The sequence below is a fragment of the Rhinatrema bivittatum genome, chromosome 3, assembly GCF_901001135.1.
Source record: "Rhinatrema bivittatum chromosome 3, aRhiBiv1.1, whole genome shotgun sequence".
Taxonomy (NCBI): domain Eukaryota; kingdom Metazoa; phylum Chordata; class Amphibia; order Gymnophiona; family Rhinatrematidae; genus Rhinatrema; species Rhinatrema bivittatum.
The window spans coordinates 354,805,640-354,949,818 of NC_042617.1; positions in this window are offsets into that span (position 1 = coordinate 354,805,640).

The following is a 144,179-nucleotide window of genomic DNA, read 5'->3' on the forward strand; positions in this document are numbered from 1 at the left end:
ATCGTTAAAAATCGTTAAAAATCGAAAAATCGAAAAATCGAAAAACCGGCACATTAAAACCCCCTAAAACCCACCCCCGACCCTTTAAATTAAATCCCCCACCCTCCCGAACCCCCCCCCAAATAACTTAAATAACCTGCGGGTCGTTAAAAATCGAAAAATCGAAAAACCGGCACATTAAAACCCCCTAAAACCCACCCCCGACCCTTTAAATTAAATCCCCCACCCTCCCGAACCCCCCCCAAATAACTTAAATAACCTGCGGGTCCAGCGGCGGTCCGGAACGGCAGCGGTCCGGAACGGGCTCCTGCTCCTGAATCTTGTCGTCTTCAGCCGGCGCCATTTTCCAAAATGGCGCAGAAAAATGGCGGCGGCCATAGACGAAAAAGATTGGACGGCAGGAGGTCCTTCCGGACCCCCGCTGGACTTTTGGCAAGTCTCATGGGGGTCAGGAGGCCCCCCACAAGCTGGCCAAAAGTTCCTGGAGGTCCAGCGGGGGTCAGGGAGCGATTTCCCGCCGCGAATCGTTTTCGTACGGAAAATGGCGCCGGCAGGAGATCGACTGCAGGAGGTCATTCAGCGAGGCGCCGGAACCCTCGCTGAACGACCTCCTGCAGTCGATCTCCTGCCGGCGCCATTTTCCGTACGAAAACGATTCGCGGTGGGAAATCGCTCCCTGACCCCCGCTGGACCTCCAGGAACTTTTGGCCAGCTTGTGGGGGGCCTCCTGACCCCCACGAGACTTGCCAAAAGTCCAGCGGGGGTCCGGAAGGACCTCCTGCCGTCCAATCTTTTTCGTCTATGGCCGCCGCCATTTTTTGGCGCCATTTTGGAAAATGGCGCCGGCTGAAGACGACAAGATTCAGGAGCAGGAGCCCGTTCCGGACCGCTGCCGTTCCGGACCGCCGCTGGACCCGCAGGTTATTTAAGTTATTGGGGGGGGGGGTTCGGGAGGGTGGGGGATTTAATTTAAAGGGTCGGGGTGGGTTTTAGGGGTTTTAGTGTGCCGGCTCACGATTCTAACGATTTATAACGATAAATCGTTAGAATCTGTATTGTATTGTGTTCCATAACGGTTTAAGACGATATTAAAATTATCGGACGATAATTTTAATCGTCCTAAAACGATTCACATCCCTAATATGTTTTAGAGGATAAATAAAACACCCAGGAGACTGGAATAAAGACAATTTATATGCCTGGTGGTAGTTTAAAACAAAAATGGGAGACATGGACTCATTTAAAACAGTGAGTGCCAAAGATAACTTGTCTACCACCAGAAGGATGAAAATCTTCAAAACCTTACTTGGCTGGATAATGTTTGTGTTATTAATTTTCCACATATGGAATCTATCTCTGGCAAGGAGTTATTGAAAAGATATATGGTGGTGTGCTTACACCTAAGGCAATTTATCTTTCAGCAAATATTCACAGAAACTGGGGTTGTCATCTGCTGAAGATGTTCAAATCAAGGAGACCCTGTTAGCAACCTTTACACTTGAACCAGATAAAAACATTGTCATACAGTTTTTCTATTAAAAAGTAGGCAGGATGTTGCTGTTTCTGCTTCTGTTCTATTTCTTTTTGCTTTGTGAGAGGAAAGTTTGGTCCTTATGGATTTAGAGCTGGGTATGGAAAAGCAGAATGGGTGTCTCTTTTCCCAATTTTAAGGAATATTTTTCCTTCTGGTTTTGGTGTGTCATTTTAGTGGAGGCAGTTTTTGTCTGCTGGTCCTTCCTTTTCTTTGTATTATGAAGGCTGGTTTTTATTTTTACCAGCCAACTCAATTTCTCTTGGTCAAGAGAATTAAGTTGCAGTCATCTAGTGAGGAGTTTTTCAGAGGAGTCTCTTATCCACAAAGAACCAGCAACTTCAGAGGTCATGCATGGAATGGATCTTCATTAATTCCTAGGATCAGGAGAAGATTTGGAAGGAGAAATGTGGAATCAACCCACTTTTAACTATTAAAGTATCATCAGGATAGTCTGGGAGAAGTTTGGATAACAAATAAGAAGCTTGTTCTTGACATCTGAATCAAAGTATGAGAAATGGGACTTTAAATTATGCCACCCAGAATAATCCATGCCCACCAACTTGTGAGGAAGCTGTAAAACTGCTCCTGAAATTGAGATGGGATAAGGAAACTAAAGATCAGATTAAACTATCAGTAAAGAGTCAAGGATTTATTGGAAAATGAAAACATAATGGAATGCATTGAACAAGGACTTGGAAATTGTTATTCATTTCAACTCACAATCACTGATCTACAGCCAAAATGCTTCTGAAATGAATGCAAACTTTACTAAATCTTGGTCACTGAGAATGAAAATGTTGCTTAAAACTGTTGATTGGCTTTAGTTTTTAAGATATGCTACTGGGTCAGCATATATGACCTTTGTATTGGGAACTGCAGAGGATAAATGAGTAAGAAGGGAAATGATCTCAGATTAAACCAGAAATAACTAATAAAAGTCTTTGACTTATTCTTGAATAAATCTATGATTGGGTTTGGATAGCTAAAGCTTGCATTGCATCATACATGGTAGGGATGTGAATCGTTTTTGAACGATTAAAATTATCGTCAGATAATTTTAAAATCGTCCAAAATCGTTAGATATGCGATACAATACAAATGCCCCCGATTTATCATCAGGGGCATTTGTATTGTATCGTTAAATAGGGCGCGGGAGAACCGGCACACCAAAAAAACCCTAAAACCCACCCGAACCTTTAAAACAAATCCCCCACCCTCCCGAACCCCCCCCCCAAATGTTTTAAATTACCTGGGGTCCAGTGGGGGGTCCCGACGCGATCTCCTCCCACTCTCTGGCCACCACTGCGTTGAGAAATGGCGCCGGTGGCCCTTTGCCCTTATCATGTGACAGGGCAAAGGTAGCACCGGCGCCATTTTGTTTCCTGGATCCCGACGTCACGCGTGCGGGAGATCGCCCCCGGACCCCCGCTGGACCCCCAGGGACTTTTGGCCAGCTTGGGGGGGCCTCCTGACCCCCCACAAGACTTGCCAAAAGTCCAGCGGGGGTCCGGGAGCGACCTCATGCACGCGGGCCGTATTGCCAATCTTCAAAATGGCGCCGGCGCTACCTTTGTCCACACTATGTCATACGGGCGACGGTCACCCGTATGACATGGTGAGGGCAAAGGTAGCACCGACGCCATTTTGAAGATTGGCAATATGCCGGCGCTACCTTTGCCCTCACTATGTCATACAGGCGACGGTCGCCCGTATGATATGGTGAGGGCAAAGGTAGCGCCAGTGCCATTTTGAAGATTGGCAATACGGCCCGCGTGCAGGAGGTCGCTCCCGGACCCCCGCTGGACTTTTGGCAAGTCTTGTGGGGGTCAGGAGGCCCCCCCAAGCTGGCCAAAAGTCCCTGGGGGTCCAGCGGGGGTCCGGGGGCGATCTCCCGCACGCATGACTTCGGGAGCCAGGAAACAAAATGGTGCCGGCGCTACCTTTGCCCTGTCACATGATAAGGGCAAAGGGCCAACGGCGCCATTTCTCAATGCAGCGGTGGCCAGAGAGCAGGAGGAGATCGCATCTGGACCCCCCCACTGGTCCCCAGGTAATTTAAAATATTTTGGGGGGGGGTTTCGGGAGGGTGGGGGATTTGTTTTAAAGGTTTGGGTGGGTTTTAGGGTTTTTTTGGTGTGCCGGTTTTCCCGCACTCCCCCGATTTACGATTTTTAACGATTTTTAGAAAAAAAAAACTCGACGATCAGATTTTCCTCCCCCCAGCCAAAATCGATCATTAAGACGATCGATTACATGATTCACACCTCTAATACATGGTATGAATTGCAATTTGTTATTCTTAGAAGTCATGGATGATGCAGTCATAACTTAGTTTTCATCACTCTGCTTATCAGATCAGTTCTAGAAAACAAATAGTGTCATTTGTCAGTTTTTGATTTTGATTTCTGTCTGAACAGGATCAGAGATGTCACGTACTTGTGTTAACAATACAGATAACGTCTGATAAGTTTGTGGTGAAGTGACTTTTGCATCACAAAAGCGCAGTATAACTTCTTTGGTTAAAAAACCTATTGTCTGTATTTTAGCTGCAAAATTGGAGATTAGGGCAAGATCTGGGCACCACAGATGTGCTGCAACATTTATAAAACAACACTTCATCAGTGGTTGAACAGGAAAAGGTAATCTATGCCTTTTGCAATGTCAATGATTTGGAGAGGGCCAACAAATCATATCAACAATTGTTACTTCTGAAAGGTGCCTCCTTTAGGGAAGGGTTTGTCAAAGGAGACAAAGTGGATTGTACAGTATCCAAACATTCCATATGTTAAATGCTCAATTGAAATTGTTCGTGGGGTTCTCTTATCATTTTGGAGGAGGGCGGGAAAAATGGCACAGAAAAACAAACCCTAAACCCACCCTGACCCTTTAAAACACATCCTTTAGCTTCCCCCACCCTACTGACCCCCCCCCCCCCCCCACAACTTTTTAAAAGTACCTGGTGGTCCAGTGGGGTCCCGGGAGCGATCTCCTGCTCTTGGGCTGTTGGCTGCCACTAATCAAAATGCCGCTGATGGCCCTTTGCCCTTACCATGTGACAGGGTATCCGTGCCATTTGCCGGCCCCTGTCACATGGTAGGAGCACTGGATGGCCTGTGCCATTTTTAGATGGCACGGGAGAGTGGGGGAAGCTAAAGGATGTGTTTTAAAGGGTCAGGGTGGGTTTTTTGTTTATCGGCTCGGGCGCAGCCGATAAAAAAAACAAACAATCGGATTGCAAGAAAAAAAATTCCCCGATAGTCCCCGAACCCGGAATCGGAACCGATTCCAGTTCCGATTCACATCTCTAATGTTCAGTACCCACGGAGAAGTACCACTGGTTCCTGATGCACCAGAATCATTCTCATTTGACTTGGCTGAGGAAGAGGATGAAACTTGTGGTCCCAAAATATCAATGTCACATGGCCTCCATCCGCCTCCTCTGAACCACACCTCATATACAAAGTGAACTGAATGACCTTGTCAGGGATTTGAAATGACCCAAGAGTGAGGAAATGCTGTTGGGCTTCAGACTACAGCATTGGAATCTTCTGGCAGGTGATGGATGTTAGGGTTTCCATGCTCCATGGCCATCAAAAACATCTTGTCCCATTCTTCTTTATCTTGTAGTCTGCAACAACATTAGTGGTCTTATGGCAGTCCTCAACATTGTTTATGGTCCAGGTGTGTGGAGTCTGTTCATTGATTCATCAAAGAAGAGTCTTATAGCTGTTTTGCTGCATAATTTCAAAGTTGTGTCATCAATTCCAGTTGGTCATGCAGTCCATATGAAGGAAACGAAGGACAACATGAAAAACTTTTGAGGTATAAAAACCATGATCAACATCAGTGGCAGCTTTATGGTGATTTGAAGGTTGTTGCTCTCTTGCTTGGTCTGTAGGCTGGATACACAAACTACTACTGTTTCCTCTGCAAAAGGGATAGTTCTATGAGAGATTTTCACTATATCAAGAGAGAATGGCCACTCCGACAATTGTTGGAGCCTGAGAGGTAAAGTATTCAGCATCCAGCACTTGTTGAATCAAGGAAGATTTTGGTACCACTCTCACACATCAAGTTTGGGTCTGATGAAGAACCATGGATGCAACTAAAGCAGCTTTTTAAGTACCTCAGTGATAAATTTCCAAAAAGTGAAGCTAAGATAAAGGAAGGTGTCTTTGTTGGCCCTCAGATTTGTGAACTTCTTTGAGATGCATTTAACCATGCATTGTGTAGCAAGGAAAAGACAGCATGGAAAGCCTTACAGTTAGTGGTAACACATTTTCTCAGAAACAACAAGGCAAACAACTACAAGGAGTTGGTGGAAAAGCTCCTCAAAGCCTACAAAAGCCTTGACTGCAACATGTCACTACAGGTACATTTTTTTCCACTCTCATCTAGACTTTTTTACACCAATCTGTGGAGCAGTGAGCAATGAGCAGGGCGAGCAATTTCACCAGGATATTGCAGCAATGGAAAAATGGTATCAGGACAAATGGAGCCCATCAAAGCTTCCAGACTATTACTGGACAGTAACAAGAGATGCTCCATTTAATGAATAAAAGAGACAAGTCAAGAAGAGTTGAGTAGCCATTGAATAAGGACTAAACTATACACATATATATATACATAATAGTTTTTGGCCTTTTTCTTCATAGTAAATATTATTTCTATAATCCTTTTGTAATTTACTTTTTAAAGTGTTACAAAGTGTTATGAACAGAGCAGATGAAATATTATATAACCATAAATGCATGAAAAGACCTAAGTTTATTTATGATAAGAGCATAAGAAATTGCCATACTGGGTCAGATCAAGGGTCCATCAAACCCAGCATCCTGTTTCTAACAGAAGCCAAACCAGGCCACAAGAACCTGACAAGTACCCAAACAGCAAGAAGATCCCATGTTACTGATGCAATTAATAGCAGTGGCTATTCCCTAAGAAATCTTGATTAATAGTAGTTAATGGACTTCTCCTCCAAATACTTATCCAAACCTTTTTTGAACCCAGCTACACTTACTGCACTAACCACATCCTCTAGCAACAAATTCCAGAGCTTAATTGTGCATTGAGTGAAAAAGAATTTTCTCTGATTAGTCTTAAATTTACTACTTGCTAACTTCATGGAATGCCCCCCAGTCCTTCTATTATCCGAAAGTGTAATTAACCATTTCATATCTATTCGTTCAAGACCTCTCATGATCTTAAAGACCTCTATCATATCCCCACTCAGCCATCTCTTCTCCAAGCTGAACAGCCCTAACCTCTTCAGCCTTTCCTCATAGGGGAGCTGTTCCATCCCCTTTATCATTTTGGTTGCCCTTCTCTGTACCTTCTCCATTGCAACTATATCTTTTTTGAGATGCGGTGACCAGAATTGTACACAGTATACAAGGTGCAGCCTCACCATGGAGCGATATAGAAGCATTATGACATTTTCCGTTTTATTAACCATTCCCTTTCTAATATTTCCCAACATTCTGTTTGCTTTTTTGACTGCTGCAGCACACTGAGCTGATGATTTTAAAGTATTATCCACTGTGATGCCTAGATCATTTTCCTGGGTGGTAGCTCCTAATAAGGAACCTAACATCGTGGAATTACTGCAAGGGTTATTTTTCCCTAGATGCAACACCTTGCACTTGTCCACATTGAAATGTCATCTGCCATTTGGATGCCCAGTCTTCCTGTCTTGCAATGTTCTCCTGTAATGTATCACAGTCCGATTGTGATTTAACTACTCTGAATAATTTTGTATCATCTGCAAATTTGATAACCTCACTTGTCGTATTCCTTCCCAGATCATTTATTTATATATTGAAAAGCACCGGTCCAAGTACAGATCCCTGAGGCACTCCACTGAGAAAATTGACCATTTAATCCTATTCTCTGTTTCCTGTTTTTTAACCAGTTTGTAATCCACGAAAGAACATCGCCTCCTATCCCATGACATTTTAGTTTTCGTAGAAGTCTCTCATGAGGGAATTTGTCAAATGCCTTCTGAAAATCCAAATATACTACATCTACTGGTTCACCTTTATCCACATGTTTATTAACCCCTTCAAAAAAATGAAGCAGATTTGTTAGGCAAGACTTCCCTTGGGTAAATCCATGTTGACTGTGTCCCATTAAATCATGTCTTTCTATATGCTCTACAATTTTGATCTTGAGAATAATTTCCACTATTTTTCCCGGCACTGAAGTCAGGCTCACTGGTCTATAGTTACCCGGATCGCCCCTGGAGCCTTTTTGTTTAGTGCAGATATGTTGTGAATTGGTTTGTCAGTTTTGAAGAGCCATTATATGTAGACACCATTTGAATTGCTTAATAAATTACATTTTAGGGAGACTTGCGCTGTTTTCAGCAGACGTTTCAATACAAATCTTTCAGATTGTAACACTTTGGTGTGACAACTGTAATATATGTGTTTATGTGGACTTTAGTTAGTGAATGATTGAGCACACCAGTATGTATGCGGAGGGAGTCTTGTGTTCTGTTTGCCAGTACCATGTGTGTCTTTTTCACTACAGCTCCACTGTATATTTATATTGTGTATATTTGAGTTGTTTTCTTTTTTGATATGGATACATTATTGTCTGTTAGAATTGCTTGGGCCATTTTTATAACAGCAATATTGTAACCTTTTGCTGTGTCTATCTGAGCTATTTCTGACATCAACACATTATATCTATATAACAGTTAGAGCTATTGCTGACACACACATAGGGTTTGTATTAGTGATTGATAATCTACATTTTTAATTTCAGAATGTTTTCTATGTTTCTCAAACTTGCCTGTATAAGTTGTGACTAGTATACTTTTGTACCTAACAGATTTTTGTACAATGTATAATTTTGTACAATGTATAATTCAATTCTGCCCCTTTTTTTTAATCAATTAGTAATCAATAAAAACTTTTTAAATAATTTTTATAATCATTATTAGTGCTTTTTTCCCCAAGTGAGGTTTTCTGGATGTGTTTTTTTGAGCACTTTTTATTGCACACATATAGCCCAGGTTTGTGTTTTATATTTACCATTTATATTTACTGTTACTGGACAGTAACAAGAGATGCTCCATTTAATGAATAAAAGAGACAAGCCAAGAAGAGTTGCTGGTATCACCTTGAGTGCGCTGACAAAGAAATGTAAGAAAGTAAAAAATAAATTTGCAGATGACAAATGTATTCATAGCAGTAAAAACGCGAGCTGATGGTGAGAAATTACAGGAGGATATTGAAAGACTGGATGAGTGGACTGTAAATTGCAGATTAAATTTAATATGGTCACATGCAAAGCGATGCACATAAGTAAAAATAATTCTAACCTTGTATACACAGTTCTGTATTCCATATTAGGAGTTATCAGAAGAGGTAGTGATGACAAGAATGGTAATGAAAATCAAAAGGGCATGGGCTAAACACAACAGATCCCTAGTGGCTAAAGGATGTAAATGAAGGATTGGAATAACCTGGGTTAACTGGGATATCCTGCATGTAAAAAAAAAAAAAAAAGCTTGTTGGGAAGACTGGATGGAAGACTTGAGTCTTTTTCTGCTATCATTTACTACGGTAGTATGTTACTATGTTCTCACCCCAGAAAAGGACCTTGGGATCATTGTGGATAACATAGTTAAACCTTCATTTCAGTGTGTGGCGGCAGCCATAAAAGCATTCAGAATGTACGCAGCAGAAAACAAAACCGAGAGGGATAAGAATGCCCCTGCATCAAGCCATGGTGCAGTCACACCTCGAACACTGTGTGCAATTCCAGAGATTGCACCTCAAAAAAAGGTATAGCAGAACTAGAAAAATACAGAAAAGAGTAACAAGAATTACTGTGAGAATGAATCGGCTCCCTTATGAAGGAAGACTGAACAGGTTAGGGCTCTTCAGCTTGGAGAAGAGATGGGGGATATGATAAAAGTTTGCACAATCATGAGTGGTATGGAACAGGTTACTAAAGAATGGTTTTTAACACTATCAAATAATAACTAGGACTAGGAGACACTCCCTGAAACTAACAGGCATTACTCCTTAACCTTTTTTTTTTTTTTTTGTATTCTGCCCTCTTGAAATGGAGAAGTGGGGGTGGGGAGATCCCTGCCCCTGCAAAGCTATATAGAGGGGGAGCTGGAGGAGCCTGAGGAGGTCCTGGCTGGGATTTTCAGGCACCAATTCTCTCTTGGAGGCCAGGAGGAGGGTTAGAAAATCTCAGGAAGACCCATTTCATTTATTTGTTTTGTTTTTGAGGGTTTGTTTTTTAAAAATGTTATTTTGGTTTGGGAAATGAACCAAATTGAAATAAACATTAAACGAACCAAGAAAGAGAAAATAAAAATCTCCCAAAATGAAAAAATGAACTGAAACAAAATTATTTGGCCTGCACATCCCTATTTTGTACCAGTTGAATGGTAGGGGAAAACCAGTCCATTATTTCCTTTAAAATTCCTGGCTTCAGAATGAATTGATCTCCAGGTTCCAATTTGCCTCCAAGCAAACTCTTAGACTTGCAGAGTGATAACCAAGGAAATATGACATGAAATCAAAACCTACTCTTTTAGGTGGCTTACTGTAAAAAGTACAACCAACAGAAATCTAAAAAAAACCAAAACAGTTGCTCCCTGAATCTTACATAGGCAACTTTTTAAATACTTTTGATTTTTTTTCATTATACACATATAGTCAAAAAATACATTACACATTTCCTTGCATCATATTCTTATGACATCATCACTCCATAGACCCAATCAAGCAGGTGATTTATTTCTTCATATAAAGATATACTGAAAAGTAATTTGAATGATGTAAGCTATACTATGCTCCTTTCTTCCATCTTAGATTTTATCCTCCATTTTAGATCCAAGGGCAGGTTGTCCTTTTGTACTCCATCTTAGATGGAGCATCATGTGATATTTTTCACTCATTCAATAGAAAAACATATTTATCTCCTACGAAAAGGGGAACAATTGCAGTTTCATTATGATCTAATACCCCAGGTGTAGGCTTAAAATAATTCTTGTTTTCAGACAGTTATGACTTAATATTTCATTTTTTAATTAGATGATAAGACCTTAGAAAGATACAAAAACAAATTGCTTAGCTCAGCTATTTGTTCCACAGCAATACTCTTTGCAAAATTGGCCAAATAATGGAGACCCTAAGACATGAAGAGGGTCTTTTCCAATCTAATTCTGCAGAATCTTCTGAATGAATTCAGCAGGTACCCCTGTTAACAGTTTTTACAATAGTACAGTTGAGAAATAATCAGGTCTATGATAAGTAAACTCACACGTTTTTAATTAGGCCTGGATTTATCAAAATGCACTAAATATCACCTGTGATAGAAAAAGGGGCATGTTTTATGGTAATAGGCAGTTTATCGCAATTTGTGCTAATACCCCAGGTGTAGGCTTAAATGATCTGGAAAGAAATACGACGAGTGAGGTAATCAAATTTGCAGATGATACAAAATTGTTCAGAGTAGTTAAATCACAAGCAGATTGTGATAAATTGCAGGAAGACCTTGTGAGACTGGAAAATTGGTCATCGAAATAGCAGATGAAATTTAATGTTGATAAGTGCAAGGTGATGCATATAGGGAAAAATAACCCATGCTATAGTTACACAATATTAGGTTCTAGGGATGTGAATCGTTTTAGGACGATTAAAATTATCGTCCGATAATTTTAATATCGTCTTAAACCGTTATGGAACACAATACAATACAGATTCTAACGATTTATCGTTATAAATCGTTAGAATCGTGAGCCGGCACACTAAAACCCCCTAAAACCCACCCCCGACCCTTTAAATTAAATCCCCCACCCTCCCGAACCCCCCCCCCCAATAACTTAAATAACCTGCGGGTCCAGCGGCGGTCCGGAACGGCAGTGGTCCGGAACGGGCTCCTGCTCCTGAATCTTGTCGTCTTCAGCCGGCACCATTTTCCAAAATGGCGCCGAAAAATGGCGGCGGCCATAGACGAAAAAGATTGGATGGCAGGAGGTCCTTCCGGACCCCCGCTGGACTTTTGGCAAGTCTCGTGGGGGTCAGGAGGCCCCCCACAAGCTGGCCAAAAGTTCCTGGAGGTCCAGCGGGGGTCAGGGAGCGATTTCCCGCCGCGAATCGTTTTCGTACGGAAAATGGCGCCGGCCATACGCGTATGGCCGGCGCCATTTTCCGTACGGAAAATGGCGCCGGCAGGAGATCGACTGCAGGAGGTCGTTCAGCGAGGGTTCCGGCGCCTCGCTGAACGACCTCCTGCAGTCGATCTCCTGCCGGCGCCATTTTCCGTACGAAAACGATTCGCGGCGGGAAATCGCTCCCTGACCCCCGCTGGACCTCCAGGAACTTTTGGCCAGCTTGTGGGGGGCCTCCTGACCCCCACGAGACTTGCCAAAAGTCCAGCGGGGGTCCGGAAGGACCTCCTGCCGTCCAATCATTTTCGTCTATGGCCGCCGCCATTTTTCGGCGCCATTTTGGAAAATGGCGCCGGCTGAAGACGACAAGATTCAGGAGCAGGAGCCCGTTCCGGACCGCTGCCGTTCCGGACCGCCGCTGGACCCGCAGGTTATTTAAGTTATTTGGGGGGGGGGTTCGGGAGGGTGGGGGATTTAATTTAAAGGGTCGGGGGTGGGTTTTAGGGGGTTTTAATGTGCCGGTTTTTCGATTTTTCGATTTTTTGTTTTTTAACGATTTTTAACGATTTTTCACGATATTTTACCCCCCCAAACGGCAACAATACGATTCCCTCCCCCTCCCAGCCGAAATCGATCGTTAAGACGATCGAGGACACGATTCACATCCCTATTAGGTTCCATATTAGGTTCTACCACCCAAGAAAGAGATCTAGGCATCATAGTGGATAACACATTGAAATTGTCAGTTCAGTGTGCTGCGGCAGTCAAAAAAGCAAACAGAATGTTGGGAATTATTAGGAAGGGAATGGTGAATAAAACGGAAAATGTCATAATGCCTCTGTGTCGCTCCATGGTGAGACCGCACCTTGAATACTGTGTACAATTCTGGTCGCCGCATCTCAAAAAAGATATAATTGCATGGAGAAGGTACAGAGAAGGGCTACCAAAATGATAAAGGGAATGGAACAGCTCCCCTATAAGTAAAGACTAAAGAGGTTAGGACATTTCAGCTCTGAGAAGCGACGACGGAGGGGGGATATGATAGAGGTATTTAAAATCATGAGAGGTCTAGAATGGGTTAATGTGAATCACTTATTTACTCTTTCAGATAATAGAAGGACTAGGGGGGCACTCCATGAAATTAGCATGTGGCACATTTAAAACTAATTGGAGAAAGTTCTTTTTCACTCAATGTACAATTAAACTCTGGAATTTGTTGCCAGAAGATTTGGTTAGTGCAGTTAGTGTAGCTGTGTTTAAAAAAGGATTGGATAAGTTCTTGGAGAAGATGTCCATTACCTGCTATTAATTAAGTTGACTTAGAAAATAGCCACTGCTATTACTAGCAATGGTAACATGGAATAGACTTAGGGCCTCATTTTCCAAGGAGTTACTGTGTGTGATTAATTCCGCAAACCATGCTAACAGCAGTTAACGCGATTTGCGAATGCAAAATTTTGTATTCAGGAGGCGGGGCAGAGCAAATGTAAAGTAGAGAGGATTTATCATGTGCCATGAAACAGCTGCACTGTTAGTGTACCACCTCCCTAGACAGGTATCTGTATCCCTATGGGAGGCCCACCTAGTAACTCGAGGTGAGGTTTAAGTATTAGTGTTAGGGTTAGGGGCCACTTTCACATTCAACGTGAGACGTACGAACAGAACAGTGGTCTCTTGTGAAGATTTGATGACCTACGGAGTGAGGAAACTCACTTCCTCATTCCGTAGGTCATCAAATCTTCACAAGAGACCACTGCTCTGTTCGTACGTCGAATGTGAAAGTGGCCCCTAACCCCCTACACTAATACTTAAACCTCACCTCGAGTTACTAGATGGGCCTCCCATAGGGATACAAATACCTGTCTAGGGAGGAGGAGGAGGCACTATGGCAAGGCTCTCTCTCTCTTACTAAACTGTGCTTTTTGCATGCAAAAACACCTTATCACATTTTGATAAATGACCCTATTAATCTGCTTTGAAGTGCCTGAAAAGTGAAATATAAACAAAAAAATGAGTTTAGTGGTAGAGATGCAAAAATATTTTGACCATGAATTCTTATTTTTACAAATTTATTTTAGTTCATTTGATGTTCCACCTGTTTTAATATATATTACTTTAAATGGATAACAAGCTGGATCTGATCCATCCAGATATGATAATCTAGTCTTAATTAACCAGGACACAGGTGTTTCCACAGACATAATTCATCAGGGATTTGATTTTGTTTAAAATGAAATTGCAAAGCGCAATGAACAGTACTAATTCATTTCATTTGGCGGGCCCCAAACAGAATTGAGGGGGTTCCCCCAAATGAAACAAATCTTATTTGATCATTATGTTTTAAACTAATGAATCATGCCTTGGCCTAGGCTTGAAACCAAGGTCTCGCCTAGGCCATAGGCCAAGGCAGGGGCCACAGACTAGGCCCAAGCATGATGTGGGGTCTCAACAGAGGCATGGACTGATACCAAAGCTTCTCCAGAGACCCCCAAAAATTCAACAATAAAAAAAATGTACCTTATCCTTCAGATATCCAATGAAGGCCGGATACCAATGCCAGGGCCAAGACCAGGTCCTGATGCCAGGCCTAGCCAGAGCCTGGAGCCAGGCCTGATGCCACGACCCAACCCAGAGGCTGGGTCCTGATGCCAGGACCTCAGCCCGGACTAAGACCCGACCCAGAGACCGAGTCCCGATGCCAGGGCCTTGGCCTGGACACAAGCCTGATGCCGTGACCTGATTCAGAGGCCAGGTTCTGAAGCTGGGGACTTAGGCTGGATTTAAGCCCAACCACAGGGCCTCAGCCAAGAGACTAGGTCCCTACACAAGGGTCTCGGCCCAGGGTCAGGCCCAAACCTCGGAGCCCAGGCCTCAAAACCTCTTTTTCATCCTTTTCTTTCTTTGCATTTGCAAGCCAAATGATGCCATCCACTGGGTGAAGGCGCTGGAGTTAAATAACTCTGGCACAACTCCAGCAGATAGCATATTTGGCTTGCAAGTGCCAAAGAAGAGGCTCTGAGGCCTGGGCCTGACTTCCAGGTTAGGGTGTGGCATCGGGCCTTTGTCTAGGCCATGGCTTCTATGTTGAGTGACAGCATTGGGCCTGGGTCCAGTCTGAGGCCTTCATATTGGGACCCAGCCTCTGGGCCATTTCTCAGCATTAAGCCTGGGTCTGAGCCCTGGCCTAGGTCGAGGCTCCAGGATTGGGACCTGGCCTTTGGGTTATGTTGTGGTGTTGGGCCTGGGTCCAGGCCAAGGCCCTGGCATCAGGATGCAGCCTCCACCTTGTTCACGGTGTTGGGCTTGGGTCTGGGCTGAAGCACTGGTATCGGGATTTATCTTCCAGATCAGGCCACATTCTCAGCCTTGAGTAGTCCATGGTCATGGCAACCTACTGTGCCCTCAGCCTACACAAGGCTGAGGCTTCATCTTGGGCCTAGGCTGAAACCAGGTAAGTGGGGGCCCAGGTGTCATCCCAGCCCTGGCATTTTTTTGGGTAGGCAGGAGGCTGTAGGAGGCCTTGTTTTTGATTTTTGATCATTTTTGGGGGGGGGTTAATTGTTTGATACATTTTTTTCTCACGAATGAAAATGAATCAATGAATCCATGAACCAAAATTTGTGGAAAAAACTTCTGAAAATGAATGCAAAATGAAAACACATTTTTTTCACCTGCACATCCCTAAGAAAACACAATCTAAATTAATAGCTAAAATTTGTTTATCTTGAAAAGTTTTCATCTGTACTTCCTAAAAATTGAATATGCACATTAGAATGTTCACTGAAAGGGCTATGCCCTAAATTTTAGCAAATACATATAAAAAAAATTGACTTAATAGCATGTACACCCCAGCAGCAAACTCATTAACTTAAAAAAAAGCATAACATGCAACCTAACTGCCTCCCTGTATCCTCCATGCTAACCAATGTGAAGTGAAATGGCCAGTGGCAGTTAGCATAGGGCATTCTATCCTGCCCAGTTCCACCTTCAAAATTGGAGCCCACCTCAACAAAGGTGCTCTATCATTGAGGCAGCCCCAAATTTCCTGATGCTGACCAGCTTTCCCAAGACAGCTCCACCCTACCTCAAGACAGCCTCATTCCTCCTGAAGTTCTTGAATCCCTCCCCCCAAGTTCTCAGACCTCCCCTAAGGCAACCCCAATGTTAACATTTTGCAATGCCCCACAGAGGCAACCTCCACACACCTGAGACAGCTCCATCCTTCCCAATTCTTAATCATCCTCATGACATATCTGAACCCTCAAGACAGTCATAATGCTCTCAGTGCTTACCCAGTGTCTCTCAAAACATCCCCTCCCCCCAAATCCCCTGTAATGAATGCTTAACATTCCAGGAGATTCAAGTCTTCAACAGCAAAAGGGATATGAGAGTTCTCCTGCAGGCAAAGCTGTTGATTGCTGAATGATGCTGATTAGCAATGTTACTATTACATAACGGTGGTGAAGTGCCACCTAGTGGCATCATTCAGCAGACTCCAGCATTTCAAGCAGGAAGATTTTCACACCCCTCCTGCTGGTGAAGACGGGAACAATTTGCAACTGCAAGCACTCGTTACAGAGGGGTGGGGGGGGGGGGGGGGACGGGGTATCAAAGGGGCAGCCTACAGGGAAGATTGCCTTGTGAGTATCTAGGTCTGATAGGGGCAGCCAAATCAACATTGGGAGTGTAAAGGCTGTCTTGTGTCTTGTTGGGGCACGGATCCAGCCTTGATGAGGTGTTGGTGGGGGATGGGGAGATATAAAATCCAGAGTATGAACCAGTGTGCATGCTAGAAATTTAATACCTGCTGCAAGACAGATATTAGATTTTAGGCCTTAGACAGCATACACAAAATAGTATGCGGAGGATAGCATACCACGCTATATCCTCTGTGTCCACTTAAGCCTAACTTGCATAAGAAATTGTCTTATTTAAATGTGGGAATGCCATAATTAAGGTGCATAACTGCCACTGCATGATGGCACAGGTTAAGCTTCCATGCTATCCTGTTAGTGCACTGCATGTTAGTTTTTGTGCATGCTAAATGGAGTTAGCATGCAAGTTAACCTTTAGTGCATTCATCCTAGGAATTAAGCTTATAAATAGATGGAAACCAAAAGGCAGAACGGGCACCCTAAAATCTATTTCTTTTCTATTTTCTCCACTTCATTTTCTCGAAGGAAGCTTATTTACAGTGAATAATTTTTGCTGTGTTTAATTAGAGCTGACACTAATGATCTGAAATTAATTCAATTTTCTATCACTGCAGGTGCATAAGATACAGTTGAAAATTTTATTAAGCAAAGTTTTGGGGTTTTTTTTTTTTTATTCTTCCATGGTGCATTAATTGACATAACATTCTAGGAAAAAAGCTTAAATCAGTCAGGGCTCTATTTCCAAAAATATTTCTCTGGCACTGCTTAATGGATTTTTTTTTCATTCCATTAGAAAAAAAATTCATAACAGCATGAGGCTGAACCTAGAAACCGGTTTTTCCATTTTTTTTTCCAGAGAAATAAGAAATGACATAATATGCTGCGGATTGATATCACTTCAAAAATTATAATGGAACAAGTCAGTTTTCTCTTAAGGTCCAATGCAATAAACATTTTTTTTCCCATTGACACAAAGGAAGAAATTTTTAATAGCACCCCTAGGCTCAAAGTCCAGTGTATTTTTATATCTGCTGTCCCAGTAGGTAATTTTAAAAAAAAACTATGCATGTAGATTTACTTTCAAACGTTTACCTGTGCAAGTATCCAGTAATAAAAGTACTCAGGAATACTGCATCTCCTTCTTGGAGTAAAAAGAGCAGAAAAGCACACATAGGTTTAAAATTTACATAGTAACATAGGAAATGATGGAAGACCAAAAGACCATTTGTCGCATCCAGTTTGCCCAGTTTTTCCTGTCCACACTGCTAAGGATACATCCCAGCTGCCAGCCACAGAGTGTTGACTACCTGCAAGATTTCACCTCATTCAGGACAGCCCCTTTTTTTTTTTTTTAATATCAAGGAGGAGAACATTAAAAGTGCACACTCACCCATATACTAGGGATGTGCACCAAAAGAACCCTTAGCTTTTGTTTTGGGGGCAACTTGTAGAAAATATTAATATGTTGCATTGCATGTAAATACAAAACAAAGAAGCCATAGAGGAATGTAGATAGGTGGATCCTTGGGCCGATGGCAGATGACTGCGCCCCCAGGAGGATATCCTGAGAGTGACCACCGGATAGGCCTTGGGTATGGAGACAGACACAGATAGCTCTTTTATTAGACAGGTTAGTAGAACCACCAGAGGTGGCAGTAGTGAGGTGATATGCCCGGCAGGGCTGAAGTCCCTCAGGTATGGAACAGCGATCCCAGGGTTGCTGAGCTGTAGAGAAACTATAGATAGTGAGTAGACAGTGTTTGCTGTGTTCATAGCCAGAACTAGATGACAAAACTCACATAAGGTCTTTAAGAAGCTCAGTAGCTGGAAAGGGTTAGGCCATCGAGGAGCGAGTACCTGGTTCCAGGGAAACTCTGAGAGAGCGGTGGTAACTCACAAATGTCTGTATCTGCGATAGCTACCAGGCAGTAGAGAATCTTCAGAGTGTTCAGGAACATGGGCCCTCGAGGAGCGAAGTACCGGTTCCTATCGGCAATCTGAAATAAAGAAAAGAGGAGCGAGGCCCCGAGCAGCGGGTACCCCTGGTAAGTCCGAGGAGGCAGAGTTGCTTAGGTAGCGAACCCTTGCTAACTTGATTTCGTTAGCAAATACTGAGACCTTTTATATTGGAAGTGGATGACGTCATCTCAGGGGGACGTCCCTGAGGTTTGCACCCTTGCTGGTACATCAATCGGAGCGCGCGCCCTACATCATCAGGAACATGGCGAATCCACAGCATCGTGCCAGTCCGGGGACGCTGGAGGGAGACGGCAAGAAGAGGCCGCGGCAGCTAACCGTCCATCAGACCCGGAGAGAGTCGCCACAGAGGTAAAGAGGGCGGAGTGAGGGCGTCGAGCAGTGACGGACGCAACACCCTACCACTCCTGCCTTCCTCCTCCCACTCCTATCCTCTCTTCCCAAACCTATCACACTCCATGTTCTCTGCACTCAAACAACACACACACACACATACACACACACAACACACACACACCTCAGCATTAATACACTTCTCACCACTAACACACTCACGCATTCCTCCTCCACTTCTCCTCACATACATACACTCTTCCTCCTCCTCTCCTGCTCACACTCATCCACTCCTCCTCACACTCCTCTGCTCATCCTCTACTACACACGAAAAGACAAACTGGACTTACTCACTTTCACTCCAACAAATATCACAAAAGACAAAGAAAAAGAGAAACAGATGACAACACAAAACAGCACAACTCAATCAGAAATCACAAAAAAACGATGTGACAACTCCTCTAACCACACTAAACTCCTCTCCTCTTACTCCAATGCCTGAGATACCCTCAAAGAAGGAGGCACAGGAAGTCAGTATTTATACCGGGTAAAAAAAAATAACACGCTGCAGTTGTTTTCATACTGTTTTATGTACAACGCAATTGCGTATCTTTTCGTTCTCTGTACACCGACGTGATATCTCTGATGAGCGGCGGTATATAAAAACCAATAAATAAATAAAAATAAATAAATAAAATGACACAACACGCACCGCATTGATGTAATGCGCATTGTGATGATGCAACCCTGCATGCGATATTTATCTGTGTGATGCAGCAGGCCACTCATTTTAATAACATGCCCCTTTGTTTATCGCGCGTGCGTTATTCGCACAATAAACTTAGCATTTTGATGAATCTAGCTGTAAGATCTTACTGAAACCCCATATTTGTGATAAACACATGTTCCCATGGCTGGAAATGTGCATACATTTCCAGCGACGAGAATGTACCGACACTTCCAGGCAGCACCTAGCCTGTAGTGGAGGAAGTGGCAGCTAGCCCCCAAGTGTTCTTCTCTGGAGATCCGCTACCCCCAAGAAGCCCCCCCCCCATCCATAAAAAATTCCAAAATGGGTGCCCCAGCACACCTTTCCCCTGGGTGCCCCAAATCATCCTCTTTCATAAGGGCATCCTCAGGTTTCCTAGGCAGGAGCAATACCAAATCTCTCCTGCCATGCTGGTACCAAAGCCCAAGCTGGTGCCTGTTGAACCTATGACCCACACATGAGAGTCAAATGTTCCATTCTGAATTTTGGTACCAGGTGGGTAGGAGTAATTTGGCATTACTCCTGCTTGACAAGACTCGAGTCTGCTCTCAGATAAGGAGAATGCTTGGGCAGGGATGTCTGGGGGACCTGGGAGGGTTCGCACTAGTCGGGGGTTTTTGGAAGTTGGGTGTGGATGGGGCTCATGGATAGGGGGCATGGTTGATAACCAAGTGGTGGGAATTCTGCTTTGGGGTGGTAGGGGAATATTTTTTTTTTGGGAGAATGAGGATAAATGCCTCATTCTCCATCATGGACTGAGATCCTGCTGACATGTATTACCCACAACTGGTAATGCATTCATGTTTTTCCCATCAGTAATTGCATTTTCAGCAAAAAACGGAAAGCTCATTACCTTAATTACAGCATTCAATAAAGGCTTTGTGCCCCTTGGTCAATCCCCATGGTCATGTGTTGTAGTACTAAAATTCTTGTTAACGTGTTTTTTTAAGGCTTGTAGTAAATTGATCCCAAGTTTCCTTTTCTGTTTGGCTGGCTGTTTTGATTAAATAAAGGATCATTTAGGTAACATTTTTTTTGCCTGCTTCTCCTTGATATTGTATGCTATGCACGAGAAGTTTTATGTTTGCCACCAGAAATTCCACTGCATGGAGTTTGATAAATCTCTTACAAGGTGGTGCTTGCCTAGAAGTTTCTTTGTAAACAATGAGATACAGAGTTCTATGACATCAGACCATAGTATACAGTAGATAAATGCAAAAGTGAATCAGAGTAAAGGAAAGAGCAAATATGGTATTTAATTTTTATTCGATTTATATTCCAAATTTCAGATACTTCAAAACAGATTACATTCAAGGACTGTAGGTGCCAGCTTTCCATCTGTAAGAGAGCCCTCTGTATCATATAAATCTTTCTTGTGACAGCTCACATTGGCAGGGGGGGGGGGGGGGGGGGAGGGAAGTTCTGAGGCAAAGGGACTCTTTGATGACCTTGAAAGAGACATATCATCTCTCTTTAAGTCATTACATTTTAAAAACATTGGAACCACTTGGATTTAGTTCACTGCACAAACCAATCACTTAGGATGTTAAGGAGCATGACTCTAGTCTCCTGGAGACAACTCCTCTGTTATTGAGTTCCACTTAGTTTGCATGACATGCCTACCTTCCCTATTAAGTATCTTTTTTTTTTTTTTCATGGATTTTCCCTTGTCAGCCTACATCATGAGTACAGCTAATCTAAAAGACAATAGAGCTTCACACATTGGAAATGCTCTGAATAACTCCTTTGATGAACTATGGTAAGTCTCTCATGCTTTGCACACAGATAGACTACATTTCGCTTTCAATGAATTAGTGTAGTTGATATGCGAGATACTAGCTCACATTGCTGTTTGATATTAAAGCCATTCATTAATAAGTAGAACATGTTTTAACATTGGGAAATACAGATCTCATTTTCAGTATTACTCTTTAATATTTCACTCAAAGCTGTAATTAAATGCCATTAACGTTTCAGAAGAATTCCTTGAATCTTGCTCTAATTTTTTTTCTTTGTTTTGTTTAATATGTCAGTTCAGGTGGCTCCATGTAGGGTAATTGCATATGAAGCTGTTTCATGGTTTATGTGAAATGGTTAGTTCGATTTCAATCCAGTTCTTCATGTATGGATGTCTGCCATCAAGATTGTTCTTCAGGGTTTCCAATCATTCCTTCATCAAATTTCTACTAATTATCTTGTGCCTTTGGAATACATGGATTGGTACCATGGTTTGGGCTGAATAAATGAAAGGGGACAATTCTGAATAGCCTGCATTATTTGTGATGTATGTGGGAACTTTTAGCATTTTTGTTCCCTTGGAAGACAAGCAGCTGCAAATGGGTTCTTAAGAGAGAAAGCTCCCTTTCCAGTTAGATCAGGGATATTGATGCACCCATGTGCGATGGATTCTTCAGGGGTCCAGGAAGCCATTACTGAAACCACAAGCATCGTCACAGCCTCAGCATGCAGGGGTGCTGTGACCATCTCTTGATGGTGATTGAAGGCTTGGCCAAGTTTCTTGGGTTGCCATGATTTATTTATATTAAGGAAGAGACTCATTATCCATACATGCGTGATTGGGATTCTCAAGATGTAGTTCTGTTAAGTAGGTGTGAATTCCTGTTTGTAGTGATGTGAGGACCAATTTTATGGAATACAATGCCCCTGGAAATTAGACTACAGAGAGATTTAAAACTCTTCAAAAAAAGTTTAAAAACCTGGTTTTCAAAAAGCTTTTTATAGTGGAAATGGAGAAATAAGAAATATGACAGGCAACAGAACATCAACCACACAGCACAAAGTCACACAATGCGTACTTGCATATGTTATTATTTTCTTTCATACGTTAATTCTAATGATAGACAGAGACAGTATAAAGTACTATACTTATAGGGTAGATTTTCCAAAGGGTTACATGCGTAACCCCCAAAAACCTACCCCAAACCCCCCCTGTGCACGCCAAGCCTATCTTGCATAGGCTTGCCGGCGCATGCAAAGCCCCGGGACACTCGTAAGTCCCGGGGCTTCTTGGGGGGGGCGTGTCGGGGGCATGCCGCGGTCAGCGTGTCATCAGGGGCGTGCCGGGGCGTTGTCACGGCGGTGTCATGGCTGGTGCATTCATCGGGGGCATTCCGGGGGCATGGCCGCGGCCTCTGGACCAGCCCCGGACCGGACCATGGCGCGCCGGCAGCCGGCCTGGCACGTGTAAGTTACGCCTGCCTTGGGCAGGCATAACTTGTGCAACAAAGGAAGGGGGGGTTAGATAGGGCTGGGGGGGTGGGTTAGGTAGGGGAAGGGAGGGGAAGGTGCGAGGGGGTGGAGGGAAAGGAGGCAGGCAGTGCAACTCGATGCGCGCAGGCTGCCGATTTTGGGCAGCCTTGCACGCCCCAACCCAGGATTTTAACAGATACGCGTGGCTATGAGCATATTAATTGAAATCTGGCATACTTTTGTTTGCGCCTGGTGTGCGAACAAAAGTACGCGCACAGGTAGTTTTGTAAAATCTGCCCCATATGGTTACCCTATTAATCATACATAGGGATAAGATCCATGTCAACTTTCATATAGATTGTATTATTGAAACATGTAACCAAAACGATTTTGGCACCTTGTAAGATAGCGTCCCCAAAGCTGAACATTAAATTATATGTGCCTCTTTGTAAACCGTTGTGATGGTGCACGACCAAATGACGGTATAGAAAGATTTTAAATAAATACACAATAATAAATAAAGTATTCTTTTAAATACTAATGTGTCTTTTCTTTGTGTTTCTAGGGTGATATGATAGAGATGATAGAGATGTTTAACATCATGAGAGGTCTAGAACGGGTAGATGTGAATCAGTTATTAAACTCTTTCGGATAGTAGAAAGACTAGGGGGCACTCCATGAAGTTAGCATGATGCACATTTAAAACTAATCGGAGAAAGTTCTTTTTTTACTCAGCGCACAGTTGAACTCTGGAATTTGTTGCCAGAGGATGTGGTTAATGCAGTAGTATAGCTGTGTTTAAAAAAGGATTGGATAAGTTCTTGGAGGAGAAGTCCATTACCTGCTATAAGTTCCCTTAGAGAATAGCCACTGCCATTAGCAATGGTTACATGCAGTAGACTTAGGGGCGGATTTTAAAAGGAGTGCGAATAGCCTACTTTTGTTTGCGCTCCAGGCGCAAACAAAAGTACGCTGGATTTTAGTAGATATGCGCGGAGCGCGCGGTATCTGCTAAAAACCTGGATCGGCGCGCGCCAAGGCTATGGATTTTGTATAGCCGGCGCGCGCCGAGCGCGCAGCCTACCCCAGTTCCCTCCAAGGCCACTCCGAAATCGGAGCGGCCTTGGAGGAATCCTCTAACGCCTCCCCTCACCTTCCCCTCCCTTCCTCTACCTAACCCACCCGCCCGGCCCTGTCTACACCTCCCCCTTACCTTTCTCCGGGGATTTACGCCTCCCAGAGGGAGGCGTAAATCCCCTCGCGCAAGCGGGGCCTCCTGCGTGCGAGCAGCGACCTGGGGGCGGGTACGGAGGGTGCGGCCACGCCCCTGGACCGCCCCGGGCCGTAGCCACGCCCCCGTACCCGCCCCCCAAAACGCTGCCGACACGCCCCCGAAATGCCGCGAGGGACCGGGCCCACCCCCGACATGCCCCCGACACGCCCCCCTCGGAGAACCCCGGGACTTACGCGAGTCCCGGGGCTCTGCGCGCGCCGGTAGGCCTATGTAAAATAGGCTTCCCGGCGCGCAGGGCCCTGCTCGCCTAAATCCGCCGGTTTTGGGCGGATTTAGGCGAGCAGGGCTCTTAAAATCCGCCCCCTTAGTTTTGGGTACTTGCCAGCTTCTTATGGCTTGGATTGGCACTGTTGGAAACAGGATGCTGGCTTGATGGACCCTTGGTCTGACCCAGTATGGCATTTTCTTATGTTCTTATACACATATGCCAAATTTGACTGTTACTGAGATTGGCAAATATAAAGGGGCGGATTTTCAGAGCCCTGCTCGCCTAAATCCGCCCAAACCGGGAGGATTAGGCGAGCAGGGCCCCCTCGCGCCGGGGAAGCCTATTTTACATAGGCCTACCAGCGCGCGCAGAGCCCCGGGACTCGCGTAAGTCCCGGGGGTTCTCCGAGGGGGGTGTGTCGGGGGCGTGTCGGGGGGTGGGCCCGGTCGTCGCGGCGTTTCGGGGGTGTGTCGGCAGCGTTTTGGGGGCGGGTACGGGGGCGTGGCTACGGCCCGGGCGGTCCGGGGGTGTGGCCGCGCCCTCCGTACCCGCCCCCAGGTCGCGGCCCGGCGCGCAAGAGGCCCGCTGGCACGCGGGGATTTACCGCCTCCCTCCGGGAGGCGTAAATCCCCCGACAAAGGTAAGGGGGGGGTTTAGACAGGGCCGGGCGGGTGGGTTAGGTAGGGGAAGGGAGGAGAGGTGAGGGGAGGGCGTTAGAGGATTCCCTCCAAGGCCGCTCCGATTTCGGAGCGGCCTTGGAGGGAACGGGGGGTAGGCTGCGTGGCTCGGCGCGCGCCGGCTATAAAAATCCATAGCCTTTGCGCGCGCCGATCCAGGTTTTTAGCAGATACGCGCGGCTCCGCGCGTATCTACTAAAATCCAGCATACTTTTGTTTGCGCCTGGAGCACAAGCAAAAGTAGGCTATTCACGGCTCCTTTTAAAATCCGCCCCACAGTGAACAACACAAGTGCACCAGAAAACAAAGAACAAACAATAGGTTGGAAAACTGTACAGAAAACAGAAAGAAAGGGCATAGCACCCAAAACCACTCATCAATCACTTTTTCCCCTCAAATGAACCTCCAAGCCCAGGTTCAGGTTGTCTAACATCTATGCACACAGCACTGACAGTAGGACCAGGAGCTACCTGCCATTTAATTCATTTCAGAGGGAGAGGAGGAGGCACTAGAGATGTGCATTGTTTTTGCCGAATTGGAAAATTTCAACAAAATTGTCCCAATTCAGCATGTTTCAGGGAGCCCGAAAAAGATTGGGATCTCTGGGTTTTTTTGGAAAATTTCATTTTTCCGATTAGTGCGCGCTAATTCCCCGTTAGTGTGTGCTAACAGGAGTTAGCACACACTAATCGGAAAAAAAAACAACTTTGGAAAAAACGGAAAATCCCGATCTTTTTCGGGCTCCCTGAAACATGCTGAATTGGACAATTTCATTGAAAAAACTAACAAAAAGTAACAAAAAGTTGCAAAGTAACAAAGTAACAAAAAGTAATAAAATCTAACGGTTTTTGTTAGTGCGCACTAATGGGGAGTTAGCGTGCACTAACTAAAATCGATTTTTCGTGAAAAAAAAGACCCCAAACCAAAAAAAAAAACAACATTTTCCATGGTGGCCAAAAAATGAAGAATGATACGAACACAAAAAAAGATGCACATCTCTAGGAGGCACTGCAAGTAAAAGTAATGCTGCTCACGTGCAAAATAATGTACAGGTAATAAAGTCAACAGCAAGCAGGCAGTATTCACACTCATCTCTACCAGTGTGCATGCAACTTTTTAGGTGCATACATATCATTATCTTTGTGACTCGGATGTTTAATGTAATTTTTGTCTGCATGCTAAAAATGTTATTACCTCCATGCTAAAAAAATGTTTAGCCTGCAGTTTTGTGGATAGTCTCCTTTGTCGGGGAAATCGTTTATACTATTTACTAGAGATGTGAATCGGAACTGGAATCGGCTCGGTGCCGGTTCCGATTCAAATCTTATAATTTTTATCATCCGGACTGATTGGTTTTTTGTTTATCTGCTGCACCCGATCCGATAAACAAAAAATTCACCCTGACCCTTTAAAACTGACCCCTTAGCCTCACCCACCCTCCTGACCCCACCCCAAAAAATGTTTTAAAATTACCTGGTGGTCCAGTGGGGGCGCGGGAGCAATCTCCCGTTCTTGGGCCGTCGGCTGCACTAATAAAATGGTGCCGATGGCCCTTTGCCCTTACCATGTGACAGGGTATCCATACCATTGGCCGGCCCCTGTCACATGGTAGGAGCACTGGATGGCCGGCGCCATCTTTAAAAATGGTGCGGGCATGGCCGGCGCCATCTTTAAAATGGCGCAGGCCATCCAGTGCTCCTACCATGTGACAGGGGCCGGCCAATGGCATGGATACCCTGTCACATGGTAAGGGCAAAGGGCCATCGGCGCCATTTTTGTTAGTGGTAGCCGACGGCCCGAGAGCGGGAGATCGCTCCCGGCGCCCCCACTGGACCACCAGGTAATTTGAAAATGTTTAGGGGGGGGGAGGCTAAAGGGTCAGTTTTAAAGGGTCGGGGTAGGTTTTTTTTTATTGGGCCATCGGCGCCATTTTTATTAGTGGCAGCCGATGGCTCGAGAGCGGGCGATCGGTCCCGGAGCTTCCACTGGACCACCAGGTGATTTTAAAACATTTTGGGGGGGTTTGGGAGGGTGAGGGAAGGTAAGGGATTTGTTTTAAAGGGTCGGGGTGGGTTTAGGGATTGTTTTGGTGTGCTGGTTTTCCCACCCTCCCCCCAAATAACTCCCGTTAGTGGACACAAACCCGATTAACGATTTTTCACGATAAATCGGGGGAATTTCTATTGTATCGCACACTTTAACGATTTTTGACGATTTAAAAAATATCGGACAATATTCTAAATCATCAAAAAATGATTCACATCCCTACTATTTACGAATGAGTGCACTGACTGACGTGCTTGAGGAATGCAAGTTTTAAAGGCATTTACATAGGTGATAACCTCTTTACTTGAGCAGAATGCCAGTTTTGAAATTTGCCTTTGCTAAAAGCAAGCATGCAGTGTCACAACATGAGATCAGAAAAAGACACATGTAGATTGTATTTTTAAATTTACGTGCAATTTCCCAGAAAAGTTTAATCTGCCCAAACTGCAGATGCCAACATCTAGATGTTCTTTGTAACATGGCAATATTGACAAAGAATGCATGCAGAAACTTTACCTTTGAAAATTAGGTAAGTGACTAAGAAGTAACCGCTAATTTTGCACCAAGGTATGGTATTTAAACATTTTCCCCACAACGATTTTGCTCGGGATATGACAATTACAAATGCTTTGGAAACTCTCTCTTCCTGTTATCCTTTATCAGCTTTGTCAGACACAATCCTGCTGGAGCTTTTTGTGATAGGTACCATGGTTTGTGTCTATTTCCCAACTTCGTTGTTGACCTGCATGAGCTCTTGAAACAAAATTGGTAGTTTAGAAATTTTGGAGCCGCCCACTTCAGTCAAAAGAAACCAGTGGTTTATTGCTAACATCGTCAGTCAGAAGCTAGTATAGTTTGCAAGCAGAATTTCACCTTCTCAAAGCAATTTGTACCGTTCAAATGATGGACAGCTTTCCAGGCTTCATATATGAAGTCAATGGTAATTTTTATTTCAATGTCTGCTGATGTTTTATGCTCCATTGCGTGAAGACCATGGTAAACAATCCTCTTGTAATAATGTTGCTTGAAAGAATAGATAATGACTTTGTCACAAGTTTGAAGGACTTTTGTGTTTGGTAGAAGAAAAACTGCCATAGTTGCTGTGACATTTATCACATTTCTATGAACTGGGCATGAACCAATTAGCAGGGGAAATTTACTTTTCTTCTTTTTTTCATGTACCTGTCAGTTCCCACAAACCGCTCTTCCTCTGTTTTGCTTGTCATCCATGCACATCTGTTTGCCTTGTAAGTAAAAAGAAAGGCCTTTAACATTCTTGAAAGAGCACAGATTTTTCGTTTCCCTTATAAAAGGTGATGGCCATCTTTCACTAGCAGCCACATTCGAACACACAACCCCTGTCAGATAATCCTTTACACATAGCCCTCCGTGGCAGGTCTCATCTTTACAGCAGAGCATTCTGTCAGATGAGAAGCCTGTAGAGAATTCCCATCTCTCTGTTAAAAATATAATTGAGCGTGCAGCCATCCATAATCGTCAGCAGTCGTAACAACCCATATTCCATTGTGCACTTGTCTACACTGGTGGTTCCTCCTGCACTACGTTTGAATATAATATGGTCTGCTCTTGAGCCCATCCATACAATTTCAGACTCCTAAAGCAGTTTCTGCATCCTGTCGATCTGACGCTTTTGAAAGAAGTGGCCTGCTGTCAGTTGCGATGTTCAGTTTTGCTTGAGCCATTTCAATAACACTTCCTCCAACTTTTACTTAGGTTGCCTCAATGACGTAGAGAAATGAGAAGCTTTCATTATTTGGTCCTGTTTGCTTAGGATTTTTTTTCTAACTGGTCAAAATGTCAATGCCAACCTTTTCTGCAACATCTTTCTGCTTAGTGTTGTTGTTTGTCATTTTAGGAGCTTCCTCTTTTTGCAGCAAAGACTAATTCATTTCTCTTACACGTGATTGCCATTTTCTCTAGTCCATTGGTGATTGCTGGTAAACACAATATTTTTTGCTGATGAAATCTGTTTGCTCAGGTGTATTTATCAGAGAAGCTGGCTTTAGCAATTGTGTGCATTCTACTTCTTAAGCCGACGAAAGGTCAGAACAACTTTGTTAGAATCATGCCAATCCAAAATATATGATCCAGGAAAACTGAGCTGCAAACACCAAACTCGGTGCTTTGTGATTTCTTTTTTTTTTTTTATAATTTAGTTGTTTTCAAAATGTATAGGTCACCATACAATTAAAAGTACCTAAAGCAGGTTATAACCAGGGATGGATTTAGAATTTTGATCCCCCCTCCCCCTCCCCTTCCCGGTGTGGTCAGACCACAGGGAGCAAAAGGTCTAAGGCCCAGATTCTCTGGCAAAACTTAGGAATTTCAGAAGCACACTGGTTAACATTTCCATCTTTTAGTTTACATTATAAACATGGTTTTCTAATCTTCCTTGAGTCTGTATCTCTTTTTTCTTTTTATTGGGAATGAAAAAGGGATCTCAAGTATAGGGAGAATATCTCCAGGATGGGGATAGGAGAAGGTGAGATGACCAGGGATGGAAGGAGGAAGAGAAGGTGAGGGATTCGGAATGGGGAGAAGTGTCAGAAGAAAAATGGACTGGGGAGCGGGAAGGAGGGAGAGAAGACTGGGGATGAGGAGGATGGGAAATTTGAAAACTTAAGAAAGGAGGGAAGATTGGGAATCTGGTATGGGGGAAGAGTGAGAGAGCGGGAGGTTCTGAGATTGAGCAAGGAGAGAAGGAAGTAGAGGTGGGTTCTAGGATCTGGGAGCAAGGAGGAGGTAGGATGGAAGGAATGTCCCAGGATATGGGGGATGGAATAAAAAATCAAGGGAGAGCAGATGAGAACAGAAGTGGTGGGTGGGTGGGGAAGGGGGGAGGGCAAGAAGACAGGTGTTCCTACCATGCTTTGCTCATGTTCCTCCTTGCATTCCTTCTCTAAACTTCCACAAAATATTGCACACAGTCATACACACACGCACACGCACGGCACCAATCCCTTCTCTCTCAAACACGCAAACATTACCCACATCTCCATTCCTCTGTCTCTCACATATAGACTCATGTTCACCACCTCAAACTGATCCCCTTTCCATCCTGCAGCTTCTCTCCTCATCCCCTAATAATCCCCAGTCAGCCCCTCCTAACCTCCCCAAAATAATCCCCCTTTGCTATCCACTCCAAGCTCCCCGCCACTCCTGTTCCTTATATACTGCTTGGGAGGGGAGGGGGTTGTATCAGAAAACAAAAGGCTCTTCTCTGCTGAATGAGATTCAATACAACTGGAAGGCAGCAAATCTTCCATCAGCCTGCTGCACCCAGATTACTGCCACCCTCAGCACAGGCCTAGTGTGCATATTGACAAATCTAGACTTGGCTGAAACTATCAAAAACATCCAATTAAAACTCAATAAAAGTAACATAAGTTCATTAAAGAAACATTTACCAACACATTAAATCAAAACTACAGCTGGTAGCAGAGAAAGCAGCAAACAGCAGATCAATCACCCTACAAATGCCTGTTCACAAAGTAGGAGGCTGACATATAAAATAAAGTTGTACTCTTAAATTTAGGCCCCAGATAAGTGCTTAAGTTAGGGACCTATTTTCATCTGAACTTATCATCCTAAGTTTCCAGGTGAAAATTAGCATAAAATAAGGAGCCAAAAATGTAGGGTCCTAAATTTAGATCTGCTATTCATTTGCCTAGATTTAAGCTTCTAAAATAGGCACCTAATTCTGAAAATCAGCGCTAAGATGCTAACTTTGTTTTCCCTAACTTCAACCCTGCAGCCACCCATTTTTTAGGTTTCTTAATTTAGGCATCTAATGAAACTAGGAGTCTAAATTTAGGCACTCAGCCCTAGTAAATTTAAAAAGGGCTAATTTAGGGCCTCATTTATCAAGCATTTTTTCCCATAGACACAGAATGGGAGAAAAGCCTTAATAAATCAGGCGCTTAGAAGCCTAACTCCAAAAAGGTTAGGAGCCTAAACCCTTTGAAAACTGATGCCTAAAAACCCACATCATCTTTAGCTAAAGGGGCTTCTCTCAGAAGGGAGCTCCATAAACAGGGAGCAACACTGAAGAAGGCCCTTCCATATGCCCCGCTCAATCCAATTTCTGTTAAGGGCCGGACACACAGAAAGCCCTCATGTGCTGGTCTTAAAGCCCAGGCAGGCACACACAGGATGAGGCAACCCTTAAATAACCAGGGCCCAAGCCACTAGGGGTAATTTTCAAACAGCCCACTCAACAAAGTTGGCAAAAATGTCTGTAGGTTACACCAGTTTTCAAAGTGGACTTTCTGCACATAAGTCCGCTTCGAAAATGATCCCACCAAATCTATCCAAACCCATCCCCTACACTGCCCACAGGAAGGCCTCCACTCAGTTCGGGTAAGCATGCAAACACGACATACCTGTGAATCCGGTAAGCAATTTAGTAAAAGGTAATTTCTGCACATAATGCACTGTTTTGTTTTGTTTTTTCCCTTTGAAACTTACCCTCCTAAAGCTGGGAAAGCTAAAACCCATACCTTGAACAGGTGCTTGAACACGTAGCAGCAACCAGTGCCAATCTAGTGAAATGAGGCTGTTTGGTCCCTATGGCTGCTTCCAGCTAACACAGTCATATACAATTTTCGATGTTCTCTGTGCTATTAACAGCTAACATAATATACGGCTATCCCCCAAAATTGTGTGTGTGTGTATTGGGGAAGGGGGGGGGGGGGCAGTTCAGGGAAGCTAAATTAACTGATAGTTTACATATGACACTATGAATTGTATTCAGAAGGACTTTCTCCCCATTCTGTGCTTGGGGAAAAAGTCTTTATTGAATAAGGTCCCATGCACACTTTATACTGATGCCTTTTCGATTTGATGATTCTTTAATTCGGTTGTTAGACTCTGCTGGTATAGAAGTAAGATTCTGCAGTGTAAGCTTTATGCAGTGTATTTTTACCCCTGCATAAAGCTGTACGTTTCATCCCCCACCCCCCCCCCCCCATTTCCTTGTTTGGCGTGCTGTAAGACATTGCTGGCTTCTGAAGACCTGCCATATCCTGGACAATTACGGTGTACCTTAAAAATCTACGCAATTGTTTGTTTTTGTTTTTTTTTCCTGTTGGGAACTGCAGGTCGTTCCCTTTAGATTTGCTTTCTTGTTGCTTACATGCTGTGAATCGTTGGCTGAAGCAAATTAGTTTTGTATTAAACATTTCAGGCTTTGTGAATGTCCTGTACCCCTTATTCCTGATGAGTGCTCAAATCTAATGATTGATGGGGTTATATCATTTTTTTTTTCCCTGAGGGTGTGTGAGAGCTAGGTGTGCAGTTGGACTCATGCTGGTCATTAAAGCCACATTAAAGAGAGGCTTCTTTAAGTTTTTTCCCCAGAGACGTAGTAGAATGTCTGTTCCTGAGGTTCTGGAGAGTAAAACTGACTTTCCCAAGGTGACAAGGAGAGAGTGGCAGCAAGGTTTGAACCCTGGCTTCTTTGCTTTATAACTCAACTGTTCTAAAACCTAGGCTACTCCTCCATGTCACTTCTATCCAGGGAAGATTGACGGACCATACTTCAGATCTGCCTGTTAACTGTAGTCATTTATTACAGTGCCCTTTTTGTCGGTCTACCCAAATCTCAATTTGGGGCTCTGTAATTACTACAAAATGTCACCCAGTTCAGGGTGTCCAGTTAGAGATCATGTTTCTCCCATTTTAGCTACACTGACTACTGGTTGCTGAATGAGTTAAATTTAAGATAGTTTTCAAAGCAATTTATTTATTTTTATTTTTTTTATTTATTTAGACATTTTATATACCATCTTTCCATTTATAGATCACAACGATTTACAAAGTGACAGTCATAGTTAAAACGTAACAGACAAACAATGATTGGTACAGATATAGTATTCCTGTACAGGCATTAATATCTAAACAATTAATGGGGAAGGACCTATTTAGTTAATTTGTTATCAAAATATTTATTTATTTAAGCATTTATGTTCCACAAATCCATAGTTCTATGTAAAGTACAGCTAAAACCAATCATAAAATACAAAATAAAACAAACAAAACAAGAACCACTACAATAGATGTAAAAAATAAAAACACCTTGCATCAGGCACATGAAGTTGATCAAGCAAATAATACACCATTGCAGGAAACTAAGATACAACTCTCAGGCCTCAGTCCTGCTACTCAAATGCCTGAGTAAACAGGAACGTTTTAGTTGCTTTTTAAAAATCTGTCAAAGATGCTTCTGATCTTAGATTCTCAAGGATCGTATTCCAAAGTGTTCGGCCAGCTATAGAGAATTATCTCAGTTTCTGTCAGATTTGTCAATCTTATAGATTATGGGTCTGTATATTTTTAATGAAATGCAGGAAAATATGAAGCCATACAGGCATTATGGTCATTAGATAAAGGTTTACTAATGGTACCTCCTGTGAAGCTGGTACATCTTCAGGAAACTGAGAGCTTTTTCTGTAGTGGGTCCTATACTCAGAAATTTTCTACCAATCGAACTTTGACAATTAGCAGACTCTCAGTAGTGTCAAAAAAGACTGAAGGCCCTACTGTTTCAGGAGGCCTTCCCTTAGGTCAGTCACAGTCCATATCCTTGAGAAGGATTGCATAGTGAAGGAGATGCACGTTAGGACAGTTGTGTATGTATTGTTTTCAATAGCTAATTTGTCCATGTGTTAACCTATACACGATTGTATCGTAATCCACTTAGCATGGCAGGGCCGATATAGGCAGAATATAAGAATGTTTAAATAAATAAAAATATAAGATGTGAAGGCTAAGATATAGGAAGAACAATTGTCAAAACCATTTACCTGGGTCAATTCTAAATTGGTCTGTATGAAAATTGTCCTCCACAATCCTGTTAAAAGTATACATGGGACCTCTGGTATTTCTACAGTTGAGTCAGGCCAGAGGAGTGTGGCGAATGGCTAGATTCTCCCCAAATAACCCCTGTAGAGGAGACCACTGTAGGGGTGGATTTAGATCAGGATCCACCCCTCATGGTTGAGGAGATCTCTTTAAGTCCGGGGGTGCCAGTTACACCTCCACCACCTGGCAAGGAAGGGGCTTCGCCCCAAGAAACACCAGGAATCTCACAGGATGACTTAAGGAGTCTGGGGAAGGATGGAGAAAAACAGAAGGGAACCAAAGAAATAATATCTAGTGAGCTTGGTTTACAAGCATCACCACTAATATCTGATTTGAGAGACGTTAGTAGTTTCCCGATGATCCCTAATGAAGAAAGTACACCAAAGATTGATAGGAAAAGTGGAGTACATGTACAACAAGATTCTGAGATGCTTATTAAATCTAAAACTACTAAAACTGTGATATTGAAACCGGTTAACATCACAATGGAAACTTTATGGAATTATATTGCCAAGCTAGATTCATCTATTATGAATTTGACAGATGCAGTGACTGAAACTAATCAGTCATTGAAAAGAAGCTCTGAAATGATAGAAATTCAGTATAAGAAAATTAATGATTTGGAAGAACGTATGATACAAGTTGAAAAAATTCAGAATCAGCAAATAAAAACAGAGGGAGAATTTCATAAAAAATTTGAAAACATTGAAAATGCTATTCGAGCCCTTAATTTAAGGGTCATTAATTTCCCAGTTATTAAGCAAATGAGCTCTGTGGAATTATTTAGAAGTTACATTATACAGGTATTGAAAATACCAGAACAATGCCTACCTGTTAGGGATGTGCAGAGGGACCGCATATATTACATTTGGTATTCGTATTCGAGGGGGGGCAGATACGTTGCATTCGGCAAGGGGGGGGGCACAATCCATTCATGCGTTCCATTATTATTCATTTCCCGGCTAAAATTTAATTATCTACAACCCCCCACCCTCCTGACCCCCCCAAGACTTACCAAAACTCCCTGGTGGTCCAGCGGGGGTCTGGGAGCCATCTACTGCACTCATGCCGTCAGCTGCAGGTATTCAAAATGGCGCCGATAGCCTTTGACCTTACTATGTCACAGAGGCTACTGGTGCCATTGGTCAGACCCTGTCACATGGTAGGAGCAATGGACGTCCGGTGCCATCTTGTGCTCCTACCATGTGACAGGGGCCGACCAATGGCACCGGTAGCCTCTGTGACATAGTAAGGGCAAAGGCTATCGGCGCCATTTTGAATACCGGCAGCTGACGGTGTGAGTGCAGTAGATGGCTCCTGGAACCCCGCTGGACCAGCAGGGAGTTTTGGCAAGTCTTGGGGGGTCAGAAGGGTGGGGGTTTTGTTTACATTTGCTCCTTTAGATGGCCGAATAATTTGGTGAAGATTCATTGTATTCGTGGGAATCGGGATACGTTTCACTTCCCCATGAATACAACGAATATGGCCCTATAAGTTGAGGATTGCCAATACATTGTAAATGAATGCAAACCCCTACTACCTGTCAGGTCTATCCAGTAAAGTGCGGCCGCGTTAACCCCGCTCCTAACTCGCGTTCTACTCACTTTCCGACCGCGTTAGCCCTTCCTGCGATCCACAACCCCCTTTAACCTACCCTTACCGCATCCTAAAATCCCCGGGCAACCCCTTCCACACGCGGCATGTATATTGCATGTAAACGAGCGAATTAGCTATTCCCTAGCATCCAGTAACCTGCGCCCCGACTATCGCTATTTTACCCTGCTGTTTTGCCGCGCGTTTAACCTGCTAACTTACCGCCTACCCTTACCCCTGCGTTAGAGGTAGGGGTAAGGGTAGGCGGCAAGCTTTCCCCCAGCCCCCGCTCACCTGCCCTGGCCGCGTCCATGGATGCTGGTCTCTGGGGCAGCCCCAGTCTTCTCCCCTCCTCCCGAAGCAAAAAAAAAGCGAAAAAAAAAGTTGCAAGAGAGAGAGGGGAGAGGACGGGCAATCCTACGCTCGGCGACTTACTTTTGCAGCCCCTCTCTGGACATCTTGGCTTCCCCCGTGCCAGTCCCCTCTCCCCTCCTCCCAAAGCAGGGTGCGAAAAGCAGCCTTGCTCCGGGAGGAGGGAAGCGACGAAGCGACTTTTTGCAGCCCCCTCCGGACATCGGACGACCTCTCCTGCCTCCAGCTGCTCATGAAGATGGACGCCTGCACGGCCGCTGAAGACGTGACGTCACGACGTTTGGCGTCACGGCATATGACGTCACGTCTTCAGCGGCCATGCAGGTGTCCATCTTCGTGAGCAGCTGGAGGCAGGAGAGGTCGTCCGATGTCCGGAGGGGGCTGCAAAAAGTAAGTCGCTTCGCCGCTTCGCCGCTTCGTCGCTTTACACTGCCAGTCCCTTCTTCCCTCCTCCCGGAGCAAGGCTGCTTTTTGCGCCCTGCTTCGGGAGGAGGGAAGAAGGGACTGGCAGTGTAAAGCGACGAAGCGACTTACCTTTTGCAGCCCCCTCCGGACATCGGATGACCTCTCCTGCCTCCAGCTGCTCGCGAAGATGGACACCTGCACGGCCGCTGAAGACGTGACGTCATATGCCGTGACGCCAAACGTCGTGACGTCACGTCTTCAGCGGCCGTGCATGCGTCCATCTTCGCGAGCAGCTAGAGGCAGGAGAGGTCGTCCAATGTCCGGAGGGGGCTGCAAAAAGTAAGTCGCTTCGCCGCTTCGTACTGCCAGTCCCTTCTTCCCTCCTCCCGGAGCAAGGCTGCTTTTCGCGCCCTGCTTCGGGAGGAGGGGAGAGGGGACTGGCAATCCCGACTTCCTGGTATCTGTCATTTCAAATGACATTTGAAATGACAGATACCAGCGTGGCCGTGAAGCGTTAGGCCCGCACACCCAGGATACTGTATAGGCGCTCTATACAGTAAAATGGGTTGCGCGGGCCTAACGCTTCACGGACGCTTCTTAGACGCAGCTTGCATTTGCAAGCTATTTACATACAGGATCGAGCGGTAGGTGAGCTGCACTGTGCGTGCGGCAACCGCGGGTGCGCCGGGCACTAACGCAGCTCTTCCTACCGCTCGTTACTGGATAGACCTGTGTGATTGTAAGAGCTACTTATATAAATATAACAATGAAGGTAAAAGAACAAGATGAAATATTATTGGAAGATAAAGGGAAAAATGTACAAAAGCTTATTGCTGAAACATCTATGAACATTTCAGATTTTCTTCAGAAGTCCCAAGAGGACATTCATGTTGAAAACAGAAGAATTATGTTGGTAAATGTTGCCTTTATCTCAGATAAAAAAAATGTCTTGAAATTCTTCTTTCGAAATAGATTAAAAACATTCTATGGACAGAGAGTCTGGATATTTCCAGAACCGTTAGGGCTACTCAACTTCGTAGAAAGAAATTCCTAGCCCTAAGGAAAGAGGTAATTGATAAGGGGGGACAGTTTATACTTAAATACCCGTGCAGGTGTGCTGTTAAGTTTAAAGGGCAAAAGTATTTATTTACTGACCCTGAACATCTTAAGTCTTTATTTGGGACTGAAAATCCGGTTAATTAAAGTTAATGGGGAACATTTACATTTTTTCTTATCACTGATATTGCTTCATATTGCTCATAAATAGGATGCTTCTCTTATTTTTTTCTTATAGATGATGCAGAATATGCATGCATATGTAAGTGAAAATTATTTTTAATGATGTATTATCTTTTTGGTTATTTTGACTATCATATTCATATTCTGAAATTTCAAACAGCAAGATTTGCTTGTAATAGATACCGTAATTGAAAATTCAATAAATAAAAAAATAAAAAGTGTGTTTAGGTTGGGGCATTAAAAGCATGCATACATGGGAATGTCAGAAATATGTACACAGTTTTACCCCTCCCCCCACCCATGCTCCTCAGCTGCCCACACAAATAACCGGGATGTGTACTTTACATCAACACAGTTTCAAAGAGAATCTACCTGAACTGTTTCTCTTTAAAAATTAGCTACAAAGTATGTGTGCTAAAAGTACTCAAGGACTCTACATCTACATGGGATATTTGAAATTTCCTTTATCATCCAGAAATGCAGCCTCAATAAGTGAGAGCTAATTCAGTGCCATTATGAACCAAGAAACAACATGTGTTAACTCAGTACTTCGGTTTGGCAAGTGAAATATGCAGTTCCCATGCCAAAATATGTTGTATAGTTTAAAAGCACACTCTTCTTGGAGAAGGTATGGGGATGGGCTAAGGTAACCCATGATCTCTGTAACCAGAGAAGGATCCTATGCAAGGCCGGTGCTTCCATTAGGCAAACAAAGTGATAGTCTAGAGTGCCAAAATTTGGGGGAAGCAAAATGCCACCAGAACGAGGCCCAGAGGAGGAAAGCCAATTCTGCCAAAGAAGGGAGAACTATATTGGAGTTGCCACCAGTAGGTAATTTGGGGGTTGGAGGTGCATGACTGAAATTTTGCCTAGGATGCGAAATACTCTTGCACCAGCCCTGATCCTATGTCCTATCACAACGTTAGGTTTTTTTCCCTTTAATCTTACAGTTCTTGAAGTGGACCTTGGGTGCTCCCCTTACTTTTGTGCAACTCTCATCTTTATCCCATAGTCATACAGTCATGGAAATGCAGTAGAATAAACAATATTCTTCATGCTAGGTGAGTGCTTTATTCAAGTCACATGGAACAACACATTTCAGTTTATAGGAAAAGCAAAGAAGATAGATTGTGTCTCTCTACAACTCAGAGTTCATAGTAACATAGGGTCAATATTCATAGCCTGCTGAGTGAGTAAAGATAATTGGGTAAATTTAATAGGGGTATTCATTCGTTCCATACGAATTGGTAATACACAATGTATAGGGCCATATTTGTTGTATTCGTGGGGAAGCGAAACGTATTGCGATTCCCCATGAATACAACGAATCTTCGCCGAATTATTCAGCCGCCTAAAGGAGTCAATTTAAACAAACCCCCCACCCTCCTGATCCCCACAAGACTTGCCAAAAGTCCCTGGTGGTCCAGCGGGGGTTCGGGAGTGATCTCCTGCACTCGGGCCGTCGGCTGCCAGTAATCAAAATGGTGCCGATAGCCTTTGCCCGTACTATGTCAAAGGGGCTACCGATGCCATTGGTAGGCCCCTGTCACATGGTAGGAGCAATGGATGGCCAGCGCCATCTTGTGCTCCTACCTTGTGGGGGTCAGAAGGGTCCCCCAAGACTTGCCAAAAGTCCCTGGTGATCCAGCAGGGGTCCGGGAGTGATCTCCTGCACTCAGGCCATCGGCTGCCAGTAATCAAAATGGCGCCGATAGCCTTTGCCCTTACTATGTCACAGGGGCTACCGGAGCCATTGGTCAGCCCCTGTCACATGATAGGAGCACAAGATGGCGCCAGCCATCCATTGCTCCTACCATGTGACAGGGGTTGACCAATGTCACTGGTAGCCTCTGTGACATAGTAGGCCAAAGGCTATCGGCGCCATTTTGAACACCGGCAGCCGAGGGGGTGAGTGTAGGAGATGGCTCCCGGACCCCCCCACTGAACCACCAGGGAGATTTGGTAAGTCTTGGGGGGGGAGGGTCAGGAGAGTGGGGGATTGTAGTTAATTTAATTTTAGCCGGGAAATGAATAAGAATTAACATTATAAACATATCGGGGGGGGGGGGGGGGGGGGCCCACTTGTCAAATGCAACGTATCTGCCCCCTGATGAATATGAATCCCGAATGCAACGTATGGCGTCCCTCTGCACATCCCTAAAATTTAAACAGTTTATCTTTATTCAAATGTTCAGCCAAAAATGAACCAGTTAGTTTTCCAGCAGCTAAATCTACCCACTTAAAATAGTAAAAGCTATTCTCAAGAACCATATTACTGCTCATTTGGATAAACATGAGTTAATGGGGAAGACACACCTTGAATTCAGCAAAGGGAAATTTTGCCTTACCAAGCTATTACAATGATTTGAAGGAGTAAATTAACATGTAGATAAAGGCGAGCTGGTCAATACATTTGGGTTTTCAGAAGGCATTTGACAAAGTCCCCCATGAGAGACACTAGGGAAATTAAATAGCCATGGGATGAGATGCAACTGGTGGTTGATAACCTGTTAAAACATAGGAAACAGAGAGTTGGACTAAATGGTCAGTTTTTCTAAAGAAGACAAGTGAATAGTTACCCATAACTGTAGTGGGACCAGAGTTATGGGTAAGATAATGCAATTCATAAATAACAAAATGTTATTCAAAGTTGTTAAAATATGAACAAACAGTGAGGAACAGCACGTGGGCCTTGTGAGCTCAGGAAGTTCAGCATTTAAGTGGCACATGAAATTTAAAGTGGATATGTTGCACATCAGAAAAAATAATAAGGAATATGCATTCATTTTTAATGAATTGCACATCAGAACCAAAAAAGGCCTTTTTTTAATTATTTCTAAGTGGAATGAATTGAAAACGGTTTTACACAAAAATACCTGAAATCTTTAAGGTAGTTATATTTTTGTAAAAAAAAGGGAGGGGCCTGTAAGAGGTCCTCCAATCTTCCTCCTGCCCCACAAAAATAATCCTGGGACACAGGTCTATGCAGCTGCCCTGAGCTGGGCCTATCCAGGGCCTCCCCGGGTCCCTCCAGCCCTGAATCCTGCCCTGTCTCCCACTTTCCTCAACCATGGGGATCCACAAGGTCCAAAGGGCAGAAGCTATCTGGTCCCAGTTGCCTAATGGATAAGGCATTGTCCCACGGATCCAAGGATTGTGGGGTCAAGTCTCACCTGGGATGGCATTTTGAGGCCTTGTTTAAGTCACTCTGGGGCCTCATAACTACTAGGGATCAGGCATCTAACTGGGTAGATCTCAGTTCAAAGGCTACCAAACACCCCAGTGGGGAGTTTAGGGGATTTGCAAGAGCATAACACTTTTCCTCAGGAGCAACCAAACTGTGCTCTGAGTCCTAGGGCAGCCATGTGTTCAAGTCTTGCTGGTGTTCTATAATCTGTCTGATCCTGTGCACCTTGTTTCCACATCCCCCACACTTTTTGGAATCAGCAGTGCTACAGATAATTACCTCCTATACCTACTCAATCCAAATAGCTCAGAAAAGACCACGTGTTTTATCCACAGAATGAGACTTTTATTTGTAAGACACTTCAGGATTAGCATTTAGAAGAAAATAAAAGGTACGTGTCTCTGAAGTCCTTGCTTCTTAGCATCAGTTTATACTAAATAAAGCTCTGCATCATTAGTGGATTGAAACATGCCAGTAACTTTAGCCTGCTTAGAATATTAATAAAAGTAACTAGCTGGCTGGCCCCACCCAACTTTGGGAGTTTCCAGTCTGTTTACCTCGAAAGCAGTCTCTGGCTTGAGATCTCGGAGACCATCTCGAGGGAAAGAGTTTGCTTCCTTGGTCTTGGTACTGGCTGGGCTGAGGAGGCATCTCTCAGCTTTGGGGCTGTGTCAGGCTTCGTGACATGGGACCAGACATCAGGAAGGGCTATCCTCTCTACAGTCTCACCAGACACTCCTGATCATCTACCTCTTAACACAGGGAGAGGCAGGGTTGATGTCTCTGCCTCATGAGATGTTGACTGTCTTTTCTTGTTTGCCCTCCTCTTGTTTCTATTCTCCGCTAGAGATGTGAATCGTGTGCCTGATTGTTTTAACGATCAGGTTCGGATGGAGGGAGGAAAAAATCGGATCGTTAGAGATGTGAATTGGAATTGGTTCCGATTCCAATTCACATCGTTAATTTTTTAGTGAGGCCTGAGCAGATAAAAAAAACCCCACCCTGACCCTTTACAAATGACATCTTTGTTCTCCACCCTCCCGAACCCTCCAAAATGTTAAATTACCTGGTGGTCCAGTGGGGGGGGGGGTCCCGGCACGATCTCCCGCTCTCGGGCCATCGGCGCCATTTTGGCTACCACTGATAAAAATGGCGCCGATGGCCCGATAAAAAAACCCCCTCCAGACCCTTTACAAATTACCCTTTGCTTCTCCCTCCCTCCTGACCCCCCAAAAACCTTTTACATGTACCTGGTGGTCTAGCGGGGGGTCCGGGAGCCATCCCTTCAATCATACCCTCGGTGCCGGTGCTGGACTGGTTTCAAAATGGCGCCGATCGCCTTTGCCCTCACTATGTCACAGGGAGCAACCGCGCTCCCTGTGACATAGTGAGGGCAAAGGCGATCGGCAAAGTCGATCGGCGAAAGGCGAAGGGCAAAGGCGATCGGCGCCATTTTGAAACCAGTCCAGCACTGGCACCGAGGGTATGATTGAAGGGATGGCTCCCGGACCCCCCGCTAGACCACCAGGTACATGTAAAAGGTTTTTGGGGGGGTCAGGAGGGTGGGAGAAGCAAAGGGGTAATTTGTAAAGGGTTGGGGTGGGTTTTTTTTTATCTGGCCATCGGCGCCATTTTTATTTTTTTTTATTTTATTTTTATTCATCATTATAAACAATACAAACAGCAATATCCGCTTGTTTAAACAATAGGTACATATAATTACATTTAAGAAAAATAAGAATAAAGGAAAATCACCTGTTATAAAGAAAAAAGAGACTAACTGATTACCACCCAACGAGCAAAAAATGTTGTAATAATAAAGAAATTATGGTGCATAACCTTTACTTATACCTTAGACTAGGTTATAGTGACAGGTAATTTTGCATTAATAAAACTTCTCAACTCCCTTGGTTCTAAGAACACATACCTTTCCTGCTGGTACTTCACTACACATTTACAGGGATAATAGATAGTACACTGTACCCCTAGAGACTTTGCTTCCTGAACCATTTGTAGGAAATTTTTTCTACGCACTTGAGTTACCCTCGTAATGTCAGGAAAGGTCCAGATCTTTTGACCAAGGTATAATTTTTCTCTATTCCTTAAACACAACTTAAATATCTTTTCTCTATCTACACTCTTTGAGAATTTAACACATAAGGTACCTCTAAACTCAACTTGCTCTGACATAGTCTGTTCCAAGAAGGCTGTTAAATTACCTGATTCTCCTTGTTGTATATTTTGTGGATTTTCTTCTCTTTTTTTTTATCTGGCCATCAGCGCCATTTTTATCAGTGGTAGCCAAAATGGCGCCAATGTCCCGAGAGCGGGAGATCGCACCGCGACCTCCCCCCCCCCCACTGGACCACCAGGTAATTTAACATTTTGCGGGGGGTTTGGGAGGGTGGGGGAGGGTAAAGGATTGGTTTTAAAGGGTTGGGGTGGGTTTAGGGGTTGTTTTGGTGTGCCGGTTTTCCCGCCCTCCCCCCAAATAATTCCCATACTCGATTTAACGATTTTTCACGATAAATCGAGTGAATTCCTATTGTAACGAGTCCCTTACCGATTAATGATGATTTTAAAATTATCGGACGATAATTTAAATCGTTAAAAAACGATTCACATCCCTATTCTCCGCTGCTTATAACAGTCAGCTGATGAAAATACCAAAAAGTGAGGTGATCAAATTTGCGGATGACACTAACCTATACAGAGTAGTTAAATCTCAAGCGGATTGTGTTGAATTGCAGGAGGACCTTGTGAGACTGGATGATTGTTTTATGGTTCTACCCACGGTGAGCCGCGGGCAGCCCCTCCACTTATCTGCTTTTCTTTGTGGCAGTCTGCCACTGCCGCCATTTGCCGCAGCCTGGATCCCTCGCGGCATGGAGCCACCCCGGATCCTTTTCGTGCGGCAGGGAAGCCACCTCCTCCCGCCGGGGCCTGCGCAGAGGCCTGCTTCTTTGTTTTCTTCCTGTGCAGCAGGTTGCCGCTGTCCACGGTGCTGCTTCTTCTCCAGGCCCTCCCTTAGGCGCCGGCGCGCGTCTCTTCTATTTAAAGGGCCAGTAGCAGGAAGTGCTCCTGGCCCCACCAGAATCCAGCTGATCTTCATTTCCTGGTTCAGCCCTATATAAGGGCCTCTCTTCAGTCACTTCTGGCCTTCAGATTGGGTTCCACAGTTGTCTGTGCTTCATGACCGGTCCAGGTCCTCCGTGGTCTTCTCCTGCTTTGACGGCTTCATCTTCACGTCCTTGATGCCCTTCGTCCATGCCTCTAGATGTCTTCATGTTCCTGATGTTCTTCGTTCATACCTCCTGATGTCCGATGTCCTTCCTGATGCCTTTGCCTCTGCCTCCATGCCTTGGTTCCTTGATGTCCACTTTCCCAGTGTGCCACTGTCATGGTCCGCGACCAGCCCATTAGCGGGCTGTGTAGGGCACCTCAAGGTACAAGGCCATCTTCTCCTGTGCAATGCAAGCCTCCGAAAGACTTCTGCTTGAATCCTAAGTCTTGAATCCTGAGTTGTCTTTTGAATCCTTGAGAATCTTGAATCCTGTGCTTGAATCTTGTCCCAGTCTTTGAAGCTCCTTGCATTTGCGTCTGTCCATGTCAAAGACTCTTATCAAACCTGCTCCACATCAGCGTGGTCCATGACCAGTCCCATGGGTGGACTGTGTAGGGCGCACCCCAGTGCACGCCTCTTCAGTATTTTCGCCATGTTCCAGTATCAGCCATCATTATCTATAGAAAAAAAAAAAAATCTATAAAATTATCTCTCCTAGAGTCTGCTTCGAGACCAGCGTGGTCTGCGACCAGTCCCACAGGTAGACTGTGTTGGGTGTGCTGCGACTCAGTCTCAACCCAGCACTTTGATCCTATGCCTTGATTCTTTTCCTACAGCACCTTGATCCTTTGTCTACAGTGCCTTGATCCTTTGCCTTCATGTACAGTGTCTTTGAGGAGGGGGTCTTTGAGGAGGGTCTTTGTCTACAGTGTCCTTGCCTGAGTCTTTCTCCAAAGTCTTCCATGTTCCAAGGACTCCATCTGCCCTCGTCCTCTGTCTGGCGTGCCGCCTTTTTCTGTTACCCAGCGGCAGGTCCGAAAGGGCTTGGAACGGTCGGAGGACTGTTGATTGATTCCTATTTTGTTGTTGGTCAACCAGGGGCGTGCAGGTCCAGTAGAGGGTGAGAACTTCCATCTCCTTGTCTTCACTCTAGCCTTGTTTTGCTCCTTGTTACCCATGCTTGCACCAGCTCACCTCCCGCGGTATGTCTTGGGGCTCCTCCCTGAGTCGTGCTGTGGTCCAAGGGCTCACATCACCTGTTCCAGAAACGACCGTGCCTCCGCACTTGTAACAGATTGGGCAAGTGCAAAGCGATGCATATAGGGAAAAATAACCCTTGCTGTAGTTATACAATGTTAGGTTCTATCTTAGGAGTTACTACCCAGGAAAGAGATCTAGGCATCATAATGGATAATACATTGAAATCGTTGGCTCAGATTGCCATGGCAATCAAAAAAGCAAACAGAATGTTAGGAATTATTATGAAGGGAATGGCAAATAAAATGATGGATGTCATAATGCCTCTGTATCGCTCCATAGTGAGACAGTACCTTGAAAACTGTGGCAATTCTGGTCACCACAACTCAAAAAAGATATAGTTGCACTGGAGAAAGTGCAGAGAAGGGTGACCAAAATGATAAGGGGCATGGAACAGCTGCCCTATGAGGAAAGGCTAAAGAAGTTAAGGCTCTTCAGTCTACAGAAGAGATGACTGAAGGGGGAATATGATAAAAGTCTAAAAAATCATAAAAAGACTTGAACAAGTCAATGTAAATTGGTTATTTACTCTCTCAGATTATAGAAGCACCAGGAGGTACTCCATGAAGTAAGCAAGTAGCTCATTTAAAACAAATTGAAGAAAATTATTTTTCACTTAGTGCATAGTTAAGCTCTGGAATTCATTGCCAGAGGATGTGGTTACAGCAGTTAGTGTAACTGGGTTTAAAAAAAAAGTTTGGCTAAGTTCCTAGAGGAAAAATCCATAAACTGCTGTTATGGTAATTAATTTGCAATAGTAGCTTGTGATTTATCTAATGTTTAGGTACTTGACATGTACTTGTGACTTGGATTGGCCACTGTTGGAAACAGGATACTGGGCTTGATTGAACCTTGGTCTGACCCTGTATGGCATATCTTATATTCTAGTGGGTTGATGGTGTCATCTTTGCATTTCAGATAACTCACAGGAACCTGTCATGTAAGTATTACAATTTCAGAAATTTAATATGAAGCCCTCCTTTAAGATGAATGAATACTATTTTTCTTACTTTCCTTTTTTACATCTTTCCCTTCTCCCCCTCTTTAACCCCACTATCCTCCTCTACCTATCATTTCCCTATTTATATTGTTTTCTTCTTTTACAACTATTTTATTTTATTTATTTAAAAGTATTTATATACTGTTTTTCAAAACGAGTTTTTTTTGTCAAAATGGTTTACATAGTACAATAAAAATAAAATAAAATAAAATAGAATTAAGAATAAAGATAAAATAAAGATTAAAATACAAAAACTGATATATACCCAAAGGTAACAAAAAAATCTAATTAATAAACGAAGCTGGAGCTGGGCCGTAATACATTTTTATGGTTATGGGAGAGGGTGGGAAAAATGAATGGGGGGGGGGGGGTGGAAATTGAAATGGAAAAACGGATAAAGTTAACCTGTGGGAGTAGAGGAAGGGATACTAGGTTACTGAGTGTTGATTGTTTGAAGCAGAGTGTTGTGGGGAGGTGTTGAATGCTATTTGAAATAGATATGTTTTTAGTGATTTCTTAAATTGTTTGGTATTGGATAATGAACGAAGTAGATTGGGTATAGAATTCCAGAGGGTGGGTCCTGCTACCGAAAAGGCCCTTCTTCTGGTGATATCAAGTCTAGCCTGTCGTGGAGAGGGAATGTCTAATAAGTTTTGAGTTAGTGATCTTAAATATCGGGCAGGTTTGTAAATGCGAAGTAATGAACAAAGCCATGTAGAAGATGAGTTATGTAATAGGCCATGAATAATGGTAAGAACTTTGTATTTTATTCTGTATTTTATTGGTAACCAATGAAAGGATTGAAGAATAGGTGTGATATGTTTTCGAATGGAAGTACCTGATAAAATACGAGCAGCACTGTTTTGAACGATTTGCAAAGGGTGAATTGTAGAATCGGGAAGTCCTAAGTAAAGAGCGTTACAGTAGTCTAGGTCAGAAAATATTAGAGATTGGAGAATAGTTTGAAAATCCTGGTAAAAGAGGAAAGGACGAAGACGTTTTAAGAGCTGTAGTTTATAGAAAGACTTTTTTGTTAAGGAAGAGATATGTTGTTTCATGGATACATCTGAGTTTATGATGACTCCTAAGTTTGTAGCATATTGTGTAATAGGGATAGATGTTCCGTTTATAGACCAATGTGAAGATGGACAAATGGAAGTATCTGAAATAGAAGTTATGTGAACTATTTCGGTCTTGGATGGATTCAATTTTAGACGGTTATGAGAAAGCCAGGAATTAATAGTAGATAAGTAAAGAGAAACCATAGTTAGAGTATTGGACCAAGATGTTTTGTAGGGGACTAGGAATTGTATGTCATCTGCATAAATTTTGAATTGTAGATTGAGTGAGGAGAGAATATGACAAAGAGGTAGAAGATAAATATTGAAAGTATGGGGGATAGTGATGAGCCTTGAGGAACACCAGATGAAATTGTGTAAGGATTAGAGGAATGAAGGTTAATGTTAACTTGCTGAGGGCGATCTGTGAGAAAGGATATGAACCAATTTAGAACTGTACCTGTAATACCAATAGATTTAAGACCTGAAATGAGTATGTGATGATCTACGGTATCGAAAGCCGCTGAGATATCTAAGAAAACAACAATATAGTCGGTGTAAGAATCAAAAGCACGGAATAGTGTATCGAAAGAGGCTAAAAGGAGAGTTTTGGTTGAGTGACCTTTTCTGAATCCATGTTGATTAATGTGAAGAAAGTTATTATCTGATAGAAATTCGGTGAGCTGACGTAAAACTGCAGATTCTATTAATTTGGCTAGAGAGGTGAGTGTTGTAATAGGTCTGTAATTATTGAGGTCAGTTGCATCTTTTGTTTTGGATTTCATGATTGGTTAGATAGAGGTCTTTTTTAAGGTATTTGGAAATTGTCCTGTCTCTAAAGATTGATTAACTAGTGAACATAGAAAGGTACATGCATGTGAACTGAGGGCTTTAAAGAAGGTACCTGAACAAGGATTTTCGGGGGAGTTAGAGGGTTTTTGTTTATTAATTATAGTTAATATGGTGTCTTCGGTTATAGAAGTAAATTCAGACCATTGGTCATTGATGTCCTTATTGACAATAGAAGGATAGGGTAATTGAGAGAATTCTTTAGAGATATTTGTTACTTTTGTTTTAAAGTGAGTGGCAATTTTATTGCAGAAAGTATCGTCATATTCAGTAAAGTTGTCACTTTGAGGGGTAATTAGCTGTTTTACAATGTTAAATAGCATATTTGGATTTCCATTAGCTTTGGAGATTTTATTAGCATAATAAAGTTTCTTAGCTTTGTCTATTTCTCTATTGTAACAGCGTAAGGTGCAATGATAGGCATTTTTTGTTTTGATATTTCGTTTATGTCGCCATTTACATTCAAGTTTTCTGAGAAGTGTTTTGAATGAGTGCAAAGATTTTGTATACCATGGGGAATTTGCTTTCTTTTTATTATTGTTATGGTAAATTTGTTTGAATGGGGCAATAGTTTCCAAAGTAGATGAAATAGTGTGGTTCCATTTTTCTATGTATAATTTATCTGATTGTTGTTTTGATTCTGTAAACTGTTGTGATGGCTAAACCGAATGAAGGTAAATAAAAATGAATAAATAAATAAAATAAATAAATAAATGTAAGGGATTTCTAGCTAATTAAATAAAAGAATAAACAACTGTCCTTAACTACAGTTGTCATTTCTCTTTTTGTGGGAACAGAATTTTTTTTTTTCAGTCTCTCCTTTAGAATTCTGACTCTCTGCTAGTCTTGTTCAAAATATCAATTTAATTATCCAGGTTAATATCTTTGGCTGTTCAGCAGTCAGTAACACACTGGCTCAAAACAATGTCTTTCTGGTTTTCTTTAATGGACTTACATCAAAGTTTACAGAAAAAAAACTGGTGTATAGTCACTTCTCCACTGATTCAGTTAAGCTTCCCCTTTTCTCCTTCCTGGCAAGGAGATTCACACTGTGCTGTAACAGGCTTCAGAGCAATGCCTCACTTATGAGACTTAATTCTTCACTTCTGTTTCAAATCTTATCATTAGTTTTCCTGTCACACTTTAAATTATAAATCAGACCTGATTAGTACAGGTAAATTCAACACCCCTGTTCAGTTAATGAACTTTAACTTTGTCTATACGTCCTCCTGATCGTGGTTCTGGATTTTCTTATTTTCAAAGTTTCATCCACACTTTTACTTGCTCAGATCTTTACAGAGATGTATTCTAGTGATTGGCATTCCGGAGAAACAAAATAGAAAATAAGACAAAATTTCCTATTTCATTTCATTTTGTTCTGAAAATGAAACAATTAAAAATCCAAAAACATTTGTTGGTTTTCACTTTTTGTTTTAAAAACAAAAACCATAACAAAAAAGTAATCCATCAGTCCTAGGCCCAAGACCAGAGACTTGCCTAGGGAATAGACTGAGCCCAAAGCAGGGGCCTCAGCCTATGCCTGAGCGCAACACTAAAGGCTTGGCCAGGGCCTGCGCCTAGGCCTGAGACCAAGACTGTCAGACACATGAACCCTGTCCTAGGCATGAGCATGATGCTGGGGTCTCAGCCAAGGCCTTTGACTGATGCCAGGTTGGAATCTAGCTTCTGGGCTGGGTCTAGACATCAGTCCTGGGCCTAGGCCAAGGTTTAGGCATTAGGACCTATATTCTAGACCCACCCCTGGTGTCGGGCCTTGGCATCGAGCCTGAGACAGAGCCTTTATCTAGGACTAGACCCTGGCATCAGGACCAGGCCTTTAAGCCTGGGCTTTGTGTAGGGCCTAAGCTGATGTTGTAGAAACTTACAGTGTCCTAGGGCTATGCAAGGCTGAGGCTTCAACCTTGTTGGATCCTCCCCAGGCTGGGTAAGTGGTGGCCGGGAAAGATTCTGGCCCCAGCATTTTTTTGGGAGAGAGGGATAAGCGATGTAGACAGGAGGCCTCGGGAGGCCTGTTTCATATTTTTTCTTTTTTTTGTGTATGTCTTTTAAGTTTATTTTGTTTCTTTAAACAAAATAAACATTAAACAAAATGTAATTCATGGGGAAAAACACCCCCAAAAATGAAAAGAAAAACAAAATAAAATTTTTGTTTCTTCCCACTCCTAAATTGTACTCTTCTCTTTGTTTCCACTTTTCTTGTGTGAAGCAACCTGTTTTCTCCTTTCACCCTGATGCCAAGGGCAGAGCTCCAGCTGTAAGGTCCTGCCTATTATCACAGGACCAGTCTTTCTTCATGTGTTTTTTTTCCCACATAGAGGATCACAAAACAAAAAATAGTTCCCCACATGGTTGTAATATACCATTAAACACCTCTTACTTGACTCCTTTATAAACTCCTTAAGATGGCAGGTGTCTGATAATTAATATCAATTAATTAGAAATTTTCTTAAACATAGTTTTAAACTTTCAGGAATCATGGTCACCTTATAGCCCTTAGAGTTCTTCCACCAGCCTACCAACTGATAAAAAAAAAAACTAAGCATGAGGCATAGTTGTCTATGCAAATTAGCCTGGCACAGGGGACCCATTGACACGTGGAACCCTGTCGCTGGGTGCTTGTTTCAGCTCCTCAGCTCCTTTACACCCATAGACTTGTATTGGCTCAAATCACTTCCCGTGTATCATCATCCAACTTTAGCTTCTAAAACTTTAATAAACTTTGTTTCAAATAAAAATTATATGAGGGTATTCTCTCATCTAGCCTGGTACTGTTTTAAATACTTTTGTTCTGGATTTCCCAGAATGATTTACATTGATAGGGGTTTGTTCTGATGTCACTTCCTTTCTCCTTTCCCTGCCAGACCTGGCTGATTCAAAAGAAATACTAACAGCTCAGGTACAGCATATTTCAAAATGGAAACCCCTTGGTATGTGTTTTTTTTGTGCGGTAGCTATTGATAGACCAACCACTCTGTGGCTGGCCTGTTTCAATAGTTCCCGTATTTTATTGTTTTATTTCTCATAAATTTCAGTAACTTCCATATTTTATTGTTATATTACCCATTTAGTGATGCCTGCCTAAATCATTATACTTATATTTCCCGATATGCGCGGTCTGAACCACCATTCACTTGTGCAAATCCTTAATTAGGTACTTATCTCATCTCTTAAATGCAAATTGCTGCCGCTGTTGATGGGTTCAGAACCGCCCACCCTGAACCGCCCTGTGCCACTAAAAGAAAGACATTTAGATCTCTAAGTCTTATCTGATAAGCCTTCTGATCCAGAGCCTACCCTATTTAAATATCTCTTCTCTGGACTGTCTCCACTTTATATCTTTCAGGACATAAGACCTCCAGAATTGAACATAGTACTCCAAATGAGGTCTCCACCACCTTAACTGATACTAGGGTAGTTCATAGTACTTACACTTTCATATTTTTTTCACAGGGGCCTCCTCCAGACTAGAATCCACCATAAGGATCCATATTTGTACCCCCAGGAGGATCTCAGGACCCAACAACTCAAATTCATGCTTGCCAACTGTGAACAAATACAGGCTACTTCCCTTCAAAACAGCTACTGTCTTCAACACATGTCCTCCAAGAACCAAGGTTTTTCTCTGAACATGCCCAGATCACAGACAAACAATAGACTCACAGTCCAAACACAGGGTTCATTGGAACATCCCACATTTCAGTTGGCTTTCTTTTAACTGACAGACCTCACTATGCTGCTTAATTTTAAAATGTTTTGTTTTGTGTTTTGTACTTTGATGATTTTCTTATGTTTTGATGTTATTTTATTTATGGATTGGATGTTATTTGTTTTTAATGCATTTTTATTTCTTTTATATTACTGTTATTTTACCTATGGATTATGTATGTAACCCCTTATAAGTTGCCTAGAATCTGGCACCAGATGACTAAAAATAAAATAAATAAATAGATAATAATAATGATAGCCCTCAGGGGCAACCTTTTTTCTTGTCTTTTTTTATCTTGAAGGATTTGGCAGCACTAGGGAAAAAGGTCAAAGGCTTTCCTATGTAACGGCTTTTCCTCTCCCTGCTTGTTTGACTAAAGAATATGGGCCATGCTACCAGGAGATACAAGGAAGAGAAGAAACTATTCTTTTGCTGGTGTGGTAAAGATCATGCACAAATTCTGCCTTAGATGATGTGTTCCATGTTGCATGCTTTGGTGGAGAAGTGGAAGTGTCACTCTTGTATCTTAGCGTATTTGTCTATATATAGATGTGTGTTTAGCCTCAAAGCGAAGCTCAGAGGGAAGCTTATAGGTCTGCTGAATGGGAACATCTGCTATAGTTATTGTCAGTAATGGCAGGATGGTGAGTTATGTGAGTTCTTTTGAGAGAATCCACAGGGATTTTGAGGTGAGCGTTAAGAGACAAGAGAAAAACTATGAAGTGACCTTGACAGATTTGTAAGTGATGATCTTTGCAAGAGCTCAGGTTTGCTAAATTACGTAGCTAGAATACAGCTGTTACTGAAGCAACCTTTAAGGCATCTCTAATAAAAAAAAAAAAAGTGCAATAAAAATATATCAGAGACGAGTGTGATTTTGACACAATAAAGTTTTCCTTCTGACCCCAAGTATATCTTCTAGGTATTTGTGAGTCCTAAGAACCCCACTTCTCCCCCTAGAAAAGGCAGAAATCATGCTCCATTAGTGCCTGGAAAAAGCACTGTGCAATAGGCATTGGTCCCTTTACTAACTTTAGCTCTGTCTTTGCAAACAGTGCACAAGACCCCATTGCAATGTAAACTCATGGTAGAGGGACTTCAGTTTTTATTCTTTCTGCACGCTCCTCACATAATGCCCCTTATTTATAACTTTATCTTGAAGCATCATGAACTGCCACAAAAGCATAACATCTACCTCTGTGCTCTGATTCCTCCTCCTCTGACCTTCAACCTCCTGCAGCTAGCTGGGGGACTGAAAAGTTAAAGACACTGTGTTTGCAATATCATAGATATAACAGAGATACGTCACACTAACCCTTTATTACAAGGCATAAAAATAGTCATATATAAAGTTCAACATGTGATCTTTAATCATAAAAAGTTTACAAAGCATTAACACTTATTTTATGTTAAAGTGGTTGGAATGTCTTTCCAAAGAAAGAAGGCCATGTGAACGTTAACAAGGTGGACTGGATATATGTATTAGTCTATCTATTTAATGAGGCGATCTTTCAATGTGACGTCCATAGCTAGAGAGGAGCATATCAGGAGAACCAAACTGGCAGGTAGTATATGTTGTCCTGAAATAAATTCTCTACATTTCTGCAATTAGGAATGTCCTGACCAGGTGTCAAGAGTGACCTGTTGTGATCATATTAAGAGGTCTGAGAGGAATACCAGTCCTGCTTGTAATTATAGTGGTGGTATAGCCCTTCATTTAGAAAAGATAAGATGTGTGATCCTTTATGATGACAAAAACCAAAGTTAGCTGTGAATCTGGAAAAATTCATGTCTCTGGTGTAGCCCCATCTGGGCATGAGGGCACAAGAGGAGGGGGTCATGGATCATGCAAGGCCCCGTGACCTCCAGGGCTCCTGCACAGTGGGGAAAAATAGAGTCTTTTCAAGGTCATTAGGCCTTTCCTGCTCACCAGCCAAGGCACTCTCAAGACACAATCCATACTAGTGCTGTTGTTCAAATATAAACATTCTTTACTGAACTGATAGGGTAAATATTCCAAAACAGTATACAATCCACAATGCACAACAGAAACCAAAGTCCAAAGTTACAAAAATCAAATCCAGTCTCCCTTAACCTCTTCACCAAAACAGATCAGCTCTTCTGCATGGGGACCCCTTCCATTCTCCTCTTCCACCCTTCCATCCTGTTTGGCAGCTATAGATTTTTCTTAGGCTCCTTGTCTCTTTCTCTCCTTAGAAGTTTCAGGCTGATTTTAGCTGAACCAGCCTCTACTGGCACCTCCTAATACACTGGTGCACACACTCCAGGGAAATAAATACATTTCTCCTTAAGGATCCCAACTTCACTCTGGTAGACTTTCCCAGGCAGGCTGTCCTTCCTCTGACACCTCCTAGTAGACTTATCTTCAGCTCTCAGAGCCCTCTTCTTCAAACTTCTGTACTTCAGTAAACTCCTAACCTGGAATCCTTCTCAAACTCCTCTGAGCCTTCACTGTGAAGGGAAAGGATCTTGGTGCTGCTCTGTGAGGAGATAGCTCCGCACTCCACTCAATACCTCAGATCATGGAATCCTTTCCTGACTTCCCTCATGTTTCCCAGAAGAGCAGGGATTTTATACCCTCATATCACTCCTCCCAGTGGGAGTGATACTCCTCCTTAGCACACTGACATCTACACTGACTTACTACACTGACATCACAAGCAAGCAAGGTCTGATGAGACCTCTGTCACACTGAGGGCACTAGGACCAGCTGGAGACATGGATGCCATGAAGGTGAAGGGCAAACTACTTACAGGGGGCATAATTTGACACCCTGTTACACTGGAATGGGGGACTATTGTCTGGCTTAACACAGGAAGGCACATCAAAGTCAATGAAAATGTGATCTAAAATTGGTATTATGGCATAAGCTGAAGCTGAATGAACAAAATCCACAAGTGGATATCTTGCGTATTGATCAACAGTGACAAGTAGATAGTGGGCACTATTCAGATGCCTATAAAAGAGATTTGCTGCAATCTTCCAGACATTGTGAGAGAGAGGTAGTTCTAGCCTAGATGTTGAAAACACTGCTGAGCATAAAGAATAGTTTGGAATCATAGACTCAACTTACATTTATATATTTAGGATCCATACTTTCTCACAAACAAGTTGTTTTGTTTTTACCATATCAAGGTGGTTGGCATGAGTTAGTTTGATTGCTTGTCCTCTAAGAACAGCAGGTATCACCATTTTGTTTTCTTTTTATATAATGGAATTGTCATGCTCAATCAGAAGTACTCTGTGTTTTCTGAGCAGGACAAAATCCTAAAGTAGGCAGTGAAGTCTACACATTTCCTGTCTCTGTACAGTGTATTACAAATGTGAGCAACCATTACCATTCTGCAATGTTTCTCTTCTTTTCCTATACTATTATTTTAATCATTATGTATATTAGTCAACACATAAAATTGTCATGCCAATACATTTATCTAAATCTGAATCTAAATGTGTCTGCTTCTGAAGCCATCTGGATTGGGGAAATACCATTCAAACCTGTTATTATGAGACTCTAACAGGCCGATGTAATACCATGCGCTCAAAATAGCACACAGGTTAACCCGCATTTGGAAGTGCATTTTGAATGTGTGTCCATAACCCCTGATACAATAAGGGGATCAATGCATCCAAATCGTGTGTCCAAACAAGGGACTAGCTAATAGTATTTATCACATGTAAATGCCATGCTGATTAGGCAACTAACTAGTACACCACCCCCTCCCATGTGAAAAATAACTGTGCACCCTACGCGCACATTTTAACCCTCAAAAATTAATGTCAGCCCGGAACTGGAATTAAGTCTTGAGGAGCCCCAAAAGTTTATTTATTTTATTTATTTATTTATTTATTTAAGGTCTCTTATATACCGATATCCGTTCGCACATCGTATCGGTTCACAAAGAACAAAAACTTTTGGGCGGCACCCACAGTATTCTCTGCTTTTCTGTGGGCGGCGCCCACAGAAAAGCAGAGAATACTGCTTTTCTGTGGTTCCTCTGACTTAATATCATGGCGATATTAAGTCGGAGGAATCACAGAAAGCAGTAACGTGAAAAAAAAAGTCTTGACGGGGTCGAGGTTAGGAAAATTGGATGCTAAATTTACGAGTGTCCATTTTCTAACCCGTGGCTATGTATGAGTTACAAAAATGGAGGCTCATAAAATTGAACATCTGTTTTCCTAACCCACGCACAGGCACTTCCCCTGGGTGCTCGATGCTGAGGAGGCACTAGGGACTCACAGTTTCCCCTAGCACCTCCTTTTTAATGCACCGGCTCATTAGCTTAAGGCATTGCATGCCCGGGAGACGTGGATGAGCCTGCGTTAGGAAAGCGGGTGCTCAATCATGAGCACCCCTTTTTCCCACGTGGATTTTGCATCAGTCTGTAGTTGTTACTTGACGTCTCTCCTAATGCAGTTATCCCAAAACATGGCCCGTTTTTTGGTTCAGGCATTTGTTTGAAAACGATGCTGTCTTGGACACATCAAACGAAACAATATATATCCTCACTGAAGCTATTACAAGACACTTGGACATTATCACTCATTTGACCATTCCTTGAATGATTTGGCCCCATAAAAACATGCTCAATTATTCTTGGGAGGAAAAACTCATGGTATCATAAAGGGCTTTGGATAGAGAGATCACGTGGGGTGATGAGCTGAAGCAGACGTATTCTCTTTAGCTCCGGGTCTCTGCCTCCCAATACACTGGAAACTGGACCGGCGAACCCCAAAATTTTGACTGAAAATACAATACCCGGCTTATGTCGATAGTTAACTTTATGCAGAAGTCGCCGCAGCTAATGGCCGCTAGAAGTTGCAGGAAAGAGAAAGAAAAAGGGAAAATTACTGAATCCAAGATGGCGCCGACGGAGCTCTCTAGTGCACCCTCGCCTTCCGGCCCTGTCACAGTGGCGATTCTACGAGATACCATAGCCGCTACTTTAGACGAGAAGTTAGCAGGCATCGCAACTCAGCTAACGGAGGTGAGAGATGCGTTGGCGGAATTTGGCCCACGCATCGACCATGTTGAAGGGAGGGTGTCCCTGTTAGAAGACGATATTACAGCGATGACGGGCAAGGTAGAGGCGCACACTAACTCGTTGCGGGAGTGCCAAGAGAAAATCGATGACCTCGAAAATCGGTCGCGGCGAGTGAATCTGCGTTTCCTAGGCTTACCAGAATCATTAGATGAAGGAAGTTTGGGCGATTTCCTTGAGCAATGGCTACCGGAGGCAGTGGGGCTCGAGGCCTTAAAAGGTCACTTAACAATTGAATGGGCTCATCGAGTGGGAATGCGACGCCCTACAGATTCTAGGCCCCAAATCATCTTGGCAAGATTCCTTAATTACGCCCAGAAACACAAAATATGGCTGGCGTATAGAAATAAGTCAGAGGTCGCCTATAAGGGTACAAAGATACGTATTACTCAGGATTATTCAGCCCGAGTCTCCCAGCAACGCAAGCGATTTTCCAACTTATGCTCAGAATTATTCAACAAGCATATTAAATTCGCACTTCAATATCCTGCTACCCTAAAAATCTGGATGAATGGAGGGCAAAAATCATTTACTTCACCGGAGGAAGCGCAGAAATATATACAGGACTGTGAGCGTTAACTTCTTAATACTGCACCACATGTCTGCAGCTACTACGATTCCGGGCTCAGCATGATACCTAACAAGTATTATACAGAGATGTTTTGAATTCCTTCTGGTCCAGGTTATTTGGACTCATGGTTTGTTTGTTTTTTTTGCCTCTCAAATTTTGGCTTGTTCTCATTACTAAGGAGTCCCGATACCATAAGGTATGACTGGCTAAACAGTAATTATTTTGAATACTGTAAGGAGGAACTATGAACCCTTTATTATATACGGAGTGCGTCACAAGGGGCCGAGTGAGCTGCTTGAATATGGCGAGGACTCTAGGACAGGCTCGTGGATACCGGATCGGTTGAATTTCGCCGGGTGAAGCGATATGCACAACTATGAGAGGCGCACACTGAATATTGGGATCGCTGTATTTAACTTTTTGCCGGTTTTTTTTTTTTTTTTTTTTGCAGCTCACCCTTGAATACAGATGAGACGGTTTTTTGTGCATATATGCTGTTTATTCCATACTCACTTGTACAGTTGAATAGGCTTTAATTTTTTCTTTTAGCTTACAGGTTATCGCAAAAGGAATTGCCTGACGAAGGGATATTTGGGGGTGTAAAGTATGGGGGGCAGTTTACCCGACCATCTTGAGTAGTGATCTTCCTCTCTTCTTAGAAGGGGGTGATTTTTGTGTACTAGGGTTTGGGGAAGTAGATATAGGGAAACAGGGGGATAAGGGGGGTGGGGGACGGGGGGGAAGGGTTATGGGATTACTATGGGAGGATGGGGGATGGAACTACAAAGCGCAGGATGAGGAGGTCTTGGGGGATGGCGAAAGCATGAGCGATAGTGAGTTGTGGATGTATGGCGACTCGGGAGAGTTGCGACCCAAATGGTGGAGAGGGGTGAGGCTGGGCACCCGGCTCCAAAAAATAAGATTAATAGAGTTAGGATTTGTAGCTGGAATAAGTATCTATCATGGGGGGTAAATACAGGATAATCTCCTGGAATACAGACGGTTTAGGTTCTCCCATAAAAAGAAAGAAAGTTTTTCAACACTTAAAGAGACTCAAAGTTAATATAGCATGTCTTCAAGAGACTCATTTGTCTGCTGTTGAGAGTGCAAAATTTCGTAGGGAATGGGCTTCTGACTGTTTTTACTCTGCGGCACAGGGTAAAAAGGGTGGTGTAGCAATCTTAATTAAACAGAAACACCCCTTTTACCCTGCTGAAGGAATCCATGACCCCGAGGGGCAAATTTCATATCATTGTGGGACAATTAGCGGGAAAAAACTGTTACAGTGTGCAATATGTATGCTCCTAATGTTCCTAATCCTGCTTATTTTGCTAATGTTATTAACATATTATTAGAACATTCCCAAGGTGATCCTGGTAGTGGCAGGGTGACATGAATAGTGTCTTGGATGCCTACTTAGACAAATCCCAGACCCCAAAAGGATACTCATTACCAACTAATTCAGGAGTCACCCAATTGGTTTCTAGGTTAGGCCTTCTTGATCCTTGGAGAACACTAAATCCTGAAACTAAAGACTTCACGCATGTGTCTAGAGCACATCATACGATGTCCAGAATAGATTATATTCTTATCCCTGCCAATTTATTTTCTAAAGTGGCGACGGCGGAGATTGGCCCCATGGCTATAGCGGATCATACACCTATTTGGGTGGATATCTGGTTTACTACAGACAGTTCAACGAAAAAACAGTGGCGTTTACCGGGACATTTAATCACAGATAAGGAATTCCATGCCTTTTTGACTACACGTTGGGAGGAGTATACCCAAAATAATGAGCGGCATGCAGATAATCCACTTCTCTTTTGGGAAGCTAGTAAGGCAGTACTCAGAGGAGAAATAATTGCTTTCGCTATAAAAAAGAATAAACAGCTAAATAATACCATACTTTGCCTAGAATCACAACTACAAACTGCGAAACGGCAACTGGCGGAACAAGTTACAGCCCAAACTAAAGCTTCATATAGGACGTGCTTGTCGGCGTTGAATGAGCACCTGCAACTTCGAGCTCAAAGGGCGCTACGGGCTTCTGACCACCTATTTTACAGGTTCGGCAATAAGTCCAGTAAATTACTAGCGCGATTAGTGGCGATAAAAAGAAAGAAATCGTACATTTCTGGATTGAAAAATTCCTCTGGGCAATATATCACCGCAGCGCCGGAAGTCTTGGAGATCTTTCGCCGGTTTTATGAAGACCTATACCGTGAGGATAGGCAAGGGAACTTTGCAGAGGAGGAATCTTTTTTTCATGATTTGCAGTTGCCTAACTTATCAACTGAAGACCAAAACAGGCTGATCGAACCAATCTCTGAACAGGAAGTAAAACATGTTATTTGTACCAGGAAAGGTCATAAATCTCCGGGACCCGACGGATTTTCCGCCGAATATTATAAGCTCTTAATTCATCAGGTAGTTAGACCCATGACGGCTTTCTTCAATCAAGCCTGGAAGGCGGGAGGTTTTCCGACTGACTTTAATAAAGCTTTCATCACTATTCTACCCAAACCGGGTAAAGACCCATTACTGGCGGCTTCATACCGGCCTATTTCACTCCTAAATGTTGACCTGAAACTGTATGCAAGGATTTTGGCGATTCGCTTAGGGAAAGTGATTCCATCAATTATATCACCATTCCAAGCAGGGTTTGTGAGTGGACGGAATGCCGGAACACATGTCACTCGACTTTTAACCGCTATTGAGATGTCACATCGCCATAAGATACCAGCTATAGCCGTGGGATTCGATTCCGAAAAAGCTTTCGATAGAGTGTCATGGGATTATATGTTTTCAGCGTTACAGCGGTTTGGGATCCCGAGAACCCTTATCACAGCCATTAAGATTTTATATGCTAATCCAATGTCACACATTTCGGCAAACGATACCATATCAGAGGGCTTCCGGATAACAAGAGGGGTTCGACAGGGTTGTCCCCTCTCACCCCTATTATACATTCTAGCCTTGGATCCATTGTTACGAAAGCTGGATTTATCTTCTGACATACAGGGCTTGAAACTATCAGGAGTTCACTTTAAAGTAGCAGCTTTCGCTGATGACATGTTAATTTATTTATGTAATCCTATTCAGGCCCTCCCGCATGTACTGTCCATCCAAATGGCCTTTGGAAGATTTGCGGGTTTAAAAATTAATATTGACAAATCTGAAGCACTGGATATCCTGGGAAGTCTGCAGTCCACTTGGCCGGGACAATTTCCTTTGAAGTGGGTTACAAAATCGCTCAAATATTTGGGGATTCACATACCAGAGGATATGAGTCAACTTTACCCCCTTAACATTAGTCCATTAAAAGTTAAACTTATTGCCAAACTGCAAGCTTGGAGAAATCTACCGTTATCTTTATCAGGGAAGATCCTATTATTGAAAATGATGGAGATCTCCAAATGGCTTTATCTTTTTGCAATGCTACCTATTTGGTTGAAACGGCAGGACATTCTTAAGATAAATATGGAGTTGAACCGTTATTTATGGGGAGGTAAACGAGCAAGAATACCCTACGAGTTTTAATGAGATCAAGACAGGAAGGGGGCCTGAACTGCCCAGATCTAAGAGCCTACAATTTGGCCAGCCTCTCGAGACATATTAAGGATTGGGTTTATGATACGGAGAGTTTTTCACCACTATCCCATTATAAGCAATGGTTGGCGCCCATTAGCCCAAGTGCAGCATTACAGGTCGCAAATTCTGTGTTGCCTCTACATATTCCAACGAGTGTACTTATTTACCCCTTTAGGAGAGCCTGGGAAAAGACTTTGTACTTCTAACGGAAGTTGTCTCAGACTCACACTACTAGTCTACCGATACAGGGCTGTCCTCTATTCCAACCAGGGATGGCTAAAGGCCCATTTGTTCAGTGGGCAGCCAGGGGGATGACTACGGTTGGTCACTTGCTTAAATTGGATTCCAAACCTTATCGACTCCTTAGTTACCAAGAGTTACAAGCTATATATTCCTTGCCACATAAGGATTTCTATTGCTATTTACAACTCAGACACTTCCTATTGGAAACGTTGATCTCAAATCCTCTTTTCTCTTATCCAACTAAGCTCCACCAACTGCTTCTAGGTCAGGATGGCAAGCACAGAAAATGCTCACAGTTCTATGCAGCGATTATCGCTCTTCTGTATCCCACAGATTTCTCGGAATTAGTAGCTAGATGGAACAGGTGGCTTCCTAGTGCTATTACCCAAAGGGAGTTCGGAGCCTGCCTCAGGGCAATTCCAAAAACCATTGAAAATGTAGCACTAAGGGACAAACTTTACAAATTTTATAATGTGGCCTACCTATCTCAGAAAGTGGCGTTCTATATGGGAGTGACGGTTACTAATACTTGTATACGATGTGGTAATACAAATCCAGATTACTATCATGATGTGTGGTCCTGCACCTCCATACAAGCTTTCTGGGCTGCCATACAACATTCAATAAAACTCATGTGGGATGTCCTCCTTCCTTCTAGCCCAAAGATCTGGTTATTTGGACTATTGGAGGAGGCCGCAGTAAACCTTACTAGATACCGAGTACTGCTATTCCATAAAATGATATTAATAGCTAAAGACACTATATTAGCACAATGGACAGTCGCACAACCACAATATTGGGATATCTTCCACAGTAAAATGCAAAAGTTGCTTTTACATGAATATCTGACTGCTAAACAGTTGTCAGGGAAAAATAGCAAACATACAGTTAAAATTTGGGAGGATTACGAAAACTTATTATTAGCAGAGGAACGTGCCTACATAGAATCACCTGAGTAGATAAGATCGATTAGGGGTCTTATGGGTCCAGACACTATCATAGTATGCCACTGATCTCTCCAAATGTCTTATTGTTTTGTATGCACGGGGCTTTGATGTCCTTGGACCCTACTACTACTATTTTTTATACTTTATAGACTTAATGGTTTTATAGCCCTATAGGTTTTATTACCAACCACAATCATTTAATGTTGTAAAAATCTTGTAAAGAATATACTTATAGTTTGCTTTATTATCTCATATATCCATGTGGGTCATGACTCTCACAAACTGTTCGGTTGGTGCTTTCGAGGGTGTATCTCATCGTACCTTATCTCATTGTACCTCATCTCCCTAGACTAAAGTAAAATGTAGAAGTACGGGGGGTGGGTAACAAGATTCAAGGGGGGAGGGGGAAATGGGGGGGGGGAGAAGGGAAGGGTTGGGTTTACAGGGGACAAAAGTGGATTACGATGTCAGCTTTGGATCACCGGTTTTATAATTTATAATTTATAATTTAGAAAGAAAAGGAGGGACTGAGAGGTCTCATACTTATATTCAAATACCAAGGGGTATCCATAGCTTGCTCCTTTCGCCCCTCTGTGAGCTATTGAGTAGGCTTAACTCAGATGTTTTGTTCTTGTTGTTGTTCTTGATGTTTCCATATCCTACACTGTTTTGTTGTACACAATTTGCTGCCTTGCATTTTGACAGGTTGGGATAACCTTATGTGCAGAAATTTAGACATACATGCCTTACTATGCTTTATTATTATTATAATTTTTGTAACAATGCTGATGTTGTTGATTCATAATAAACAAATTTACACAAAAAAAAAAAAGGGCTTTGGATAGCCAAGCAGCAATTGCAGCAACTAGAATATTGGTGGAGAAGGAACAAATCAGAAGAAAGTCTTAGGCTATGCAAGATTAGTCAAAGAAAATGATTAGGGAGGCAAAGAAGTGCAGTATCAAATTATCAATAAGGAATTGAGTGCAGTGGAGAATAATAATCCAGGCATTTGATCCAGATAGTGAAGCATTTAAGAGGAGCAATTAGAAAATGATCAATCAGTTTTGTTATCCATTGATTTATTTGTCGAGTTTTATTTACCGTCTTTCAGTTTCACCTTCACAATGGTTTACATGATTCGACTGGTAGAGAAATATAGATTTCATTTGCTATATAAGAGTTAGTGAGTAAGTAATGGCATTATAGTGCGTATACAAGATTTGTGAGCAAGTATAAGTATTATAAGTGCATATAAGAATCAAAAGTACATATCAGTGACCTGGCTTTTTATTTTTCAGCCAAGATTAAGAAAATTCAAAACGTATTTGTTTAGATCAGTACAAGTGATTAGTGTATAGAGATTGTGGAATTGAGAATGGATGAGGATGATGGAGTGAATTCAGTTTGCAGAGATCCTCCAAGTTTAGTAAGTTTGGAGGCATTAGGAAAGGAAGAAACTATAGGAACTTGACTTCATAAGAACATAGGAAATTGCCATGCTGGGTCAAACCAAGGGTCCATCAAGCCCAGCATCCTATTTCCAACAGAGGTCAAACCAGGCCACAAGAACCTGGCAGGTACCCAAACACCAAGAAGATCCCATGCTACTGATGCAATTAATAGCATAATGGCTATTCCCTAAGTAAACTTGATTAATAGCAGTTAATGGATGTCTTTTCCAAGAACTTAGCCAAACCTTTTTTGAACCCAGCTACACTAACTGCATTAACCACATCCTATGGCAATAAATTCCAGAGCTTAATTGTGCGTTGAGTGAAAAAGAATTTTCTCTGATTAGTCTTAAATGTGCTACTTGCTAACTTCATGGAATGCCCCCTAGTCCTTCTATTATCCAAAAGTGTAAATAACCGAGTGCCATCAACTTGTTCAAGACCTCTCATGATCTTAAAGACCTCTATCATATCCCACCTGAGCCATCTCTTCTCCATGCTGAACAACCATAATGTCTTCAGCCTTTCCTCATAGGGGAGCTGTTCCATCCCCTTTATGGGGGGAAATGTGGAAAAGAGGACTTGCATTCAGACAACAACCAACAAGGACTGAACTTCACAATTGGGGTAAACAAATAAGCGTGGGTTAGCTTGCTTATTATGGCGGTTACTACCCTAAACCAATTAAGCCTGATACATCACTTTGAATGCATATATAGCATTAATCTCTGCTTCAATGGCAGGGGGAAATGTGAAAAACAGGATTTACATTCAGACAACATCCAACAAGGCAATGATCTGTGCAGTATGGGTAAACAAGCATTGGGGTAACTTGCTTGATGCGGCAGTGACTACCCTTAACCATTAAGCCTTATGCTCACCTTTGATGCAACTCCAACATTACTCTCTGCATCAGTGGCAGGGGATGGCAGGAAACTTGAATCAAATAGTTACCACAAGGGCCCTGAAATTGGTGGTTGGTGAAACAGATGCGTATGGGAAAATAAGTGTGGGAGCTTACTGGGCAGACTGAATGGGCCAATTGGTCTTTTTCTGCAGTCATTTCTATGTTTCTATGTTTATAATTTGATTGCCCTTCTCTGTACCTTCTCCATTGCAACTATATATTTTTTGAGATGCGGCGACCAGAATTGTACACAGTATTTAAGGTGCGGTCTCACAATGGAGTGATATTAAGGCATTATGACATTTTCCGTTTTATTAACCATTCCCTTCCTAATAATTCCTAACATTCTGTTTGCTTTTTTGACTGCTGCAGCACACTGAGCCGACGATTTCAAAGTGATACCTAGATCTTTTTCCTGGTGGTAGCTCCTAATATGGAACCTGACATCGTGTAACTAACTACAGCATGGGTTATTTTTCCCTATGTGCATCACCTTGCACTTGTCCACATTAAATTTCATCTGCCATTTGGATGCCCAATCTTCCAGTCTTGTAAGGTCCTCCTGTAATGTATCTCAATCCACTTGTGATATAACTACTCTGAATAATTTTGTATCATCTGCAAATTTGATAACCTCACTCGTCGTATTCCTTTCCAGATCATTTATAAATATATTGAAAAGTACCGGTCCAAGTACAGATCCCTGAGGCTCTCCACTGTTTATCCTTTTCCATTGAGAAAATTGACCATTTAATCCTACTCTCTGTTTCCTGTCTTTTAACCAGTTTGTAATCCATGAAATGGCATTGCCGTGTTATGAATCCTCCTGTAGCTGTGCTATGGGAGGCTTCTTACCTCTTTCCTGGAGGCCGCTCTGAAGCTATCTGAACTATCCAGGATTTGCTCCAGGGCCTGGGAGGCCTTCGATGTCCTTGGGGCCTGCCTGAGGCTTGCTTGAGTCTGCATGGAGTTCCTGGTTTGGGCCACGCCCTTCTCCCTAGGGGCCGGCCCGCAGCACTTCTCCTCAGTTATAGGGCCAGCTAGGTGTGGCCCATCCATACTCCTCCCAGGGAGTTGCCTGTCTTCAGCCCTATAAAAGGACTCAACTTCCAGTCAGCTTTGTGTTCGCAATGAGCCAGTCATCTGAGGAGCTTTTCCTTCCTCTTGGACTCCACATTCCTGCTCTTGCTCAGTGTCCCAGTATTCCAAGGGATCCCTCTTTGTTTCGTCTCTGCTGTTCCTAATCCCGGTCTCTGATGTCCTGATGTTCCTGACATCCTCCGTCTCTGCCCTCCTGATGTTCCAGAAGGCCTGACGTCCTCGATGGCTAGAGGTCCTTATGTACCTGACCTTCCTGATGTCTGTTCCTGCAATGTTCCAGCTCTCCTAGTCCTCCAGGTGGCCACCCGAGGGTAAATCCATTCTGTCGGTTCCTGTTTCCGGTCACTGGAGCCCCTGCCAGCTGGATTCCTTTCCTGAGCCTGCCCCACCCCCGCGTGGTCCGCTTCTTCCTAATGTCTGTTCCTGCAATGTTCCAGCTCTCTGAGTCCTCCAGGTGGCCATCCCGAGGGTAAATCTGTTCCGTCGGTCTTTGTTTCCGGTCACTGGAGCCCCTGCCAGCTGGATTCCTTTCCTGAGCCTGCCCCGCTCCCGAGTGGTCCGTGACCAGCCTACTTAGGCTGTGTAGGGCGTGTAGAGGACAGGGTGGTCCGTGACCAGCCCATTGAGTCCGCCCTGAGTAGTGGGCTGTGTAGGGCGCCCTGAGGAACAGTGCCCACTTGTCTTTGTCTAAGTCTTCCAAGTCCTTTTCATCTCGACTGGATTTCCCAAGGTCCGTAAGAGTCATCCTTGCCTCGGACATTTCTGTTGCTTTGAGACTCCACCTACTCTAGGCTCAGATGCCTTCTATGACCGGAGCTTCCATCTGCTCACCTTTCTGGATGTTGATGCCTTGTGTTCTTCTCCTGAGTCCTGAAGCCTTCGTCTCAGCCTTCAAGCTTCAGCTCTTGTCCGCCCTTGTCCCTTGTCCGGCCTGCTGCCTGTGCTTCTCCCTGCAGCAGGTCTGAAAGGGCTGGGAGTAGTCAGAGGACCACTCAGAGACCAACCTTGTGTGGTTGGCCTCATCCAAGTATGAAGGTCGGCAGGGGCCTGGTTAGCTCTAACCCTAGACGAGGTCCGTCTTACCGCAAGGCGCACACATCTCAGCCCCAGCGCTCCCAGCCACTGGAGTGCAACAGATTGCGAAGGCCTCTGAGCTTTTCCACGCTCAAGGCCACACTTTCTTTAACATGCCTCCTATCCCATGATATTTTAGTTTTCTTAGAAGCCTCTCATGAGGGACTTTGTCAAACGCCTTCTGAAAATCTAAATACACTACATCTACCGGTTCACCTTTATCCACATGTTTATTAACCCCTTCAAAAAAATGAAGTAGATTTGATAGGCAAGATTTCCCTTGATAAATCCATGTTGACTGTGTTCCATTAAACCATGTCTTTCTATATGCTCTATGATTTTGATCTTTAGAATAGCTTCCACTACTTTTCCCAGCACTGAAGTCAGGCACACTGGTCTATAATTTCCCGGATTGCCACTGGAGTCCTTTTTAAATATTGGGGTTACACTGGCTACCCTCCAGTCTTCAGGTACAATGGTTGTACATTTGGTTGCTGGTTGTGTAGTGATGGTTGAGTTTAGGGATATTAGATAAGTTATTTCAATAGTAGTAGAGAAAATATTGAACCTCATGAATTGTATTATTTGTGAGTTAGACCTAACTCTCTCAAAAATTATTGAATGGTTAGGAAGGGAAGGCTTTAATTCTTCATTCCAACAAGGAAGGATGCTTTTTGTTAGGGATGTGCAGAAGAAAAAAAATATTTCAGTTCGTTTATTCATTTCGTTGGGACCCCATTTAGTTTCATTAGTTTCAAAGCAAAAAAAATTATTCGTTTATTAGTTTGATTCGTTTTTCGTTTGCCATTAAAATCAATGGGGGATGTATTGCACCATATTTTTGGCTGCAGAATTGTGGTTTTCTTATCAATTTTGATGAAACTTCTGGGGAGCAATCATCAGAAGGGCAAAAGAGCTCCAAGGTACTTAGACTGTGGCAAAGTGGCACCAAAGTGGCATGAATAGCCTAAGGCACCATAAAGAGGCAAAGGGGTACTAGGAGTGGCAAGAGTGCTTTAACAGAGGGGCAAAGCAGCAGAGAGAGTGTCAAAAACGCCCCACAGCTTCAAAAGAGGGCACTGATAACAGTTGCATGAACCCTCGAAGGCAGCACGAGTGGCAAAGTGGCACAACAAGTGGAACCAACATTCTACAGCACAATGAAGGGGGAACATAGCAAGCAGAAAAGGTGTCAGAAAAAACCCCAAGGCACCAATAAAGGGACAAAGCAGCAGAAAGACTAGCATCAACACACTGAGGAACCATGATAGTGGCAAGAACACCACAAGGAGTAGAGTCATCTGACGTCTGGTGTATAGTAGCAAGGCAGAGTGGTAGAAAATTGATAGAGGCAAAATAGGCTGGCACAGTGGAGGTAGTCAGGTTCCTGTGGTGTTGATAGGGGCATGACAGTCAGGCACAGTGGATGTAGACAGGCCCCTCTGGTGTTGATAGGGGCAAGAGATGTCATCTTCAGCATAATTATTAGCCATTTCGGACTACATACTGTGTATAAAGCAGCTTCTCTTGTCTAAACTTTACCGCATTAGAGAAAAGAGGACCTGGTTGAGAACTTTGGAAGGACTTTAGTGCTATTTTGAAGTGACCATCATGTGGACCTGGTTGAAGACTTTATGGGTCTACAGAGAATTTCTTCATTCGCCGTCAGATGAGAGAAGAGACGACCATATTGGAAACTTCAGAGTTTGACGTCACCTCTGGAGGAGGTTCATAATCCCTGTTGGTTCGCCATGTTTCTTGAATTCGTGAGTCTGAATTCAGACCGCTAAGGAAACATCGTAAGAAGCCACTATTGATGCCACAAAGGAAGTTTTTGAAGAAGACATGCAGTTGATGATTTCCCCTGAAGCAGGACCGTGAGCTTTGAAACGCGATCGCGTCGGGACTTTGTTATAAGCTAAGTACTGAGACTTTGTCCTTTATAATGGATTGAAATTATTGCGATTTGACGTCTGGAATACTTGTCTACAATGTTTGAATAGGCTGAACAGACTTTTCATATTGAATTTCTCGTGGCATTATGGAGTAATTTTAAGTAAAAAAGAAAACATACTAAAAATAGTTGATATATATAATAAAGTAGTGCGACCTTAACATGGTGGGTCTGATTGATATACAGACTCTTTGCGTACTGGTCCTACAAAACTAATTGCATCTATCACTTTAGAATTGGTGGTGAATTGTAATAATAAAATTTGACCAGTGAAACCGCTTTGATATACTATACTAGTACTTAGGTTTCTGGAGTACACATTGTGTTTTGGGGACAATTTGTGGATATGGGCAAGACAGCCAGGTACAGTGGAGGTATAGTCATGTCCCTCTGATGTTGATAGGGACAAAACAGGCAGGCACAGTGCAGGTAGACAGGCCACAGGCAGGCAAAGTAGAGGTAGTCAGGTCCCACTGGTATTGATAGGAGCAAGACAGGAAGGCACAGTGGAGGTAGACAGGCCCCTCTGGTGATGATAGGAGTATGACAGGCAGACACAGTAGAGGTAGACAGGCCCATTTGGTGTTGATAGGGGCAAGACAGGCAGGCAAAGAGAGATGACTGCGGCCACACCCTCCTCCAGAATCCCCTCCCCACTCGCAAGGGGGGTGGGGCAGGGAGAAGAGGGACGAGACCCCCCCACTCCTAGCGTGACTTTCAACCAGGGCATACTGTCCACCCGACCCATCTTGAAATATGGACCTGAAAGATGATGAACTATGCCTGGGTGGAGCCGCCGCGGGTGCAGATCTTGGCGGTAGTAGCAAATATTCAAATGAGAGCCCCGGGGAGATTTCTCTTTTCTTTGTGAAGGACAGGGTGCCCTGGAATGGGTTCGCCTCAAGAAAGGGCCCCGAGCCTTGGAAAGCGTCGCGATTCCGGCGGCGTCCAGTAAGCTCTCCCCCGGGGGGGGGGTGGGGGGAGAAGTGGCCTGACTGCTCTCCACAAACCACCCTCCCCATCGGGAAGGTGGAACATGAGCGCATGATAGGACCCGAAAGATGGTGAACTATGCCTGGGCAGGGAGAAGCAGAGGAAACTGATGTGCAAGTCAGTCGTCCGACCTGGGTATAGGGGAAAAAGACTAATCGAACCATCTAGCAGCTGGTTCCCTCTGAAGTTTCCCTCAGGATAGCTGGCGCTCAGGCCATCCCCCAGTTTTATCTGGTAAAACGAATGATTAGAGGTCTTGGGACCCAAACGATCTCAACCTATTCTCAAACTTTAAATTAGGCCGCAGCCACATACAGCCAAGGAGAGGCGTTATTGTAGAAGATTAGGTCTCTGCATGTTCTCTGGGCAACCTGGCAATGCAGTTACCTCCTGTCCTATCTGTCCAGGAAACTCGCAGACCTAGGATCCACCGGAGGACTCCTCCTAGGTCTAACTTCCCCATCTCCTCATCTGAGTCTCCCAGTCTCCATCATTTCAAATACTCTTGAATTCCACACTTTAGCCTTGGTGGACTCCGGTGCTGGGGGAAACTTCATACTCAGACAACTCATAGAGCACCTACGAATCCCTACTGTTCGGACACCTACGCCACTGCTGCTATCATCCATACATGGCGAGCCACTTCCCAGTGAGGTCTCTTATTCTACTCAACCTATTTGTCTCTGCACGGGGTCACTCCACTCAGAGACCATCTCCTTCCTGGTCTTGGATAAAGCTATACACCTGGTAGTACTTGGAATACCATGGTTACAGACGTAAGCGCCCCAGTTTGATTGGAGTACTTTGGAACTATCCCAATGGGGAAGAGATTGCCATGGAAGATGCCTTCAAGTGGTCACTCCCATGCCCTGCCTGACCACTACTTCCTCCCTTCCGGGCCTTCCTCAGCAATATTCATCCTATCAAGATGTGTTTTATAAGAAGGCAGCAGATACTCTGCCCCCCTCGCCGATCTTTTGACTGCCCCATCAACATAGTACCTAACTCCGAACCTCCCAGAAGAAGGGTGTACCCACTTTCTCTGTCAGAGACCTAGGCTATGTCAGCCTATATTCAAGAGAACTTGTCGAAGGGTTTCATTCGGCCTTCTAAATCTCCAGCCGCAGCCAGATTCTTTTTTGTGGGTAAGAAGGGTGGATCCCTTCACCCATGTATAGACTACCGTGGCTTAAATGAGATCACCATGAAGGACCACTATCCATTGCCATTGATCTCTGAACTCTTTGATCGGCTCCAAGGGGCCAAAATATTCACAAAGCTAGACCTCAGAGGGGCATATAACTTGGTCCGAATACGCCAGGGTGATGAATGGAAGACAGCATTTAATACCCATGATGGCCATTTTGAGTATTTAGTCATGTCCTTCGGCCTTTGCAACGCCCCAGCTGTATTTCAAAACATGATGAATGAAATGTTCAGGGACATGCTGTACAGCTGTGTGGTAGTATATCTCGATGACATGCTGGTTTTCTCTCAAAACCTACAGAGTCATCAAGTAGACGTCACCAACGTTCTCCAAAGACTTCAGGATAACCACCTATACGCCAAATTAGAGAAATGTTCCTTCCATTAGGAATCCTTTCCATTTCTAGGCTATGTGGTATCCAGGCAGGGATTTCAAATGGACCTGCAAAAAAACAAAAGCATCCAGGACTGGCCCCAACCTACTGGTCTTAAGGCTTTGAGAAGATTTCTCGGATTCATGAACTACTACAGGTCTTTCATTCATCATTATTCCATATTGACCACGCCCCTTACAGCCATGACGCGGAAGGGAGCCAATCCCTCTCAATGGTCTACAGAAGCCGTTGACGCCTTTCAGAAATTGAAAGAGGCGTTTGTTCAAGAACCAAGCCTACTCCATCCAGATCCCCGACGACCATTCATTGTCGAGGTGGATGCTTCTGACATCGGAGTTGGTGCTGTCCTTAGTCAACACAGTGACACCCATACTTTACATCCCTGCTCCTTCTTCTTTCGGCTTTTCTCTCCTGCCAAGTGGAAATATGGGATAGGAGACAAGGAGTTACTTGCCATCAAATTGGCATTCAAAGAATCGCACCCATGGTTTGAGGGTGCACAACACCAGATAATGGTTTACACCAACCACAAAAATCTTGAATACTACTTCATGTGCAACGTTTGAACCATAGACAAGCTCGCTGGCCCCTATTTTTTAATCAATTTGATTTCATTTTGAAGTATCATCCAGCGGACAAGAATATACGGGCAGATGCTCTCTTCCGTTCCTTCATTCCAGAGGATGTCCTGGACACACCACGACATATCATTGATCCTACCTGGGTACTTCTCTCGGCCACACACACGGTTCCAGCCAGAAAGACAGTGGTGCCTCACTCTCTCAGGAAGAAGATCCTCAGATGGGCCCATGATTCTCTGCTTGCAGGCCACCTTGGACAATCCAGAACACTCACCACCTTGCAAAGATACTGTTGGTGGCCCTCTATGAAAGAAAATGTACGGCCCTTTGTGGAATCATGTCCTACCTGTGCAAGACAGAAACCTCCAGTCAGCCGTCCCTGGGGACTCCTCCAGCCACTGTCCGCTCCTAGTGAACTGTGCACACACATTGCCATGGACTTTATCGTCGATTTGCCTTTGTCCAATGGCAATAATACCATCTGGGTCACCACTGACCGCTTTTCTAAAATGGCTCATTTTGTGGCACTACCCGGATTACCATCTTCCCCGGAATTAGCAAAGTTGTTCATCCATCACATCTTCCGTCTACATAGCATGCCAAAGCACATCCTCTCGGATAGAGGGGTTCAATTTATGGCTAAGTTTTGGAGATCCCTGTACAAGAAATTTGACATCTCATTGGATCTAACATCAGCGTACCACCCACAAGCAAACGGACAGACGGAGAGAATGAACCGCACGCTAAAACAGTTTCTCCGGGCTTATGTTAATTCTAGACAAAACGACTGGTCCGACTTGCTCCCCTGGGCTGAATTTGCACTGAATTCTCATCAGTCTGTTTTAACGGGGTCATCACCTTTTCAACTAGTTTACGGACGTCAGCCGCAACCTCTGCTACCAATGCCACTATCAGTAGCTTCCCCTGCAGCCCAGGCATCGGCACAAGAATTACATCAGTTGTGGAAACACACAAAAGGACTTCTCAAGAAGGCTGGAAAACAGGCCATGAAGTTCTATGATGCCCATCACACAGCCGCTCCACAGTTTCAACCTAGAAACAAGGTATGGCTTAGTACCCGCTTCATCCACCTTAAACTGCCATCGTTTCTATTTGCACCAAGATATATAGAACCTTTTTCAGTTCTCCGCCGCCTGGGTCCAGTCACGTACAGTTTGAAGCTACCACCGGCACTCAGAATACATAACGCCTTTCATATCTCTCTTCTGAAGCCACTCGTCTTGTTGGAATTCTACAGGAAGACACCTGAACCCCAGCCTCTCACTGCCGAAGAAGACATCACTTATCAAGTGGAAGACATCCTTGATGTAAGAAAACACAGCAGACAGTGGGAGTATCTTATTTCCTGGGAAGGATTTGGTCCTGAGGAGAATAGTTGGGAGCCTGCATGTAACATCCTCGACAAAGAGTTGATCCAACAATTCCACAGGTCACATCCTAGGAAGCCTAAACACCCAGGGAGGGGCCCTAAGAAGGGGGGTACTGTTACACCTACTGATCGCAGATGGCTGTGACCTCTCAAACTCACCTCTTTTCTTCCTGCACCATTAAGTCTGGGAAGAATGGCAGTCTCTGCGAGTCCCCCCCAACTTCTCCGGCGTTCCCGGGACAACATGGAAGCTGCCGACCACCATCTTGGATCCGGAATTATTTAGGCACATGCGCGCGCGCAAGGCCCTCCTTTGTACAGATCATGGCGGGAACCTAGGGGTCGTCACCTCCCAATGACATCAACCCGCTATTGTATTTAACCTGACCAGCCCTTGCCTTCTACGAGTTAGCAAGGAGTTATGTTTTGCTGAATCCGCCTCATTCGAGGACTTCCTGTTCCTGACTTGGTCTTGGCATCTAGCTCTGAGTACCCGCTCCCCTGTGTTCCTGGCTATCCGCTCCTCAGAGGGCCTACCTGCCTGACTGCGACCAGACCTGCTTCCCAGGTCTCTCTCTCTCTCCTGGAACCATCTCTACTGAGTGCTAGAGATGTGAATCGTGTGATCGATCGTCTTAACAATTGATTTCAGCTGGGGGGGGAGGGAATCGGATCGTCGCAGTTTTGTTTTTTTAAATATCGTGTAAATCGTAAATCGGGGGAGGGCGGGAAAACCGGCACACTAAAACATCTCTAAAACCCACCCCGACCCTTTAAAATAAATCCCCCACCTTCCCGAACCCCCCCAAAATGTCTTAAATTACCTGGGGTCCAGTGGGGGGGTCCCGTTGTGATCTTCCACTCTCGGGCCACGGGTGCATTGATAGAAATGGCGCCGGCGATACCTTTGCCCTGTCATATGACTGTGACCTTGGATATCCGGCCGGGCGCTCAAGGCAGCAGTGCCTCCGATCATGGACGCCCGGATACAGGCGGAATGGTCCATGAACGGATGCCGTGACCTTGGACGTCCGAGGTCATGGCTTCCGTTCATGGACCTTTCCCGCCTGTAGGCACTGCTGCTTTGAGCGCCCGGCCGGACGTCCAAGCTGTGACCTTGGATGTCCGGCCGGGCGCTCAAGGCAGCGGTGCCTCCGATCATGGATGCCCGGATACAGGCGTGAAGGTCCATGAACAGACGCCGTGACCTTGGACGTCCGAGGTCGCAGCTTCTATTCATGGACCTTCCCGCCTTTAGGCACCGCTGCCTTGAGCGCCCGGCCGGACATCCAAGCCGTGACCTTGGACATCCGGCTGGGCGCTCAAGGCAGCGGTGCCTCCGATCATGGACGCCGCGACCTTGGACGTCCAAGGTTGCGGCTTAGACGTCCGGCCGGGCACTGAAGGCAGCGGATGTCCAAGCCGCTGTAGGCACTGCTGTAGGCAGCTGTAGGCACCGCTGCCTTGAGCACCCGACCTCAGACGTTCAAGCCGAGGGCTGGCGAGCAAATCCGCTAGTCTCTCTATATTATAAAAGTATTAGGGATGGTGGGCTATCACGTCAGCATGCTCACGCACCACTACACACACAGGCGGGCCTCGCATTTCGAGCATTTCTCAACTGCTGTCCGGTACGAAGCTGACTGAACACCACACTAACGCCAGGGACAGGGTAGGTGGTAAATATTCAGGTTAAAGACGCGGTAAATGAGCTGGTTAACAGGGCGATAATTTGGGCGCACGTTACTGTATTGGAGGGAACAGCTAATCCGATCATTAACATGTCATATACATGCAGCGGGTGGAAAGGGATACGCGTCCTTTTTGGCAAGGACGCATAAAAGCCGATACTGAATCACGGGTACGCCTTACGCGTCCAAAACGTGCGTCCAAAATGGGTTAAAAACCGGTAACCACGGCCGCGCTTTACTGTATCGGCCCGTATGTGAGTGTGGGAAAACTACACACACACACAGACACACAGTGCAGTGTCTTGCTGTACACTACAACTGAGATTGCTCTATGTGCACAAAAACAGTACTGAAACTCCAGCTAAAACACTGGAAGCCTCAGCCTGATTACTCCTGCTGTGAGTCTGAAAGCCAGATTCCTACAGTACTCACTGTGATGCTGCTTGTAGTTGAATAATAGGGATGTGAATTGTTTTTCTGATGATTGAAAATATCGTACGATATTTTCAAACTCGTCAGAAATCGAGGGCTCCCCGAAACCGATAGGAAAACCCCATGAAATTGTTCGTGGGGTTCTCTTATTGTTTTGGGGGAGGGTGGGAAAAATGGCACACAAAAACAACCCCTAAACCCACCCCGACCCTTTAAAACACATCCTTTAGCTTCCCCCACCCTCCCGACCCCCCCCCCAAAAAAAAACTTTTTAAAAGTACCTGGTGGTCCAGTGGGGGTCCCGGGAGTGATCTCCCACTCTCGGGCCGTCGGCTGCCACTAATCAAAATGGTGCTGATAGCCCTTTGCCCTTACCATGTGACAGGGTATCCGTGCCATTGGCCGGTCCCTGTCACATGGTAGGAGTAATGGACGGCCGGCGCCATCTTGGGTGCTTGATAGATTGCAGTCTGGTGGCAGAGGTATTCTTTTCATTTTGGTTGCAGGCCCCATGGCTTTCTCTTGACTTTGGATCCTGGTGCCTCCCAGGCTGCCGCCCTCTTCAGGCCACTGCCCTGTGCAAGTACGTGGCTTGCACAATGGGTTGCATCAGCCCTGTGGAGGTCCCTTGTTTAAGGAACTATAGTTTGATTCTTACACACTGCACAGCCTTTAGTTTCTTTGGATCAGTGTTGTGTTTAAATTGCCTAAGGATATTAGGAAGGAAGGAAACTATCTTAATTTTAGGAAACAGATAAAAACATGAGACTGAGGATACTTGCCAGATACTTGTAACCTGGATTGGCCACTGTTGGAAACAGGAAACTGGGCTTGATGGTCCCTCTGTCTGACCCAGTATGGCAACTTCTTATGTTTTTATGAGAGAAGCAGAAGTTATGAAAAGTGGCAGACTGTTGTTTGGAGGGATTCTTAGGTTAAGAAATATATTATATGATGTTTATGATATATTGAAAATAAATATGACTTCATTTTGTACTGTTGTATATTGTGTCATTGGCATGATTTTGTTTGTTCCTCACCTTGATGTTTTCTTTTGTAAGTCCAGCAATCAAGTTTAAATCTAAAAAATGAAAATTAGGAATAAAGTATAACATGGCGGTGGTTTATGCAATAGCTGCCTTAATGACTTGGCATGGGCTGATATCCACTGAAATGGAACATTGTTGTGTGTAAGTTGTCTCAAAGGAGTGTTGATGGTTGTAAAATCATGAATAAAATAAGCATGGTAACTTGCAAGACGAGGAAAAGATTTCACATCTGGTGCAGTTTGAGATGAGATGCTTCTTGAAAGGCTGTGAGTTTTATAAGGTCTGGACTATCTTTTGAGAAAACGTGACCAAAGAATTTGAGAGTGGTCCTTATTGAGAGATAAGTTTTCACTTTGAGCACAGAGGATAGCCTTAAGTGCATCATCATGTTCTTGTTGAATGACTCCATAAACTCATAGAGTATAATCACTATAATTCAAGTCATTGGGAACATGCTGAATTTTCTGTCAGAATGCCTCCTGGAAAATTTCAGCTGCAGATGAAAGACATTTGTTTCATCAAAGTCCAACATGTGTTGAGAATGTGATAACAAATTGAGAGGCTTCATCTAGCTCTAACTGATGATAACCTTAATTCAAATCCAATTTACTGAAATAAACTGCTCCATTTAATCTGTGAGCTATATCATCACTTGTGGGTGATAGATGAGGGTCTCCTAAAATGGCTTGAATTGGTTGGTGCATATCCACACAGAGATGAACAGCATCTGGTTCTTTAGGTTTTGGAGCTACCGCTTCTTTCCTATTTACTAGACTAACTCATTTGTTATCATATTTGTTATTATATCTGTATGTTTCTATTGCTTATGTATTCAGTGCCATGCTACTTTGCATAATCGGCCTTGGGCATTCCTTTATGAAAATGCAAAATATCAAATATTTATAAATAAACATATAAATATAGGTAAAACCCATAGGGTGGAACATTTACTTTTTCTATGATATCCAACTGTTCCAAAGGTTTCAATTCTTTGTCTACTTTCTTGCATAAATGAAATGGTAAGTGGCAGTGTGGTTGAGCTATTGGAATAATAGTTAAGTCAATATCAGATGAAATTATTTGTCCTTCAGTTTACCAAATCTATGCAACAGTCCACCATATTCTCATAGAAAATTTCATATTTGAGGATCAGGGTACATTTTTGTAGAATACTCTATGGGGCGGATTTTAAAACGAGCGCGAATAGCCTACTTTTGTTTGCGCTCCAGGCGCAAACAAAAGTACGTTGGATTTTAGTAGATACGCGCGGAGCCGCACGTATCCGCTAAAATCCTGGATCGGCGCGCGCAAGGCTATCGATTTCTTATAGCCGGCGCGCGCCAAGCCGCGCAGCCTACCCCCGTTCCCTCCAAGGCCGCTCCGAAATCGGAGCGGCCTCGGAGGGAACTTTCCTTTGCCCTCCCCTCACCTTCCCCTCCCTTCCCCTACCTAACCCACCCGCCCGGCCCTGTCTAAACCCCCCCCTTACCTTTGTCGGGGGATTTACGCCTCCCAGAGGGAGGCGTAAATCCCCGCGCGTCAGCGGGCCTCCTGCGCGCTGGGACGCGACCTGGGGGCGGGTCCGGAGGGCGCGGCCACGCCCCCGGGCCGTAGCCACGCCCCGGGCCTGCCCCCAGAATGCTCCCGACACGCCCCGAAAACGCCGCACGGTTCGGGCCCGCCCCCGACACGCCCCCTCCGAAAACCCCGGGACTTACGCGAGTCCCGGGGCTCTGCGCGCGCCGGTAGGCCTATGTAAAATAGGCTTACCGGCGCGCAGGGCCCTGCTCGCGTAAATCCGCCCGGTTTTGGGCGGATTTACGCGAGCAGGGCTCTGAAAATCCGCCCCCATGTTATCCACATGTAACCCACCTGAGCAGGTCCATAAAAGTATGGAATGGGACTTCTCTGTTGTGCAGTGGTTGTCCATTCCAAATGTTTTTTGTGGGTTTGGCAAATAGTCATGCAAATGTGGAAGTGGATCTAATGGTGGCAGCATGCTTTAAAACAATTCTATTTGCACATGTACTATAAAGAGAGACAGGAAAAAAGCTTCACTCCCCTCCATGATCTGTGACTCCATCCATAAGAGTAGGCTGGTGTAAATAATGGAGACTGACAGAACAATGGTAATTCATTTTCTGGAATACTAAGCCAGCCAAACTATATAAATGTATGAGCAAGTGCTTCACATAGATACCAAACAAGTCAGAAAATCATGGGCTTCCTTAACCATGAATAGTACCATGATTGCTATCCAGATGGATCAACCTAAGAACATAAGAAATTGCCATGCTGGATCAGACCAAGGGTCCATCAAGCCCAGCATCCTGTTTCCAACAGAGGCCAAACCAGGTCACAAGAACCTGGCAATTACCCAAACACTAAGAAGATCCCATGCTACTGATGCAATTAATAGCAGTGGCTATTCCCTAAGTAAACTTGATTAATAGCCGTTAATGGACTTCTCCTCCAAGAACTTATCCAAACCTTTGTTGATTCCAGCTACACTAACTGCACTAACCACATCATCTGGCAACAAATTCCAGAGCTTTATTGTGCATTGAGTGAAAAATAATTTTCTCCGATTAGTCTTAAATATGCTACTTGCTAACTTCTTGGAATGCCCCCTAGTCCTTCCATTATTTGAAAGTGTAAATAACCAATTCACATCTACTCATTCAAGACCTTTCATGATCTTAAAGGCCTCTATCATATCCTCCCTCAGCTGTCTCTTCTCCAAGCTGAAAAGCCCTAACCTCTTCAGCCTTTTCTCATAGGGGAGCTGTTCCATCAACCTATTCCTATTCTATCAACCTATTATCTTTATACACTGCTGCTTCTCTCTCTTAGGCCTGGATTTATTAAAATGCACGAAATATCGCATGGAGAGAGAGAGAGAGAGACTAATTATAAGGCCCTTATAGTACGTAGGTATTTATACCTCTATATGAGGCCCACCTAGTTAATTGAGGTGAGTTTTAGTAGTGTAGGGGTTAGGGGCCACTTTGACTTTCAGGGTGAGACGTATAAACAGAACACTACACTCTTGTGAAGATTTGATGTCCAAACTCACCCAAAGATGAGATTTCTACAATGTTCTCTCAACCTAGCTTGATGGACTCTCTACCTGGTAACATCAAGCTAGGTTATGGTTCTTTTCGCATGCGTTAAAGATGTTTTTCGCAAGCGAAAACACCATAAAGCACTTTGATAAATTACCCCTTAGCCCTATAAGAGGGCTGTTTTTCTCAGAAATAACCATAATCAAAATTCTCATCCAGTAGGAAGCAAAAATGGTTGGGAAGAAAAAAAAATAATTTCATTTTTCATTTCATTTTCGGGGATTTGGTTTTTCACAAATGTTGTTTCATCCAATGTTTATTTTGTTTATTTAGTACAAAAAATGAAAAACATTTAAAAAAATGCTCCCAGCATCCCCCGGGAGAGGAGTCCAGGGGTCACCGCAAACGATCCAGGGATTGACTTCCACAGCCCCAGCTTCCAGAGGCCCCGCACCCTTTGCAGTAGAGGAGGAGCGGAAGGCTCATCTGCATACTCCCCTGGGAGAGGAGTCCAGAGGTCACCGCAAGCAATCCAGGGATTGACTTCCACAGCCCCAGCTTCCAGAGGCCCTGCACCCTTTGCAGTAGAGGAGGACCAGAAGCACGCTCCGTATGGTGCGCGAATCTCAAACCCTTCTATTAACTGAGTGAAGATAAGTTTAACGGTGGTTAAAGAGGATTGGTAAGTATAGCTTTCATAAATTTTTGGGCTTATAAAAGTTTGGTGAAAGGTGAAATTAAGCGATAGATTCTTTAGCGTTTGTGTGTGTCTGAGGTAATAAGCAAACCAGAGATAGTTAATTCTAGTGTCTGTCTTTCTCACCCACTCAATCCTTGATTTTTAGGCACAAGATACTAGGGGTGTGAATCGTTTTTTGACGATTTAAAACAATCGTCAGATATATTTTAAATCATCAAAAATCGTTAGAGCCGCGATACAATATCAATTCCCCCGATTTATCATCAAAAAATCATAAATTGGGGGAGGGGGGAGGGCGGGAAAACTGGCACACCAAAACAACCCTAAAACCCACCCTGACCCTTTAAAACAAATCCTCCACCCTCCCGAACCCCCCCCCAAATGTTTTAAATTACCTGGGGTCCATTGGTGGGGGCCGGCACGATCTCCCGCGATCTCCCGCTCTCGGGCCACGGCTGCGTTAATAGAAATTGCGCCGGTGGCCCTTTGCCCTTACCATATGACAGGGCAAAGGTAGCGCCGGCGCCATTTTGGTTCCTGTCACCCGACGTCACGAGTGCAGGAGATCGCTCCTGGATCCCCGCTGGACCCCCAGGGACTTTTGGCCAGCTTGGGGGGGCCTCCTGACCCCCACAAGACTTGCCAAAAGTCCAGCGAGGGTCCGGGAGCGACCTCCTGCACTCGCGCCGTATTGCCAATATTCAAAATGGCGCCGGCGCTACCTTTGCCCTCACTATGTCATACGGGTATGACACTATGTCATACAGGTTAAAAACAGGCACATAATCAGACATATATTCAAATAATACATATTCAAAACAAAATAAAAACAGCCATTAAATACAAGTACATAATCAACCATATTCAAATAATACATAATCAAAACAAAGAAAAGTGCCATTAAATACAAGTATATAATCAAACATATGTTCAAACAGTACATACACACACATTACTTGCAGTGCACAATAACATAAAATAATTGTAAATAAATAAGATACTATTCCAATGTCATGATAGTGTTAGTATTCTAGCAGAAAGACTAAAATGCCTCCCAGAACAAATAGGCTTTTAATTGTTTCTGGAAAATTGTATAATCTTGCAATTGACACACAGTTGATAGTAGACTGTTTCATAATTCAGGGGCCATCTTACAAAAGGTACGAGTCGATTACAAGTTTCCTTTAACCACACTTCCTTAGTACTTTGCACAGACCATAAGTGAGTTTTAGATGAGAACAAAGGATGGGAAGGTAGATACCAGTAAACTTTTTAAATAAAATGGTCCTTCATTATACAATGCTCAATAAACTAGTGTTAGAATTTTAAAGTGAATCTTCTGCTATATGGAGAGATATGGTCTTTCAAAGAGCATCCAGTAATCAATATTGCTGCAGTATTTAACAGTAATTGCAAGGCCCACAACTATCTCAGCTCATATAGTGCAGTGTACAATTAAAGGCTAAACTGTCTCGGTATAATATTATAACCCCTACCCACTTCTGTCCATCCTAGCATGCTGAAAGTATCCAATCCATTTCCACTGGAGTTGAGAAGAAGTGGGAGAATCTACACTGAGAAGAATTTGGAGAATCCACTTTCAAATGGTGAAACAGAAGCAATAATCTCTGCCATGTTTATGAGATATGTTGTTCCTCGTCGCCAAATGTTGTGCTGTCTCTGTCAACTTTAGATCACACAGCAGACTCTTCTATCATGCAGTGAACTGGTGTGAGTGTTTAGTGGACTCTTGGGCCGGCCTGGTGGAGACTGGGAAAGGTGGACCGCTATCTCCGTGGAGAGAGGTGCAGGCCGGGAGGCGGACACTGGACCCGATGAAGGAGTAGGCCTTCACCCTGGAAACCCGTACTCCCCAGGAGGGGCCTGTGGGAGTCGGGCTGCTGGGTCTTAGGAGAACAAGGAGACAGTCTTCACCCTGGAAGCCGAGACTCCCCCGGGAGGAGCCCGTAGGAGTCCGGCCGCTGGGACTTAGGAGATCAGTGAAGATGTCTTCACCCTGGAAGCCAAGACTTCCCCGGGAGGAGCCCGTAGGAGCCCGGCCACTGGGGCTTAGGCGAGTGGGGACACAGAGATGATGATCCGGGATCAAGGCAGACACCAGGCTGGAACTGAAGCAGGGCACAGAAGCAGGAACCAGGCTGGAACTGGAGCAAGGCACAGAAGCAGGAACCAGGCTAGAACTGAAGCAGGATACTGAGGCTGGAACCTGGCAGGAACTGAAGCAAGTCACAGAAGCAGGAACCAGGCTGGAACTGGAGCAAGGCACAGAAGCAGGAACCAGGCTGGAACTGAAGCGAGATACTAACAGACGTTAGCGAACTCCGAGGCACACAGCAACTAGGAACCCCAAGGTAACCTCGTTGCAAGGCGTCTAACCTAAGCAGGTGCTGGTGTCTGTCGTCACTGAGGCGGGCAGAGCATCGAGTGGCGGGAAAGGACCTACAAGTTCGGGGTCTTTGCGCGCACGTGCGCCTAGGAGGAGGGCAACTGGCTTAGGTGTCCCGGCGGCGTTGCCCTCGTGGAAATGCCGCCGAAGAACAGGCCCGGGACCCGGCGGACCCTCGCAGTGAGCCCGCGTCCCAAACCCGGAAGATTGAGGTAAGGTCCTGGTCTCGAGCGCTGCGACCGGGGCCGCAACAGTGAACTTTGTCTATAACTTTATCCCGAACAATCATGAACTGCCACAAATCCATCACCTCCACCTCTGTGCTCGGTTTCCTCCTTTCTGACCTTCAACCTCTTGCATTTAAATGGAGGACTGAGAAGTTAAAGGCACAGCATTACCAATATCATAAACATAACCGATATCCATAAGAACATAAGAACATGCCATGCTGGGTCAGACCAAGGGTCCATCAAGCCCATCATCCTGTTTCCAACAGTGGCCAATCCAGGCCATAAGAACCCAGCAAGTACCCATCCAACAGGGATGTAAAGATATTTTTCTGCGGGTTCTTTTCTTTTTTGTCTTTTAAAGAAGCAATGATTGCTTTCGTGGCCAAGTAGTGTATATTATTTGTAGCAGGCTGGCTGGTACTTTTTAAGTTAGTGTTTGATTTATTGTTTTTCTAGGAGGGGACATAATGAACAGTGCTGGCTCTGAGCCACAGGAGGACTAGCAGGGAAGTAACACTTCATTGTATTTTGTTTGCACAGGCTTAAAAGGAGGACAAAGGGTTGAACTAGGGAAGGAACAGAAATCTGCACAAAAGCAGAGATCTTCTGGAGCAACTTGAGCAGCAACCAGGGAAAATATACAGCTAAAGCACGCACGGAAACTGAGAGCAATGCACATAAGATTGCAGATTTTCTTGTGCACTTGGGCACTGTGATGAAAATTAGCATTTCTGGTAGAACAGCAGCCCACTGATCCTTATGATGCACACGGAAGTCCTGATCTTTTTTTTTTTTTTTTCTGCCAGCAAAAGCTTTAATGCATTGCAATCATCACCTCGGTACTGTGTGCTCAGAATGGTTACATGCATGGAGGAATTGTGATCATTATTTTGACAATCTGTGTGATTGCCTCTTTGAATCCCAGCATTTGTTTCATGCACCTAGAATAATAATAATAATACGCCGATTCTTCATTGACTTTCTGCTCGGGAATATAAACTTCAGCCTTATTTTTACCATAAAAATGCTTCTCCACTTTCTTGGTTTTGATGACATCACCTAAGTGACTCTGAATGTAATGAGGCCTGTGTATTGTATTATAACGAGGCTGCTAATATATTACAAGAGAGTAAGTGGAGATTGGCTTCCGAACTCATGTAAAAATAGTTTATTCTGTTTTCCCAAGAAACATAGATCTTCTGAATCAATAAGTAATGTCCCATCCCTTTCTCCTCCCCCCCCCCCCCTTCACCCCACTGTGCCATTTCCTGTCTACTATCCTGCTGGCTTCCACAAGTCTGCATTCATTGATACCTTTGCCTTACTGGCACAGCTTTGGTAGTGTTTAGCAGCTTGAGGAGGAAATCCAAGATCACTAGACTAGTGCAATTTCCATAGCCCACCAAAATTTCTGCAGCAGAGGGAAAACTTTTCCTTTTCCTCTCTCTCTCTCTCTCTCTCTTCCTCCATTTTCCATGCTTAGAAAAAGAAAAAAAAAATGTGGCTCCTGCAAAACTCCCACATGCTTCAGCTCTTCTAAGTGTCTCTTGATCCTGTCAGAAGGTATCCCATTCCTGATTGGCTGGGATAGCAATTCTGCCAGTACTAAATGGAGTAGTTACCCTACAGTCACTGAATGAAGTAGGTCCCTGCAGGAAATGCATTCTTACTTTAAAATCCTGGATTTAAAAAAAAACCAAAAAAAACCCCCCCAAAAAGCAGATTAACAGAATGGGTAGAATAGGTAAACTTGGAAGGGGAAAACAGTCAGAAGTGGGCAGGCCCAAACAATACTAGTGATATACCTGTATAACTGTCCAGCTGAACATTGCTTTCCCTCAATCTGGATAAGATTAAGCACATTATTCAATAAAGCACATACTTTCAGCCACTTTGACAAGATGTGTTCCTGGGGGCTCATGTTGTGCAGGATCAGTTGGACCCTTAATGAAAATGTTAGCATTCTGAAGGCAATTTTCAGTCATGTCCATCTTTGAAAATCCCACTCGGTCCTTCATGAAATAAGTTTTCTGTTTGGTAAGAGGAAAATATGAAAGGATCAAAATGATATGTAATAGAGATGTGAATCGTGTCCTCGATCGTCTTAACGATCGATTTCGGCTGGGAGGGGGAGGGAATCGTATTGTTGCCGTTTGGGGGGGTAAAATATCGTGAAAAATCGTGAAAAATCGTAAAAAATCGAAAAAACGTAAAATCGCAAAACCGGCACATTAAAACCCCCTAAAACCCACCCCCGACCCTTTAAATTAAATCCCCCACCCTCCCGAACCCCCTCCCAAATGACTTAAATAACCTGCGGGTCCAGCGGCGGTCCGGAACGGCAGCGGTCCGGAACGGGCTCCTGCTACTGAATCTTGTTGTCTTCGGCCGGCGCCATTTTCCAAAATGGCGCCGAAAAATGGCGGCAGCCATAGACGAACACGATTGGACGGCAGGAGGTCCTTCCGGACCCCCGCTGGACTTTTGGCAAGTCTTGTGGGGGTCAGGAGGCCCCCCCCAAGCTGGCCAAAAGTTCCTGGAGGTCCAGCGGGGGTCAGGGAGCGATTTCCCGCCGCGAATCGTTTTCGTACGGAAAATGGCGCCGGCAGGAGATCGACTGCAGGAAGTCGTTCAGCGAGGCGCCGGAACCCTCGCTGAACGACCTCCTGCAGTCGATCTCCTGCCGGCGCCATTTTCCGTACGAAAATGATTTGCGGCGGGAAATCGCTCCCTGACCCCCGCTGGACCTCCAGGAACTTTTGGCCAGCTTGGGGGGGGCCTCCTGACCCCCACAAGACTTGCCAAAAGTCCAGCGGGGGTCCGGAAGGACCTCCTGCCGTCCAATCGTGTTCGTCTATGGCCGCCGCCATTTTTCGGCGCCATTTTGGAAAATGGCGCCGGCCGAAGCAACAAGATTCAGTAGCAGGAGCCCGTTCCGGACCGCTGCCGTTCCGGACCGCCGCTGGACCCGCAGGTTATTTAAGTCATTTGGGGGGGGGTTCGGGAGGGTGGGGGATTTAATTTAAAGGGTCGGGGGTGGGTTTTAGGGGGTTTTAGTGTGCCGGCTCACGATTCTAACGATTTATAATGATAAATCGTTAGAATCTCTATTGTATTGTGTTCCATAACGGTTTAAGACGATATTAAAATTATCGGACGATAATTTTAATCGTCCTAAAACGATTCACATCCCTAATATGTAAGAGATAATTCACATTGCTTAAATCATAAATGCCTCCAGTAGATATAAACATTTGTCCAGAGAAGCTACGTAAGGAATAGCCTAGAACTATTCCTCCTTAAAGTGACATAAACCAAGGGACTTCACAATAAAATCTTGGGATAAAATGTGTTTACCATTTCACTCATTAAAATTTTATCAGCCACATTAAAGTTAAGTAGGAGCTAATGGGTTATATAATACATTTTAGGAGTGTGCATGGGGCATATTTTGTTTTGTCTTTCTAGCGTTTTTTGTTCCATTTTTTAAATTTCATATTTTTTCATTTCATTATTGATGCATGTAGGAGTAAATCTTCAAAATGTTTAAGAAATAAAATTGAAAGTTATTAGTGTAAGTAACATAGTAACATAGTAATGATGGCAGAAAAAGATCAAATGGTCCATCCAGTCTGCCCAGCAAGCTTTTTATGGTAGTAACTTCCGTTCTATGCAGGTTACCCCCATGTTTCTGTTAAGTTAGTAACATGTTACTGTTAAGGGTAGTAACTGCCGCTCCGTACAAGTTACCCCCATGTTTTTGTTAAGGATAGTAACTGCCACTCCGTACAGGTTACCCCCATGTTTCTGTTAAGGGTAGTAACTGCCGCTCCGTACAGGTTACCCCCATGTTTCTGTTAAGGGTAGTAACTGCCGCTCCGTACAGGTTACCCCCATGTTTCTGTTAAGGGTAGTAACTGCCGCTCCGTGCAGGTTACCCCCATGTTTCTGTTAAGGGTAGTAACTGCCAGCATATATGAACGTAAGATATACTTTGCAAGAGCCTAAAGGGTGCAGCAGCTAATACCAGCAGTGTCATGTGTAAATGTGAAAGGAAACAAAAGGGACAGTTCAGAGGTGTTCCAGGGTGAGGTTCAGAAGTTTCCATGTAAGTTAATATATTTTGTAAGTGGAATATGCACATTCATTACCACACTTGTCTGTACACTTTTCTACCTGCTAATTAAGTCGCAGAAGTGAAATTTCATTAGTATTTTGTCTGTAGCTTTTGGATGGGAGGTCTGGGTTAAGTGGTGGCAGGGTCGGAGTGTAAGAGTGACGTGCTGGAGAGTCTGGGTGAACTGGTAGAGATGTTGGCAAATTGGCGATTGCAAGTACGTGCACAATTATTTTCAGAGGCAGAATACATGTATTCTTTATAAAATACAAATAAGTGTATAGCTCGGAGTTACGTTCACACGTTACAATTATTTCATGCATTCAATATGTGCATGTAATTTTATAATATAGGTAGAGAAATTTCTGTTTCCTGCGTTACAAATAAACGTGCATGTTGGGATATATGCGTACTTTCCGGGCAGAAAACTCCGGTGTTTTATAAACTGCATGGCGCCCACCATGCAGCGTCACTTTAGCCACACCAACTTCTGTTTGTATGTGCCAACTTATGCAGCGTATCGAAAATTACTTTACTTGCATACAAATGGCAGGCTAACCTTTTCCATGCTTCAAAACAGCTAAATGCATGCTCAGTGTTCTACAGCACAGGTATTTTTAGTCCTGTTTCGGGGGAGGCATTTGTGGGGGGAGCAGCATTTAGGTTGGAGGAAGAAAACAACACATGAAGATTGCATTTCCATCGCTCCATGTGTTATTTTCCGCTGCACAGTTTGTAAAACACTAGCATTAATCTCCGCATGTCCACCTACAAGCGCAATTGCTGTACCACAGATAGGTTTGAAAGTTTGGCTTTAAATAGTGAATTTTCAAAGGGGTTCAACATGTAAAAATAGCACATACGCACGTAAGTAGTACGTACGAGTGTATATACTATTTTATAAACATTAAGAGTATGTGTGTGCATTTTCAATTTCACACATACATCTTAAAAAAAGAGTTAAAAAAGGGACTGTCTAAGTCTAGAGGCATTCCAGGGTGGAGCTCAGAAACATACACTGTAGATCCTGTTTTGTGTGAGAGATGCACGTATATATTAGCAACCTTGCATGTACACTCATACACCTGTTAATTGATGCATGCAAATGAAATCTGACTTGTCACTTATCTATAGTTTTTGGGTGGGAGGCCTGGGTGATCTGGTGGTGGCTCAAGATGAAGTACTTTAGGGTCTAGGTGAACAGGAGAAGGTTTGGGTAAACTGGTATTGGCTAATTGGTGATTCCAAGTACTCATGCAAGTATTTTCAAAATGGTATACATGCATACATTATAAAATATCCCTTTTGTATTTAATTCAGCTGTTTATTCCTGAAGAGTCTCAATTATTTTGCATGTAAAATGTTTATGAAATGGGTAAAGAAAGTATGCATTTCATGTATTGGAAATATCTGCATGTACTAAAACATATGTTCTGTTGTGGCGCCTGGCCGCAGCAGCTCCCCGCCAGGCCCCCCTACCTCTCCTGTCCGCCTTGCGTGGCGGCCCTCCATCCGCGGTAGGCCGAGTATGCTCGGCCGCGCAACTCGGGCAGCATCCTCCCAGTCAGCGTCAGGGCCTTCTCTGACGCGCGTACGTGGGAGGCCCCGCCTCTTACAGGGGCCGCAGCGGGAGAATCAACCCGGCCCCAGAAGATGATGCCTGTAAGGAGGGGTATTTAAACCCCACAGCTGCATACCTACATTGCCTTTGTAACAGGTCTTCTCTGTTGCAGTTTGGTTGTCCTTCGTGCCTTGCCTTGCCTCCAAGTTCCTACCTTGCCTTGCTTTCAAGTTCCTGCCTTGCCTTGCCTCCGAGTTTCTGCCCTGATCCAGTTCCTGCCTCCATTCCTGTATCCAGTCCTCAGCTTGATCTCCAGGTTTGACCTCGGCTTGTCTTCTCGTCTCTGATCGTCTGCTGCCCGTCCTGACCCTTGGCCTGCGACTCCGTTCTGCTTCTTCGCTGCCTGCCCCGGATCTTCTGCCTGGACTCCATTCCGCTTCTCCGTGCAGCTTTGATTCTTGGTTCCTGTCATGCTGGGTGAACGTTCTGAGTACCCACTTCTTGAGGGCTCTTCAGCGTTCATAAGCTATCCGCTCCTCAGAGGGCCGTCCCACCTGTTCTCTTGGAAGCATTCCATGTGAGTGCTTCTCTTCCCCAGCTCTACCTCCCGAAGACGACTTCCATTGGGGGCAATCCCTCAGTGGGTTCACAACCGTAACAGTTTGCAAAGGCCATGGACCAGGTGGACTTGTCTGGCCTCCAGGCTATTTTGGGCCTGGCTCAATGACTACAGCAGCAGCAGCAATGCCTGGAAGTCTTGTCCGCCACAGTAGAGCGCTTGGCGACTCACCTGGAGTTCACTTCTGGGCCCGGGGCTACCGCCCCTCCCCCCACCCCCCCAAACGTCTGTGACCCATATGCCTGCTCTACCTTGTTTTGCGAGAGAATTCAAGCAGTGCCGAGGATTCCTGAATCACTCCACAGAACAATGACAGGAGCTCGGCAGTCCCCACATAACAACCCACTCTCAGAAGAATGATTTGGGGGGCTTGGTTGACATATAGGGGCAAATGTGTTTCTAGTTTTCCAGTTTTGCATTGCATGCAGTGTCTGGCTTATTATGGTTTTTGAACAATTAAAATTATCGTTCTCCCTGTAGGAACAGCAGTTTCCGATAGACCGAGTTAAGACGTCTTTCATACTCTTCTTGCTGGATGGTAAAGCCCTGGCCTGGGCATCTACGCTTCGGGAGCATGGAGACTCCATTCAGGGAGATCTGCCTTGGTTCGTCCGGACATTCTGCCAAGTATTTGATGAGCCGGCCAGTCTATTACCACCTCTGATCTGCTCAACCTCCACCAAGGCTCACGCACGCTGGCCGACTTCGCAGTAGAATTCCGCACTTTGGCGTCCAAACTGGGATGGCGTGAGGACAGCCTACGTGGTATCTTCCTTGAAGGGTTGTCCTCCCACATTAAAGATGACTTAGCCGCTCAGGAGCTTCCAGATAATCTCGAGGCGCTTATTGAATTGGCAGGTTGCATCGATCGGCAATTACAGCAGCACGCTAAGGAATTAAAGCCACACGGGCGCACAGTTCCCTTGGCTCCTTCCTTCTCTTGTCCAGTGGTTACTCCAATAGCTTCTGAGGCTTCACCGGAATGCAAGGAGGAGCCTATGCAGCTAGGCCGGAGCCACCTGACGGATGAGGAGAAACAGCGCCGAAGGAGGCTTGGATTGTGTCTCTACTGCGGTAGTAAGGGACACCTATTGGCTCAATGTCCTGAACGTCTGGGAAACTCTTGGGCCTAGGTGTCACAGTGGGGCTGACCCTAGGCTGCATCAATCCTGCTCCTCCATGTACAGTTCCTGTTACGTTGCAATTCTCCGGAGGATCATTTACAACGCTAGCCCTGGTCGACTCTGGTTCCGGCGGGAAATTCATCCTGTCCAAGCTAGTTCACCAACTAAAATTACCCGTGATGTCTAGTACACCACCGTTATTGATCTCGTCCATCCAAGGAGACCCTCTCCTGAGACAGGTTACTCTTTGCACTGCTCCCGTGACACTTCAAACCGGGGTCCTACATAAGGAAGAGGTTTCCTTCTTTATCCTCAACAAATCCATTCACCCCATGGTCCTAGGGTTTCCTTGGCTACAGAAGCATTCACCCACCATTGATTGGAAGACCCTACAGATCATGGCTTGGGGTACTGACTACTTTTCTACCTGCCTTCAACAAAGACCTCAACCACAGTTGGTGCTCGCTAGCACTACCCTTCAGTTACCTCCTCAGTACAGCAACTATGCCGACGTTTTCTCCAAGGAGGAGGCGGAGACCCTTCCAGAGCATCGGTCCTTCGACTGTGCCATTGACCTGCTACCCAGCACAGTTCCACCCCATGGATGGGTGTATCCACTTTCCCTACTCGAGATGCAGGCAATGCCTAAGTACATAAAGGAAAACCTCAACAGGGGCTTTATTCGGGTGTAGGCTTCTTCATTGTAGCCAAGAAGGATGGTTCTCTAAGACCCTGTATAGACTATAGGGGGCTCAACGTGATCACTCGAAGGGATTGTTATCCACTTCTGTTGATTCCTGAACTATTGGATCATCTCCATGGAGCCAAGGTGTTCTCTAAATTGGACCTTCATGGGGCCTATAATGTGATCTGAATAAAATCCGGGGATGAGTGGAAAACCATGTTTAATACGCGGGATGACCATTACGAATATCTCGTAATGCCATTTGGACTATGCAACGCACCAGCGGTGTTACAAAATTTAATGAATGAGATCTTCCGGGACATGATTCATAATGGGGTAATTGTCTACCTTGACGACGTCCTAATTTATTCCAAGGACCTGAATATGCATTGCTCAGATGTTCATCGGGTTCTCCAGTGCTTTAGAGAACACTGCTTATTTGTGAAACTAGAAAAATGTCTCTTTGAACAGGAGTCCCTGCCTTTTGGGGCTTCATCGTGTCCACCACCAGCTTCCGAATGGATCCCGACAAGTTATCCAGCATCTGGGAGTGGCCGTGGCCTGTGGGTCTTTGTTCACTCCAATGCTTCCTTGGCTTCACCAATTTCTACAGGAATTTCATTCCTCACTACCTTCACATCGTAGCACCCTTGACAGCATTAACTAAGAAAGGGGCAGATACTAAGCATTGCCCTGCTGAGGCACTCCATGCCTTTGAATAATTAAAAAGAGCATTTCTGCAGGAACCTTGTCTTCACCATCCAGATTCAACTCGACAGTTCATCATTGAAGTGGATGCCTCTGACTTCGTGGTGGGGCAGTACTCAGCCAGCACTCTCGCCAAGGGACTCTTCTTCCCTGCTCCTTCTTCTCCCACAAATTTTCCCCTGCGGAGAAGAATTATGGAATCGGAGACAAAGAACTACTGGCCATCAAAATGGCCTTTGAAGAGTTGCAACAATGGCTTGAGGGGGCGCAGAACCCTGCTACAGGTTACACTGATCATAAAAACCTTGAATTCCTCTGTAAGGCTCAACGTCTGAACCCGCGCCAGGCCCGCTGGTCTCTTTTCTTCAGCCGGTTTGATTTCACTCTACGCTTTCGTCCCACGGCTAAGAACACATGAGCAGATGCCTTTGCCAGACTACATGAGGCTGAGGATGCACCGGATTTACCTCATTTCATCTTGGACCCTGCCAAGGTTCTACTATGGCTACCAACACTGTAACTCAAGGAAATACAGTGGTCCACCCTCGCCAACGACCAAGGGTATTAGCTTGGGCACATGACTCCCTTACTGCCAGGAACCCGGGCAGAACCCGAACCTTGGAGTTATTATCCCGGTATTATTGGTGGCCTCAGATGACTCAGGACATGAAGTCCTATGTTGATTCCCGCCCGACTTGTGCACAGCAGAAGCCATTGCCTGGTTGGCCCTGGGGACATATACAGACTCTTCCTGCTCCTCAAGAACCTTGGACACATATCTCCACCAATTTTGTGGTCGACTTACCAACCTCATCTGGTAATCATGTGATCTGGGTCGTGATCAACAGGTTCTCTAAAATGGCACATTTTATTCCTCTACCTAAACTACCCTCGGCTCCTGAATTGACACGACTGTTTACGCTTCAAATATTTCATCTGCATGGCCTTCCCCGGCACATTGCATCCGATTGGGGCCCTCAATTTATGGCCAAGTACTGGCATGCCTTATGCAGGAAATTTGGGGTATGCTTGGATTTCACTACGGCCTTTCACCCCCAAGGGAATGGAAAAGCCAAACGGCTTAATCGGGGGTTGAAGACCTTTCTCCGATCATTCGTGGGAAGCCATCAAGATGACTGGTCTTCCCTGTTACCTTGGGTGGAGTTTTCATACAACTCACATATCCATTCTGCTACTGGATCGTCCCCATTCCTAGTTGTCTATGGGAGGTAGGGATGTGCAGGCAAAAAGTTTTCATTGCGTATGCGATAGGTATTCGTGGGGGGTCAATTCCGTTTCATGCGGAAGTATGAACAATTCAATAAGTTGTCGATCTGTAAATACGTTACTACTAAATTAACTACAACCCCCCACCCTCCTGACCCCCCCAAGACTTACCAAAACTCCATGGTGGTCCAGCGGTGGGGTCCGGGAAGTCACTCACACCCTCGGTGCTAGTTTCATCACGGCGCCGATAGCCTTTGTCACAGAGACTACCCGGTGCCATTGGTCAGCCCCTGTCACATGGCCATCGGCACCATCTTGTGCTCCTACCATGTGACAGGGGCTGACCAATGGCACCGGTAGCCCCTGTGACATAGTATGGGCAAAGGCTATCGGCGCCATTTTGAGACCTGTCGTTGGACGGCAAGTCGCTCCAGGACCCCCCTTGGACCCACAGGGACTTTTGGCCAGCTTGGGGGGGGCCTCCTGACCCCCACAAGACTTGCCAAAAGTACAGTGGGGGACCGGGAGCGACCTCCTTGCACGCTGGCCATCCGATCCCAATACCAAAATGGCGTCGATCGCCTTTGCCCTCACTATGACGGCGATCGGCGCCATTTTGAGTATTGGTGGGACGGTGATTTTGAGACTCAAAATCACCGTCCCACCAATACTCAAAATGGGGCAAAGGCGATCGGCGTCATTTTGAGTATTGGGATCGGACGGCCGGCGTGAAAGGAGGTCGCTCCCGGACCCCCACTGGACTTTTGGCAAGTCTTGTGGGGGTCAGGAGGCCCCCCCAAGCTGGCCAAAAGTCCCTGTGGGTCCAACGGGGGTCCCGGAGCGACCTGCCGTCCGACGCCAGGACTCAAAATGGCGCCGATAGCCTTTGCCCATACTATGTCACAGGGGCTACCGGTGCCATTGGTCAGCCCCTGTCACATGGTAGGAGCACAAGATGGTGCCGATGGCCATGTGACAGGGGCTGACCAATGGCACCGGTAGCCCCTGTGACAAAGGCTATCGGCGCCGTGATGAAACTAGCACCGTGGGTGTGAGTGAGTTCCCGGACCCCACCGCTGGACCACCAGGGAGTTTTGGTAAGTCTTGGGGGGGTCAGGAGGGTGGGGGGTTTAAATTTTTATTTAGGCCGAATAAAACAGAAATCTGTTTAATACGTGGGGAGTCGCGATGCGTTTCGCCTCCCCACTTATTTAACAGATAGCAAAAAATAAGTTGCGGATTACAAATACGTGGAAAACGGATGCACACCTCTAATGGGAGGCATTCTAGGCCTCCACTACCACTGCCACTGTCTGTGCCTTCTCCTGCAGCACAATTCACTGCTGACTAGATGCATGACCTATGGGAGACCACCAATGCCAATTTGAAAAAGGCCGCTGACTATGCCAAACGCACTTCTGACAAGCATCTCCGTCCGGCTCCCCTCTTTACTTCAGGGGCCAGGGTCTGGCTCAGCATCCATCACATCCGCCTTCGGGTCCCATCCATGTGACTGGCACCTTGGTGCATTGGTCCTTTTTCCATTGCTGAACGTCTGGGCCCAGTGACTTATCGTCTATGACTTCCTTCCAGTCTCCGGATACACAATTCCTTCCATGTGTCTCTCTTGAAGCCATTAGTGCTTTCTTCTTACCATGCTATGCCACCCAAACCCCCAGACGTAGTTTAGGAGGACGACCCAGTCTATCAGGTTCGGGAGGTCCTAGATGTTCGACGACACCATAGACGTTGGGAGTACTTGATTGCCTGGGAAAGTTTTGGAGCTGAAGAAAATTCTTGGGAACCCTCATCTAACATCGTGGACAAGTCCTTACTTCACCACTTCCATCACACACATCCTGGCAAGCCCGGTCCTTCTATGAAGGGGCATAAGAGGGGGGTACTGTTGTGGTGCCTGGCCGTGGCACCCCGGCCAGGGCCCCCTACCTCTCCTGTCCGGCCGGCATGGCAGCCCTCCCTCCGCAGTAGGCCATGTACGCTCAGCCGCGCGACTTGGGCAGCGTCCTCCCATTCAGTTTCGGGGCCTCCCCTGACATGCGCGTGGGGGAGGCCCCACCTCTTAAAGGGGCAGTGGCAGGAGAATCAGCCCGGCCCTGGAAGATGACGCCTGTAAGGAGGGGTATAAACCGCTGCATACCTACATTGCCTTTGCAACAGTTCTTTGCTGTTGTAGCTTGGTTGTCCTTCATGCCTTGCCTTGCCTCTGGGTTCCTGCCTTACCTTGCCTCTCAGTTCCTGCCTTGCCTTGCCTCCAAGTTCCTGCCCTGATCCAGTTCTTGCCTCTGTCCTATATCCAGTCCTCGGCTTGATCTCCAGGTTTGACCTCGGCTTATCTTCTAGTCTCTGATCGTCTGCTGCCTGTCCCGACCCTTGGCCTGTGACTCCATTCCGCTTCTTCGCTGCCTGCCCAGGATCTTAGACTCCATTCCGCTTCTCCGTGAAGCTTCGGTTCCTGGTTCCTGTCACGCTGGTTACTCGCTCCTCGGGGGCTCTTCCGCGTTCATAGGCTATCCACTCCTCGGAGGGCTGTCCCGCTTGATCTCTTGGAACCATTCCACGTGAGTGCTTTTCTTCTCCAGCTCCACTTGCCGGAGACGAGTTCCACTGGAGGGCAATCCCTTGGTGGTCATCACCGCTTGCTGTGGCTCAAGGGTCCATAAATGTAACGCGTGCTTATTTTTGGAGCAGAAATACGTGGTATTTTATAAACTGGACAGCTCCCACTAACGGAATACCAACATTAATTTCTGCTTATCCATTTTCTTGTTCAAATGCTGTACCATGGATAGGTTTGAAAGTTTGGATCAGGGATGGTAAAACTTTCAATCCAGCCCGCAGGCGCACATGTGCGGGTGTTCGTCACCCCCGCCCAGGGACACAGCTATTTTATATCTTTGCATGCGTATATGCGCGCATGTTATAAAATAGCCTGGCCATGCTTACATGTACACCAAATGTTAAATGGAGTACACACAAGTGTGCACAAATGCTGGTTCTACCATGCAAACTGATGGATTTTAAAAGGGGCGCGCACCTTACTCCATGTCCAGTTTTAGCAATATCTTTCCCCAGTTTGCTCAGTTAAGCTATAGGTCTTCCAAACCTCCCTTCAATCCCCCCAGTTAGCCCCAACCCTTACAATCCTGCCAATCTGCCTATTTATTTTATAATTTACACAGCATCCATAGCAGAAGTAAAATTACACGGCAGGGGAGCCTCGCTGTGTGCCGGACCGCATAAGTATTTCCGCGCACATCTCAAAGTCAGGGCCTGAAATGCCCGTGCCCAGCCCAGACCACGCCCCCTTCCATGCCCCTTTTTGAAAACTTCTGAAATTTGCGCGCTGCAGCATTTACATGCATATCTGGGTGGCTTTAAAAATCCGCAAGGTGCACGTGAGCCCAACATATTCGCGCATCCCCTAATTGTTGCACATGCCAAGCTTTTAAAGTTCACCTTTAAGGCTCTAGCATACATTCTAAACTTGTCTCTGAAGATGTTAACAGGTATTCACTGAATTTAGCTTGCACATGCATGCAAATGACCATTATCATATGCAAAGTAGGCTTTAGAGAACCAAAGTGTTTTTTTTTTAGCAGGAATATAAGCCCTTGTGGCATTTACTCCTTCTGATGCTTCTCTACTGAGACCTGCTGCTGTAGCTTTCTCCTGGCACTTTCTCTGACTTCTGCCAAGCTAGCTGAACTGACAAAACTGTCCAAGGACATCTAACAGTGTATACTGATGGAAAAGAACAGGTCTTTTTGATTGGAGGAGGGGGGGGAGCTCCGCCCCCAGCTCCTCACAACTCCTCATCAGTTCCGCCTTGCCCGTTCCTTACTTTATATTTACAGTTAAAGTCATTCTTTCTTACATACATTCTTTTCGTAAATCAGAGTATCATTATTCATTCCCAGACCAACGAATAAAAAGCTTGAGGTTAGAAAACCAGATGTAGCGGTAAAAGAGAAAATGACAAAAACAGCATTGCTAATAGACGTGTCAGTACTAAGCAACTGTGGTGTACTGTATGGAAAGAGAAAATTAATAAGAACCAAGAGACGTTTTCGGAGACCATGAAAATGTGGCCTAAAGGTTCAGAAACAATCCCGCTTGTTTTGGCACTACTTGCCTGATTAAAAAGTACTTCCAAGTTCACATTCATATTTTGCCTGTATAAATTACTCTGTACAGGGTTTAGAAGGAAGCTATGTAGCACAATGCAAATGTTAAAAAGAGCACTATCAGGGCATTTGAGATACTGGGATAATACCCACTATGCCCTGGCTTTAGAGTGAGATTCATGCTTGGCAATGTATGTGCAAGACAAACCCAATATAAATCCTGCTCCAGTTCTGTAAATATATACTCTGTATCCACAGAAACTTCCTCCACTAAACATCCATACTCTTCCAACAATAGGGGCAGAGTGGGCTTTTTCCTTGTAAACCTCACAGTACAAAAAGCATTCAAATTCTGGTGTCATCTAAGAAACACTAACAACAACTCCTTCTACCACTAGGCCCCACTGTGATATACTACAAAATCTTAGAAACAAAATAAATATAACTCAGCATATGTATAACAAACCTGCCATACATAGCAGTAATAACTCACAGGATTCCAACAGCAATAACCCTCCTATGAAAAAGCAGCAGTACTGCAAATATTACCCCAAGCCCTTGAATACATTACACCTACCACTGGGAAAACATAATGAACAAGACTGCTGCAGATCCCTACAAGCTAGCAGAACATAACTAGACCTTTACCAAATATAGAATTGTTGACCACATAAGCCATAAGAATTGCCATGTTGAGTCAGACCAATGTCCATCGAGCCACTCTGACAGTGGCTAATACAAGTCACAAGTGGATCCACAAATTACAAATGTGTGGATAAAAACTGAAATGGAAACCTGCCTGCTGCCAGTGCGGACCTAGGATGCTCGCTCTCTTGGTTGCACCAACTACACCTTTGATTACTTCACCATTATATTTTTAGAGTCGATATGATTGTATATTATATCTGCATCTTTTGGACTGAACACCATATACATCGTAGACAGGCATGTTATTGGTTTGTAATTTTTGGGGCCATTCCTTTGAAAAGATAAGTGTTCTTCCTGTTATTAACCATTATAGTGTTATTCTGGATGTCTGAATAATTGATTTTTGCAGTTTGCCAGATCTTGATGAAAATATGTTAAATGTTAAACCAAAAGTCAGACTCTTCCAATTTGGGTCTCTTTTTCATCTTGTTTCCAGCTGTTTAGTTATTTCAGGCTATTCCATAGTTTTGATATCTACCTCTTCCATGTCCATCTCTATGCTGAGAATAGTCATTCTGTTTCTCTGTGTGCTCTGTGGGATCCTGATATAAATTTCTCCAGAACTTTTCTGTTTCATGTTTAGTTGGTGGTGTTTCAACAGCACTAATGTTCTTCCCCAATTCCCTATAGAACTGCTTTGAGTTCTTTCTAAATTCTTTCTAAATGTTGTACTTTTGTGCCCCTCTTTTTTTGTCATAGCTCTGTAGTTATTGAGTTTCTACTGTTATTTTCAATTTATTAGTGGTGTATGTGAATTTAAGGTCATCTTCGCTTACTGAAGCATGTTTCAGCCTGATGTTTTGGGCTTTTCTCATTATTTTTGATTCCCTTGATCTTATGAGGTACTCGTCTATCAATGACACCTCTACATGCAGCGATTTTATTTTTTTCTCTATAAATTGTTCTCCCGGGAGGAGTTGTTATCTTTCTCCTTTCTTTCTGGCCTCGTTTCCTTGTTGGTAGGACTCTCTTTATAATTACTGTAGCTGCACAATATTGTATCCATTTATTTTCTCTATTAGACAGCTCTTTTGTGTAGGTAATGTCCTTATTGATTGATTTTTTTTACTTTGTGTAATTGGTATAAATAAGGTACCCTTTCCTTCTTCTGGAGCCCAGCATGTGTATCCATCCCCACATGTATTTATTTATTTATTTATTTATTTATTTATTTAAGAAATTTGTAGCCCACCTATATACCATTCTAGGTGGGAAACAAATTTAAATATTTATTTAAAAAAAATAGATAATACCAAAAATTAAACATCATAAAACGTTGCTCTTTTAATTACATTAAGCTCAACAGATGTAGAAGCGGATGTCTAAGTTGATTGGATGTCTAAGCTGATAGGACCTTCATCTTGAACTAACATTCTTAAGGATCAGCAGATTCAGGGCCAAATACTTGTGCAAATAGTACTGTATTGAATTATTTTCTTGAAATTTTTTATCAAAAGCTCAGCTTTTAATTCTTCTGGGAGACTGGGAGAGTGTTCTGCCACGCAAAGCCAGCCACAGAAAACATTCTACTGGGAGACTCAACTAACCAAATTGTCTTTGATGAAGGAACATCGAAACAATTTTGCCCCACAAAATCTCAGTAATCGAGTAGACTTATATGGCTTTAATATCATGCCTAGGCAAGAAGGCAGTCTGTTATTCAAAATTTTATGGACCAAAGACAAACCTCAACTTTTATCCTTGCTGCCATTGGAAGTCAGTGTAACCTAATCAACATGGGATAGTATATTCCCTCAAAGGAGTGTCTGTCAAGATCTGAGCAGTTGTAATTTACATAATTATACAACTTGAAAAACAAAGTTTCATCACTGATGTTACTTGTGGAGAGAGAGAATCAATAATTACTCCCAAATTTTTAGTTTGATAAGAGATGGGTATCTTAACATCATTCACTATCAAAAAAGATGGCAAATCCAGGAATGGAAAAGGGACAAGATACGATATCTCAATTCTGTTTTCTGTATGTTCAAGGTCAATCTATTTGCAGTCATCTAGGAACAGAGAGCAAAAAGACATTCTCTCATCTTTGTCTGTGCATTGTTGACTGAAGAAGTAATTGGAACAAAAACTGGATATCATCTGCATAAACCCGATAACCAACACCAAGTTCAGAGAACAATCGACAATTAGGGCAAATATATAAATTTAAAAACAAGGCTGACAAGGTTAAGCCTTGCGGAACCCCAGTTTGTAAAGGAAACTTAGACAACACCTTGCCATCAAAGAAAGCCTGTTGACTTCTGTTACTTAGATAGGACTTGAGCCAGGACAAAACAGTCGACATAATACCTGATTTAGCCAAGGTCATGATTAAAAAATTGGGGTTTAGAGTGTCAAATGCCACAGAAAGAACTAGTAAAAGCAAAAAATTTCCACCTAACATCAAACCTTCTACAAAGCACTTCCACACTAGAGACAAACATCAGTCAGAAGTTCCGGGCTTTCCTCTTCACTCTGCTTTCTGGTCTGTCGTATATTGGTCTGGTCTCATCCTTCTGTGTTGTGCCTCATTTATTCACTGGTTTCTCATCTACTACATCCTCCAGTTACTCTGGCAATTTGAGCATCTTTCCTCTGGTGCTCCTTGGCTGCTTTGGCACCTCTCTCTTCTGGTGCTTTTTGGTTGTTCTGGTGCCTCTTCCATGTTCTGGCTGTTTTTTGCAGCTTTCTTCTCGTTCTCCTTGTCTATTCTGCAACCTCTCTTCTGGAGCTCCTCTCTGGATCTCCTCTTTTTTTTTGCTATTTCTCTTTCTGCAACAAATCTTAGCTGACTTAAGATGTTATCATTTAGGTACTTCTATTTTAAAAGACCTTAAATTATTGTCCGTTGTCTTTTACAGCCTTTCCTTTGATATGTTTGCTCTTGCTTCCATTTTTTTTTTTTTTTTTGGCAGGCTCTCTTTAAATAAGGGGAGCAGAGGTTTGACATAAATGTTCATTATGGAAACAGAAAAAATTTGGTCAACTAATTTAGCTTCACAATTCCAATCACTCCGTGAGAGGTCCCCTATATTTATCCCATGCTATCTTGAATTCAGATACTGGTTTTGTCTCTACCACCTCCAATGGGAAGTTGTTCTATGCATCTGCCAACCTCTTCCTTTTATCTTCAGTAGTCCACTTAACTGTAGGTAGTCCGCAGGTGCTGTATCTCCCTGTGAGATTCTGGCTGCACTACAGGTAGCATAAACCATGTCCAAAGATAGTCAACACAATCTGAAGAGAGATTTCATTTGGCAACCTTTCTCCTGCCTTCTGGCGTTCCATAGAAACAGAAGAGCTCAGCATACTGACATAACCAAAGCACTATATACCCACCATAGGGTCTGCCACCTGCAGGATGTCTAAGCCAAGTAAAGTATATTACATAATATTTTCACTATAAATATTTACCAAAGGATATGCATCGCATTCATATAACTATTACCCTATTGTTCCAGTAACAAATATCATTTTTGTTTCTTTTCTTGAGCTTACATTTTAGTGCTGTGGTGCTTTTCCCTAGCTATTTTCAAAATAGATTATGAATAGAATAATAGATGAGAACCACAAGTCACAACTAGTCTATCCAATTTGCTTCTTGGTGTAATGCCTTAGACCCCTCAGATGATCTCTGGTTTTCCCTTCACTTTTTTGCAATTAGAGATCCTCTGTTCTCACCCCAGGCTTTCTTGAATTCTGCTACTACCTCCCATGGAAGAATCTTTCAAGCATTCACCATTCTGTGAAAAAATCTTTTCAGATGTTATTCCTAAGTCTGCCCACTTGGAGCCTCGTGAAAGATGATATGGAGTTACAAAGCAGAATCGGCAATTTATCAAATTGCACCTTTCATCCTACTGAATCCAAGGTCATACTATAATATGGCCGTATTATGAATAACTATTCTCATTACCATTATCTGTAATAGAGCTGTGAGAATTGCTTCAAAATTGACTTGTCAAATTGTTCATCAAGCATTATTTTTCTTTCTTTTTTTAAGGAAAGTCTAAAAGACTTGAAGTAGATCTGAAAAACAACTCAGGTTTTTTTAATCCTAAACAGATTTCATTGGATCAGCTTTCAAGTTGTTAGAAAATCAAAAGTAAATTTTTTAAATTTTACTCATAAATGCCAGGGGTAAAAATGTGATGGATTTCTCTGATGGATCTGGGTGAAACTTAAAATGTTGGTTGAACTCGAAACAGAAGGCTTTCAACCTGGTTCAAGTCTACTGCAAACTGTTCATGTACCTCTAAAGTTAACAAAAGAAGTTTCAAGCAGAAAGCGAGTAATATCTATTATTTTTTACCCTTGCTTATACAAAACAACATATTAACTAGATGGTACACTCTGAAGAGGATTAGCACAACCACAAAGTGGTAAACCTTAAAGTTAACAGCTGCAAAGAGCAGAGAACATAGTCTGCCATTAAATAGAAAGCTGTTTTGGTTTTTGAAAGCAAAATCAAATTGCTACTGCAAGGAACTGACCACCAATGATCCCTTCTTGGACAGTCAGTGGAAAAAAAGCACCACAGAAATAACCTGAGGCTGATCAGTCCTTTTACCTCATATGGAGGATACAAACAGCTGCATCTTTTCAACTATTACCAAAATAATCAGGAAATCAGTGAGCTAAAGGTAAGGTGAGCACACTCTACCAAAAAAAATGAGATCTAAGGGCACACAGTGTGTACAGTGCAAATGCAAATGACTTATTGGGAGGGGGGAAATGTTTAAATAGTCTATGTGGCTGCAAACCCCACGCAGGCAGTTTTAACATGAGTACATTACACATTTTTTCAAAGAAAAACTGCTTGTGTTGTTATTAGTGCAAAAATGTACGGGCATTAAAAGCGCTCATGAATCTTGTACCTGCTATTAATCTGGGTAGTGGAGGAGGTCACAATAGCGTAGATACATTTGAAAATTGAATGCATTAGAGCTCTTTTCTAGGGATGGGCATTCGGGAGAATGAAATAGGAAATGAAACAAAGTTTCCTATTTCGTTTTATTTCATTCTCAAAGCGAACCAATTGAAAATCCAATAAAATTTTGTTGGTTTTCACATTTCATTTTGAAAACAAAAAAAATAGATCCATTGGGCTTAGGCCCAGGCCTGAAGGTGGGGCCTTGACTAGGGAATAGGCTGAAGCCCAAAGCAGGGGCCTTGATCTATGCCTGAGCACGATGCTGGGGGCAGGGCTAGGAACCTGGGCCTCAGCCCAAGGCCTCGGCATAGGCTGTGGCCCAATGCAGGTGCAGCTGCATATGACCAAATGTGACTCTGAGGTCTCGGCCAAGACCCAAAAAATTCAACAAACTTACCTGCTCCTTCGGGGATCCAGCCTCATGGTCCAGGCCTAGGTTTGTCACCTGGGCATCAGCCTAGGCCAGGATTGGGCCAGGCCCAAAGCCGGAGCCTAACCTGGAAGCTAGGTACTGACTCCTGGGCCTCAACCCAGGCCAGGGTACAAGCCAAGTCTGACAACGTGGCCTGGTCTGGAGACTAGGCCCCATCACCAGAGCCCAGACCCAATGGGCCTCACCCAGAGGCTGGGTCCCAATGCCTAGGCCTTGGCCTAGGGCAGGACTCTGTCCCATTGCTCTGGCCTTGATCTGGAGATCGGGTCTCAATGCCGGGTCTCAACCTGGACCCAGGCTCGAGGCTGGGTCCTGATGCCTGTTTAATTGGATTTTGCATATTTGAGAAAAATTTGGCATTTGGTGGCTTTGGCCACATACACAGGCTCCCACACATGCTTACATACATACATGGGTTCCCAATCACACACACACATACACACACATGGGGCATATTCTTCAGGCACCAGCAAACCCTTCTTCAGCTGCCATGGGATGGGGTCTTTAGTAGTCTTTTGCTTCTTTGGCTGTCACGGGATGGGAACCACAACAGCCATCCTGCAGGCCTCCTCTTCTGGTGTTGGTCAGCCATCATTGTGTGAGCCTGAACCCTAAGTGTATGGGCCATGCATCACCTAGGCCCATCTGTAGCTATGCCACAGTTTTAGATTATGCAGTAGAAGAGGACCGGAAGGCTCATCTGCATACTGCTCCCAGCATCCCCCAGGAGAGGAGTCCAGAGGTCACCACGAGCAATCCAGGGATTGAATTCCACAACCCCAGATTCCAGAGGTCCCGCACCCTTTGCAGTAGAAGAGGACTGGAAGGCTCATCTGCATACTGCTCCCAGCATCCCCTGGGAGAGGAGTCCAGAGGTCACCGCGAATGATACAGGAATTGAATTCTACAGCCACAGCTTCCAGAGGCCCTGCACCCTTTGTAGTAGAAGAGGACCGGAAGCGTGTGCCGCCAAACCCTTCAATCAACTGAGTGAAGATCAATTTAATGGTGGTTAAAGAGAATTGGGAAGTATAGCTTTGGGAAATCCTTGGGCTTATAAAAGTTTGAGAAAGGTGAAATAGAGAGATATATTCTTAAGAATTTGTATGTGTCTGAGGTAATAAGCAAGCCAGAGATAGTTAATTCTAGTGTCTGTCTTTCCCACCCACTCAACCCTTGATTTTTAGGCAAGAGACACTTTCTCATTAAAAATCAATCAGGGTCTTATCCAAATCATACTATTGTACAAGCCTTATTGAAAGTTTAGTCATCCCCTTGTAGGACACTAGCTGATTAATTAGTAAATTCACCCGTAAATTGAAAGCATTCTAATTCCAACTCCCTTAGTATCCTAAACTTAACTAGGAACTTAATAAAACTAAGATGAAGGCAGCAGTCCAGCAGCAAGAGGAGAGCTTTCCAGTCTTTTGCATTGAATGTCACATGTATGATTTTTTACCTGCCGGTGATAGATTGTATGTGTGCACTTGGTGCAAATAGCTCCTGGCTCTCAGAGAATGAGTCCGATCTTTGGAGGCTAGAGTAGCAGACTTGGAGGAGCTGAGGCAGACAGAGAGGTACATTGATGAGACCTTCAGGGGCATAGTAGCCAAGTCCCAAATCCAGTCTGGCAGCCCCAGTGCTGCCTTTGATCAGAAAGGTTTCCCAGTAGGAGAACATCACCCTAGTGTAGCATAGGGATGTGCTGAGGGACACCATACATTGCATTTGTGATTTGGATTCGTCAGGGAGCAGATACGTTGCATTCGGCCCTATGGCGCCCTGATGCGTTAATACGACGATTTCTATTCATGTCCCAGCTAAAATTAAAATTAAAATTAAAATTAAAATTAACTACAACACCCCACCCTCCTGACCCCCCCCAAGACTTACCAAAACTCCCTGGTGATCCAGCGGGGGGTCCGGGAGCCATCCCCGGCACTCTCACACCCTCAGTGCCGGTTTCATCATGGCCCGAGGGGCCATGATGAAACTGATGAAACTGATGAAACTGATGAAACTGACCATCGGTCCCTGTGACATAGTGAGGGCAAAGGCGATCGTCACCATTTTGATTACTGGCATCCGAAGGCCGGAGTGCAGGAGGTCGCTCCTGGACCCCCGCTGGACTTTTGGCAAGTCTTTTGTGGGTCAGGAGGCCCCCCCAAGCTGGCCAAAAGTCCCTGGGGGTCCAACGGGGGTCCCGGAGTGATCTCCTGCCCTCGGGCCATCGGCTGCCAGTAATCAAAATGGCGCCGATAGCCTTTGCCCATACTATGTCACAGGGGCTACTGGTGCCATTGGTCAGCCCCTGTCACATGGTAGGAGCACAAGATGGCACCGATGGCCATGTGACAGGGGCTGACCAATGGCACTGGTAGCCCCGTGACATAGTAGGTCAAAGGCTATCGGCGCCATGATGAAACTGGCACCGAGGGCGTGAGAGTGCAGGGGATGGCTCTCGGACCCTCCGCTGGACCACCAGGGAGTTTTGGTGAGTCTTGGGGGGGGGGGTCAGGAGGGTGGGGGGTTGCTTAAATTGATTTATTTAGGCGGCCGAATAATTCGGCGAAGATTCATGTATTCGTGGGGAATCGCGATACATTTCGCTTCCCCACGAATACAACAAATATGGCAATATCTGTTGCGGATTGCCAATATGTAGGGACCAAATGCACACCCCTAGTGTAGCAGGAAGTGATCCTGTAGCAAGGACCTGCTCTCCAGGTGATGTATTGTCCTCTCGCACTGAGGACAAGTCTCCCAGGGCTACTGCCCAGGCTGGCCATAATAGTTGGTGATTCAATTATTAGAAATGTAGATACCAGGGTGGCTGGTGGACATGAGGACTGCCTGGTAAGTTGCCTGCCTGGTGCAAAGGTGGCAGACCTCATGCATCACCTAGATAGGATTATAGACAGTGCTGGGGAGGAGCCGGCTGTCGTGGTACATGTGGGCACCAACGACATAGGTAAATGTGGGAGAGAGGTTCTGGGAGACAAATTTAGGATTTTAGGTAGAAAGCTGACATCCAGCACCTCCAGGATGGCATTCTCTGAAATGCTTCCTGTTCCACGTGCAGGTCCCCAGAGGCAAGCAGAGCTCCAGAGTTTCAATGCGTGGATGAGACAATGGTGCAGGGAAGAGGGATTCAGTTTTGTAAGGAACTGGGGAAACTTTTGGGGAAGGGGGAGACTTTTCCGAAAGGATGGCTTCCACCTTAACCAGAGTGCAACCAAGCTGCTGACACTAACTTTCAAAAAGGAGATAGAGCAGCTTTTAAACTAGAACAAGGGGGAAAGCCAACAGTCACTTACCAGTGCATGGGACGGAGAAATGTATCCTTGAAGGATACTAATGAAACAGGAGAGTTAAGGCATCCCAACAGAGAGGTCCAATAAAAGCAAACGTAGTCCATGTGCCTACATGTAAAAAATCACCAAAGCTAATGATTTCCAAATTATCCCTATCAACTGAAAACCAGGTTAATACAAACAAAAAACACACTTTGAAATGTCTGTATGCCAATGCCAGAAGTCTAAGAAGTAAGATGGGAGAGTTAGAGTGTATAGCAGTAAGTGATGAGATTGACATAATTGGCATCACATAGACTTGGTGGAAGGAGTATAACCAATGGGACAGTGCTATATCAGGGTACAAATTATATAGCAAAGATAGGGAGGATCAACTTGGAGGGGGTGTGGCACTTTATGTGCGGGAGGGTATAGAATCCAACAGGGTAAAGATCATACATGAGACTAAATGCTCAGTAGAATCTATATGGGTAGAAATCCCATGTGTGTTGTGTAAAAGTATAGTGATAGGAGTGTATTACCATCCACCTGGAGAAAATGGTCAGACAGATGATGAAATGCTAAGAGAAATCAGGGAAGCTAACCAATTAGGCATTGCAATAATAATGGGAGATTTCAATTACCCCAATATTGACTGGGCAAATGTAACATCAGGACTTGCTAGAGACATAAAGTTTCTAGATTTATTTATTTATTTATTTGTAGGCTTTTATATACCGAAGTTTAGCAAAAGGCCCTAACTCCAGTTTACAGGTATAACAACATATTACAGACGTAACACAACTGGAACAACATCAGATACAGATAGGTTATAACAACAGATACAAATTGGTTATATATAACAGCTTATATATCAACAGATTAGGTATGGCATCAGTTAAAACAGATGAACTATTACGTACATAACTGTGGAGGGTGACGTGGGCTTTCCATTCGTAACTGTGGGATGTAATAAATGACTGTTTCATGGAGCAATTGGTTCAGGAAATAACGAGAGAGGGAGCTATTTTAGATTTAATTCTTAGTGGAACGCAGGATAAAGTGAGAGAGGTAATGGTGGTGGGGCCACTTGGCAATAGTGATCATAACATGATCAAATTTAAACTAATAACTGGAAGGGGGACAATAAGTAAATCTACAACTCTAAAACTGAACTTTCAAAAGGGAAACTTTAATAAAATGAGGAAAATAATTAGAAAAAAACTGAAAGGTGCAGCTGCAAAGGTTAAAAATGTTCAAAAGGCATGGACATTGCTTAAAAATACAATCCTAGAAGCACAGTCCAGATGTATTCCACACATTAAGAAAGGTGGAAGGAACGTAAAATGATTACTGTCATGGTTAAAAGGTGAGGTGAAAGAGGCTATTTTAGCCAAAAAAAATCCTTCAAAAATTGGAATAAGGATCCATCTGAGGAAAATAGGATAAAACATCAGCATTGTCAAGTTAAGTGTAAAACATTGATAAGACAGGCGAAGAGAGAATTTGAAATGAAGTTGGCCATAGAGGCAAAAACTCACAATAAAAACATTTTAAAATATATCTGAAGCAAGAAACCTATGAGGGAGTCGATTGGACCATTAGATGACTGAGGGGTTAAAGGGGCTTTTAGGGACGATAAGGCCATTGCAGAAAGACTAAATTAATTATTTGTTTCCGTGTTTACTAATGAGGATGTTGGGGAGATACCAGTTCCGGAGATGGTTTTCAAGGGTGATAAGTCAGATGAACTGAACCAAATCACTGTGAACCGGGAAGATGTAGTAGGCCAGATTGACAAACTAAAGAGTAGCAAATCACCTGGACCAGATGGTATGCAGCCTAGGTTACTGAAGGAACTAAAAAATGAAATTTCTGATCTGTTATTAAAATTTGTACCTACCATTAAAATCATCCAATGTACCTGAAGACTGGAGGGTGACCAATCTAACCCCAATATTTAAGAAGGGCTTCAGGGGCAATCCAGGAAACTATAGACCAGTGAGCCTGACTTCAGTGCCAGGAAAAAATAGTGGAAACTATTCTAAAGATCAAAATCGTAGAGCATATAGAAAGACATGGTTTAATGGAATACAGTCAATATGGATTTACCCAAGGGAAGTCTTGCCTAACAAATCTGCTTCATTTTTTTGAAGGGGTTAATAAACATGTGGATTAAGGTGAACCAGTAGATGTAGTGTATTTGGATTTTCAGAAGGTGCTTGACAAAGTCCCTCATGAGAGACTTCTAAGAAAACTAAAAAGTCATGGGATAGGAGGCGATGTCCTTTCATGGATTACAAACTGGTTTAAAAGACAGGACACAGAGAGTAGGATTAAATGGTCAATTTTCTCAGTAGAAAAGGGTAAACAGTGGAGTGCCTCAGGGATCTGTACTTGGACCGATACTTTTCAATATATATATAAATGATCTGGAAAGGAATACGACGAGTGAGGTTATCAAATTTGCAGATGATACTAAATTATTCAGAGTAGTTAAATCAGAAGCGGATTGTGATACATTACAGGAGGACCTTGCAAGACTGGAAGATTGGGCATCCAAATGGCAGATGAAATTTAATGTGGACAAGTGCAAGGTGTTGAACATAGGGAAACATATCCCTTGCTGTAGTTACACGACGTTAGGTTCCATATTAGGAACTACCACCCAGGAAAATGATCTAGGCATCATAGTGGATAATACTTTAAAATCATCAGCTCAGTGTGCTGCATCAGTCAAAAAAGCAAACAGAATGTTAGGAATTATTAGGAAGGGAATGGTTAATAATGGTTAATAAAACGGTTAATATCATAATGCCTCTGTATCGCCCCATGGTGAGACACAGCTTGAATACTGTGTACAATTCTGGTCGCCACATCTCAAAAAAGATATAGTTGCAATGGAGAAGGTACAGAGAAGGGCAACCAAAATGATATTGGGGATGGAACAGCTGCCCTATGAGGAAAGGCTGAAGAGGTTAGGGCTGTTCAGCTTGGAGAAGAGACGGCTGAGGGGGGATATGATAGAGGTCTTTAAGATCATGAGAAGTCTGGAACGAGTAGATGTGAATCAGTTATTTACACTTTCGGATAATAGAAGGACTAGGGGGCATTCCATGAAGTTAGCAAGTAGCACATTTAAGACTAATCGGAGAAAATTCTTTTTCACTCAACGCACAATAAAGCTCTGGAATTTGTTGCCAGAGGATGTGGTTAGTGCAGTTAGTGTAGCTGGGTTCAAAAAAGTTTTGGATAAGTTCTTGCAGGAGACGTCCCTTAACGGCTATTAATCAAGTTTAGTTAGGGAATAGCCACTGCTATTAATTGCATCAGTAGCATGGGATCTTCTTAGTGTTTGGGTAATTGCCAGGTTCTTGTGGCCTGGTTTAGCCTCTGTTGGAAACAGGATGCTGGGCTTGATGGACCCTTGGTCTGACCCAGCATGGCAATTTCTTATATTCTTATGTTCTTATGAACTGGTTAAAAGAAAGGAAACTAGTCAGTTCTCTTAGTGGAGGACAATAAACAGTGCAGTGTTTCAGGGATCAGTAATGGAACCAGTGCTTTTACAGTTTCTTCTATAACAATCGTTATTTAGAGATTGCTGGAGTTGGGCGATGAGAGACGTCTAATATACTGTCAATGTAATTTATGCAAAGGTTTCCTCAGTTTTTATATGCTTTCTCTTAATTACTTAACAAAATAATACAATATTAATCATTTGACTTTTCTACAATTTTAAAATGTATAATTTAATAGAAAGCATAGGGGTATCTGCATGGAGCTGGAATTACCATCCTTAACAGAAGACATGGGGTAACCTGCACAGAGCGGCAGTTTCAACCATAAGCAGCTTGCTGGGCAGACTGGATGGACCATTTGGTCTTTATCTACCATCATTGCCATGTTGCTATTTTACGTTATGTTTCTCCCCTGCAAGCTGTTGCTGGACTCAAGCTATGTATTCAAGAACTGTGTATACACAGCTCCATATGTCTTTTTCTGCTCGCTAACACATTCCTCTGCAGTAGGAATAACATCCAAATAAGAGGTAATATTTAATGCTGGTGGTAAAAAGACATTTCATCAGTTTTCTTTTTTTAAGATTAGAGGCCAGTTTGGGATCTGTAAATTCTTGCTGAATCTACATTTTCTAGAGGTCAAAATCAACCTCCCCAGGCGGTTTAGGGTTTTAAGATCGCCGGCCACAGCAGACCCACAGCTCGGCCCCCTCACCTCTTTCAAAGTGATCCAGCATCTGGTCTCTCATCTCTGGCGGCTGTGGGCCACTGGCTCAACCTCGGGCCGCCCCTGGGGCCTCCGGTTCTGGTGCAGTTCCTGATGTTCCTCGTCGGGCATCTCTGCATGGCACGCTGAGAGATGCCGTCCCGACCAGCGCCGCGCCCCTCCCTAGGCACCGCGTGTGCTCACAGCTAGTCCTTAAATAGGGCCTGTGGCAGGAACCTGGCCGCGGCCCTGGATGATAACGTCGGTAGAGCTCCGATATATGAGCCTGGGCTCCACTCTCTCAAATTGCCTTTGCAACAGGTCGTGCAACAGGTCCCCTCGCTAGTCGAGTACTCGTTGCCTCTTCAGTTCCTGGTTCACGATCCTGATTGCCTTCGCTCCTGTTTCCTTGTTCCTGTTTTCCTGTTCCTTTGTCTCTCCTTCGGATTGATAACCTGGTTTGACCTCTGCATTGCCTGACTACTCCATTGCCTCTCTCCAGCCCCGGACCTCTGCATTGCCTGACTACGCCGTTGCTTCTCTCCAGCCCTGGACATCTGCTTCATCTGACCATCTTTTTGACTCTCTCCTCAACTAGACCTCAGCCTTGCTTGCTGCTGCTTCCAGACTGCCACCAGCCCTGATCCCAGCTTGCTTAAAGACACCTCTTCAGCCTTTGTCCTGGACGTGGTTCATTCAGGCTTCGGCCTGCTCTTGCTGGGCGCCCCCTGTCAGACTGTGTTCCTATTGGCGCCTGGGTCTCCAGGACTCCGCCTTGTCCAGTACAGAGTGATACCTACACTAGTTGCTGCCTCTGGGCTGACCTTGATCCACCCATTGACGACCACTGACAGAAGCCACCGTCCAGCCGGCCCCGGCACCCAAAGGTTCAACTCGCGGGGAATGAGAGTTGGTATTGGTGAAGCGCCAGCCGGTCTCCATCCATCAGCCCTCTCTGCCTGCCGATGTTGAGGACCCGTAGGATCCCTCCTACGGGTAGGGTCAACCCCACATCGGCACAAGGGTCCACCTCCAGCGCAACATAGGGTCTGTAGCAGAAAACACTTGGCAACTTGTAAGAAACAGTATTTAAAGAATTAACATTTTGAGTATTAACCATGTGACCCACAAATACATTTTCTACATTGGCAAGTGTGGTATTACTAGTTAGTGCAGAATGAGCAGATACAGTGATTCTGCAAAAGAGCTTTGTAGATTTTGCTTCAAATCTCAGAGTTTCATATCTCCTGCTTTCATCTGAAAAGCTTGGGTAACAGATTTGCCATATGAAGGCCTTTACTTACTTTCTAACGTGTCAGTGACTGCAATATTCTCCTTAACAACTTTCTTTGTGTTGGAAAAACTAGCAGGCACTCCAATTCACAATTAAGCATATGGATTGCTGTCAGAAAGGGCAGCTGTAAGGAATACACTGCATTTGACATAATATTCTTACTGACATTGCCCCTTTCAGACATTTCAATTTGAACATATTTCCATATACTTTATGAAAATTATGTGCAGCATTTATTGACAAATTAGCTGAGATATCTATCATCACCGATTTTTCAATAGTGGAACTGCTTACAGGCACCATATGTCTCATTTTCATGATTTTTCTTCAGGGTACCATTGAAAAATCTGGCACAGGAAAATATAAAAACCAATTCAATATTACAATTCCAGTCCCTGCTATTCAGGACCCACTTTTTGTCACCTGGGTTCAATGATGGGGTCTGGCTTTGTCCACTTGTTGACTTCCCCAATGATAAGACAAAGACGAAAGTCTACACACTCAAGCAAAGTTTAGAAAAATGTATTTAATTACAAATCAAAGTGCTTGATGCTGCCCCTGAGGTCAGACTGAAGCATTTTTTATAAACTACCCTATCGCTGCCATTTGGATCAAATGATGCAGGCCCTGAAGTCTGAGCATGTGCGAGAAGTACTGTGATTTCTTCTATAGACCTTGTTTGAGAAGAGGTACATAACATTTCAAACTAAATGATTTTTAAACTTAATTCAGACAAAATACAGCTTTTCTCTTTGTACTTTTTGTTTTGGACTGAGGAATATTGAAACACCCCATTTTCCTTCTCTAAGTCCTTGATTTGTCATTTAGGTTCTCTTGAATTTCCTTGGTACTCTAGTGAGCTAAAAGACAGGAAATGTAGCCTTAAAAACTGGAGAGAAAATGGCAAAAAAAACCCACCCCTACTCTACGTGCCACCTTCAAAACTCACCTCCACGCATACAGAAAAGCCATTGATAAAGCAAAAAGAGACTTCTATGCGCTCAGAATTCATCACTTGCAATTCAATCCGCGAGCCCTCTTTGAGTTAGTAAACTCATTAACTAAGTCCACTCCCAACTGCCTCCAGGTCGCTGATGAACGGGGCAAATGTGATGACCTTGCCGCATTCTTCAACACGAAGATTAGCAATACTATGTCACGATTCCCTTCCACTCAAATCGCCTCTGATTATCACTTGGTTAGCAACATGGCAAGGCTCCCTGCCCTTGATACCATTTCCACAATGAAAATTGACTCTATTTTAAAAAAAATGAGGCCTTGCACACACCCCTCAGACACTATACTGACAAAAACCCTTCTTACAATCCCTAGCATCATCGCCAAACCCATTGCAAATATTATTAACAGCTCCATCTCTCTTGATATCATCCCCCGGAAGCTTAAACAGGCCATTATTAAACCTATTTTTAAAAAACCTTCACTGAACCCCCTCAGACCTCTCCAATTATCGCCCGATTTCTAATCTGCCATTTATTGCTAAAATTCTTGAAAAAGCTGTCAATCGACAGCTATCTGATTACTTGATTGAACATGACATTAGGGATGTGAATCGTGTGCCCGATCGTTTTAACGATCGGGTTCGGCTGGGGGGGGGGGGGGAATCTGATCGTTACGAGATGTGAATTGGAATCGGTTCCAATTCCAATTCACATCACTAATTTTTTTTAGTGAGGCCCGTGCCGATAAAAAAACCCCACCCCGACCCTTTAAAATTACCACCTTAGCCTCCCCCACTCTTCTGTCCCCCCCCCCAAAAAACTTTTTACACATACCTGGTGGTCCAGGGGGGCCGCGGGGAGTGATCTCCCGTTCCCACGCTATCAGCTGCGCTAAAAAAAAATGGTGCAGATGGCCCTTTGCCCTTACCTTGTGACAGGGCAAATGTAGCGCCGGCGCCATTTTGAATATTGGCAATACGGCCCGCGTGCAGGAGATCGCTCCCGGACCCCCGCTGGACCCCCAGGGACTTTTGGCCAGCTTGGAGGGGCCTCCTGACCCCCACAAGACTTGCCAAAAGTCCAGCGGGGGTCCGGGAGCGACCTCCTACACTCCGGCTGTATTGCCAGTATTCAAAATGGCACCGGCGCTACCTTTGCCCTGTCACATGGTAAGGGTAAAGGGCCATCGGTGCCATTTTTTTTTAGCGCAGCTGATAGCGTGGGAATGGGAGATCACTCCCCGCGGCCCCCCTGGACCACCAGGTATGTGTAAAAAGTTTTGGGGGGGGTCGGGAGAGTGGGGGAAGCTAAGGGGGTAATTTTAAAGGGTCAGGTGGGGTTTTTTTTTTTATCGGGCCATCGGCGCCATTTATATTAGTAGCAGCCAAAATGGCGCCGATGGCCCGAGAGCGGGAGATCGTGCCGGGACCCCCCCACTGGACCATCAGGTAATTTAAAACATTTTGGGGGGGTTCGGGAGGGTGGGGAATTTTTTTAAAGGGTCAGGGTGGGTTTAGGGGTTTTTTTGGTGTGCCAGTTTTCCCGCCCTCCCCCGATTTACGATTTTTCACGATAAATCGGGGGAATTTCTATTGTATCGCGACTCTAATGATTTTTGATGATTTAAAAAATATCTGATGATTTTTTTAAATCGTCAAAAAACGATTCACATCCCGACATGACATACTCTCGCATTCGCAATATGGCTTCCGGTGACACCACAGTACGGAAACCCTACTTATTACCATGGCTGACTACATGCTCAAAAGTCTGGACACAGGCACTTCTCATATCCTAATACTCCTGGACATTTCTGCCGCCTTTGACACTGTCAATCATAATATAATGATCCAACGCCTTTCAGATATTGGCATTACAGATACTGCTCTTCAATGATTCCATTCATACCTGCAAGACAGGCAATACAGTGTTCAAATTAGCAACTGCACCTCCAAAACCATTCCACTATCACATGGTGTCCCCCAAGGATCCTCCCTTTCTTCCATCCTGTTTAACATATACCTCCTCCCTCTATGCAAGCTTTTAACCGAACTAGACCTCCCGCACTTCATCTACGCTGATCATGTGCAACTTCTCATACCTGTTAAAGACACTCTTCAAAAAGCCATTGAAACCTTGAATTCCACTTTATCAATTATCAATTCTCTCCTGACAAGCAACTTTCTGGCACTCAACACGGCCAAAACCGAGCTACTATACATTTCTCCGCACAGTATTCACCCCCCACTACTACCAGGATGCAACCCAGACTATAACATTGCTTTCAACCAACAGGTTTGCAGTCTTGGCATCACTATTGACTGCCACCTCTCATTTAAAAAACACATCAACAACACTCTCAAAGCATGTTATTTCAAACTGCACTCTCTCAAAAAAAATTAAACCCCTTCTGCACCTTAATGATTTTCGTACCATACTGCAAGCATTCATTCTATCCAAAATCGATTACTGCAACGCCCTACTACTAGGTTTACCCAAAAGTACATTGCTACCGCTCCAGCTTCTACAAATGCTGCTGCATGTATACCTACTAACACACATAAAAGCGACCACATCACCCCTGTTCTTAAAACTTACATTGGTTACCTGTCGCCGAAAGAATATCTTATAAAACTCTCACACTGATCCATGAGGCCCTCCACAACCAAGACACACACTGGTTCTCTGATCACCTCATCTTTCGCAATTCAACTAGACCAATTAGGCAACAGCACAGGGCTACTCTTGTTATTCCCTCACCTAAGCAATATAACTTGCTTCCACCAAAGCTCGGGCACTATCCTTAGCTGGGCCCGTCCTTTGGAACAAACTCCCTCCCTTCCTACTGCCCAAAAAAATTTAAACACAATCTAAAAACCTTCCTCTTTAAGCAAGCATTTGCTTAGCAGCTTTCCCTCTGCACCTTGCCATTTGTAATTCAATTCCTCATATCATTATTTAACCACGCACTATTCCTGTAAATACCTCCTTACTTTTTTCAGCTGATACCCTTTGTAAGTTAAGTGATGATTGTCTCCTGTTTGTAATTATTTGTTCTGTTGCATTTTGTATATTGGTTCCAATTTTTCTCTGTAAAGCACGGTTAGCTATAATTTTGTTTAATGTAAACCGATGGGATGTTCCCAACGTTCATCGGTATATAGAGTCTTCTTTTTTTTTTTAATTTATTCTTTATTACTTTTTTCAATGATACAATCATAAAAGAAATTATATATTGTACATCACAATATCCTAAGAACTTACAGCATCATAAACATAATCTTGTGATACCAATCATAATTGAGGGAGAACATCCTCCATAATTTTTAAGGAAATCTGAATCTAGATGTCCCTCCATTTTAGAGGGCTAATCGAGATCACAAACAAATATAACTGAGAAGGAGATTTACCTTTAACTTAAGGACCTATTTACCTCTATCAACCCCAAATTAGACTCTGATTTGTCTAATAGGAAAGTCTCCAAATGAGCTGGATCTGTAAACCCAAAATTTTTCCCTTTGTAGTTCACATAACATAAACAAGGAAATCTCAAAAAGAAAGTTCCACCCAAGGCTATCACACGATGTTTCATTGATAAAAAGGGGTATATAGAATCTTCTAAATAAATAAATTCTAAATAATTATGGATGTCCTGAAAACCAGAACTATTTGTGGCATTCCAGGATTGGAGCTGTATTACAATATATGGGCTTTGTCAGTGCACTACTTAAATCTGAATATCCTTCTCAATAAATGGTACGAACAAACCTCTATCCTATCATAATACAGGATTATCTAACCATATATGCACGTTTTTATAAGCAGAGGGATCCTCCAGTTTCCGTAAACAAAAATCAGACTTTATTTGGTAACTTCTTTCAGTCCTCTTGTTTCCAATTACAAACATTTTTGAAGAAATTAGTTACACTGATGGTGAAATGAAGTGCCTTTAACATCAGAAAGAGTTCACATTTCACAAGGTTATAGTTCTTGCAGGCACATGTAGCCTCTAAGATCACAATTTGGATGGGCTGCAAGCAAGCAAAAGCCTGAGATGTATTTTCTGAAAAGGGCACTGAAATGGGCATTAAGATATCCCTACAGGGTTTGGCAATGCTCACTACATGAATTGCCAACCCTGCTGCTCTGCTCCTGCGATAAGCATTTCTTAAGCTCTCTCCTCTCTCATTCACTTAAAACCCAAACAAGCAGAAATTAAGATTAAGATACAGATCTTTGGAAATGTTTCCTAGTATTTAGGAAAGCATTTAAAGTAGGTTTCCCGATTTCTAAATTTACTGATTAAAATGGCTAAACAATTCTGACTGTACCACATCCAAGTGAGCGTATGAGATTGTTTATCTTCATACCCAAGTTAGGTTCTAACTGTTTTCTATTAAAGACCAGCTGACAAACGTTTCCCAAAACAACAAAACCACTAAATCAGGCAGAAAGTAGCAAACCCACAGGAGACAGCAATGAGTCATAATACTCCCAAAAAGTAATGTTCAGCAAATTAGAACCTATATCTAGTGGTAAGATAAACATATGTAATGGACTGAAGTTCAGTCCATTCATTTACATTATATATACCAAGATTAATGAAAGTTATTTCAGAAGGCTCAAAAGATGGGCTGAAATACGATAGCCAACGTTATTAAATATTATTCTCCTGAAAGTGAAAAGCAGAAAACAAATCCTGAATCAATGACATAGGATCCTATTTGATGTCTTTTATTAGTGATTTGAAGCATATTATGGAGACTTTTCCCCCGAGAGCTGTAAAAACATTTTTTTTTTATCATTTATAAAAGAGACATGTGGCATGCTGCATACACAGGTATATCTTCTGCTATCGACATTGTATATTTTCAAAATAAATTAGCTTACGAAAAGCAAATGTTAAATACTAAGGCTAACTTTTACATTATTCAACAAAATGTAGTCTAAGTAAAAGTGAAATGATTCTGCTCAACTTATGTACAATGCCTAAAAAACAAAAATTAAGGATATGCAATTATTTGGAACAAATGGTCATTTCGAAATTAATGAGGTCCTATTAGTTTCACTTGTGGGTCCCTGAAACAAATGGAGGGATCCCACGAATAAAATAAATATTATTCATCCCATTCATTTCCATTGAAATCTATAGGTCATAGAAATGGATGGAGAACAGGTATAAGTAATTATATAAGTATTCCTTCCCTCTGTGACATATATGACTTGCCTTGTCAGAGCTAACGCAAGGCATGCTGATAAGGAAACCACACATATAGCAAATTAAAGTGAAGCACTTTTTGTAAACTATCCTATTTCTGCCATCTGGATCAAATGATGCTGCCTCTGAAGTCTGAACATGTGTGAGAAGTACTGGGCATTTCTTCTGTAGACTTTTTTGAGAAGGACGCATAGCTTGGCGCACTCACAGTTTTCATTTTCAACTTTTCAAAAAAGTTTTTATTGCTGCTGCTAATTTTAGTCTGATGCATTCATCTCACCCACTGTGATGGTCAACAGAGAAAGACAGGCCGTGCTAGTGGCACTTTGCTGCTGATATTTTTCTTCCCTAGGGGAGGATGGATGGTCTGGGTATGGATGGAAGATAGTGGGGAGAGTTTCAATGGTGCTATTGATTTTGTCTATTTCTGGGCACCGGTCCCAATGTTTTATTGAGCCTATCAGCAGTCTCAGCACAAGTGTCTCAGCAGTCTCAGCATGATACTACATTGTGTGTGTGTGTTTGTATAATAGTTCATACACATACACATTAGAGTGGTACAGTCAGTGTGTGTTAGTACAGTTAGTTAAAATAACTACTAATAAATATAAAATCCTTTTAATATCCAAAATCCCAGTTACATATACCATCATGTCAGGGCATGGCAGAGGAAAGAAAGGAAATGATGGCAAGGTTGGCAGCAGTAAGAAAGATACTAGACCTGTCCCTAAATTGAAAAGGGACTTCTTTAAGGCCATAATGGAAGCATGGAAAGGCAGTTCAATCCAAAAGAAATTGAAATCTGAAGAACATGCACTACCACAGTTTATTGCTGAGACTGTTTCTGTCTCTCCTGTGTTGGAGCAGAAGAAGGTGGGAAATTTATCCAAGGCAATCAGTAGCATGGCAACAGGGGTAGTAGAAGAGCAATACCATAAAAGATTAGAGTATTCTTCTTTATTTACTATTTTCAAAACTATGAAGACAGTATTTTCATCAACTGATTCAGCGGAAGAATCATTTCCTGGATTGCCTGAATCAGAAGATATTGAAGAGCTACTACAAGAAGACAATTTGAAAGTAGTATACAGAAGCATCTTAGCATTCAGTTCATTGATAGGAGAGACAGAGGAAACTGAGGATGGTAAGGAAGAGCAGACAGCACAGGTACAGAGCAAGACTGATGCCCCTGTCATTGTTTCTCAGGGTCCACCCTCTATTTTAATTCCAGTGCTAGTATTTGCCACCAAGAATGAAGATAAGGAATTGGAACAAGAAATCCCTCATCTGGAGGTACTTCAAAGTGAGGAAGGACCCATGTTATACACACAGACGATAACTTTGAAATATGCACGATCATGCCCATGAACGTACGTATAAGGATGCATATGTGCAAAAGAGGGCATTTCGCAAAATGTGCGCAAATGTGCACATACTTTGTAAAATGTACGTATGTAGAGGCAGCCAGTTGTGTGCACAGGCACAGGCACATACACTTCCGTGAGGGCATACCTTCCTGTTCTTCCCAGGCCTGCAGTGTCAAGATGACTCCACCAGCATGCCAATCAAATTTTACCACGCTGCCCACTTGGGATCCCTGCTGGTAGCCAATGAAAATTGGCTATTTCCTCGTGCTGATGTGAGGCACAATCTAAGTCATAGCATGCAGGCCTGGAATGATAAGAGGGATGCTTTTAACAGAGAAGCCTCCCACCGACGTGATAAGTGGTGCATGTGGGGGGGGGGGGGGGGGCAGCTGGTACAAATCCCACAAAGGATCTGAGTTCCAGAAGTATCACCCTAGAGGGGGATCATCCCTATAATAAATATTCTGGAGGAAAAATAAAAGGGCTTCTGTCAGCAGAGGTGTTTCAGTTTCTGGATTCCTTGCAGCAGCAGATGGATGACATTCTAAAATCTCTCACAGAAGACCATACATGCATTCTTTCTATACTTTGTGATCCATGGGTGAAAGGAAGCCTCGCTGTCCAGTTCCAGCATCTCACATCCATGAAGGAGATGCGATAGAGAGGGTGAGTGAAGAGGAGCAACAGAGGCAGAGGAGGGACATAGCTCAGGAAAAAGTGGTCACCTCAGAAAGTAGTGCAAGCAGAAGCAGCAACACTCTGTTAGTTAACTCGTACTTCCCCACTCAGTAGGCCAAAGCCATGTGGCTCACAAAGAACCATTTCTCCAGGCACAGGCCATAGCTAAAGCAGCTAACAAGAAAAACCCTTATTCCACTGCAGCAAAGGAGAAACAAGCATAAATATCTGACATGCTGCCTTATAGAGTCCATCGAGGCATGGATAGAAATGCACTAGAATATTGGGCACACAAGTCCATTGTCTGGGCAGACATAGCTAAAGTGGTTTAGTGCTATATTTCCTGTCCCTCAACTAGTGTGCCCCTGTGAATGTGTCGTCCCAATGACAAGGGACATCATGAGCTTCATTGATCAAGGCTGGTACCACAGTTGATGGAAAAACTGGTATTTTGGAAAATAAATCTGTCTTTGATTTGGTTTCCAGATTTTCCATGTGAATGGCAAGATGAATGAAAGCACCTGTTGCTGCTCTGCTTACTTAACATGCCCAGATATAAAATGTTAGTAGTCTTACAGCTACTGCTCTGCCTGTCTGCCAATCCCCTTACACCACCACAGGGATATTGATGCCACTGTTCTCCCTACCTGCTGCCATAGGTCTTACACCAACATAGGGGTCTTGCTGCTGCCGCTCTACCCTCTCACCAATCCACATATATCACCACAGGGGTCTTATTGCTAATGTTCTTCCTGCCTGCCAACCCCCTTACACCACCACAGGGCTCTTGCTGCTACCAATCTGCCTACCTGCCATGCCCTGTATCACCATAAGGGTCTTGATGCTACTGCTCTTCCTGCTGTCTGCCAATCCCCTTACACCACCATAAGCATCTTAATTATACCACTCTGCCTACCTGCCTTACTCCTGTTGCTGATCAGCCAGACTGCCAATCCCCTTAAGCCATCACAGGGGTCTTGATACTACTACTCTGACTGCCAGTCCCTTATACCACCACAGGGATCTTAATGCTACCATTCTGTCTTCCTGATATACCCCTTACGCCACCACCATAGGGTTCTTGTTGCCATATCTCTGCCTGTTTGCTGATTCTTGTACATCATCATAGGGGTCTTGATGCTAAGGATCTGCCTTCATGTTCTGCCCCTTTAAACCAACACAGAGTTCTTGCTAATGCTTCTCTGCTTTCCTATCAATCCCCTTATCACACCATAGGGTTCTTGATGCTACCGCTGTGCTTGCCTGCCAATCCCCTTACACCACTACAAGTGTCTTGATGCCACTTAGCTATCTGCTATGCCCCTTAAAACCAACAATGGGACTTTTCTGCTGTTGCTTTGCTAGCTTACCCTATCCTCTTTCACCACCATAGGGGCCTTGCTGATACATGCCTACAAGCCTACCTACCATACCCCTTACACCACCATAAGGACCTTTGTTGAACAGATTTAAGAGTTGGCCCTTTTATACATCTCAGTATTAGAACTGTGGGGTTCACAACACAAGCTAAGTAGTTTTTTCAATTTATTTTGGTTTTCTTCATTTGGATATGTTTGCAGATTGATGTCAAATTGAATCAATGTTATTTTGAGTAACTTTTGGTGCACTGAGTCGATGCTTTATCAAAAAAATTGTAAACATTTTTATGGCAGATGATTACAGGTGTGGGCTTTTGCTTAGGTGTTTCACTTTTGAGCCCCATTTGAGGCCATTTAAACTTTTCAAAATATTTTTTCCAAAAGTATTTTTGGTTTAATAAAAAATTAATTTTTAATAGATGGTTGCAATTTAAAATTTGTGAAAATGTTTACAGTTCAATATTTTTTAAGGTATACCTCTTATATCACCATTGATATTGCTAATACATGCCTAACTACCATGCCCCTTATACCATTATAGGGTCTTGCTGACACATGCCTATCTACCAAGCCCCTTATGCCACCACAGGGGTTCTGCTGATACATGTCTACCTATCATGTATAATATGCATCACCATGAAGGTTTTTTTGCCTCCATATTGTTTACTGTTTTAAGTTTATTAGTAATACTGGGGTGTTTGTTTTCCCCAGAAAAAAATTGTCATTAATTTTTTAAAAACTACAAATTTCTCCTCCCTACTCCACCCATTTTATGGTTCTTTGTTTTGCTCCAGACCCCACAACACCAGTTGGTTGTATTGGGGTGTTTTGCCCACAAAAACCTCAGTCAGAAGGAAGAAATACAGGCAGAACATAAAACATATATAGGAGAGACCATTCAAATATTCTGAATGCAGTAAAAGTTTCAGAAGAAAGAGAGAACTTATGCAAAACCAGGAAATCAAGAAGTGAAAGAGACTGTGTTCAGCTACAGAATATGAAAAAAGCTTTCTTAATAAAGCAAACCTCACAAATTACCAGGAAAGCTACACTGAGGAAAGACCATTTTCATATTCTGATTGTGAATAAAGTTTCAAACAGAAAGCAAATTTCAGAAGAAACCCAAAATGCCACTGAGCAGCAAGATCAAGTTCAAGTAGAGAATGAAATAAAAAGCTCATATCAGAAAAGGGATTCTATTTTACTAAATCTGATGAGTGGCAAGTGCTTCCATAGGAAGACTGATTTCTCTATTGCCACTCTACCTTGCTGTTATACTCTTTATCCTTCATATTAGGAGTCTTTCTTCCACTCAGCCTCATTTTCTGATACTGCTTTGCCTACCTACCAGCCTCTGATATACTACATTGGGGGTTATGCTGTTCATATGCCTACCTGCCATGCTTATTGTGTACCAGACCTGGAGTTTTGGTGCCTTCATATTATTTGCTGTTTGGATCTCAGCCTAGTTCTCCCATCCTGTTTGTTTGGTTGTTTCTATACTAGGGTGTTTTGTCCCCAGAAAAAAAAATGTGAAAAAAAGAAGGGTACCTAAGGTGGGTGGGAAGGGGCAAGCTCAAGAAGAGAAAAGGTGGAGAGATATAAAGGCAGAAGGATGCAGTGATGCAGAAGACTGCACAGTGCAGGCAGCCATGAGTAACCATAAATAGCTACATGGAGGCTCTGAGCATGTGAAATAAGCACCGTTTTCCCTGAGGTACATCTTAAGAGATTTTATGGTTACTCTTTTCATTTCATTGCTCTGCTCCTAATGTTATAGTTTTTAAAAATCACCAGCACCACTGCTGCCACCTACACTCCAAGCCAGTCTTGGTACCTTAGGTACCACTGCTCCAGCTGTCTTCAAGGTTCATTCCAAATCCCCTTCCCCTACAATATTTGCTGACTTTTGGTCTTGTCCTGGCTATTGTATACTTGCTGCATGCTCCTTGGACTTCTGATACTGTTCTTCCTCTATGGTACCTGTCATCTGTTGCTTTTGCCCTGGCCATCCATTGCTTTGCATGCTTGCTGCACCTTTGTTTGGGCTCTTCATGCCATACCAGGCACCGCTGAACCTTTACTACTTGACCGAAGCATATGCTACTGGTTGATCAGCCAGATAGCCATAGCACTACTGACTGGGACAGGCAGGCATTCCCCAATCCAGCTGTCTAAGGTTCCTTCCAATTCCTTGTTCCCCGAGAGAACAAAGTGACCACCAATGTTCCCTCAAAGTTTTGAAAGACTGTATGTGTAAACATTGTCTTTCTGTACATTTTATGCACCAACTTGAAATCTGTGCACTATGAGCCAGTATAATGCAAATAATATAGAGATTTCTTATGTATGCTGTGTTTTGCTGTATACACAAGATTTACAACCTGAGAGTGTGTGCACATGCGCACAGCTTAGGGGGAACAGTGATGGCAACTCTTCCTCTTGCCTCAGCCATCCGTTGCTTTACACATGTGCTACACCCCTCCTCAGGCTTTTCATACCATTCATCCTCTGGCTGAGTCCTTGAGGTACATCTTAGATTTTTTACAGCCTGCTCTTCTCACTGCATGCTCCACTCCTACCGTTTCAGTTATTAACACATCGCCAGCACCACTGATGAAGTTGCTGTTCCAAGTCAGTTTGAGCATGTGCTAGATGCAGTATATTCTCTCACTAGCTTTGGTCAGAGGAGGATGTACCTTGCAGAACCTAAATGCAATCTGCTTTGAACTGCTAAAAAGCAGAATATAAAGCAAATAAATAAATAACGGACATACCTGGAGCCTTTGTGTAAATCTACTTTCCTTGCAGTACACTCCATGGCTAACCATTTTCAGGGCTAGTTGATTCAAATTCCAAAAAGGTTTTAATGATGCACAAACTTCAAACCTTTTCTGTTGGAAAGAAAAGGGTCATGAAATGAATCTCCATGGGAGATGACTTAGAACCAACCTCAGAAAATATTTCTTCACAAATGGGATGATGGATGCTTGGAATGACTTTCCAGAGAAGGTGGTGAAGAAGAAAAAAGAGTCAACAAATCCAAATGAGCATGGGATAAACACTGTGGATCCCTAAAGGCTAGAGGACAGAAATGAAGATGAGAGCGCATGAGGGTATCCTGCACTGTAAGAACATAAGAACATGCCATACTGGGTCAGACCAAGGGTCCATCAAGTCCAGCATCCTGTTTCCAACAGTGGCCAATCCAGGCCACAAGAACCTGGCAAGTACCCAAAAACTAACTCTATTCCATGTTACCGTTGCTAGTAATAGCGGTGGTTATTATCTAAGTCAACTTAATTAATAGCAGGTAATGGACTTCTCCTCCAAGAACTTATCCAATCCTTTTTTAAACACAGCTGTACTAACTGCACTAACCACATCCTCTGGCAACAAATTCCAGAGTTTAATTGTGCGTTGAGTGAAAAAGAACGTTCTCCGATTAGTTTTAAATGTGCTACATTCTAACTTCATGGAGTGCCCCCTACTCTATTATGCGAAAGAGTAAATAACCGATTCACATCTACCCATTCTAGACCTCTCATGATTTTAAACACCTCTATCATATCCCCCCTCAGCCATATCTTCTCCAAGCTGTGCAGCAGTTACTACCCTTATCAAAAGGCATAGGGATTGCTACCTTCACAAACTAATATACACAAACTAATATATGATAAAGAAGCAGACTGGCTAAACACAGCCTTACGAGTACACATTCCACAAAGAAACCTCCGCTCAGCAAACAAAGCACTACTAACAATCCCTTCAGTAAAGTCAGCAAAATTAACCCAAGTAAGAAAAAGGGCTTTATCATTGGCTGGGCCCATACTATGGAACACGATGCCCCCCGAACTCAGATTCCAGAATAATCTCAAAACTTTTAAGAAAAATTTAAAAACATGGCTCTTTAAAAAAGCCTTCACTAAAGAGTGTGGAGGGTAGAGAATGAAAGTACAAAGGAATGCAGATGAGAATGAATTTACTCAATCCTACATTTAAGAAGTAAAATCTCAAAGAGATAGTAACCCAATAATATACCTGGACTTGACCAACATTACTCAAATAAAGATTTTGTTTCTGAAATTGTAACCGAACTTTATTGGCACCTGTTAGAATGTACGATATCCTAGATTTACTAACCTTAGTCTATGTGCCTATTTGTAAACCGTTGCGATGGTATATAACTTAGCGACGGTATAGAAAAATGTTTAAATAAATAAATAAAATAAATAATAGCCTTGATGCAACATCACTTTCCACTTGTGCGTGTGTGTGTGTGTGAGGGGGGGGGGGGGGGGGGGGGTTGATGGAAATAAAAGGGAAATTGGATACAGACAACAACCAACATGGGTACTGACTTATGGACTGTGGTACTGACACACAGACATAAGGAAAATAGCACAGGATGTCTTCTATGGCCATGCCCAAAAGCAAACAACATCAAGCAGCATTGTCTGAATTATCAAGAATGCTTCTCACCCAGTAAAACTGTTGCTAGCAGTAACTTTTTATGGGTTTGACAATTATTTGTTTTTCATAGTAAATATTACTACCCTTATCATAAGGATTGGAGATAACTGCATAGAGCGGAAGTTACTACCCTTAAGAGAAACATGGGGTATCCTGCACAGTACAGAAGATACTAGGGATGTGAATCGTGTGCCATATCGTCTTAACGATTGAAATCGTGTGGCAGGAGAAGAAAATCGTGTTTGGCACGATTATTTCGTTGAAAAATCGTTAAAAATCGTTTTTTCCGATTAGTGCGCACTAACGGGAGTTAGTGCGCACTAACAGAAATTGATACAATTTGACACTTTTCAGGTCAGTTAAGGTCAGTTTAGGAATGAATATGTATTTCTATTGGCTGCCCTCTTATTTATTCATGTTACCAAGGTTCCCACTGACAGTATATGGGGGATGGGAAATGGAAACAGTTGGTAGCTTGACAAAAAAAGTAATGTGATCAGTCAATGTGACTAGAACTTGTGCCCTTACCCTGATACCAGGGGTGTTGTGATCTTCCTGCACACAGTGCCCTAACCCTGGCACCAGGGGTGTTGTGATCTTCATGTATACACAGTGCCCTATCCCTATTAATACCAGGAGTGTTGTGATCTTCCTGCACACAGTGCCCTAACCCTGGCACCAGGGGTGTTGTGATCTTCCTGCACACAGTGCCCTATCCCTATTAATACCAGGAGTGTTGTGATCTTCCTGCACACAGTGCCCTAACCCTGATACCAGGGGTGTTGTGATCTTCCTGCACACAGTGCCCTAACCCTGATACCAGGGGTGTTGTGATCTTCCTGCACACAGTGCCCTATCCCTATTAATACCAGGAGTGTTGTGATCTTCCTGCACACAGTGCCCTAACCCTGATACCAGGGGTGTTGTGATCTTCCTGCACACAGTGCCCTATCCCTATTAATACCAGGAGTGTTGTGATCTTCCTGCACATACTGGTGCCAGTGTGGCTACTTAAAAAATACACTTACCAACAATCAATTACATATATTTGAACTGTGTACAGTTCCAGCCAGGACCACCTTTCTAAAATGCACAGTGATTGGCAAATTCAACATGCACTAGCATTTCACGTGCCTGCTAACAAAAATAATAAACAAACAAGTTCTAGTCATGTGAGTGCTGATCATCACATTACTTTTTTTGTCAAGCTTCCAACTGTTTCCATTTCACATCCCCCCAACCATTACCTCAGTGGGAACCTTGGTAACATCAATAGATAAGAGCACAGCCAGCCAATAGGAATACATATTCATTCCTAAGTGACCTTTACTGACCTGGGAAGTGTCAACACTTTGTTTCATTTTCTGTTGGTGTTCGTGAGTTTCCAGTTCCATTTCCCATCCCCCCAACCATCACCTCAGTGGGAACCTTGGTAACATCAATAGATAAGAGGGCAGCCAGCCAATAGGAATACATATTAATTCCTAACTGACCTTCAGTGACCTGGAAAGTGTCAATTTGTATCATTTTCTGTTAGTGCGCACTAACACGATTTAACGATTCTTAACGATAAATCGTTAGAATTTCTATTGTATTGTGTTCTATAACGATTTAAGACGATATTAACATTATCGGACGATAATTTTAATCGTTGAAAAACGATTCACATCCCTAGAAGATACTACCATAAGAAGCTTGCTAGGCAGACTGGATGAAACATCTGGTCTTTTTCTGCTGTCATTACTCTTACCATTTCAGTTTCTAACAATTGCCAGCACCATTGTGTGCTGCTGCCACTTCAAGCCAGTCTTGGTAAATTACAATGCTTCTTCCACTGCTCTAAGCATGTGCAAGGAGCACTGTATTCCTTTGAGGCACACCTTAAGAATTTTACAGCTACTTTTCTCAATGCATTGCTTTGCTCATACCATTTCGGTTTTTAATAATCACTAGAATCTCCGCTGCTGCCATCACTCAAAGCCAGGCTTAGTGCTTAGGATGCTTCCTCCAGTGCTTTGGCTGTCTATGAGCTTCCTTCCCAATCCCTTCTCTTGCCCTGGCCATCCATTGCTTTTCAATTCTGCTGCACCACTCCTTGAGCTTTTGATGCCTATAATCTAGAGATGTGCATCATACCGGCAATCGTTTCCAGTTTCGTTTTAATAGAACTGTGGTAAATTTTGTTTCCCGCAGTTCTGACCAGTTTTATTTTCGACTGTCCCAAGACGAAAACCCCCCCACCCTGATCCTTCAGATTTAATTATTTACAATCCCCCACCTTCCCGACCCCCCAAAACTTGCCTAAAGTCCCTGGTGGTCCAGCGGAGGTCCCGGGAGCGATATCCCGCTCTCAGGCCTTCGGCTGCCAGTAAACAAAATGATGCCAGTGATCCTTTGCTCTTACCATGTCACGGGGGTTATCGGTGTCATTGGCCAGCCTGTTATGGTTTCGAGGTATTTGGATTCTTGGGTACTGTGGGACATGACCACGCCCACGGGGAGGAGCCCCGTGGGGAGCCACAGTACTGGACTAGACTCAGGATGCACAAACACAGAGTTTTGTCTTTTATTATACAGCTGATGTATACCACTAGATGTAGCAGTAGTGAGTTGATTCAGAGGTAGCAGTCCAGACTAAAGATTGTATAGGGATATCCAGGTGTAGGTTTCCCAGTACAGCAGAGCTGTAGATGAGACAGACTGAAAGTTAGATTACTCACTAGATGGTAGCTGTAAGGTTGATGATTCTACCAGGCAGAAGTAGATGGTAACAGGCACCGATGCAGAGAGAGCAGGCCCTTGAGGAGCGAGCATCTGATCCCAGTAAGGCACCTGAAAGAAAGCAGAGCGCCCCCGAGGAGCGGGTACCCAGGTTAGATGAATACCCCGAAGGGCAGAGAGAGCTTCCAGTGGCAGCACGGAAGCGGCAGAGTAGCTTAGACAGGACGAATCCAATCCTTGCTAATGCAACGAGCTAGCAAACAAGCGTAGGCTAACTACCCGGATGGGGTGATGTCACTCGAGGGGGACGCCCCCAAGGTTCCTGCCATGACATGGATAAAGACGTAGGTGGCATGCGCGTGTGCACCCTAGGAGACCCTTAGGAGAAACATGGCGTGAGGCTTTGCCACAGCCATTCCAGGGACGCCGTAGAATGCGGCTTGCAGACGCGGCGGTAGCCATCTTCCCAAGGCTAGCAGGGAGAGCAGAGAAAAGGTGAGGCACAAGGGTTGAAGCTGTCTGAGACTGATGGATGCAACAGTACCCACCTTCAAAGGGCCCCCTCCAGACCTCCTACCTAGTCTTGGTTTCTGAGGATGCATTCTGTGGTATTGCTGAAGCATCTATTTATCCATGATATTTGCCAAAGGTTCCCAAGAGTTTTCTTCAGGTCCATAACCCTCCCATGACCGGAGGTATTCCCATACTCTGCCTCTCTTTCTCACATCAAGGATACCGTCTGCTTTGTATTCGATGTCATCTTCTGCATCAATAGGTGTAGGTTCAGGTGTCTTAGTTGAGAACTCGCTAAGGACTAGCAGTTTCAGTAGTGAGACATGGAACGCATTATGAATCTTCAATGCTGGTGGAAGTTTCAGACTGTACATAAGAGTACCTAGTCATCGGAGAATGGGAAAAAGTCTGATGAAGAGTGGAGCAAAATGAGCTGATGGTAGCTTGAGTCTTAGATGTTTTGTGGACGGCCAGACTTTATCACCAGGCTGGAATTCTGGAGCATTGCAGTGATGAGCATCATAGCCTTTCTTTGCTCTTTGTCCTGCTCTACAGAGCATCTCTTTGGTTTTAGTCCATAGTTGTTGGATATCTTTGGCAGTAGATTGAGCTGCTGGGGATGACACTGAAAGTGGAAGTGGTAAGGGTGGTAATGGTAGTCATCCGTAGACCACTTCAAATAGTGTTGATCCAGTTGATGTTGCTGGATGAGAGTTGATGGCAAATTCAGCCCAGGGCAACAGTTCAGCCCAGTCATTTTGACAAGTACCCACATAGGCACGAATGAACTGCTTGAGTGTCCTATTCATTCTCTCCATTTGCCTGTTAGACTGAGGATGGTATGCAGAGGTGAAGTCAAGAGAGATATCAAACTTCTTGCACAGTGCTTTCCAGAACTTAGCTGTGAATTGGGTTCTTCTATTAGAGACGATGTGCTTTGGCATGCCATGTAGGCGAAAGATGTGAATGATGAAAAGCTTTACAAGCTCCATGGCTGAGGGAAAGCCAGGGAGAGCCACGAAGTGAGCCATCTTCGAGAAACGATCCACTGTTACCCAAATGGTGTTGTTTCCTCCCAAAAGTGGTAAGTCTATCACAAAGTCTGTAGCGATGTGTATCCAGGGCTCATCTGGCACTGGCAAGGGTTGGAGAAGGCCCCAAGGATGACCAGGCGGTGGTTTCTGTCAGGCACAATTTGAACAAGAAGCAACGTAGGAGAACGTGTCTTCCTTCATGGTGGGCCACTTCTATAGTTTTGCCGGAGTTCTGCATTGACCAGGGTGTCCAGCCAGTTTAGAATTGTGAGCCCATGCTAATAGCTTTTTCCTTAGGTTCTTGGGTACAATAGTCTTACCTGCAGGTACTGTGTGAGTAGCTGACAAGATAACTCTTTTCGGGTCGATGATATGTTGGGGTTCATCAGGTACGTCCTTGGAGAGAAATGAGTGAGATAGGGCATCTGCTCTGATGTTCTTATATCCAGGGTGGTATTTCAGCATAAAGTCAAACCTGTTGAAAAACAGGGACTATCTTGCCTGCCTATGGTTTAGGCGCTGTGCGTGGCAGAGGTACTCCAGATTTTTATGATCTGTAAAAACTGTGATCTGATGTTGTGCACCTTCAAGCCAGGGGCGCCACTCCTCGAATGCCATCTTTATTGCCAGGAGTTCTTTATCCCCATGCCGTAGTTCTTTTCCGCTGGTGAGAAGCGATGGGAGAGAAATGAGCATAGGTGTAAGGTCTTAGAGGCACCGGCCTGGCTTAGCACGGCCCCTAAGCCTACGCCTGAGGCATTGACCTCTACGATGAAGGGCCTGGTCGGATCAGGATGTCGGAGGCATGGCTTGCTCAAGAAGGTGTCTTTCAGTTTCTGGAATGCTGCTACTGCCTCCATAGACCAATTGGCGACGTTGGCACCTTTCTTAGTTATTGCTGTAAGCGGAACAGTTAGTGAGGAGTAGTTCTTAATGAAAGTTCTGTAGTAGTTGGCAAATCCCAGAAATCATCTAAGAGCCTTTAGACCTGGGTTGTGTCCATTTATGAATGTTCTCCAGCTTCTGTGGGTCCATCTGGAAACCTTGGTTGGAAACAATATACCCTAAGAAAGGCACTGATTCCTTGTGGAACTCAAATTTTGACAACTTGGCATATAGACGGTTCTTGCGGAGTCTTAGCAATACTCTTTTGACATCTTCCAGATGAGTGTTCAAGTCCTGGGAAAATATCAAGATGTCATCCAAATACACGACAATACATTTGTAGAGTAGATCACGCAGAATGTCGTTCATCATTTTCAGTTAGTGCGCACTAACTTGATTTAGTGCGCACTAACTGAAAATGATACAAATAAACACTTTCCAGGTCACTGAAGGTCAGTTAGGAATGAATATGTGTTCCTATTGGCTGGCTGCCCTCTTATCTATTGATGTTACCAAGGTTACCACTGAGGTGATGGTTGGGGGGATGGGAAATGGAACTGGAAACTAACGAACACCAACAGAAAATGAAACAAAGTGTTCACACTTCCCAGGTCAGTAAAGGTCACTTAGGAATGAATATGTATGTATGTATTCCTATTGGCTGGCTGTGCTCTTATCTATTGATGTTACCAAGGCTAACACTGAGGTAATGGTTGGGGGGATGTGAAATGGAAACAGTTGGAAGCTTGACAAAAAAAGTAATGTAATGATCAGCACTCACGTGACTAGAACTTGTTTGTTTATTATTTTTGTTAGCAGGCACCTGAAATGCTAGTGCATGTTGAATTTGCCAATCACTGTGCATTTTAGAAAGGTGGTCCTGGCTGGAACTGTACACAGTTCAAATATATGTAATTGATTGTTGGTAAGTGTATTTTTTAAGTAGCCACACTGGCACAAGTATGTTTACTTTTCCTCCTACTTAACTCACTAGCTCAGCTTTGTAAGAAGGGCTTCTCTGCTTGTGTGTTGTTTTTGTTTGGTGTGAGGAGAGCAGAAACATCAGATCTTTATTCAATCTACTACAGTCATCTCTTACAGTGCCCTATCCCTATTAATACCAGGAGTGTTGTGATCTTCCTGCACACAGTGCCCTAACCCTGATACCAGTCTGATACAGCTCCCTCCCTGCATTACTAGTGAGAGGCTGGCTTCACAGACAGGGGGGAGCTGCCTGACCCTCACTCCTGACTTCCCCCATGTCCCAGCTAGTGAATGGTGTGTGGGTGAGGGGGGGGGGGGGAGGATGGTGAAGTCTGAGACAGCTCCCTCCCTGCATTACTAGTGAGAGGCTGGCTTCACAGACAGGGGGGAGCTGCCTGACCCTCACTCCTGACTTCCCCCATGTCCCAGCTAGTGAATGGTGTGTGGGTGAGGGGGGGGGGGGGGGAGGATGGTGAAGTCTGAGACAGCTCCCTCCCTGCATTACTAGTGAGAGGCTGGCTTCACAGACAGGGGGGAGCTGCCTGACCCTCACTCCTGACTTCCCCCTGTCCCAGCTAGTGAATGGTGTGTGGGTGAGGGGGGGGGGGGGAGGAGGATGGTGAAGTCTGAGACAGCTCCCTCCCTGCATTACTAGTGAGAGGCTGGCTTCACAGACAGGGGGGGGGCTGCCTGACCCTCACTCCTGACTTCCCCCATGTCCCAGCTAGTGAATGGTGTGTGGGTGAGGGGGGGGGGGGAGGAGGATGGTGAAGTCTGAGACAGCTCCCTCCCTGCATTACTAGTGAGAGGCTGGCTTCACAGACAGGGGGGAGCTGCCCTGACCCTCACTCCTGACTTCCCCCATGTCCCAGCTAGTGAATGGTGTGTGGGTGAGGGGGGGGGGGGAGGATGGTGAAGTCTGAGACAGCTCCCTCCCTGCATTACTAGTGAGAGGCTGGCTTCACAGACAGGGGGGAGCTGCCTGACCCTCACTCCTGACTTCCCCCATGTCCCAGCTAGTGAATGGTGTGAAGGCGAGGGGGGGGGGAGGATGGTGAAGTCTGAGACAGCTCCCTCCCTGCATTACTAGTGAGAGGCTGGCTTCACAGACAGGGGGGAGCTGCCTGACCCTCACTCCTGACTTCCCCCATGTCCCAGCTAGTGAATGGTGTGTGGGTGAGGGGGGGGGGAGGATGGTGAAGTCTGAGACAGCTCCCTCCCTGCATTACTAGTGAGAGGCTGGCTTCACAGACAGGGGGGAGCTGCCTGACCCTCACTCCTGACTTCCCCCATGTCCCAGCTAGTGAATGGTGTGTGGGTGAGGGGGGGGGGAGGATGGTGAAGTCTGAGACAGCTCCCTCCCTGCATTACTAGTGAGAGGCTGTCTTCACAGACAGGGGGGAGCTGCCTGACCCTCACTCAAGCAGAGAAGCCCTTCTTACAAAGCTGAGCTAGTGAGTTAAGTAGGAGGAAAAGTAAACATACTTGTGCCAGTGTGGCTACTTAAAAAATACACTTACCAACAATCAATTACATATATTTGAACTGTGTACAGTTCCAGCCAGGACCACCTTTCTAAAATGCACAGTGATTGGCAAATTCAACATGCACGTGTCTGCTAACAAAAATAATAAACAAAGAAGTTCTAGTCACGTGAGTGCTGATCATCACATGTCAAGCTTCCAACTGTTTCCATTTCACATCCCCCCAACCATTACCTCAGTGGTAACCTTGGTAACATCAATAGATAAGAGCACAGCCAGCCAATAGGAATACATACATACATATTCATTCCTAAGTGACCTTTACTGACCTGGGAAGTGTGAACACTTTGTTTCATTTTCTGTTGATGTTCATGAGTTTCCAGTTCCATTTCCCATCCCCCCAACGATCACCTCAGTGGTAACCTTGGTAACATCAATAGATAAGAGGGCTGCCAGCCAATAGGAACACATATTCATTCCTAACTGACCTTCAGTGACCTGGAAAGTGTCTATTTGTATCATTTTGAGTTAGTGCGCACTAACTCGAGTTAGTGCGCACTAATCGGAAAAAACGATTTTTAACAATTTTTCAATGAAATAATCATGCCAAACACGATTTTCTTCTCCTGCCACACGATTTCTATCGTTAAGACGATATGGAAAACGATTCACATCTCTAATTGAAGGCAGTCTTCCATTCATCGCCAGAGTGAATGTGAACTAGATTGTAGGCTCCCTTGAGGTCAAGCTTGTAGAATATCTTGGCTCCCTGTAGTCTATCAAATACCTCTGATATGATTGGTAAGGGATAGCGGTCTTTCACAGTGATATCATTTAGACCTCTGAAGTCAATGCATGGACGCAACATCCCGTCTTTCTTCCCCACAAAAAAGAAGCCTGTACCGGCAGGAAACTTGGAGGGTCTTATGAAGCCTTTCTGAAGATTCTCCTGTATGTATTCAGACATAGCTTTATTTTCTACCACGGAGAGAGGGTAAACCCTGCCTTTGGGTGGTTCAGTGTTAGGCTTCAAATTGATGGCGCAGTCATAGGATCTGTATGGAGGGAGTACGTCTGCGGCTTCTTTGGAAAATGTATCTTGAAAAGATGCATCCTGAGACGGGTGAGTTGCACAGGCCGAAGGGCATTACTAAGTACTTGAAATAACCATCTCGAGTGTTGAAGGCTGTTTTCCATTCGTTGCCACTGAAAATGTGAATTAAGTTATAGATTCCCTTCAGGTCAAGTTTCGAGAATATCTTGGCACCTTGAAGCCGGTCGAACAGCTCTGAGATTAAAGGCAGGGGATATCGGTCTTTGATTGTGATCTCGTTCAGACCTCAATAGTCGATACAAGGACGTAAGGTACCTTTCTTCTTCCCCACAAAGAAGAAGCCTGCGCCGGCTGGAGACTTTGATGGTCTAATGGATCCTTTCTGTAAATTCTCCTCGATGTACTCGGACATAGCCATATTTTCTGTTACAGAGAGTGGATAGACATGTCCTTTAGGAGGTTCAGTGTTCGGTTTCAGCCTTATGGCACAGTCGTAAGATCTATGTGGAGGAAGGATGTTAGCAGCTTCTTTGGAGAACACATCACAGAATGATGCTTATTGAAGCGGCAGTCCTGACATCACTGGAGTTGTAGGCATGCAGAGGACAGGAGAAACCTCCCTAAGGCAATTGCCATGACAATCTGGACCCCAGTGGGAGAGTTCCAAGGTGGCCCAGTCGAATTGAGGCTGATGCAACTGCAACAAGGGTAACCCCAGAACGATAGGGTGCATAGCCTTCTCTAACACAAAGAAGGGAATTGACTCAGTATGGAGGGCTCCGGTGCAAAGGGTCACTGGTTCAGTGCGACAGTCATGTCACCCAGCAAAGACTCTCCATGGATAGATGATAAAAGCAGTGGAACCTTCAAAGTGACGAGGGGAATCCTCAAATGTTCCACTAGGCGTCAAGGTATAAAGTTGCCTCCTGCCCTTGAATCCACCAGGGCAAGAGTTTGAAATTTGGATGGTCCGCAGATCAGGGAGACTGGGAGAGCAGAAGAGAAGGCATAGTAAGACCTAAGAACAGTCCTTCCACAGGACTTAGGCCCATCCATTTTCCGGACGAATTGGGCATGTTGGGACATCGTGACCAGCTTGTCCATAGAACATACTCAGGCCATGCCTCTTTCGAAGTCTTCTCTCTTTTGAAGTTAGGTGACTGTGACCAAGTTGCATTGGTTGCTCTCCACTGGCGATGGATATTGCTGGAACCAACCGAAGTGCAGGTTTAGTACAAACCTCCTTCTGAACCGGTCTTTTACTAGGTTTGAGTTCTTTCACCTTATCATGAAGCTGGTGGTCATTTCTAGTAGCCAAAGCCACTAGTTCATCCAGTGAGTCTGGTGTCTCACGAGCGCCAACTCGTCTTTCAAGTGAGTATCCAGACCTCTGAAGAAGAGGGTTTTCAGACATTTGGAATCCCAGCATAATTCCGTACCAAGAGACTTGAACTCTATTGCAAAATCAACTAGTGGTTGGTTGCCTTGCTTCAGGTCCACCAGAGCAGAACCAGCAACAGTCACTCGAGCAGGATCATCAAAAACGGATTTAAACAAATCCAAAAATCCATCAGTATCCTGCAGAATTGGATCATTATTATTATTATTATCCGTATGTTCCCACAGTGTTGAGGCCCAGGACAAGGCCCTTCCATTAAGATAAGATAGAATATAAGTAGTCTTGGCATTGGCTGTGAGGAAGTGAGAAGGCTGTAATGCAAAATGCATGCAGCACTGATTTAGGAAACCTCTAGTTCTTTGAATCTCTCCATAGAAACGAACTGGAGCAGCCAGAGGTACCATAGTCTTTATAGTTACTTCAGGTAACTGACCATCATTACTGGAAGCAGCGCCCTGAGTCTTCTGTGCATGCAGCTGATGGAACGCAGAAGTGAGTTTCTCCAAATCGTCTTTTGTTTAGCAATGCGCAGGGCCAGGCCCGGAATGGCCTGCAAGGCATTGAGCTGTGCCAGATCCATGAAGTTAGCAATCTGTTATAATTAGTAAGGTTTGGGTGGACCCTTGGACACTGTGGCAGCTGACCACGCCCACGGGGGAAGTCCTGTGAGGGGCCACAGGTCAGGCTCAGCTCTGGACACACAAACACAGATTATATCTTTATTTAGACAGTTTAAGAAGCCACCAGAGGTGGCAGTAGTGAGTAGAAGATGTAGCCCGGCTGGGCTAGTATTCCCCAGGGCGCTGGAACAGCGGTTCCTCCAGTAGCAATGCTGTAGTGGAGAGAACTGAGAAAATGAGTACATTAGAACATTCACAGAGTCCCAAGTATGGAGAAGCCCTGAGGTAGGGAGAGATGGCCCTTGAGGAGCGAGTACCAGATCCCTTGGAGCAGAGAGACTCATTGGCAAAGTACTCATACAGCGGTTCCATGTAGTAGATGGCACTGGTGCTGGAACGGAGGCAGGCCCTCGAGGAGCGAGTACCTGGTTCCAGGGAGACAGCTCTGAGGAGTGGATGATAGTAGTACTCACTGATGGTGTCTGTAGCGATTCTTCCAAGTAGAAGAGGAGATAGATGCAAGCAGCGGGTCAGAGAACATGGGCCTTTGAGGAGTGAGTACTGGTTACCTGATAGTGACCTGAAAGAAGCAAAAGAGGCCCTCAAGGAGCAGGTACCCCGTTAGCAGAAAGAGTCCAATAGAATTTGGAGAGGCAGTGTAGCTGGGTACGGAGAGCGAATCCCATCTGTAAGAATTCCCCTTGCTAACTCAACGGCTAGCAATAAAGTGTAGGCTTAAATATCCGGGCAGCGTGACATCATCCCAGGGGGACGCCCCTGAGGAACGTGCCGATAAGGAAATAAGAATGAGGGCCGCGCGGCGCACGCACCCAAGCCGGTCTGGGGACGCTGGAGAGGACTGCAGGCGGACGCTGCAGCAGCCATACGTCCTTGAAGATCAGGAGGAGCCGCAAGAAAGGAAAGGAAGGCGGAGTGAAGCCGTCGGGAAGTGATGGTCGCAACACCTGAATAACAAGATATTAAACAGCTAGTGGTTAGTAGGGATGTGAATCATTTTTCAACGATTAAAATTATCGTCCGATAATGTTTATATCGTCTTAAATCGTTATAGAACACGATACAATAGAAATTCTAACGATTTATCGTTAAAAATTGTTAAATCGTGTTAGTGCGCACTAACTCGAGTTAGTGCGCACTAACTCCCCGTTAGTGCGCACTAACTCGATTTAGTGCGCACTAACTGAAAATGATACAAATAAACACTTTCCAGGTCACTGAAGGTCAGTTAGGAATGAATATGTGTTCCTATTGGCTGGCTGCCCTCTTATCTATTGATATTACCAAGGTTACCACTGAGGTGATGGTTGGGGGGATGGGAAATGGAACTGGAAACTAACGAACACCAACAGAAAATGAAACAAAGTGTTCACACTTCCCAGGTCAGTAAAGGTCACTTAGGAATGAATATGTATGTATGTATTCCTATTGGCTGGCTGTGCTCTTATCTATTGATGTTACCAATATGGTTGGGGGGATGTGAAATGGAAACAGTTGGAAGCTTGACAAAAAAAGTAATGTAATGATCAGCACTCACGTGACTAGAACTTGTTTGTTTATTATTTTTGTTAGCAGGCACCTGAAATGCTAGTGCATGTTGAATTTGCCAATCACTGTGCATTTTAGAAAGGTGGTCCTGGCTGGAACTGTACACAGTTCAAATATATGTAATTGATTGTTGGTAAGTGTATTTTTTAAGTAGCCACACTGGCACCAGTATGTTTACTTTTCCTCCTACTTAACTCACTAGCTCAGCTTTGTAAGAAGGGCTTCTCTGCTTGTGTGTTGTTTTTGTTTGGTGTGAGGAGAGCAGAAACATCAGATCTTTATTCAATCTACTACAGTCATCTCTTACAGTGCCCTATCCCTATTAATACCAGGAGTGTTGTGATCTTCCTGCACACAGTGCCCTAACCCTGATACCAGTCTGAGACAGCTCCCTCCCTGCATTACTAGTGAGAGGCTGGCTTCACAGACAGGGGGGAGCTGCCTGACCCTCACTCCTGACTTCCCCCATGTCCCAGCTAGTGAATGGTGTGTGGGTGCGGGGGGGGGGGGAGGATGGTGAAGTCTGAGACAGCTCCCTCCCTGCATTACTAGTGAGAGGCTGGCTTCACAGACAGGGGGGAGCTGCCTGACCCTCACTCCTGACTTCCCCCATGTCCCAGCTAGTGAATGGTGTGTGGGTGAGGGGGGGGGGGGAGGATGGTGAAGTCTGAGACAGCTCCCTCCCTGCATTACTAGTGAGAGGCTGGCTTCACAGACAGGGGGGAGCTGCCTGACCCTCACTCCTGACTTCCCCCATGTCCCAGCTAGTGAATGGTGTGTGGGTGAGGGGGGGGGGGGAGGATGGTGAAGTCTGAGACAGCTCCCTCCCTGCATTACTAGTGAGAGGCTGGCTTCACAGACAGGGGGGAGCTGCCTGACCCTCACTCCTGACTTCCCCCATGTCCCAGCTAGTGAATGGTGTGTGGGTGAGGGGGGGGGGGGGAGGATGGTGAAGTCTGAGACAGCTCCCTCCCTGCATTACTAGTGAGAGGCTGGCTTCACAGACAGGGGGGAGCTGCCTGACCCTCACTCCTGACTTCCCCCATGTCCCAGCTAGTGAATGGTGTGTGGGTGAGGGGGGGGGGGAGGATGGTGAAGTCTGAGACAGCTCCCTCCCTGCATTACTAGTGAGAGGCTGGCTTCACAGACAGGGGGGAGCTGCCTGACCCTCACTCCTGACTTCCCCCATGTCCCAGCTAGTGAATGGTGTGTGGGTGAGGGGGGGGGGAGGATGGTGAAGTCTGAGACAGCTCCCTCCCTGCATTACTAGTGAGAGGCTGGCTTCGCAGACAGGGGGGAGCTGCCTGACCCTCACTCCTGACTTCCCCCATGTCCCAGCTAGTGAATGGTGTGTGGGTGAGGGGGGGGGGGAGGATGGTGAAGTCTGAGACAGCTCCCTCCCTGCATTACTAGTGAGAGGCTGGCTTCACAGACAGGGGGGAGCTGCCTGACCCTCACTCCTGACTTCCCCCATGTCCCAGCTAGTGAATGGTGTGTGGGTGAGGGGGGGGGGAGGATGGTGAAGTCTGAGACAGCTCCCTCCCTGCATTACTAGTGAGAGGCTGGCTTCACAGACGGGGGGAGCTGCCTGTCCCTCACTCCTGACTTCCCCCATGTCCCAGCTAGTGAATGGTGTGTGGGTGAGGGGGGGGGGTGGATGGTGAAGTCTGAGACAGCTCCCTCCCTGCATTACTAGTGAGAGGCTGGCTTCACAGACAGGGGGGAGCGGCCTGACCCTCACTCCTGACTTCCCCCATGTCCCAGCTAGTGAATGGTGTGTGGGTGAGGGGGGGGGGAGGATGGTGAAGTCTGAGACAGCTCCCTCCCTGCATTACTAGTGAGAGGCTGGCTTTGCAGACAGGGGGGAGCTGCCTGACCCTCACTCCTGACTTCCCCCATGTCCCAGCTAGTGAATGGTGTGTGGGTGAGGGGGGGGGGGAGGATGGTGAAGTCTGAGACAGCTCCCTCCCTGCATTACTAGTGAGAGGCTGGCTTCACAGACAGGGGGGAGCTGCCTGACCCTCACTCCTGACTTCCCCCATGTCCCAGCTAGTGAATGGTGTGTGGGTGAGGGGGGGGGGGGAGGATGGTGAAGTCTGAGACAGCTCCCTCCCTGCATTACTAGTGAGAGGCTGGCTTCACAGACAGGGGGGAGCTGCCTGACCCTCACTCCTGACTTCCCCCATGTCCCAGCTAGTGAATGGTGTGTGGGTGAGGGGGGGGGGGGGAGGATGGTGAAGTCTGAGACAGCTCCCTCCCTGCATTACTAGTGAGAGGCTGGCTTTGCAGACAGGGGGGAGCTGCCTGACCCTCACTCCTGACTTCCCCCATGTCCCAGCTAGTGAATGGTGTGTGGGTGAGGGGGGGGGGGGGAGGATGGTGAAGTCTGAGACAGCTCCCTCCCTGCATTACTAGTGAGAGGCTGGCTTCACAGACAGGGGGGAGCTGCCTGTCCCTCACTCCTGACTTCCCCCATGTCCCAGCTAGTGAATGGTGTGTGGGTGAGGGGGGGGGGTGGATGGTGAAGTCTGAGACAGCTCCCTCCCTGCATTACTAGTGAGAGGCTGGCTTCACAGACAGGGGGGAGCTGCCTGACCCTCACTCCTGACTTCCCCTATGTCCCAGCTATTGAATGGTGTGTGGGGGAAGGGGGGGGGGGAGGATGGTGAAGTCTGAGACAGCTCCCTCCCTGCATTACTAGTGAGAGGCTGGCTTCACAGACAGGGGGGAGCTGCCTGACCCTCACTCCTCCGGGGTCTTGTGATCTTCCTGCACACAGTGCCCTATCCCTGATACCAGGGGTGTTGTGATCTTCCTGCATGCAGTGCCCTATCCCTATTAATACCAGGAGTGTTGTGATCTTCCTGCATGCAGTGCCCTATCCCTATTAATACCAGGAGTGTTGTGATCTTCCTGCATGCAGTGCCCTATCCCTGATATCGGGATGTGTGCAAGAAGATCACAACACCCCCGGTATCAGGAATAGGGCACTGTGTGCAGGAAGATCACAACACCCCCAGTATCAGGAATAGGGCACTGTGTGCAGGAAGATCACAACACCCCTGGTATTAGGGATAGGGCACTGTGTGCAGGAAGATCACAACACTCCTGGTATTAATAGGGATAGGGCACTGTGTGCAGGAAGATCACAATACCCCTGGTATCAGGGTTAGGGCACAAGTTCTAGTCACATTGACTGATCACATTACTTGTTTTGTCAAGCTACCAACTGTTTCCATTTCCCATCCCCCATATACTGTCAGTAGGAAACTTGGTAACATGAATAAATAAGAGGGCAGCCAATAGGAATACATATTCATTCCTAAACTGACCTTAACTGACCTGAAAAGTGTCAAATTGTATCATTTTCAGTTAGTGCGCACTAACTCCCAGTTAGTGCGCACTAACTCCCGTTAGTGCGCACTAACTCGAGTTAGTGCGCACTAATCGGAAAAAAACGATTTTTAACGATTTTTTAACTAAAAAATCGTGCCTAAGACGATTTTCTTGCCCTGCCACACGATTTCTATCGTTAAGACGATATGGAAAACGATTCACATCCCTAGTGGTTAGCCTCCAGTGAAGACAAACTCCAACCCGAACAACCAGTTCCTTAGAAAATGACATCAGGCCTCCTCCTTGAATTTCCTCTGGCTTCTCCCTGCCTAGCACTTTCTAACAACTTGGTTGGTGTCCTTTGCCCCTAACATGGAGCCTTGGCATGTTCTTGCCATTCTGAGTGGCTGCTTTATGCTTGTCATGATGCTTTATGGTCTTTCTATCACTCTTTCAAATTAAGAAATGTAAGAGCCTGTGTTCAGCTATAGAATACAGGAAAAGCTTTGTTAATAAAGCAAACCTCACATATATTGGGCAACCCACTCTGAGGAGCGGAACATACTCCGCATGCACTCCTGCTTCGCGATCCAGGTCCCACTGCTGAAATCTGAGGTCTGTTGAGATTATCCAGCATGGCTCCCAGCATCTGTCTTCTCCTCTGCATCCCACTCTATTTGGGGTACATTACTATTTCCAGTTTTATTATGCCTGACTTCCTGTGGAAAGTTCCTGCCACTGATGCTACCCCTTTGCCCCTTTTATGCCACTTTTGGTGCCACTTTGCCACATCCCTTTTGAGTTCTTTCCCCCTTCTTATGATGTTTCCCACAAGTTTCATTAGAATTGATGAGAACACTTTAATTCTGAGCCCAAAATAGGCTGCAGTGCTTCCCTCATTGATTTTAGTGACAAACAAATGAATAAACAAATTTTGTTTTGTAATGAAATTAATGAAATGAATTAAGGTGCCCATGAAACAAATCAACAAATAGAAATTATTTTTTTCTGCACATTCCTAAAAACAATGATAATTTGTCAGCATATTATTAAAATAAGATCTGCTTGCACTTTGCAGTAACTTAACCTTTAAAAGTTTTGGGCTGGACTATTATCCCAAGTGCTGCACAACCTGCTGACAATCTCTAGGATACACGCCCACAGACAGCTGTTTGCACTGAAAAGCTATTTTATTCTAAGTGCCAAGGATTGCTTTACACTTCCAGCTTTATGGTCTTTTGTTCAGATACTGGGTTTTACTCTACAGTGTTTGGGTAATAACAGTAGGCCAGCACCTGCCCCACCTGGTCTCCCTAGTGCTTGCATCCTCACAATACCTCTTGCAGCTTCCGTGCACCAGAACAATCGCCATAACAATGCATAGTTTGGGTAAGCCCTTCCAACTCTGCACCCTGCTGTATTGAAACACAGGTGCTGCTTTGCTTAAAAAACACACACTGACTTTCAGTAGCAGCCTCTCAATTACCTCCAGCTGTTCTTCCCCATCAGTGGCACAGCTCTCTGCATTAGCTATCCTGATCCCGATTGGTTCATTGCCAGAGCCCAGCAGACTATGTTTCCCAGCAGTTCTATATCCCTTGTTGCTCTGGGTTTTATCATCCCCGAGGGAAATCTAGCTTAGTTTTCTTTCCCCTTCAAGAATAGAGTTCCCTAATCCCTATAGGTTGGTTGGCAATCAGAGCTCCCTCTGTCTGCTGGAGACCATATTTGCCATATTTGGTTTAGCATGTGTGAACCTCCTGGTTCATTACACTATACTGTACATTCTTCTATTGCCCACGTGCATTAGAAATAAATTTATTAACAATGGGAAATGAATATTCTGTGTGATGGGAAAACTGTTATATTTTACCAGTTTCAGGCTTAATTGCCATCTGTCATACCCCTCTCCAAAGCCTGCAGTATATCTGTAGTTTTGCCATTTGCAATTTGACTGCTATGTACTTCTGTGTTTACATAACAATTTATTTTACCCACAGACAGGCTGAACAAATTATTATTACCCGAGATGTTCTGAGCTGAGCATGATGTGACATGAAGCTAAGAGCCCTACACACACAAAGATGCTACCATCTGATGTCTTCAATAGTCGGGCTGTTCCTCCAGTTTAATTAAGTGCTTCATAGATGAACATTGGTGGGAATCTTTTATATATACACTGTACTGTAACAACATATCGTGCATAGTATAGATTATAATATCAGATATGAAATTGTGATTGGTGTTATAAACTAAATATAAAATAAAACATATGTCCCATATGGACAATACGTTGAGGATCATAGTAATAATTACTAACTCTGGAGTTGATTGTCAAAAATATTTGATCACCCACCCATGGAAATGTTGGTTTCCTTGTTTATTTATAATATTCTGCTTTTTGATACCTCATAGCAAATTATATTCACTTATTCAGACTGTATAAGTATTTCCTTAATCTCAGTGCATTTACCAGTGAAGACTGTACCTGAAGCAACTAAGATAAAGCAACTTATGCAAGGTCACAAGGAGTAGCAGTGGGATTTGGTCTCTCATTTTCTTGGTTCATAGCCTGCTGTTCTAACCACTAGGCTACTCTTTTTAGAGAGTCTCGGATATAAAATTAATTGTTACTATTTACCAGCATGTTATCCTGTTTGCTCCCATGGGACTGATATAAAAATCCAATTTAGAGTTCACAAAAAAAAAAAAAAAATCCCCAAAACATTATTTACTGGAGATTGTCATAAGTGAAATGCACCTCATAAAATCTGCATTAGTGTCATATTAAGAAAGGCTCCCTTAATCTTATTATCACTCACTTAAAGACATAAGGAGCAGAGAAAGCTGGGTATTCAGAAATATCTTGTACAAAAAATGTGCAACCGAAGCATTTTTAAATTGCTAGTTATTG